The 144179-nt window shown below is 42.3% G+C and overlaps 2 protein-coding genes across 2 annotated transcripts; both read left to right on the forward strand.

Moving 5' to 3' along the window:
* Positions 1-7495: 7495 nt before the first annotated feature.
* On the forward strand, positions 7496-16012 carry LOC116974160 (collagenase 3-like). Its single transcript, XM_033022344.1, has 10 exons — positions 7496-7631; positions 7744-8000; positions 8882-9030; positions 11251-11376; positions 11836-11997; positions 12692-12806; positions 13869-14002; positions 14259-14418; positions 14630-14733; positions 15708-16012. Exons 1-10 carry the CDS (start codon positions 7518-7520, stop codon positions 15806-15808), a joined length of 1422 nt encoding a protein of 473 aa, XP_032878235.1. The 5' UTR covers positions 7496-7517; the 3' UTR covers positions 15809-16012.
* A 26259-nt stretch (positions 16013-42271) lies between these two features.
* Positions 42272-114480, forward strand: LOC116974702 (collagenase 3-like). The gene is made up of 19 exons (XM_033023423.1): positions 42272-42386; positions 42504-42760; positions 43871-44019; positions 46242-46367; positions 47875-48036; positions 48827-48941; positions 49999-50132; positions 50389-50548; positions 50760-50863; positions 51745-51842; positions 89234-89472; positions 89560-89708; positions 92862-92987; positions 94994-95155; positions 100243-100363; positions 100468-100601; positions 101301-101460; positions 114019-114122; positions 114249-114480. Exons 1-19 carry the CDS (start codon positions 42273-42275, stop codon positions 114359-114361), a joined length of 2727 nt encoding a protein of 908 aa, XP_032879314.1. The 5' UTR covers position 42272; the 3' UTR covers positions 114362-114480.
* The last annotated feature ends 29699 nt before the right edge of the window (positions 114481-144179 follow it).

A 144179-nucleotide genomic window follows, 5' to 3' on the forward strand; every position in this document is an offset into this window, starting at 1 on the left:
CTGCAGACAGAATTTTCAAAGGCTTTTGATTAGGTGCCACATTTGAGGCTGTTAAACAAGATGAGAGCCCATGGTATTCGAGAGGAGATACTAGCATATATAGAAGATTGGCTGGATGGCAGAAGGCAAAGAATGTTTTCCAAATGGGGAGAGGATTCAGAAATCGGAGCTGCAAGATGATGAGTGTTAGATGGCGCTGGGACAGTACTTGCTGGAGTTTAGAAGGATGAAAGGGGGATCTCATTGTAATTTACAGAATAATGAAAGACCTAGATCCAGTGTATGTGAAGATAATGTTTCCACTCGTGGGAGATTGATAGGTTCTTGATTAGTATGGATGTCAGATGTACGGGGAGAATGCAGGAGAATGGGATTAAGAGGGAAAAATTGATCAGCCATGATTGTATGGTGTCTGTGTGGAGGTTGCATGTCCTCCCTGTGACTGTGATGTGTGAGTATGAAGATTTATTGGCCCCTGTAAAATTGTTCTTTGTGTGTTGGGAGTGGATACAAATCTGGAATAACATGGGATTTGCATGAGCAGGTAATCGATGGTTGGCATGGATTTCGTGGCTGAAGGGTTTGTTTCCAGGCTCTATCTCTAAACTAAACTAAATTAAAAGTCAGAGGTTTAGCGAGGGAATTCTGAAGTTCAGAGTCTTGGCTGCCAGAGGTAGACTTTTATATTCTATATAATTGATTTGTTACAGTAGGGAGAAGTTTAAATAAAATGTTGTGTAACCAGGGATCAACTTAAGAGCAAAAGAGGGGAATCCAGTCATTAGGAAATAAAGTCAATAGTTTTAGACTTAATTTGGTTGGAAGTAATTTTGGCCGATTCGATGCCTGATACCTGATACACAATTTAGGAACAGATGGACACATTTTTGGGAAGGGATAATCAATTCAGAGAAGATAGACATAAAATGCTGGAGTAACAGTGGGACAGGCAGCATCTCTGGACAGAAGAAATGGGTGATGTTTCGGGTCGAGGCCTTCTTCAGACTGAGAGTCAGGGGGAGGGAGTCTAGAGATATGGAAGGGTTGGTTGTGAAAATGACAGATCAAAGCAGATGATGATAAGGAAATGTAGAATGGTTCTTGATAGCTGAGGGGAAGGAGACAACGAAGCATACAATCAATTCAGAGAAAACAGTATGTTGAAAATGAGGCCATAACTAGCCAAGCCTAAGGGATCATGGGTTTCAGAAGAGTGTTGATGATGACGGTTTGAAGGAGGGGATGGGGAGGATAAATGTTAGTGATTAGCTTACACAGGAATACAGAAAGAAAGTTTTATTCTTATCAGTTTTATTGGGAATGAGTTTGTGTGACTAGAAGGTGGAATCTTTGAATAAGATTAGCTCAGAGGGATCATGGATCTACCAAAAACTTAGCTTAAAAATGCCTAATATTGATTCATACTGAGATAAAATAATGCTAAAAGTTTCTACCAAGGGCAGCACGTTAGCGCAGCGATAGAGTTGCTGTCTTACAACGCCAGAGTCCCCGATTCAATCCTGACCACGGGTGCTGTCTGTACGGAGTTTGTACGTTCTCCCCGTGACCTGCGTGGGTTTACTCTGGGTGCTCCAGTTTCCTCCCACATTCCAAAAACATACAGGTTTGTAGGTTAATTGGCGATATAATTGCAAATTGACCCTAGTGTGTGTAGGGACGTGTTAATGTGTGTGGATCGCTTGTTGGCGCCGACTCGGTGGGCCGAAGGGCCTGTTTCCGTACGGTATCTCTAAACTAAACTAAATAAACTTAAGTTCTTTCCTATTTTTAGATTGTTCAGAATGCAGGTTATGGCTAAAAAGTGTACGTCTCTGTTATATTGGCTTCAAATGGGAGCAAATTCCATAAAACTTGACAAAAGTCCAATTGCCCAGAGAATGTTATATTTATATATAACCATATAACCATATAACAATTACAGCACGGAAACAGGCCATCTCGGCCCTACAAGTCCGTGCCGAACCATTATTTTCCCTTAGTCCCACCTGCCTGCACTCATACCATAACCCTCCATTCCCTTCTCATCCATATGCCTATCCAAATAAATGATACCAACGAACCTGCCTCCACCACTTCCACTGGAAGCTCATTCCACACCGCTACCACTCTCTGAGTAAAGAAGTTCCCCCTCATGTTACCCCTAAACTTCTGTCCCTTAATTCTGAAGTCATGTCCTCTTGTTTGAATCTTCCCTATTCTCAAAGGGAAAAGCTTGTCTCTGTCTATCCCTCTCATCCTTTTAAAGACCTCTATCATGTCCCCCCTTAACCTTCTGCGCTCCAGAGAATAAAGACCTAACTTATTCAACCTTTCTCTGTAACTTAGTTGTTGAAACCCAGGCAACATTCTAGTAAATCTCCTCTGTACTCTCTCTATTTTGTTGACATCCTTCCTATAATTGGGCGACCAAAATTGTACACCATACTCCAGATTTGGTCTCACCAATGCCTTGTACAATTTTAACATTACATCCCAGCTTCTATACACAATGCTCTGATTTATAAAGGCTAGCATACCAAAAGCTTTCTTTACCACCCTGTCTATATGAGATTCCACCTTCAAGGAACTATGCACGGTTATTCCCAGATCCCTCTGTTCAACTGCATTCTTCAATTCCCTACCATTTACCATGTACGTCCTATTTTGATTTGTCCTGCCAAGGTGTAGCACCTCACATTTATCAGCATTAAACTCCATCTGCCATCTTTCAGCCCATTCTTCCCAATGACCTAAATCACTCTGTAGAATTTGGAAATCCTCTTCATTATCCACAACACCCCCTATCTTGGTATCATCTGCATACTTACTAATCCAATTTACCACACCTTCATCCAGATCATTGATGTACATGACAAACAACAAAGGACCCAACACAGATCCCTGAGGCACCCCACTGGTCACCTGCCTCCAACCCGACAAACAGCCATCCACCATTACCCTCTGGCGTCTCCCATTCAGCCACTGTTGAATCCATCTTGCTACTCCTGCATTTATACCCAACAGTTGAACCTTCTTAACCAACCTTCCATGAGGAACCTTGTCAAAGGCCTTACTAAAGTCCATATAGACAACATCCACTGCTTTACCTTCGTCAATTTCCCTAGTAACCTCTTCAAAAAATTCAAGAAGATTAGTCAAACATGACCTTCCAGGCACAAATCCATGTTGACTGTTCCTAATCAGACCCTGTTTATCCAGATGCTTATATATATTATCTCTAAGTATCTTTTCCATTAATTTGCCCACCACTGAAGTCAAACAAACAGGTCTATAATTGCTAGGTTTACTCTTAGAACCCTTTTTAAACAATGGAACAACATGCGCAGTACGCCAATCCTCGGGGACTATTCCCGTTTCTAATGACATTTGAAATATTTCTGTCATAGCCCCGGCTATTTCTACACTAACTTCCCTCAATGTCCTAGGGAATATCCTGTCAGGACCTGGAGACTTATCCACTTTTATATTTTTCAAAAGTGTCAGTACTTCTTTTACTTTGAAACTCATAGTATCCATAGCTACTCTACTAGTTTCCCTTACCTCACATAATTCAATATCCTTCTCCTTGGTGAATATCGAAGAAAAGAAATTGTTCAATATCTCCCCCATCTCTTTTGGCTCTGCAGATAGCTGTCCACTCTGTCTCTCCAATGGACCAATTTTATCCCTCGTTATCCTTTTGCTATTAATATAGCTGTAGAAACCCTTTGGATTTACTTTCACCTTGCTTGCCAAAGCAACCTCATATCTTCTTTTAGCTTTTCTAATTTCTTTCTTAAGATTCTTTTTACATTCCTTATACTCCTCAAGCACCTCATTTACTTCATGCTGCCTATAATTATTGTAGATCTCCCTCTTTTTCCGAACAAGATGTCCAATTTCCCTTGAAAACCAGGGCGCTTTCCAATTTTTACTGTTTCCTTTCAACCGAACAGGAACATAAAGATTCTGTACTCTTAAAATTTCCCCTTTAAATGTCCTCCATTTCTCTTCTACATCCTTCCCATAAAACAAAATGTCCCAGTTCACTCCTTTTAAATCATTTCGCATCTCATCAAAGTTAGCCTTTCTCCAATCAAAAATCTCAACCCTAGGTCCAGTTCTGACCCTCTCCATAATTATATTGAAACTAATTGTATTGTGATCACTGGACCCGAAGTGCTCCCCAACGCATACCTCCGTCACCTGTCCCATCTCATTTCCTAACAGGAGGTCCAGCACTGCCCCTCCTCTAGTAGGTACCTCTATGTATTGCTGCAAAAAACTATCCTGCACACATTTTACAAACTCCAAACCATCCGGCCCATTTACAGAATGTGTTTCCCAGTCTATATGTGGAAAGTTGAAATCTCCCACAATCACTACCTTGTGCTTACTACTAATATCTGCTATCTCCTTACATATTTGCTCTTCCAATTCTCGATCCCCATTTGGCGGTCTATAATACACCCCTATAAGTGTTGCTACATCTTTCCCACTTCTCAGTTCCACCCAAATAGCCTCCCTAGATGAGCCCTCCAATCTATCCTGCCAAAGCACTGCTGTAATATCTTCCCTGACTAGCAATGCAACACCTCCACCTCTTGCCCCTCCAATTCTATCACACCAGAAGCAACGAAATCCTGGAATATTTAGTTTCCAATCACAGCCCTCCTGCAACCATGTTTCACTGATCGCCACAACATCATACTTCCAGGTGTCTATCCAGACTCTAAGCTCATCCACCTTTCTTACAATGCTCCTAGCATTAAAATATGCACATTTAAGAAACCCCCCGCCTCTTATTCTCTGTTTATTTCCTTTTTCTTCTTTCTCCTCTTGTGTCCGAGTGCTTCCCTTTTCTGCTTCCTGCCTCCCATTCTGTCTACTAGCTTTCTCTATTTGAGTCCCTCGCCCCAATCATTCTAGTTTAAAGTCTCCCCAGTAGCCTTTGCAAATTTCCCTGCAAGGATATTGGTCCCCCTCGGGTTCAAATGCAACCCATCCTTTCTGTACAGGTCCCACCTTCCCCAAAAGAAGTCCCAATGATCCAGAAACTTGAATCCCTGCCCTCTGCACCAGTCTTTCAGCCACGCATTTATCCTCCACCTCGCTCCATTCCTACTCTCACTGTCGCGTGGCACAGGCAGTAATCCTGAGATTGTTACCTTTTTGGTCCTTTTCCTTAACTCTCCTCCCAACTCCCTAAATCCTCCCTTCAGGACCTCTTCCCTTTTTTTACCTATGTCATTGGTACCTATATGTACCACGACCTCAGGCTCCTATCCCTCTGATTTCAGGATATCTTGGACGCGTTGAGACACGTCCGAGACCTTGACACCAGAGAGGCAGACCACCATCCTGGTCTCCCGACTGCGTCCACAGAATCGCCTATCCGACCCCCTAACAATAGAGTCCCCAATTACTATTGCCCTCTTCTTTTTGTCCCTACCTTTCGGAGCAACAGGGCCGGCCTCTGTGCTGGAGGCCCGTCCGCTGTCGCTACCCCCGGGCAGGCTGTCACCCCCATCCGTACTCAAAGAGGAATACTTATTTGCAAGGTGTACTGACATTGGAGTACTCACTCGTCCCTGCCTCTGCCCCTTGCCCTTCCTTAGCGTGACCCACATGTCTCTCTCCCGTGGTTTTGGAGTGACCACCTCCCTATAACTCCTCTCTATGACCTCCTCACTCTCCCTGACCAGACAGAGGTCATCGAGCTGCTGCTCCAGGATCCTAATACGGTCCCATAGGAGTCCCATCTCGATGCACCTGGTGCAGATGTGGACGTCTGGAGGGCCATCCGACACCATGACCTCCCACATCTGACATACAGAACAGTACACTGCTCTGGCTGTCATTCTCCCGCCTTACCCTGGATCCGATACAAGTATAATACAATAGAAACTGCTGGGAGAAATCAGCAGGTATCTGACTCACAACAGCTGCTCCCTCTTGACCTTTAAACTGTACCTTTATTATATAAACAAAAAGCACTGTACCTTTACTAAAGCACTGTACCCTTAGCTCACTGTACCCTTAGCTCACTGTACCCTTAGCTCACTGTACCCTTAGCTCACTGTACCCTTAGCTCACTGTACCCTTAGCCCACTGTACCCTTAGCTCACTGTACCTTTACTAAAGCATTGTACCTTTAACCAGAAAGCAGAAATGCTAACCTGAGGTTGCACCCAATCAGCTGCTTCCTCTAGTCTGCTTCCACCAATCAGCGGCTTCCACCAGAACCCTCCCTATGGAGTGTGGAACATTATATATTTCGGTAAAAGCCCTGACCCTCCTCCACTCGCTCCAACGGTTCCCGGGCCTCTGTGAAAGAAAGCCCCGCGCTCGATTTAAATACTCACAGCCCTGACCCTCCAACACTCGCTCCAACGGTTCCCGGGCCTCTGTGAAAGAAAGCCCCGCGCTCGATTTAAATACTCACAGCCCTGACCCTCCTCCACTCGCTCCAACGGTTCCCGGGCCTCTCATATCTTGTACCTTGTAATTTGCTTGTCCACATCTTCTACTATATTCTCAAAATACCACCTGGGTTAGATAAAGCTGAAGCATGGCCAGTCTTGAGCTTCAGGAATAAATGAAATAAATCTAATCTCAAGATTAGAAACTGATAAATGTGCAGTAACTGTCCAATACAATTTGGAGAGAGTCAAGGATAAGGGACAAGAAACACTATGCCCTTGGGCCAACTCGGCCAAGCTCTCCTACCACATGGGGATCCAGGTATCCAGCTGGGCTGAGGCCACTGAAAGGGAAAGTTTTCAAGAGAGAGTTAGACTGGATGTTTTCAAGAGAGAGTTAGATTTAGCTCTTAGGACTAAAGGAATAAAGGGATATGGGGAAACAGCAGGAACGGGGTAGTGATTTTAGATGATCAGCCATGATCATATTGAATGGTGGTGCTGGCTCGAAGGGCCGAATGGCCTACTCCTGCACCTATTTTTCTATGCTTCTATGTTTCTATGAAAGGGGAAGTTGCCGACTTTCATGTGATTACGCTCCCTATGGCATGCAAGGGAAGTAATTGACCAGTGTTGAGGTAAATTCTGAATGCTCATATACCTGAAACATTAAAGCAATTTCTCTCTCCACTGAGTAATTCCTGCACTTTCTATTTTATTTCAGAATTTCAGTGCCTGATGTGTTTTGATTATCAATTAATTACATTGTGTTGGTGCTGTGATGAAAGTTCATTTTGACAACAAAATTTTACAAATGTTTGATTGACTCAAATGTAACATTCAATGGCCACTGGGCTGATTTATTCTCAAAAATACATGGAAGATTTACAAATATTGGATGAGGAAATGGAAGCACGTCCTTAAATGGACATCCTGGCAGACCTTAACCAGCCGTCATACAGCTGTGGTTAGTTCTTAATCACATCTGAATCATCCTGTAATTAGCAGAGCACTATACAAACCATAGTATAAAGGCCACAAGGAAAAGCCAGGAAACAGAAGTGTCCTGAATATCCTTCAGTTGAGAAGAGAAAGATGAAGTATTTTTGGTCTCCAGTTTTATTTGTTTTAGTTCATGTAACATGTACTTCTGCTATTCCGCGACTTTTCGAAGCTGAGAAATATGAGAAGGATCGGCAGTTGGCTGAGGTATGTACAGAATGCAAGTAACAATATGCTGTGAAATCCATTTTCTAGTATAATTTTATTTTTCCTAATAGGTAAAGGCAACATTAACAATGCCAAAACTTTTGTTTTGAAGACTTACCTGAACCAATTCTACAATCTTGAAGATCACTCAACACAAATCATGGAAAAGTCCAAAATCTACAAAGCATCAGGTTCATTATCGGAGAAGATGAGGAAAATGCAAGAATATTTTGGCCTCAGGGTAACTGGCTCTCTAGATGCTGAAACTCTGGGAGTCATGGAAAAGCCTCGATGTGGAGTTCCTGACGTTGCTGAATATAATCACTTCCCAGGAAAACTGAAATGGAAACAGAATAAGTTAACATACAGGTAATCTTCTGCACAGTACATCTCAACAACAATTCAGTGTTTGGTTGGGCTAAACACTGTTAGTAGGATAACAGTATACAATTGTATTGGTACTCCATTCATCTTAGAAATTTAGGTGATTAACTGAGAAGTCTTAAACTGAAAATTTACAGAATGTTTTGATTGATTCAAATTGATTTACAGTTTTCATTGTGCAAACAGCATCACACCCTTAGTCTGCTTGTAATTTTAAAGAACTTGTGAATTAATGTACCAGTTGAATATTGACCTTATTATAGATAATTGGGCTTGTAATTATGTTTAGATAATCTACAAATGGCAAAATAGTTAATAATGCAATGCCATTCAATATGTTAGGAAAGGGATTATTTTAAACTGTGTAGAAAGGGATTGCAGATGTTGGCATAAACCGAAGATAGACACAAAGTGCTGGAGTAACTCAAAGGATCATGCGGCATTCTGGAAGTTTTATTCATGACAATTTATGTTATATCCAGAGATTTAAAAAAAATTCAGGTCCTTTTTCAATCTCCGTAATTCAATCATTTAAAAAATAAAATTCTACATCTTTCCCCTGTTTGAGCTTGTTTAATTATTCAATTTAATGCTGCTTCTCTTTTATTTCTGTTTGTTTTTCAATCTTTCAATCATGTTGTTGAAGAATATAGATGTTATATCCTTATATTCCCTATGGTTTAAGATACTCTATTTGTCAAACCCAGCTTAAGGTTCCAACAATTTGTGGCACAAGAAATCTTTGTTGAAGAGAACAGGATGAGTTTAACTGGTGGCATACTATACGCTGAGAAAAGTCCTACTCCAGTAAGGTTTGATCAATTGTATTCAGTACAAATTCTTACTTTGTGCTTTCTTTATTAAAGAATTATAAACTATACGCCGGATCTTTCACATGATGAGGTGCACCTGGCAATAGAGAAAGCTTTGAAGGTTTGGAGTGACGTCACGCCTTTGGAATTCATCAGAATTAATGAGGGACAAGCTGATATCATGATCAAATTTGGGGCTAGAGGTATGAACAGATTTATTTTAAGTTGTTGCTTTTTTAGTATAAATGTTGATGTCCAAAGTCCTTTAGACTTTACTTTTAATACCTTGGTCTTTAGAGATACAGCAAGGAAACAGGGCCTTCAGCCCTTGCTGACCAACGATCACCGTATACTAATACTATCCTACACACTAGGGACAATTTACAATTTGACCAATTTACAAATTAACCCAAACACCTGTACATTTTTGGAGTGTGGGAGGAAACAGAAGCACCTGGAGAAAACCCACGTGGTCAAGGGGAGAAAGTACAAACTTTGTACGGACAGCATCCGTAGGCAGGATCGATCCCGGGTCTAAAGCGCTGTAAGGCAGCAACTCTGCCGCTATGCCATTGTGCCGCCCAAACTAATAGAACTTTTTTGAGGAAATACAATATGCACAAGCAACGCAAATAATTAAAATGCTTCTAAAAGGTATCATGATCCAATGAATATTTCAAGTCGTAGACTGTTCATAATCATGATAGTGGAAGGAAACACAGACATTATTATTATTTATAATATGTGGTAAATAGTGGTTGATTCATAAACTAATAGATTTAAACTTATGTCGCTCAGTCGATGACCCCATTCTGGGCCATTGGTCTCGAGATGTAACTTTAAATCTCATCATGTCAGTTCGAGAAATTGAATCACGACAATGCAATTAATGTGAAACTTTTAAAAAGCTTGTCTTAGAAATAGTATGCACGAAACTACTTCTTGTTAGAAAAATACAATGTTCATGAATGCTCTTTAGGGAATGAATGTTGGTGTCCTTACCTAGTCTGATTTGTATGTGACTCCAGACCCACTAATGCAGTTGGCTCTTAATTATCTCCTCAGTTCAGGTGGTGTCCAAATTCTATACATCAATCAATTAAAATATATATCTGATTATTTATTTGGTGGTACAAATTTCCCATTTACTCTGTATTGTTAAAGATGAGATGGGTTCCGCACTCCAGAAATGCTGCCCTGTAGGATCCTGTATTCAATTACAGACTGGGGCTAAGGACGCAAATGTCTCTTGCATTGTAACAGTTTGTCCATTAGCTTAAAATAAGAGTAAAATGGAACCAGTGCTTCTCATTTCTCCTCAAACCAACTGTGCTAAATAGTCTGAAGAAGGGTTTCGGCCCGAAACGTCGCCTATTTCCTTCGCTCCATAGATGCTGCTGCACCCGCTGAGTTTCCCCAGCAATTTTGTGTACCTTTGTGCTAAATAGTCAATGGTCTGTTGGTACCTCTCATGATTATGTATGAAGTTCAGCTGTGGTGCACCAGAGAGCAGCTGGTGACAGTGCAACAAGACAGGAGACAGAGAAGCAGAACTTAATTCTGCAACCTGAGCACCAGGTAGCGGAAGACAATGACTGACCATTTCACACCAGTACTCCTGCCATCGACTTCTTAATGTGGCATTGGTCATAATATGTATATTATGTTCATATACAATCTGTTGCATATGTACAACATACAACATATACAACATAGTTTTTAGGGAGAAATAAGGAGAGCCATCCAAATATGCCCCATCCAGTTTTTTCTAGGGACACAAAAGGCTTTAAAATTGATTTCCATAGGGTCAAGAATAGCTGAAATTTCCCCTCTGACTCCATAAAGGGCCTGTCCCACTTAGGCGACTCTTTAGGCGACTGCCAGGGACTAGTTTTAATGGAAATCAGCTACAACACCCGGCGACAACCGACGACAGCACCTACGACAGCAAAAATTATCGCCACTCTCGCTGAAAAATTTTAACATGTTGAAAATTTTGCTGAAGTCGCCTGTAGTCGCCCAAAAAATCGCCTAAGTGGGACAGGCCCTTTAGTATAGGACTTTCTGGATTAATGGACTCCTATTCATATTCATGTTCACAACCCTCCACACACACAAAAATAGTTTGATGTTACTGAATATTGCAGTGACCTTAAGATTGAGATCTCCAGTGAGATGCCCTGATGGTTCCGGTAGGTCATGCGCAGCATGGCCAAGAGGTCTCACTTCCTATGGAACAGGAAGCTGGCTGTGAGGATTTTCATGTGTTTAAAACATATCCTTATGTGATTGGTGGGGAGATAATGGGAAAAGTTATTTTAAAAAAAAATTTGTTTAACTTATCATTTCTAACACTTTGCATACAGTAAGCCATTCACAGCTTCCAAAATTGTTTTTTCATGCATTTTTTGCATTATTTCCAGAACATGGAGACAATTATCCATTTGATGGACCAAATAGCATACTGGCCCATGCTTTTCCTCCAGGTGAAGGTATTGGAGGGGACGCTCACTTTGATGAAGATGAAGAATGGACAATGGGATCAAATGGTAAAACAATTGACTAATATTATTAACATAATAATCATTGGTAAAAATGAGCTTTGACCAATAAGGTTTTTTTCCGTAAAAGTGCAGCTAAGTTGTTAGCTAGCAAAATTAATCTTTAAAAAAATATTTTCCTTGGAATTCTTGATGTAAACTATTTTTTTTTCTGGTGGAGATTTAATTACAAAGAATCATTTTATTCATCGTCGCTCTGAAATATAATTAGATTGTAAGTTGTTAAAGCTCCTCACCATGAACATACTAATTCAACCCATTAACAGATAAAATGTACTAATACACATTTTCAGCATGTCTGAGGAAAAAAATAAAGATTCTATGAAACTTATTACTGCTAAATTCCATGCTGTTAATACTTCATTGTTTGGACATTGGTTGATAATCATTTTAAATATCCATCAGAGAAGGTTTTAAATTTGCCATCTTGTAATCCTTTTACCTTAGGGTACAATCTTTTTATTGTGGCTGCCCATGAATTTGGCCATGCATTGGGACTGGCTCACTCTCAAGATCCCGGTGCATTGATGTACCCAATGTACGTATACACATCGATGAAAGAGTTCCGTCTCGCACGTGATGACGTTAATGGAATCCAAGCTCTATATGGTAAGTTTAAGTATCAAATAAATGCTGAACTATTCCTGCCTTAGTAATCAGTGATGATGTAGATAGTTTACGCACTGTTTAGTTTTGTTTATTGTCACGTGTATGAGGTACAGTGAAAAGCTTCTGGTACACTGCCAGTGTAATGAATATACTTTGATAGTTGTTTGTCCAGAATACAAAAAATTGCCATAAATTAACATTTTAAAGTTTGAATGTGTTGTGTCTCACCTTTATCTATTGGGCCTTTGAATTAAATGCAAATTAGAACATTCGGAAGTTTCAGTGTTTGTACCTTTATCAGCTACGTAGATTGCGTAACGGAGATCAGGAAGAAATATCTACAGTTTATTGAACTGACCTGGTGATGAGTGGTCTTTGTAATTGTGGACATCAAAGTTAATTGTGCTATTAAGTAGAAGGACACAATCATGCACACTCTTGTAATAAAGGAGGATTATCTCAAATGGCCAAGAGATGATGGCATGGGTGCTTGTATAAGCCCAAATGTCCATTAATCCAGTTAATCAAGATTGGAAGCAATAAACCAGTGTGTTTTACAATTATACTTCCCTGATTTAATGATGTTATCCAGTACTACATAAGCTGTTGACTATTGTTTCCCATGCTTTCTTCACTGCCTGCTGTACCTGCATATTCCACATTATTTACAATATGTTTATTTACTTTTCACAAGGTTCATCAAATGAGGTGCATCCACCACCAGCAGAAACGCCTGATGTCTGTGATCCTTACTTGTATTTTGATGCTGTTGCTAGTCTTCGTGGAGAAACATTATATTTTAAGGACCGGTATGAAATTTGCAAAATATCTGAGAACAGTGCTTTTAATAACATTAATATAGGACTGCACCCTGCCTTATACAAGATCTGTTCAGTAGTCTGATGAAAATGAGGAAGAAGCTGTTCCTGAATCTGGTGGTGTATGCTTTCAGACTTATGTATCTTCTGCCTGATGGGAGAGGGGAATAGAGGGAATGATGGGGTGAAAAGGAAATTTTCTCAAGGCAGTGTGAAATGTAGGTGAAGTCGAAGTGGGGAGACTGATCTATGCGATGGACTGGGCTACATCCACGACTGTCTTTAATTTCTTGCCGCTTTGGGCAGAGCAGTTGCCAAACCTAGCTGTGATGCATCTAAACAGGATGCTTTCTAAGGTGCAACTGTAGAATCCGGGAAGTGTCCATGACCTTTCTTTGTCATCTGGAGAATAAAAGCATTGGTGTGCTTTCTTGACCGTAGCTTCAATGTGGGTGGTTGATCCAGGACAAATTGTCAGTGACATTTATGCATAGGAACTTGAAGCTGTTGCCCATTTCCATTTTGGTACCATTGATGCTGATTAGGGTGTCTACTCCACCTCATATCTTGAGTCAGTAACTAGTTAGACTAGTCAATAACTATTTTGTGGAAGTAGGTGCTGATTCAAATCAGGGTAAAGTAGGTCGATGGACAGTACGGGCCGCTTCTGTTCCAGTTCTTCTTATGCTCAACAGAAGAAGCAATGGAAACCGGTCCAGCCTTATTATCCTGGGGCTGTGAATGGGGACAGGGGGAAATGACAAGCTGACTACTATAACCTGACTACTTCTCAGAGACCTCTGCACCCAGGGAAATGTTTTTTTAACTGCATTTGATTTTGTAATGTAGAAATGATATTCATTTATGGAATGCATCATTTACCAGTTTTAATATCAGTATGTCAAGTAGTTAAAATAATATATTATTTGAAATTATTTGTCGATGTTGTGTTAAATAGACAGTCAAATATAACATATATGGAGGAACATGCCAATGTTGTATTTCTCATTTGGGCTACTTACACATTCTGATCATTTTTTGTTATTTTACTAGGTTTTTCTGGAGGAAATATTCACATCAATCTACTAGTGAGCTTGTTTTAATTAAATCATTTTGGCCAAAGCTTCCTGCCAGGATTCATGCTGCGTACGAAAATCAAAAAAATGGTTTACTCATTGTTATTAAAGGTGAGCCCTGTTTCTTTTCCTTACTGAGGACAGTGTTAAGGACAGTGAGCTATCAATAGACAGAGGCATCATAAGTACTTTTGCAGAATTGCCTGATTTTCAAAAAGCCATCAGTGAGAGAGCACACAGTCAGGGGAGGCTTGAGAACTGGTGACTGTCTTCCATCCTGTTGAGAAGCTGCCCTCTGGAGGAGTTATTTAAAAGGGAAAACTTTTGCTGATATGCAGATACCAACATGTGTCCTGTAATCCAATAGGAATGAAATACTGGGCCATCGACGGCTACAACATCATGCCGGAATATCCAAAGTCCATCTACAAATTTGGTATTCCAAAATACATCAGGAAAATAGATGCCACTGTTCATATTGAGAAGACTTCAAAGACATTATTCTTTGCAAGAGGCCAGTACTGGAGGTAATGGTTTGTTGTATAAAAAAACATTTATGCAAATACTTTAGCCTGAATGTAGCATTACCTGGCACCTGTTTTTGGCTATTGTTACTATTGTTACACACCTGTTATGTAGGTCAATTCTGTGATTTTTGTTTTTCAAGATTATGTAGAGTCCAGTGTCTAGATGTTTTGTTTGATAGTGCATCCCTTCACTTATCTTTTTGTCTTTTAGCTATGATGAAGTGAAACAGAGGATGGATGAAGGTTACCCACGACGGATGGTGGATGACTGGCCAGGAGTCCCTTCCAAGCTGGATGCAGCAGTTGAACGTAATGGTAAATTTAGACACAAATATTATTTTCATACATTGAGATTTTGAAGTGTTGGTGTTTTTTTAATTTCAGTTACAAAAGCTGCATTTGACCACCTCTGCAATGAAAATCTACACCTGTCAAAGTGGTGAAATGATGAACCAGGCACCTACATCTACATTTAATTCAAATGTTCACAGATCAATATTTTTAGTTAAAGAAACATTGCACTCAGCTTCTTCAACATCACTTAATTAATCTGATGATCTTTAAACTTCCAGATTAACCCCTGGTCTATACAGTGATGTGACTTAAGCAGAGCAGTATTGGGGTCAGTGCAATTCAATTGGATTCTGATTTATGGGCAAACATGTCATATATTCATATAGGTAGATACAAGGAACTGCAGTTGCTGGTTTACAAAAAAAGGCACAAAGTACTGGAGTAACTCCGCGGGTCAGGCAGCATCTTGGGACAATATGGATAGGTGACAGTTTCCGAGAAAAATGATGCAATTAGCACCCGCTGAGTTTCTCCAGCATTATTGTCTACCTTCGATTTTTCCAGCATCTTAAACAAATAGCCATTCATGTCACTTCTTTAGTGTTTCTTAACATCATGGCTCAGGTGAAACCCTCCACATTTACTTGCCATTTCTGATTAATCTCTGCTGATTTTATTGCCCCTCCTACTTTGATGTCATCTTCAAATTCAAGCATTGCACTGTTTCTAAAACAAAGTTATAATGCAAATTTGAAACCATATTTCTTTCAACACCAAAGATCCAAGCACATCACACAGAGACACCCCATACTACTCTTTTCAGTTAGTATCATTCATAACTTATACAGATTTTCTATGATGCATCAGGACCAAAATATATTTTGCTAAAAACTGTTAAAAATGTGAATGCAGAAATACAAATGCATATCTGGAGAACATTGTTTGAAACTGATTGTGTGACCTCACGTGAATGTTATCTTTTATATGTTTTGCAGGATATATTTACTTCTTCTCTAAATCATCTCAGTTCATCTTCAACCCAAGTGAGCAACGTGTCTTTGCAATACAAAGAATCAATTCACTGTTGGGATGTTAAATTCCTCGACGTATCAAGCTGTGTCAAATAATCTAATTCGAGCATCTTTGCAAGAGGCGATTTATTGGGTCTGCACTAGTATAAAATCGAACAACAAACCAGAATATAATTTAAAATGCCTCGCCGTGTAGCCTACTTGTACGACATAAATTAAAAACTGATAATCTGGCATCCTTGGAATATTGGTGGGGTGGACCCGCAGATTTTCTGAATGATTACAATGTTACCCCTACTAATAACCCAACACAATTTAATTTCACATTTTCTTTTGAACCCAACACATTTTTCCAGTGAATATAATAAGTTTAATGTGAGAAAAAGAGTTCTGGTGAGTTCAGCTCATCTGTTTCAAATGGATAACCAGGTTTAGTGTAACGATGAGTGATCCTGAAGTTGAATCATCAGGAGATCTGAAAACTTGGATACCAAATTATCAGTGTTTTACTTTGGTGTTGTGTTGAAAAAAGAATACAATCTTGTTTACATCATAACTGTTTGAATAGAAACATAGAAACAAAGAAAATAAGTGCAGGAGTAGGCCATTCATCCCTTCGAGCCATTCAATATGATCATGGCTTTTCATCCAAAATCAGTACCCCATTCCAGCTTTTACCCTATATCACTTGATTCCCTTAGCCCTAAGAGCTAAATCTAACTCTCTCTTGAAAACATCCAGTGAATTGGCCTCCATTGCCTTCTGTGGCAGAGAATTCCACAGATTCACAGATTATATGTACGTAGTCAGATGATCCATGTTCTAATATATTTGAATGTATTAAAAATGCAATAAATTTGTATATACCTTTATAATATGGTAAAAACCTTTTTCCTCATCTCAGTCCTAAATGGCCTACCCCTTATTCTTAAACTGTGAATAATCCTGTATTATTCCTTTACCTATTTATCATTTTTTATTGTACTTTTATTTTCTCATTGTGACTCGAAAAGATCATCCACACATTTTTCTCCTCCCGCCTCGATTACTGCAACTCCCATTACACTGGAATCAGCCAATCTTCCCTGTCCCGCCTGCAACTGGTCCAAAACGCCGCAGCGAGACTCCTGACGGGCACCCGAAAAAGGGACCACATCACCCCGATTCTGGCCTCTCTCCACTGGCTCCCTGTGCGGTTCCAAATAAATTTCAAGATCCTTCTTTATGTTTACAAAGCCCTTAACGGTCTTGCCCCCACCTACATCAAAACTCTGCTTACCCACCACACCACCTCCAGGTCCCTCAGATCGGCCGACTTCGGGTTACTGAACATCCCGCGGTCTCGGCATAATGTCAGGGGCGACCGCGCCTATGCGGTTGCAGCTCCTAGACTGTGGAACAGCATCCCCCTTCCCATCAGAACTGCCCTCTCCATCGACTCTTTTAATTCAAGACTCATCTTTACTCTCAAGCCTTTCCTGACGTCCTCTGAGAGAGGGCTGTATGTATGTATTTATGTATGTACTTAATCTATGAACCACTGTTGTATAACGTTAGTACCTCCACCAATGTAAAGCACTTTGGTCAACGAGCATTGTTTTATAAATGTGCTATAGAAATAAAAGTGACTTGACAGTCATGTTAAATATTTATTTAGAACTTTAATATTTATATTCTGATACTTGAAAGGATTGTGTTGCTTATAATTTGTGAGTTATTTTATTCAGTAATAATAAGTATTATGGAGGCAAACAAGGCTAAATTCATTTTGTCAGCCTAGCATTGAAAACTGAAATTTAATATCACAAAAAAGTGGAACAAAGAAAACTGAGCCCCATATTTTTTCATCTATTGTATTGTAAGCAACCGAAAATGGTATGTAATTTTATTTCTTTACAGATATTATATGTACTTAGTCACAGATGATCCATGTTCTAATATATTTGAATGTATTACAAAATGCAATAAATTTGAATATACCTTTATAATATGAACAATCTTTGGTTTGTCATTGGTTTTCACATTGCTTTTTACCAGTCTCTTGATTCCACAGGGACCTAGAAACCACCTATTTCTATTCTTTTTTCTATGTTCTATTTTCTACGTACACTAATGATGTCATCACAAGATAGTGTGATTGCAGAAAATGCAGGAGGAGGGTACCAAAGAAGAGTTCCTGAGGAGCCTTAGGTCCCACCCTTGTCTTGTTAAGGTTCATTTTCTTAAAACAGACAACTTACAATAAGTTGGGTAAAACCAATACAGGCTTTAATGATCATTTAGCTAGAGAGTGCTAGGAGATACAAGGTCAAGCATATAGCAGATGCTTAACTCCTCCCAGCCCATCACTCTCAAGAATGAAGACATGCAGCATTGTTTTATACTGTTTTGGAACCATAGTCACATGTTCATACAGAATGGCAGCAATGACGTCTAACATATCAATCACAGCTCTACCCATTCAAAGCATGCTTGTCACTAATACAATATAATCATACTATGGTTATATCGATCTTAGTTTAGTTACGAAACCCCAAATAACAGGAAGTTAGTCAAAGGTCTATCATCTGCAGTACCTTCTTAAACAATGTAAGGATCCTTATCAGTAGCCCACAGAAGTTTCTGCTAGTCGAGGATACAGAATTCTCAGGAAGTTCCCAAGCTCCCAAGACTTGTGTTTAAAACCAGCTAGGTGAATAACAAATAATGTGACAGATTTGTGGACTAATTTGGAGTAATCCATCATGACCAATAAAGTAGGAAAGCATGTATTAGGTGAAAATGCTTGGTGTCTTTCTATATAATGTTTTGAATGTTAGCATGCCAAAACAGCAAGCAATTAGGAAGCCAAATATAGTGTTGCCCTTCTTGCAAGAGGATTTCATTACAAGAGCAAAAGGATCTTTCGGTAATTAGTGGAGCACCACCAAGGGTCACCAGATTCATTCCAGAGGTAGGTGAGTTGTCCTCTGAAGAGGGTTGAAATGAAGTGGGCCATATATTCTTGAGTGCTTAGAAGAATGAGATGTGATCTCTTTGAGAGATACAAATGTTTTCCAGAACTTGGAAGGGTAGATGCAGGGAATATGTTTTCCCTGAATGGTTTTCCAGAAAGAAAAAATGGAAGAGGCAGAGACAGTAGGCTTGTGGGAGAGCTGGGAAGGGGAGGGGAAGGAGGGAGAAAACAAGACTTCTCTACATTGGTGGGACCAAGCGCAGGCTTGGTGATCGCTTCACCCAACACCTCCGCTCAGTTCGCAATAACCAACCTGATCTCCCGGTGGCTCAGCACTTCAACTCCTCCTCCCATTCCGAATCCGACCTTTCTCTCCTGGGCCTCCACCATTGTCAGAGTGAGTCCCACCGCACATTGGAGGAGCAGCACCTCATATTTTGCTTGGGTACTTTACACCCCAGCAGTATGAACATTGACTTCTCCAATTTCAGGTAATCCTTCCTTTCTCCCTCTTCCGCTCCCTTTCCCAGCTCTCCCACAAGCCTACTGCCTCCGGCTCTACCTTTCCTTTTCCCGCACCCCCCCCCCACCCCCCCAACATCAGTCTGAAGAAGGGTCTCAAACCGAAATGTTGCCTATTCCTTCTCTCCATGGATGCTGCCTCACCCGCTGAGTTTCTCCAGCATTTTGTCCACCTTCGGCCTATTTCAGTTTCTCGTTCTTACATTCACCATCATGATGGAAGTCCATGTTTGGGGCAGATCAGTTACTTCCTGATCTCTGTTTAGAGCCAAGCTGCTGGGTGAGATGTTTGCCTCCCTGAAGCTACTCTGTCCATCTCAGCCCAGAGGGTAGACTTTTCATCATATTGCTCACATCATTTCCAGGAATGACTGACTATGTGTCCTGCAGTCAGTTACTGGCAGTTGCCATTTAAATGGAAACACGATGATTGAAGTCGCTTATGCAAAGAAATCAAGGTTTTGCTGCCTTTTAAAAATAATATCCTGAATTCTGTTCAATATCTTATGGAAGAAAGTTTCCAAATAAACATGTAAAATTATTGCCTGGGACTTCTTTCAAGTAATGAAGTTAATGGCACATGTGCTTAACACATATTTGAGTGACTTTGTCATAAGAAAAAAGAATGGCTTTGAGGTAAAGAGATATTAATTATGTAGAAATTAATACATTGCAGCGAGATTGGAAATCGGACTTTACCAGGAATAGCCAGCCTATTCTAGGGTCAAATATGGGCCACTTTGAGGCCCAGGCATCTTGTTGTTTGGTGGATTCAGCCATGTCAAATTATTGTGTGGTCTGGACAGTGCCAACATCTCACTGATTCATGGGCATTCCTTCCCCAGAAATTTGGAATGCAGGTTAAAGACATTAAGCCATTGTATGTTTGGTTAGACTGTGTGAGTAGGCACAGAACTCAACAGTGGTAATATGAATTACTGGGCTTAGAATATCAGAGATGGTTTGATCAGATGCCAGGAATGGAATGGTAGAGTTACCAAAGCCACATTCCCTGGATGTGACCCGAATGGAAAGAAGAGTGTCGGTGGAAAAGGTTACAGTACATGTGATGGTTATTGGGTCGGTACCATGAATGAGAATCTAGCGAAAGATAAAAGAAAAATGCAAAATAAAATGGCAAAGAGGGAGCGTGAAAATAGGCTGGCAGCTGCCATAAACGGCATAAAAATGTCAGCTGCTGACATGTTTATAAAGAGAGGCGTTAGGCTCCCTCTCAAGTGTGGAGAGACAAGGGAAAGGAATCTGGATGCACCAACGCCAAGGCAACTGCGGCTTAAAAAAGGAGCAAAAACAGATGGGGCTCCCTGCAAATATTTGGGTGAGGCAAAGATGTGAAGTTTTTGGAAGGAGTGCAGTCAGTCCTTAAATGTTGGATGGATAATTTGCAGATATAATCGTTAGCATATGTGCATATACAGAGCATCTTGCCAAGTAGCTCAAGCTGTGCACAAACCACATGGAATTATAATGCATTTATGGTATTCAGCAACATCATCAGTAATATTGGTGATCAGTCATAACTTCCTTCCTCTCTAGTTCTGATCAGACTGTTGATGACAATGTGGAAACCACAGACTTAGAGGAATAAGCAATTAATGGAGGCGTGGAATTAATATTGATTGTTGCCGTGGTCGGCAAAGGCACAGTGAGTCAAAGGGCCAGATTTTTATGCTGTACCTGGCACTGGGGGCCTAGATTAGAAGGAGGTGCATTCATTCAGTTGCGGAAGCTGGGCTTCTGTTTGTTCCAGGCACGTGGACTCACGTACTCCTTATCCTTACGCTTACCACAGTGGGCGGCACGGTGGCGCAGCGGTAGAGATGCTACCTTACACCTGGGTTCGATCCTGACCATGGGTGCTGTTTGTATGGAGTTTGTATGTTCTCCCGGTGATCTGCATGTGTTTCAGTTTCCTCCCACACTCCAAAGACGTACAGGTTTGTAGGTTAATTGGCTTCGGTAAAATGGTAAATTGTCCCCAGTATGTGTCGGACAGTGTTAATTTGCGGGGATCAATGGTCAGCGTGGACCTTGTGGGGGGTGAAGGGCCTGCTTCCACGCTGTATCTCCAATTTGGCCAAAAGGACCATACATGCCCTCAGAGAAATAATCTCTTTAGTTTCATTCCCACTCTCATTTGTCTGTACCCTTGAAACCTATTGTTTCTCACATTTGCCCATCAATTCCCCGTTACTATTTTAGCCATTAATGTACATCAAGGGTTAATTCACAATGGACATTTTGCCTACCAGAATATCTTTGGGATGTGGGAGGATATCAAAGAAAACCCATACACTCATAGAGATATCATGCAAACTCCACACAGACAGCATCTGGAGACAGGTTTCAGTCCATGTGCCTGGAGCTGTGTGGCAGCAGCATGAACTGCGTTCATGTGTTCATGTGACATCACTGTGTTACCCTAACTCAAGATACAAGACAATAGATGCAGGAATCTAATCTGCCATTCAATCTGATCATGGCTGATCTGCTCTCCTGCTGAGACCGTTTCCTATAGTCCTCTGTTCCCTGGTAGACACAAAATACTGGAGTAACTCAGCAGGACAGGCAGCATCTCTGGAGAGAAGCAATGGGTGATGTTTCGGGTCGAGACCCTTCTTCAGACTGATGTCAGAGGAGTGGGCGGGACAGAGATAGAATGTAGTCGGAGACAGTGCGACTGGTGAGGGAACTGGGAAGGGCGAGGGGATGGAGAGAGAGGGAAAGCAAGGGCTATTTGAAGGTCAATGTTCATACCGCTGGAGTGTAAGCTTCCCAAGTGAAATATGAGGTGCTGTTCCTCCAATTTGCACTGGGCCTCACTCTGACAATGGAGGAGGCCCAGGACAGAAAGGTCAGATTGGGATTGGGAAGGGGAGTTAAAGTGCTGAACAGCCGGGAGATCAGGTAGGTTAAGGCAGACTGAGCTGAGGTGGTCAGCGAAACGATCACCGAGCCTGCGCTTGGACTCGCCGATGTACAGGAGTTGGCACCAGGAACAGGGGATACAGTAGATGAGGTTGGAGGAGATGCAAGTGAAGTCCTCGGTTCCCTGATCTTTCAAAGGTTTGTCTACCTTCTCCCTAAATACTGCGGTGATCTAGCCTTCACAATCCTTGTACATCCTCCAATAAATTGCACAGTGCTCAGTGTTTACAATGTGGTCTCCTCCCCACTCATGCGCTAGTACAACAGGTAGGGCAAAAAGAGAGGAAACAGAGTGTAAAATATGTAGTTACAGCTACAGTGAAAGGGCAGATTTAAAAAATTGCAAAAGCCCCAATGGGGTAGATTGGGAGATTAGGACTATATCCCTTACTTTATGAGAGGGTTGTTCAAGAGTTTGACAGCAGCGGGAAAGAAGCAGTTCTTCAATTAGGTGGCAAGTTCTTTCAAGCTTTAGATCTTCTGCCCGATGGGAGAAGGTAGAAAAGAGAATGACCAGTTCTGGGCACCATGTTATAGGATCAAGTTGGAAATGTTACAGAGAAGATTTACGAGGATGCTGCCAGGTTTCAAGGGTGTGAGCTATAGGGAGGGGTTGAGCAACTTGGATTCTATTACTTGGTGCGTAGGAGGATGAGGGGTGATCTTATAAACCCATGAGAGGGGTAGATCGGGTAGATACTCAGTCTCTTGCCCAGAGTAGGGGAGTCGAGGACATAGGTTAAAGGTGAAGGGGGAAAGATTTAATAGGAATCAGAGAGGTAGCTTTTTCCACACAAAGGGTGGTGGGTGTATGGAACGAGCTGCCAGAATAAGTAATTGTGGCAGGGACTATTGCAATGTTTAATAAACAATTAGACAGGTGCATGAGTAGGACAGGTTTGGAGGGATAGAGGACAAATGCAGGCAATTTAGGCCGAAGGGCCTGTTTCCACACAGTATCACTCTATGACTCTATGGCTGAGGTGTGAGTCATCCTTGATATTGCTGGGGGTTTTTTAGACAGCATGAAGTGTAGATAGGGTTGATGGATGAGAGGCTAGTTGCTCTTTATTTTGCAATTCTATCCGTACATAACATTTCATGCAGAAAAAAAGGGGATTTCCATGCCTACTCCTGCTGACTCATTGAAATTTCTTGCATCCACTTGCAATTCGGGAAGTAAGCGAGCTGACACACTGTGCTGCTGTCTCCTCCCTTCCTAGAGACATTTCTAGTGTTTAGAGATATAGCATGGAAACAAGACCATCGATCACCCGTTCACACTAGTTCTATGTTATCCCACTTTTACATCCACTCCCTACACACTAGGAGCAATTTACAAGTTACAATTTACAATTTACTCAAAAAACGATGAACCTGCAAATCCGCATTTGTATGTGGGAGGCAAACTGGAGCGCCCAGAGGAAACCCATACTAACATAAAACTTATGTCCAAACATGGTTTTTCACTCTTTTACTTTGTCACCCAGGATGTTTTGTAGATCAGCATCACTGTTAATTATCTTTATTGCCTTTCCTGCTAGATGCAGGAAAAATGTTCCCAATGTTGGGCGAGTCCAGAACCAGGGGTCACAGTCTTAGAATAAAGGGGAGGACATTTAAGACTGAGGTGAGAAAAAACTTTTTCACCCAGAGAGTTGTGAATTTATGGAATTCACTGCCACAGAGGGCAGTGGAGGCCAAGTCACTGGATGGATTTAAGAGAGAGTTAGATAGAGCTCTAGGGGCTAGTGGAGTCAAGGGATATGGGGAGAAGGCAGGCATGGGTTATTGATAGGGGACGATCAGCCATGATCACAATGAATGGCGGTGCTGGCTCAAAGGGCCGAATGGCCTCCTCCTGCATCTATTTTCTATGTTTCTATGTTTCTATATGCCTTCTAATAATCTTTTTTGATGTCTTTACATGTAAGACACTTCCTAAAGTTGCCACATGTGAGCTCATCTGAAATCGAATGTAAAATAATTAAACTTAGAAACGCTATCAGTTACTTGGAGCAGCCAGCTTGGCGGGCAATATGTCATGGATGCAACATGCTGGACTGTGTTAAACAATGTCCATACTTGCACCAAGTATGGGTGCTCGAGGAATTTGGCTTAGGGATGATGAGCTGAAGTTCGAACTCCAAACTGTGATACATCTGGGATGAGGATAGTTACCTGGTCATTATATTTCATGGACCATCTGAGAGGCATTTGGAAAGTACAAGGAAGGTACAGGGAATAGAGGGATATGGATGATGTACAGGCAGATGAGACCAGTTTAATTTGGCATCATGTTTGACGCAGGTATTGTGGGCCAAAGGGCACATTCATGTGCTGTACTGTTCCATTTTCTACGTATCTCTAATGATGTTATCACAAGATGGTGTGATTGCAGAAAATGCAGGAGGAGGTTACCAAAGGAGAGTTCCTGAGGAGCCTTAGGTCCTACCCTTGTCTATCAGGCACAGGGTATTGGCTCACTGTCTGGGCGAAAGTGAGCATGGCAGAGATGATCTACAAACACTCTATAGCTCCATAGAACAGGGAGTATTTTACTGTGTGGGGAAGAAAAGATAAATATTATAGTCATCAAGCATACCAGTGTTAGGGGAAGAGGGACTGCTGTCAGGCAAAATTAGAGTCCTGCAGCAATGTTGCCTGCCACCATCAAGAACACCCTCTGGGCTGGAGAAGTATGGGAATGGGAATGGAGGGGGGAAGGGTGGGATTGAGTGGTCATACTTCATGTAGGCACCAAAGACATGGGCAGGATGAGGAAGGAAGTTCTGTTGAAGGCTTATGTGGGGCTTGGGGCAAAATTAAAAAGCAGAACCACAGGGGCGATAAGTTCTAGTTTATGACTTGAGTCATGTGCAAATTGGCAAAAGATAGGTAGGATCAGAGAGGTAAATGTGTTGCTCAAGGGCTGGTTTGGGAGTAATGGATTTAATTCATGGGTCTCTGGCCCCAGTGTTGGGGAAGGAAAGAGATCTTCCATTAAGATTGGCTCCACCTGAAACATACAGGGACTGGTGTCCTGGTGAATTGCATAAATAGACTGTAGACGGGGCTGTAAACTAAATAGAAAGGGTGAGGCACCAAGAATATAACCTTTTATAAATCAAGAGAAAATTATAGAGTGGTGACGCAAGATAGCGAGGGGGAAATTGATAGGCAAAGTGCTGGGCAGAAAATACAAATAAAAATATAAGTACTGAGCCAATCCAGAGTTGGTAAAAACGATAAAAAATGAAACAATTTTTTGCGATAAAATAGATGAGTTGTCAGCACAGATAGCAACATGAGTATGAGCTATTATGGGACATGATTGTAGGTTAAATGTCAAAGAGAAAATGCAGGGTTGCATTATTAATCTGGGTAAGTATGAGAGCAGTGTTCATTCAAGATATAGATACAGGATGGTTACATAGAATCAATAAACAATAGACAATAGGTCCAGGAGTACGCCATTTCGCCCTTCGAGCCAGCACCGCCATTCACTGTGATCATCCCCAATCAGTACCCCATTCCTGCCTTCTTCCCATATTCCTTGACTCTGCTATCTTTAAGAGCTCTATCTAACTCTCTCTTGAAAGCATTCTGAGAATTGGCCTCCACTGCCTTCTGAGGAAGAGAATTCCACAGATTCACAACTCTCTGGGTGAAAAGGTTTTTCCTCATCTCTGTTCAACGGCCTACCCCTTATTCTTAACCTGTGGCCCCTGGTTCTGGACTCCCCCAACATCGGGAAAATGTTTCCTGCCTCTAGCGTGTCCAATCCCTTAATAATCTTATATGTTTGAATAAGATCTCCACTCATCCTTGTATACACTCATTCCAGTGTATACAAGCCGAGTTGCTCCATTCTTTCAACATATGACAGTTCGGGGTGAAATCAGGAACAGCAGGGGTAAGAAGATATGAGTGGGAGTGGTCCATAGACCACCAGAATGTGACCTCACAATAGGGTAAAGCATGTATGAAGGAAATTGTAATTGTCTCGTGGAATTATAATCCACACATTTGAATGGCACAGTGGAGCAGCTGGTAGAGCTGCTGCCTCACAGCGCCAAAGCACGGGCTCGATGCTGACCTCAGGTGCTGTGTGTGTGGACTTTGCAAATTCTCCCTGAGACTGCGTGGGTTTTCTCCCGGTGCTCAGGTTTCCTTTTAAGTCCCGAAGATAAGCGGGTTTGTGGCCACTAACTTGGCACTAGTGTGTAGGGGGTGGATGTGAAAGCTGGATAACATCGAACTAGTTAAATGCTTGACCAATGGTTGGCATGGAATCGGTGAGCCGAAGGGCCTGTTTCCATGTTGTATCGCTAAACTAAACTAAGCAAAACAAAACTTTGATTTGACTAGCAAGAGTATTGTGGAAGAATTAATTGTGGATTGATTCAAAGATTGCTTCTTGGAATAGGATGTTAGAATGTCTTGAATCTACCGGGAACAGGCTATTTCGATTTTGTCATGAGTAATGAGGAAGGATTAATAAGACATCTTTCGGTTAAAGATTCCCTAGGGGAGTGACCACAATATATTAGAATTTTAGACGCAGTCTGAGGGTGAACATCACAGGACCAAAACCACTGTCTTCAACTTAAATAAGGGCAATGGTAATGGTATGAAGGAGGAGTTGTACAAAATGAATTGGAAAATACACTAAGGGACAGATGAGTGGATGAGCGGTGGCATATAGTCATATAAATGGTCCATAACACTCCACATTAATTTATTATTTGCTGCAAGAGAGATTCTACAAGAAAGAGACACAATATGGGGTTAACAAACGAGGTCAAGGATAATGTTAAATTGCAAAGTAGGGCACATAAAGAGGCAAGGACTGGTGGTAGACCAGACAACTGGGAAATTTTAAGAATTCAGCAGCGAACACTAAGAAGATCATAAGAGAAATTACTGTAGAGAAAATATGTTTAATATCAAAATAACTGTTAAGAATTTCTATGTATATGTAAATAGGGAAAATAATGTCTGTTTGGTGTGGGACCTCCAGAGAATGAGGCTGGTGAATGAACAAAGGGAAACTAATTTCAAATAACGGGGGAATTTTTAAGGACCCCAATCGAAGGGAAAATGTATTAGAGGGACCAAAAGTGGGACCAAAAGTGGCTAAATTCCAAAGAACTGAGGGGTACACTCAAGGATTTTAAAGGAAGTGTGAGATATATTGTTTGTGCTCACAATCACTACTCAGAGACTAAATCGTGGAAACAAGAAATGCTTTATTTGCGAGTCTGCAGAATCGGGTGCCTCTCCAAGTTGAGACACCCCGAGCAAAGGAAAAACGTCTTGTTTTGTACAATTCAGTATACAGTCTTTATTGATTGGACGCCTCCCCTTCTGACCCCTTCCAATCAGGGTACCGAGGTTCACAATCTTCCAACCCACCCCTCCGTGCGTCATCCATCATTCCCTCTCCTCCCACATCATACATCGCATGTACATTTAAATTAGGTTCTTTGTCATGAGGGGCGTACAGTTAATATTCATTTAACTCATTAAGCATGCGAAGTATCTGTGCCCTAACCTACTTAATTGCCTTTGACCGAAAGAATAGCTTCTGTGTTGTCAGCTACATTCCTTACCTCATCTTGTTATTCTACAATGTTATCAACAGCTCTGAAGGTCTGACTGTTTGTTCGAATCACAAGGTCGGTGACTCCAATCACTCGGCCCCTCACAATGATGGTGGTTTAATCATCTTATCCCTCACAGAAGTGACCACAACAATAATGGGAGGAATGTAACTGGTGGAGTATTCCAGGGGTTGGTTGTTGGACCTCAACGAGTCACAGCAGGGGGAACGACGTTTCCTTAGTGGCAAAATTTGAAAACCGGGAACAGCAGGTAAGGAGAATCTGCGTTCCAGAATTGAAAGTCGGGAACAGCAGGTAAGAAGAATCTGCGTTCCTTCCACTTACCTTTTAGGTGGAGACATGGACCGGATCCACGAAGGCTGCGGGAAAGCTGGCGGGGGAGAACCGCGGAGTTGCGGGCAGCCGGCAGCAGCAGCCAAAGGCACGCTAATCTCCCGTAATGGGAACAGCTGTGCCCGACTTTGCTCCCGACTTCGCTCCCGCACCGGCCAAGCCGGGCGGGAGAGGTAAGCAAAAACTAACAGGGTCGTTGACTCCGAGGAGTCCGACTCTGAATAGCTGCGAGCGGCCAGTGCCCGTGCGCATTGGGGCCGGTTGGAGCGGCTTTAGGAGCAGCCGCGAGCGGCCAGTGCCCATGCGCACTGGAGCCGGTTGGAGCGGCTGGGAGCGGGGAACAAAGCAGTCGCGACGGCTAGTGCCCGTGAGCATTGGAGCCGGTTGGAGCGGCTGCAGGAGGAACAGCTTCAAGCAGCCACGACGGCCAGTGCCCGTGAGCATTGGAGCCGGTTGGAGCGGCTGCAGGAGGAACAGCTTCAAGCAGCCGCGACGGCCAGTGCCCGAGAGCATTAGAGCCGGTTGGAGCGGCTGCAGGAGGGACCATCTACAAGCAGCCGCGACGGCCAGTGCCCGAGAGCATTAGAGCCGGTTGGAGCGGCTGCAGGATCAACAGCAGCCGGGAGTGGCCTATGCCCGAGAGCATAAGAGCCAGTTGGAACGGCAGCTGGAGGAAATACTCCAAAGTGGCAGGTGATGGAGGCTAGCCACAGTGGGCAGGTAGAAAGCCCCACAGCAGTACCTCGTGTAGGGCTGCACAGTGTTTCTCCCTCATCAGAGGGGAACACCGAGGGTCAATCCTGGGCTGGCTGCAGGAGCTGGAGCAGGAGCGGCTTCAGGAGCAGCCGCGACGGCCAGTGCCCGTGAGCATTGGAGCCGGGTGGAGTGGCTGCAGGAACTGGAGCAGGAGCGGCCTCAGGAGTAGCGGCTTCAGGAGCAGCCGCGATGGCCAGTGACCATGTGCATTGGAGCCGGTTGGTTGCCCGAGAGCATCGGAGCCAGCTGGAGCGGCTGTTGGAGCAGGTAAGTGGCAGGCTCCGGGAGATGGCGACTAGTCACAGGGGGGCAGCTAGTAAGTCCTACAGCAGTACCTCTTGTAGGGCTGCACAGTGTTTCTCCCTCATCAGAGGGGAGTATAAGGGGTCAATTCTGGGCTGCACCTGAACAGGGGTGCAGAACATACCCCTAGTGCACATAGGTTGCAGAAAACCTATTGGAAGACACTTACCATCAGGGAACTGCAAAACACTGAATGTTCCCAGTATCAACCAGTGTATTTGAAAACATGGCAGGGCAGGGAATTGAAACGAAAGAAAGTTCTAAAAGTCCTAACAGCGGGACGGGTTCGCCCGCACAATAAACAAAAAGACATGACACTAGATCACCAGGATGCACTGGCCTTATATGCAAACCTGGAACCTCCTAACCTCCAATATAAAAATTTGGAGGCATCTTATCTTAACAGGTAAAGAACTTGACATAGAGGGAAACTCTGGGGCACATTAAGCAACGTCTAAAAACTACTTCCTGGGGAATGCGCAAACCCTCATCACAGACACTGGCACCTCAACGACCACGGAGGATGCCAAAATAGTAACAAACCTACTAATAGTAACCATGGAGGAAGGTGGGTTTGGCTCCTTACGAGGTTGGTGGGAGATTACAGTTCTATCTGGATGCATAGAATATATTACTACCGACACTTATATTTCAGAAGTATAGGGGTATACCATAGAATTATCAAAACATAATCCTCCAGTTCAGCATGTACCGAACTGAATGTTCATGCTTACAGGGAAAGAAACAATCAAAAGCGCATACTGAACTACAGTGCCCAAATAAAATAGGAGTGATGGAGGACATCCAACACGAATCACAGGAATTCGTGTCCAAAAAATCTTTATCATAATATAGATGGTGGTTGCCACATCATCATAGATTTGACTAATTTGAATACTTTCGTACTTTATATTCATTACTAGATGGGAACCTTTGTTACTGCAAAGGTATTCAACCTAGGGTACTACATGGCAAGTGTCGTATTAAAATATGCTTGCTATACAGTACTCATTGGAGGTGCCCACAGATGTATTTAACACAATAGATCATCTGCGGTTCACCCTTAACACAGTTCACATGTCAGTGACTTTGCCGTAAGAAAGGGTACAGCCTTAATGGAGGCTTGCAGGAAACTAAACCATCCATCAGACTGGTAGTAGAATAATTGGCATTAGTGGCTGTGTTCCAGCCACATAAATCGGACCTTTACATTATCAAATTACTGAGCGCAATCATGCGTCACTCAAAAATTTATGGGGGGTCATTCTGACAGACCAATGAAGTTACCAACAGAGGCCACTATGGTACTAAAATGGTGGAAACATAACATTAGGCATTGTTCCAAACCAAACATTAACAGCTACCTGTCTATGGAACCACATACTGATGGTCACTTGGATTGGGATGCTACTAATTCCATCTCCAGCTGTGGGGGAGATGGAATGCACAGGAGGCATCATTACAAACGCTGGCCATAAATACCTGGGGAAGTGAGTGCATGCCATGGCTTTAAGTCATATTGTTCTGGGTTATATCACCAGTATGTTAGACTACAAATTGACTACACCACCGTGGTAGCATATGTCAACCAAATGGGTGGAAACATATCGACATCATGTGACTATCAGGCCAACACTATTTGGCAATAGTGTATCCAGATAGATATTTGGATATCAGCTAACAACTTACCAGGTAAACTGAATTTAGTGGCAGACAACAGGTCATGCTAAGTCTAGAAACACAGTATGGATGCTGGATAAAAAATGTATTGCTGGAACAGCACGGTATGGAACACCAGATAATGACCTATTCACATCCATGCTCTTACCAGTAATCGAATTATGTTCTTGGGAACCAGAACCTGGGGCAATGGTTCAGATGCATCTTCGCTGCTTTGGGGGATCATTTATGCATTCCCTCCTTCTGCCTCATCAGTCGGGTATTTAGGAAGAAACAATAGACTCCGCGTCTCGTATTTTGATAGTACCTGATTGGCCTACTCAACCATGGGTCCTGGTGATATCGACATGGTTTTAGAACCATGCATCACTATCCATCATAGACCTAACTTACTGGTTCTTCCCGCTACAAGGGGAGTTACCCATGTCACAATTATATATAAACCTATTAATTTATAGAGTTGAAAGCACCTCTTCTACACCTGGGACTGCCGGACCGAATGTGGAATTATGTCAGCGGGCCACAGACAGTCCACCAAAACATCAGTACTTGGTGTCATCAAGAAATGGGAAGTACTGTCACAACAATAAACATCACCCACAGATCTATGAACATGCCGTCTGTTCTGGAATTCCTGGCAAGCCTCCATTATGATGAGAGGCTCAGTCATAGTGCGCCAGAAGTGCTCTTGTCAACATACCTGTCGCAAGGAACAAAGCGGCATTCTGTTGGGACACACCCTGGAAACCAAACTCATGAGGGGCATTTTAATATGAATCCCCCAAGAACCAGGTACTCCCAAATATGGGATGTGTGCATTGTACTGATCATGTTAAGAAACTGGTCTCCAGCTACAGCTCTGTCCCTACAGAAACTGACTATGAAAACAGTAATGCTGATGGCCTTGGTCACGGCACAAAGGGTCCAGTCACTACAGAAACAAAGGTTGGACAACATGATTATTTCATCTGGAAATTTAACTTTTCACATCAATGTAATAGTCAAACAGAACAGACAGGGGTCAGCAGGCCTAAACATAGAATTCAGGGCCTACCCTACAGATGGTCGTCTCTGGATTGTAACACACTTACTATTATATATGGAGTATACTAAGATCATCAGAAGGAAAGAAATGTCACTTTAATCAGCTACAAACAGCCACTCAAAACAGAGACAGTCCATCTCTAGATGGCTAAAACAGGTCCTAACAAAGGCTGGAGTAGACACTAGCATTTTAAATCTCACTCCACCAGGGCTGCAGCTACATCGGCAGCTATGAAGTTGGACGTTCCTATGGACCAAATCCTCAAGACAGCAGGATGGTCATAGGAGGAAACTTTCCAACGACTTTATAACAAACCAGTCATTGAATCTGGAACATTTGCAGAAACTTTAAGTTCTGTATATAATTCACCCCATAAATAGGGGCAATAATTGGTGTTAATATTTTTATCGTTGGGTTTCAATATCGTATTGATGTCTAATGATGTTAACTCTATTCTCCCCATAATCAAGGCAGATGTGATGCATGGACTCGTTTCCACGGCATGAAATCACAGAGCTTTAAAACCTTCACGTAGTCACTCACGTGACTCCGAAGTGAAATAGTAAGATTAAACGAGAACTTACCAGTTTGAAGTTTGATCTTTATTTTATGAGGAGTAACGTTGAGGGAATACGTGCCCTCGGCTCCCACCCTTGATCATACCCTGAACTGGTATCTCTTCTCTAATCTTACTATGTTTAGTCATTACAGTTATCTGTGATTTCACACCGCTGCTTTGAAGAATGACACGCATGCGTCCTGGCGGGGTTCTTCACGTATTTCCTCAACATTACTCCTCATAAAATAAAGATCAAACTTCAAACTGGTAAGTTCTCGTTTAATCTTACTATTCTTTACTATTTATGTGCTGGACCACTTTCTGTTTACAGGTATTAATGCCACCTGCTGGATGTTCAGGTTCCTACAGCTTTGAGTTACCTTTCCTGTTAGGCAGGAAGTTGTCATAAACCAGGAAACCCAGCCCAGGGAGAGCACCGCATGGTGTAGACTGTAATTCCTGTGCGTAATTTACTGCCAGTCCACCGCACCAGTTTGTTAGACGCATTGTCTGTGAATAATTATGTTTGTGTAACAGCATCTTTATACGTTATTGTGCAGGATTGCTATTATTAACACAGTTAAGAATGTTTCATGTGCCCTGGCTGTTTTCTTACATAACAGCACTGTATTTAGTGGTGGCATCATAGTTTATGTTTGTATACCAAGTGTATAACGTTATTAAATATGCAGTTTCCCTTTCTGCTTGTATGTTACAGTTTCACAGTTGAATACAGTAAAGAATCAACGACATCTCGTGTCTACGGGTCTTTATTGGATTAATTGTTTAACTTGCTAGATAGCTGGATAGGGACATTCAGCGAGTCCAGTATAGTGAAAAGACAGCACCACAACAAGCTGTACTACAGGGTGGCTCACATCATCACATTGTCCGTCCACACCTCAACGTCATGGCGACAAGCAACCAAGACAACGCTTCACAGAATGAAGCCAAGTCTCTCAGCGTTCGTTCTTACTGCTCTGCAGCCAGTTCCAGTGCCAGCATGGCCGCCATTAAAGCGCGGGCTAAAGAAAAAGCAGCCAAAGCCAGAGCAGCATTCGCTCAGAGAGAGATAGATATGAAGGTCGAGGCTGCGCGGATGCAGGTGACCTTAGAGGCCTTGCAGCAAGAAAAAGAGATGGAAGCAGCCATTGCAGAAGCCGACACCATAGAAGCAGGTTTATTAGCAGAACAAGGGTCACGTAATAGATCACCGAGCCCTGTTCACCCTCAACACCAGCACGAGCGTACTCTGGACTACTTCATAGAACAAGCCAGCATAAAGTCAAGCCAACATGTCACTGATTATGATATCGAGAGCGGTAGCATAGTATTTTGTCCATTGCCGCTCGTTCACCAGACCAAATCTAATCTGGCCAGTTCATTTCATAGGCATCACAATCCCAGTAATGTGCAAGGAAACGTGGAGCCTAAATTGGAGGATAGAAAGCCAATGGCAACCTTTCTGCACAGCGGCTTTATCAACTCTCCTCAAGCCACCAACGATATCAATCCCACCACCATGGACCTCGCCAGATACCTTGCCCGCAGCCAGCTCGTTACAACAGGATTGACGGCCTTTAACGACAAGCCTGAGAATTACTGGGCTTGGAGATCCTCCTTCCAAAACGCCATAGCAGGCCTGGGCCTTTCACCCGGAGAGGAGCTCGATCTTTTGGTAAAATGGCTTGGGAAAGAATCCTCGGAGCATGCAACAAGAATTAAGGCTGTCAACATGAGGAATCCAAAAGCAGGTTTGAAGATGGCTTGGCAGAGACTCGAAGAAACTTACGGTTCACCCGAGTCTATTGAGCATGCCCTCTTTACCAAGCTTGAGAACTTTCCCAGGATCACCATCAAAGAGCCATACAAGCTACGTGAGCTCGGGGACCTTCTGTCAGAAATCGAAGCGGCAAAGGTCGATGGGTATCTGCCTGGGTTGTCTTACCTTGATACCTCCAGGGGAGTTGCACCGATTGTTGAGAAGCTTCCTTATAACATCCAGGAAAAGTGGACTGATTTTGGATCCAATTATAAACGCCGCCACCGCATCTCTTTCCCCCCATTTAAAGTGTTTGCCGACTTTATCCGTGCGTAGGCAAAAACCAGAACGGATCCCAGCTTCAATCTTTGCCTCTCTCGTCCAGCAATCATCCAGAGAGAAAACATAGAGAGACATGGTAAAACTCTCGTCTCTGTCCACAGGACACAAGCATCTCCAACAACTCCTGAGACACAGAAATCCAGTGACCCATCGAAGCTGTGTCCCATTCATGCCAAGATTCATCCATTAAAGAAGTGCAGAGCCTTCAGAGAAAAGAGCCTGGAAGACCGCAAAAACTTCCTTAAGGAACATTCCATTTGTTACCGCTGCTGCTCCTCCACAAGTCATTTCGCCAAGAACTGTACATCAGAAGTGAAATGTAGCGAGTGCGACAGCGACAGACACCTCTCTGCTCTACATCCAGGCCCAGCCCCTTGGAAGTCCGAGCCATCTCCCCCCGCATCTGAGCATGGCGGGAAGGAAGAGGTAGCAGTAAACCAGGAGATCACCTCCACGTGCACAGAGGTGTGCGGTGATGGGGTCAGCGCGAGAGCATCCGCTAAGATATGTCTCATCTCAGTCTTTCCAGAAGGACGTCGTCAAGAGGCACGCAGGATGTACGCCATCTTAGATGAACAGAGCAACCGCTCTCTTGCAACATCTGAGTTTTTCAATACCTTTGGGATCAAAGGCAATCTTAAGCCATATTCACTGCGGACATGTGCCGGACTCAAGCAGACTGCAGGTAGAACAGCCTGCGGCTACGTGGTGGAGTCTGTGGACGAGAAGACATTGCTCCCTCTTCCTCCACTCCTAGAATGCAATCAAGTGCCTAACATCCGTGCCGAGATCCCCACTCCCAATGCTGCGCGTTACCACAGCCATCTCAGATGCATTGCCAACGTGATTCCTCCACTGGACCCAAACGCCAAAATACTACTCCTATTGGGAAGAGATGTTCTGCAGGTGCATAAAGTGAGGAAACTAATTAACGGTCCCAACAATGCCCCGTTCGCCCAGAAGATGGATCTGGGATGGGTAGTTGTCGGTGATGTAGGTCTTGGTGGAGCACATAGACCTACCCAAGTGGAGGGACGCGCTCCAGGATCTACAGATGCTACAGATTCCACGGCCCTACACCACATTCTCAAAGTTGAGCATGCTACAACAGGAGCTTTATCTGTTCTCAGACGCATCAGGCAAGGCATCAGGCAAGCCAAGATACGCAGTGGCCTATCTGAGGGTCATCACCGAAGACGGAATAACGGAGGTGGGTTTCATCTTTGGCAAAGCAAAGCTGGCAACCCAGCCAGAGTTCACTATTCCAAGACTAGAATCGTGCGCAGCGGTCTTGTCTGTCAAAATCGCAGAGACGATTGCGAAGGAGATGGACGACATCATCTACAACACGGACAGCAAAGTAGTACTGGGGTACATCTGTAACCGGTCAAGGCGATTTACACATACGTCCACAGCCGTATCCAACGCAGCCATCAGTTTTCGTCATCTCATCAGTGGAGGTTCGTTCCCACGGATGACATCCCAGCTGATCCCGGATCACGGTCCGTCCCAGAAGCTCTACGTCCGCCCAATCAACGAAGTGGTTCTCCTCCTGTCTCCCGAGGACTCTGGGGGTTAAATGGGAGATTTGCATGGGGTCTGGGAGACCCCAGGCGGGGAGTGTGCTGGACCACTTTCTGTTTACAGGTATTAATGCCACCTGCTGGATGTTCAGGTTCCTACAGCTTTGAGTTACCTTTCCTGTTAGGCAGGAAGTTGTCATAAACCAGGAAGCCCAGCCCAGGGAGAGCACCGCATGGTGTAGACTGTAATTCCTGTGCGTAATTTACTGCCAGTCCACCGCACCAGTTTGTTAGATGCATTGTCTGTGAATAATTATGTTTGTGTAACAGCATCTTTATACGTTATTGTGCAAGATTGCTATTATTAACACAGTTAAGAATGTTTCATGTGCCCTGGCTGTTTTCTTACATAACAGCACTGTATTTAGTGGTGGCATCATAGTTTATGTTTGTATACCAAGTGTATAATGTTACTAAATATGCAGTTTCCCTTTCTGCTTGTATGTTACAGTTTCACAGTTGAATACAGTAAAGAATCAACGACATCTCGTGTCTACGGGTCTTTATTGGATTAATTGTTTAACTTGCTAGATAGCTGGATAGGGACATTCAGCGAGTCCAGTATAATTTATATTAATGACCTGGAGGAGGGAGAAAAATGTAAGCTTTAAAAGTTTGCCTACGATTCAAAGAAAAGTGGGAAAGCATGTTGTGATGAAAACATTGTGATTGTGCAGTTGTAGGTACATTGAGTGATTTGGTGAATACCTGGCAAATGGAGTTTAATATGGAGAAATGTGAGGTCATGTGGCAAGAGGAATCAAAAGGCAGGATATTAGGTGAATGGGTAAACACTGCAAATTAATGAATTTCAGTGGGATCCTGGTTCATGAATCTATAATTCCATGAATTGCACAACATTAATGGGCAAGTCTAACAAGTAGTTAACAAGGCAAACAGTATGTAGAAAGAAGGAACTGCAAATGCTGGTTTACAAAGAAAGACCAAAAGTGCTGGAGTTTCTCAGTCTGAAGAAGGGTCCCAACCTCTCCTTGTTCGCCAGAGATGCTGCCTGACTTGCTGAGTTACTCCAGCACTTTGTGTCTTTTTAAGGCAAACACCATTTTTTTGGCAAAGGTGTTGATGTTTAAGAGTGGGAATGTTTTGCTACAGTTATATAGGGTGTTGGTGAGGCCATGCCCGGAATACTGCACTCAGTATCGGTCCCCTTTAGCTAAAAAAAAAGCAATACAGTGGCATTGGAGGTTGTTCAAAGGAAATTGACCATGCATATTCCTGAGTTGAGAGGATTGTCGTATCAAGAAAGGCTAGACAATTTGGCATTAATATCCTTGGTGTTTAGAAAAATGAGACGCGACCTTAATCAAACAGATAAAATCCTAAAGGGACTTCAGGACAGGGTAGATGTTGAGATATTTTCAGTGCAGGAGAGCCATGAATGAGGGAACATCAGAAAGTCAGCAATTCAAAACCAAGGTGTGCAGAAACCTCTCTCAGAAGGTAGTGAAACTGCTGAATTCTCTGCCCCTGAGGGTGATGGAGACCAGGTTGTTTTTTGTTATATTTAAGATGAAGATAGATACATATTTGAATTGAGGAATTATGGGGAACTGGCAAACAAGAGAAAATGAGGCCAGCGTAGATCAGCCATGATCATATTGAGTGATAGGACAGGCTTGTACGCCTGAGAACCAATCTTGCATTGAGCTTCTTGTCTTCTTGTGCTCTTCTCCCAGTCTGCAATTCATATTTCCTCAATTCAATGCAGTCAGGTAAGCAAATGAACTGATCTGTAATGTACAGGAAGGAACTGTGGTGCTGGTTTACACTGAAGATAGACACAAAATGCTGGAGTAACTCAGCAGACCAGGCAACATCTCTGGGGAGAAGGTATGGGTGGCCCGAAACGTCATCATGCTGCCTGTCCCGTTGAGTTACTCCAGCATTTTGTGACGATCTGTAATGTATGTCAGGATCAAAAATTGAGAAGGCAATTTTGGTTTTATCACAGTAAGTAGCGACAGAATGATTCACACTAATAAGAAAATGTCATACAATATGCCTACGTGTCATGTTCCAGGAAGAATTGATTGAAACCACATACTATCCAATTTCCTGGCTTCACTGCGTCTAATTCTTCCAAACTCCCATTAAGTTAAAACCATGTTCAGCATATTTTCCCACTTTAGAAAACCTCACATTTACAATGAAGCGATGAAACAACTACGTCAACCTTTGAAGGACACTTGGGCTGTGTACCAGGCAGCTGCTGGTGTGTGGGGGAAATCACTGGGTGGTGAGCATTGAAACTCCCAGCCAATGAGTTTAGTATGTTGCAAGCAAAACAAGAAAACTTTTCAGTAGGGCAAAATGTTTTCTTTCAATTGTTATCACTGCTTACATCAACAGATTGAGTTTACGATGTGCCCTAAAGTAGCGTGACAATGTTAATGAAATGAAGAGACTGCAGATGCTGAAACCTGGAGCAAATAAAGGAGAGCTGCTGGAGGAACTCAGCGGGTCAGGCAGCATCCGTGGAGGGAAATGGACAGCTGGTGTTTTGAGTTGAAACCGTTCATCTGTATCAGAATAGGAGTCTCGACCCAGAATGTCATCTGTCCATTTTGTTCCTCCGGCAACTTTCCTTTTTTTACCGAATTAAATCCTTATACTGAATCAATCCATAGGTTCCCAATTAGACACCGATTGAAGCACATTGTGAAGATGTAGACTATTGTAAAGATGTAGACTATTCTCCAAATGGGGAGAGGATTCAGAAATCGGAGGTACAAGATGATGAGCGTTAAATGGCGCTGGGACAGTACTTGCTGGAGTTTAGAAAGATGAAGGGGAATCTCATTGTAATTTACAGAATAATGTAAGACCTAGATCCAGTGTATGTGAAAATGTTTCCACTCGTCTGAGATTGATAGGTTCTTGATTAGTATGGATGTCAGATGTATGGGGAGAATGCAGGAGACTGGGATTAAGAGGGAAAAATTGATCAGCCATGCTTGTATGGTGGAGTTGACTCAATGTGCCCAAAGGCCTAATTCTGCTCCTATGACATAAACATGAACCAGCGGACATAAGGGCAACACAAAACCCAGCAGTTCAACAGAACCAGAACAGCTCATGTCTTGTAAATTGGTAAGACATTCATTAATATTTCACAGCAGTTGACCCTTTTTTAACCAATCCACACAGAGAGATGCTTGGGTGCTGGGATTAATTTTACAAAATGAATGAGATGTTGGGTTGCACAGCGGTGCAGCTGGTAGAACTACTACCGCATAGCACAGGAAACCAGGGTTCAACCATGACCTTGGGTGCTGTCTGTGAGGAGGTTGCACGTCCTCCCTGTGACTGCGATGTTTGAATATGAAGATTTCTTGACCCCTGTAAAATTGTTCTTTGTGTGTTGGGAGTGGATACAAATCTGGAATAACATGGAATGTGCATGAGCAGGTGATCGATGGTTGGCATGGATTTGGTGGGCTGAAGGGCTTGTTTCCAGGCTGTATCTCTAAACTAAACTAAAGTAAACTAAATTAAAAGTCAGAGGTTTAGCGAGGGAATTCTGAAGTTCAGAGTCTTGGCTGCCAGAGGTAGACTATTATATTCTATATAATTGATTTGTTACAGTAGGGAGAAGTTTAAATAAAATGTTGTGTAACCAGGAATCAAGGTGAGCAGCCATCTCAGGGGGAATAGGTGATCTCTTATGGCTATTGCATGTTGGATGTTGGAACCTGTAGAACAATGGATAATAGATGTCTCCAAGCAATCTGTTGGAATATCCAACTCAGTTATCAAAGGCACAGATAAAGATCTTATCACCAAATGAGCTGAACAGTTAAACATGTTGTATGAGTGGAAAGAGGCAGTCCCAAGGAAAGCATGGATATATATTCTGAAGCTCATCTCAAGGTCAAATATGGCAGGTACTTTTGTTCAATTTAAGAGCAAAAGAGGGGAATCCAGTCATTAGGAAATAAAGTCAATAGTTTTAGACTTAATTTGGTTGGAAGTAATTTTGGCCGATTCAATGCCTGATACACAATTTAGGAACAGATGGGCACATTATTGGGAAGGGATAATCAATTCAGAGAATATAGACATAAAATGCTGGAGTAACAGTGGGACAGGCAGCACCTCTGGACAGAAGAAATGGGTGACGTTTCGGGTCGAGCCCCTTCTTCAGACTGAGAGTCAGGGGCAGGGAGTCTAGAGATATAGAAGGGTAGGTTGTGAAAATGACAGATCAAAGCAGATGATGATAAGCAAATGTAGAATGGTTCTTGATAGCTGAGGGGAAGGTGACAACGAAGCACACAATCAATTCAGAGAAAACAGTATGTTGAAAATGAAGCCAAGCCTAAGGGATCATGGGTTTCGGAAGAGCGTTGATGATAACGGTTTGAAGGAGGGGATGGGGAGGATAAATGTTAGTGATTAGCTTACACAGGAATACAGAAATAAAGTTTTATTCTTATCAGTTTTATTGGGAATGAGTTTGTGTGACTTGGAGGTGGAATCTTTGAATAAGATTAGCTCAGAGGGATCATGGATCTACCAAAAACTTAGCTTAACAATGCCTAATATTTATTCATACTGAGATAAAATAATGCTAAAAGTTTCTACCAAGGGCGGCACGTTAGCGCAGCGATAGAGTTGCTGTCTTACAACGCCAGAGTCCCCGATTCAATCCTGACCACGGGTGCTGTCTGTACGGAGTTTGTACGTTCTCCCCGTGACCTGCGTGGGTTTACTCTGGGTGCTCCAGTTTCCTCCCACATTCCAAAAACATACAGGTTTGTAGGTTAATTGGCGATATAATTGTAAATTGTCTCGAGTGTGTGTAGGGACGTGTTAATGTGTGTGGATCGCTTGTTGGCGCTGACTCGGTGGGCCGAAGGGCCTGTTTCCGTACGGTATCTCTAAACTAAACTAAATAAACTTAAGTTCTTTCCTATTTTTAGATTGTTCAGAATGCAGGTTATGGCTAAAAAGTGTATGTCTCTGTTATATTGGCTTCAAATGGGAGCAAATTCCATAAAACTTGACAAAAGTCCAATTGCCCAATTGTTATATTTATATCTCGTACCTTCCAATTTGCTTGTCCACATCTTCTACTATATTTTTAAAATACCAGCTGGGTTAGATAAAGCTGAAGCATGGCCAGTCTAGAGCTTCAGGAATAAATGAAATAAATCTAATCTCAAGATTAGAAACTGATAAATGTGCAGTAACTGTCCAATACAATTTGGAGAGAGTCAAGGATCAGGGACAAGAAACACTATGCCCTTGGGCCAACTCCATGAGTCAACTCGGCCAAGCCCTCCTACCACATGGGGATCCAGGTATCCAGCTGCACCCAACAAACCTGGGCTGAGGCCACTGAAAGGGAAAGTTTTCAAGAGAGAGTTAGACTGGATGTTTTCAAGAGAGAGTTAGATTTAGCTCTTAGGACTAAAGGGATAAAGGGATATGGGGAAACAGCAGGAACAGGGTAGTGATTTTAGATGATCAGCCATGATCATATTGAATGGTGGTGCTGGCTCGAAGGGCCTAATGGCCTACTCCTGCTCCTATTTTTCTATGCTTTTATGTTTCTATGAAAGGGGAAGTTGCCGACTTTCATGTGATTACGCTCCCTGTGGCATGCAAGGGAAGTAATTGACCAGTGTTGAGGTAAAGTCTGAATGCTCATATACCTGAAACATTAAAGCAATTTCTCTCTCCACTGAGTAATTCCTGCACTTTCTATTTTATTTCAGAATTTCAGTGCCTGATGTGTTTTGATTATCAATTAATTACATTGTGTTGGTGCTGTGATGAAAGTTCATTTTGACAACAAAATTTTACAAATGTTTGATTGACTCAAATGTAACATTCAATGGCCACTGGGCTTATTTATTCTCAAAAATACATGGAAGATTTACAAATATTGAATGAGGAAATGGAAGCACGTCCTTAAATAGACATCCTGGCAGACCTTAACCAGCCGTTATACAGCTGTGGTTAGCTCTTAATCACATCTGAATCATCCTGTAATTAGCAGAGCACTATACAAACCATAGTATAAAAGCTAGAAGGAAAATCCAGGAAACATAAGTGTCCTGAATATCCTTCAGTTGAGAAGAGAAAGATGAAGTATTTTTGGTCTCCAGTTTTATTTGCTTTAGTTCATGTAACATGTACTTCTGCTATTCCGCGACTTTTCGAAGCTGAGAAATATGAGAAGGATCGGCAGTTGGCTGAGGTACTGTACAGAATGCAAGTAACAATATGCTGTGAAATACATTTTCTAGTATAATACATTTTATTTTTCCTAAGAGGTAAAGGCAACATTAACAATGCTAAAACTTTTGTTTTGAAGACTTACCTGAACCAATTCTACAAGCTTGAAGATCACTCAACACAAATCATGGGAAAGTCCAAAACCTACAGAGCATCAGGTTTATTATCAGAGAAGATTAGGAAAATGCAAGAATATTTTGGCCTCAGAGTAACTGGCTCTCTAGATGCTGAAACTCTGGGAGTCATGGAAAAGCCTCGATGTGGAGTTCCTGACGTTGCTGAATATAATCACTTCCCAAGAAAACTGAAATGGAAACAGAATAAGTTAACATACAGGTAAACTTCTGCACAGTACATCTCACCAACAATTCAGTGTTTGGTTGGGCTAAACACTGTTAGTAGGATAACAGTATACAATTGTATTGGTACTCCATTCATCTTATAAATTTAGGTGATTAACTGAGAAGTCTTAAACTGAAAATTTACAGAATGTTTTGATTGATTCAAATTGATTTACAGTTTTCATTGTGCAAACAGCATCACACCCTTATGCCCCTGTCCCACTTAGGAAACCTGAACGGAAACCTCTGGAGACTTTGCGCCCCACCCAAGGTTTCCATGTGGTTCCTGGAGGTTCCCGGAGTATTTTGTCAGTCCCCCTACCTGCTTCCACTACCTGCAACCTCCGGCAACCACCTGCAACCTCCGGGAATCGCACGGCGGGGCGCAAAGTCTCCAGAGGTTTCCGTTCAGGTTTCTTAAGTGGGACAGGGGCATTTGTCTGCTTGTAATTGTAAAGAACTTGTGAATTAATGTACCAGTTGAATATTGATCTTATTATAGATAATTGGACTTGTAATTATGTTTAGATAATCTACAAATGGCAAAATAGTTAATAATGCAATGCCATTCAATATGTTTAGAAAGGGATTATTTTAAACTGTGTAGATAGGGATTGCAGATGTTGGCATATACCGAAGATAGACACAAAGTGCTGGAGTAACTCAAAGGATCATGCGGCATTCCGGAAGTTTTATTCATGACAATTTATGTTATATCCAGAGATTTAAAAAAAATTCAGGTCCTTTTTCAATCTCTGTAATTCAATCATTTAAAAAATAAAATTCTACATCTTTCCCCTGTTTGAGCTTGTTTAATTATTCAATTTAATGCTCCTTCTCTTTTATTTCTGTTTGTTTTTCAATCTTTCAATCATGTTGTTGAAGAATATAGATGTTATATCCTTATATTCCCTATGGCTTAAGATACTCTATTTGTCAAACCCAGCTTAAGGTTCCAACAATTTGTGGCACAAGAAATCTTTGTTGAAGAGAACAGGATGAGTTTAACTGGTGGCATACTATACGCTGAGAAAAGTCCTACTCCAGTAAGGTTTGATCAATTGTATTCAGTACAAATTCTTACTTTGTGCTTTCTTTATTAAAGAATTCTAAACTATACGCCGGATCTTTCACATGATGAGGTGCACCTGGCAATAGAGAAAGCTTTGAAGGTTTGGAGTGACGTCACGCCTTTGGAATTCAGCAGAATTAATGAGGGACAAGCTGATATCATGATCACATTTGGGGCTAGAGGTATGAACAGATTTATTTTAAGTTGTTGCTTTTTTAGTATAAATGTTGATGTCCAAAGTCCTTTAGGCTTTACTTTTAATACCTTGGTCTTTAGAGATACAGCAAGGAAACAGGGCCTTCAGCCCTTGCTGACCAACGATCACCGTATACTAATACTATCCTACACACTAGGGACAATTTACAATTTGACCAATTTACAAATTAACCCAAACACCTGTACATTTTTGGAGTGTGGGAGGAAACAGAAGCACCTGGAGAAAACCCACGTGGTCAAGGGGAGAAAGTACAAACTTTGTACGGACAGCATCCGTAGGCAGGATCGATCCCGGGTCTAAAGCGCTGTAAGGCAGCAACTCTGCCGCTATGCCATTGTGCCGCCCAAACTAATAAAACTTTTTTGAGGAAATATAATATGCACAAGCAACGCAAATAATTAAAATGCTTCAAAAGGTATCATGATCCAATGAATATTTCAAGTCGTAGACTGTTCATAATCATGATAGTGGAAGGAAACACAGACATTATTATTATTTATAATATGTGGTAAATAGTGGTTGATTCATAAACTAATAGATTTAAACTTATGTCTCTCAGTCGATGACCCCATTCTGGGCCATTGGTCTCGAGATGTAACTTTAAATCTCATCATGTCAGTTCGAGAAATTGAATCACGACAATGCAATTAATGTGAAACTTTTAAAAAGCTTGTCTTAGAAATAGTATGCATGAAACTACTGCTTGTTAGAAAAATACAATGTTCATGAATGCTCTTTAGGGAATGAATATTGGTGTCCTTACCTAGTTTGATTTGTATGTGACTCCAGACCCACTAATGCAGTTGGCTCTTAATTATCTCCTCAGTTCAGGTGGTGTCCAAATTCTATACATCAATCAATTAAAATGTATATCTGATTATTTATTTGGTGGTACAAATTTCCCATTTACTCTGTATTGTTAAAGATGAGATGGGTTCCGCACTCCAGAAATACTGCCCTGTAGGATCCTATATTCAATTACAGACTGGGGCTAAGGACGCAAATGTCTCTTGCATTGTAACAGTTTGTCCATTAGCTTAAAATAAGAGTAAAATGGAACCAGTGCTTCTCATTTCTCCTCAAACCAACTGTGCTAAATAGTCTGAAGAAGGGTTTCGGCCCGAAACGTCGCCTATTTCCTTCGCCCCATAGATGCTGCTGCACCCGCTGAGTTTCCCCAGCAATTTTGTGTACCTTTGTGCTAAATAGTCAATGGTCTGTTGGTACCTCTCATGATTATGTATGAAGTTCAGCTGTGGTGCACCAGAGAGCAGCTGGTGACAGTGCAACAAGACAGGAGACAGAGAAGCAGAACTTAATTCTGCAACCTGAGCACCAGGTAGCGGAAGACAATGACTGACCATTTCACACCAGTACTCCTGCCATCGACTTCTTAATGTGGCATTGGTCATAATATGTATATTATGTTCATATACAATCTGTTGCATATGTACAACATACAACATATACAACATAGTTTTTAGGGAGAAATAAGGAGAGCCATCCAAATATGCCCCATCCAGTTTTTTCTAGGGACACAAAAGGCTTTAAAATTGATTTCCATAGGGTCAAGAATAGCAGGAATTTCCCCTCTGACTCCATAAAGGGCCTGTCCCACTTAGGCGACTCTTTAGGCGACTGCCAGGGACTAGTTTTAATGGAAATCAGCTACGACACCCGGCGACAACCGACGACAGCACCTACGACAGCAAAAATTATCGCCACTCTCGCTGAAAAATTTTCAACATGTTGAAAATTTTGCTGAAGTCGCCTGTAGTCGCCCAAAAAATCGCCTAAGTGGGACAGGCTCTTTAGTATAGGGCTTTCTGGATTAATGGACTCCTATTGATATTCATGTTCACAACCCTCCACACACACAAAAATAGTTTTATGTTACTGAATATTGCAGTGACCTTAAGATTGAGATCTCCAGTGAGATGCCCTGATGGTTCCGGTAGGTCATGCGCAGCATGGTCAAGAGGTCTCACTTCCTATGGAACAGGAAGCTTGCTGCGAGGATTTTCATGTGTTTAAAACATATCCTTATGTGATTGGTGGGGAGATAATGGGAGAAGTTGTTATTTTTTTTTAATTTGTTTAACCCATCATTTCTAACACTTTGCATACAGTAAGCCATTCACAGCTTCCAAAATTGTTTTTTCATGCATTTTTTTGCATTATTTCCAGAACATGGAGACAATTATCCATTTGATGGACCAAATAGCATACTGGCCCATGCTTTTCCTCCAGGTGAAGGTATTGGAGGGGACGCTCACTTTGATGAAGATGAAGAATGGACAATGGGATCAAATGGTAAAACAATTGACTAATATTATTAACATAATAATCATTGGTAAAAATGAGCTTTGACCAATAAGGTTTTTTTCTGTAAAAGTGCAGCTAAGTTGTTAGCTAGCAAAATTAATCTTTAAAAAAATATTTTCCTTGGAATTCTTGATGTAAATTATTTTTTTTTCTGGTGGAGATTTAATTACAAAGAATCATTTTATTCATCGTCGCTCTGAAATATAATTAGATTGTAAGTTGTTAAAGCTCCTCACCATGAACATACTAATTCAACCCATTAACAGTAGCAATGTTACAACATTTTGAGATTTTAAAAATCAAGTCTGCAATTTATCCCATCAGATAAAGCATAAAAATAAGTTTAATTTGACACCTAATTCACTTTCATATCTCAAGTATTTAAAAGGTTATGGCCATTTTCATACTCGGAAATTAGCATCTTGTTCCCTATTGATTTTCTATGGACATAACAAAAAAGCTGTGATCGTGGACAGTCAAAAGCCCATAACTTTCTTAAAAATTAAGAGAACTGAATGAAATTTTCAGTTATCATAGATTGAAGCATTCTGAAACAAATATAAAATAATCTTACTTGGATGACCTGAAATTAAAGCATATAATTAGGTAGTTACCTAATTGGAGCTAATTTCAAACTTCAATTACTAGATCTAAACATCTATCCATTTCTTAATAAATGATTAACGTTTTTAAATAGCTTAAGTGTCTAAATAATATTCACAAATAATTCACAATAAAACATGATTTTTAAATCTCATTTACATTAATTTATAGGCCAAATGGAAGGAATTTAGTGTTTAATAGCTGTAAATTAAAGTCCATTTAAATCAGCTTTCTAGTGGGATCCTGTGAACGTGCTGGTTTAGAACGTTCACATTGCGCTAGATTTGTGCCCTCAAATGCCCAGAAAAATACTGCGGGATATAATGGGCCCAAAATTAGCTGCTCGCAATATTAAACTTTGTATAAAGGGATCTTAAGAAGCCCTTTTTAACATAAAAATAAACAGCCTACCTTCCGTTTTCCCCTGTATGAGATCCGGCCGTTTGCCGGCGGTCGGGGGTTTAGAGGTTAATTTTTAACCTACTATAACAATTTAATAAAGCCCTTAAAACTAATAATAGCTCAAGCGAGGGAATCTTCCAGCGATTTTTCACTAATATTTAACTAGGCTGAAAAACCTCGATTTGAACATCCTAGGGAAAATCGCGTTTTAAACCCGCCCCCCTCTAAACGGCGCCAAAATCGCGCACACGGGCTGGGACAGATTTTCAGCGACGCTTCAGGTACGTTTTGGAACATACCTATTAACAGATAAAATGTATTAATACACATTTTCAGCATGTCTGAGGAAAAAAATAAAGATTCTATGAAACTTATTACTGCTAAATTCCATGCTGTTAATACTTCATTGTTGGGACATTGGTTGATAATCATTTAAAATATCCATCAGAGAGGGTTTTAAATTTGCCATCTTGTAATCCTTTTACCTTAGGGTACAATCTTTTTATTGTGGCTGCCCATGAATTTGGCCATGCATTGGGACTGGCTCACTCTCAAGATCCCGGTGCATTGATGTACCCAATGTACGTATACACATCGATGAAACGGTTCCGTCTCGCACGTGATGACGTTAATGGAATCCAAGCTCTATATGGTAAGTTTAAGTATCAAATAAATGCTGAACTATTCCTGCCTTAGTAATCAATGATGATGCAGATAGTTTAAGCACTGTTTAGTTTTGTTTATTGTCACGTGTACGAGGTACAGTGAAAAGCTTCTGGTACACTGCCAGTGTAATGAATATGCTTTGATAGTTGTTTGTCCAGAATACAAAAAATTGCCATAAAATAACATTTTAAAGTTTGAATGTGTTGTGTCTCACCTTTATCTATTGGGCCTTTGAATTAAATGTAAATTAGAACATTCGGAAGTTTCAGTGTTTGTACCTTTATCAGCTACGTAGATTGCGTAACGGAGCTCAGGAAGAAATATCTACAGGTACACAAAATTGCTGGGGAAACTCAGCGGGTGCAGCAGCATCTATGGAGCGAAGGAAATAGGCGACGTTTCGGACCGAAACCCTTATATCTACAGTTTATTGAACTGACCTGGTGATGAGTGGTCTTTGTAATTGTGGACATCAAAGTTAATTGTGCTATTAAGTAGAAGGACACAATCATGCACACTCTTGTAATAAAGGAGGAGTATCTCAAATGGCCAAGAGATGATAGCATGGGTACTTGTATAAACCCAAATGTCCATTAATCCAGTTAATCAAGATTGGAAGCAATAAACCAGTGTGTTTTACAATTATACTTCCCTGATTTAATGATGTTATTCAGTACTACATAAGCTGTTGACTATTGTTTCCCATGCTTTCTTCACTGCCTGCTGTACCTGCATATTCCACATTATTTACAATATGTTTATTTACTTTTCACAAGGTTCATCAAATGAGGTGCATCCACCACCAGCAGAAACGCCTGATGTCTGTGATCCTTACTTGTATTTTGATGCTGTTGCTGGTCTTCGTGGAGAAACATTATATTTTAAGGACCGGTATGAAATTTGCAAAATATCTGAGAACAGTGCTTTTAATAACATTAATATAGGACTGCACCCTGCCTTATACAAGATCTGTTCAGTAGTCTGATGAAAATGAGGAAGAAGCTGTTCCTAAATCTGGTGGTGTATGCTTTCAGACTTATGTATCTTCTGCCTGATGGGAGAGGGGAATAGAGGGAATGATGGGGTGAAAAGGAAATTTTCTCAAGGCAGTGTGAAATGTAGGTGAAGTCGAAGTGGGGAGACTGATCTGTGCGATGGACTGGGCTACATCCACGACTGTCTTTAATTTCTTGCCGTTTTGGGCAGAGCAGTTGCCAAACCTAGCTGTGATGCATCCTAACAGGATGCTTTCTAAGGTGCAACTGTAGAATCCGGGAAGTGTCCATGACCTTTCTTTGTCATTTGGAGAATAAAAGCATTGGTGTGCTTTCTTGACCGTAGCTTCAATGTGGGTGGTTGATCCAGGACAAATTGTCAGTGACATTTATGCATAGGAACTTGAAGCTGTTGCCCATTTCCATTTTGGTACCATTGATGCTGATTGGGGTGTCTACTCCACCTCATATCTTGAGTCAGTAACTAGTTAGACTAGTCAATAACTATTTTGTGGAAGTAGGTGCTGATTCAAATCAGGGTAAAGTAGGTTGATGGACAGTACGGGCCGCTTCTGTTCCAGTTCTTCTTATGCTCAACAGAAGAAGCAATGAAAACCGGTCCAGCCTTATTATCCTGGGGCAGTGAATGGGGACAGGGGGAAATGACAGGCTTCTATAACCTGACTACTTCTCAGAGACCTCTGCACCCAGGGAAATGTTTTTTAACTGTATTTGATTTTGTAATGTAGAAATGATATTCATTCATGGAATGCATCACTTACCAGTTTTAATATCAGTATGTCAAGTAGTTAAAATAATATATTATTTGAAATTATTTGTCGATGTTGTGTTAAATAGACAGTCAAATATAACATATATGGAGGAACATGCCAATGTTGTATTTCTCATTTGGGCTACTTACACATTCTTATCATTTTTTGTTATTTTACTAGGTTTTTCTGGAGGAGATATCCACATCAATCTACTAGTGAGCTTGTTTTAATTAAATCATTTTGGCCAAAGCTTCCTGCCAGGATTCATGCTGCGTACGAAAATCAGAAAAATGGTTTACTCATTGTTATTAAAGGTGAGCCCTGTTTCTTTTCCTTACTGAGGACAGTGTTAAGGACAGTGAACTATCAATAGACAGAGGCATCATAAGTACTTTTGCAGAATTGCCTGATTTGCAAAAAGCCATCAGCGAGAGAGCACACAGTCAGGGGAGGCTTGGGAACTGGTGACTGTCTTCCATCCTAATGAGAAGCTGCCCTCTGGAGGAGTTATTTAAAAGGAAAAACGTTTGCTGATATGCAGATACCAACATGTGTCCTGTAATCCAATAGGAATGAAATACTGGGCCATCGACGGCTACAACATCATGCCGGGATATCCAAAGTCCATCTACAAATTTGGTATTCCAAAATACATCAGGAAAATAGATGCCACTGTTCATATTGAGAAGACTTCAAAGACATTATTCTTTGCAAGAGGCCAGTACTGGAGGTAATGGTTTGTTGTATAAAAAAACATTTATGCAAATACTTTAGCCTGAATGTAGCATTACCTGGCACCTGTTTTTGGCTATTGTTACTATTGTTACACACCTGTTATGTAGGTCAATTCTGTGATTTTTGTTTTTCAAGATTATGTAGAGTCCAGTGTCTAGATGTTTTGTTTGATAGTCCATCCCTTCACTTATCTTTTTGTCTTTTAGCTATGATGAAGTGAAACAGAGGATGGATGAAGGTTACCCACGACGGATGGTGGATGACTGGCCAGGAGTCCCTTCCAAGCTGGATGCAGCAGTTGAACATAATGGTAAATTTAGACACAAATATTATTTTCATACATTGAGATTTTGAAGTGTTGGTGTTTTTTTAAATTTCAGTTACAAAAGCTGCATTTGACCACCTCTGCAATGAAAATCTACACCTGTCAAAGTGGTGAAATGATGAACCAGGCACCTACATCTACATTTAATTCAAATGTTCACAGATCAATATTTTTAGTTAAAGAAACATTGCACTCAGCTTCTTCAACATCACTTAATTAATCTGATGATCTTTAAACTTCCAGATTAACCCCTGGTCTATACAGTGATGTGACTTAAGCAGAGCAGTATTGGGGTCAGTGCAATTCAATTGGATTCTGATTTATGGGCAAACATGTCATATATTCATATAGGTAGATACAAGGAACTGCAGTTGCTGGTTTACAAAAAAAGGCACAAAGTACTGGAGTAACTTCGCGGGTCAGGCAGCATCTTGGGACAATATGGATAGGTGACAGTTTCCGAGAAAAATGATGCAAATAGCACCCGCTGAGTTTCTCCAGCATTATTGTCTACCTTCGATTTTTCCAGCATCTTAAACAAATAGCCATTCATGTCACTTCTTTGGTGTTTCTTAACATCATGGCTCAGGTGAAACCCTCCACATTTACTTGCCATTTCTGATTAATCTCTGCTGATTTAATTGCCCCTCCTACTTTGATGTCACCTTCAAATTCAAGCATTGCACTGTTTCAGTTAGTAACTTTCATAACTTATACAGATTTTCTAAGATGCATCAGGACCAAAATATATTTTGCTAAAAACTGTTAAAAATGTGAATGCAGAAATACAAATGCATATCTGGAGAACATTGTTTGAAACTGATTGTGTGACCTCACTTGAATGTTATCTTTTATATGTTTTGCAGGATATATTTACTTCTTCTCTAAATCATCTCAGTTCATCTTCAACCCAAGTGAGCAACGTGTCTTTGCAATACAAAGAATCAATTCACTGTTGGGATGTTAAATTCCTCGACTTATCAAGCTGTGTCAAATAATCTAATTCGAGCATCTTTGCAAGAGGCGATTTATTGGGTCTGCACTAGTATAAAATCGAACAACAAACCAGAATATAATTTAAAATGCCTCGCCGTGTAGCCTACTTGTACGACATAAATTAAAAACTGATAATCTGGCATCCTTGGAATATTGGTGGGGTGGACCCGCAGATTTTCTGAATTATTACAAAGTTACCCCTACTAATAACCCAACGCAATTTCATTTCACATTTTCTTTTGAACCCAACACATTTTTCCAGTGAATATAATAAGTTTAATGTGAGAAAAAGAGTTCTGGTGAGTTCAGCTCATCTGTTTCAAATGGATAACCAGGTTTAGTGTAACGATGAGTGATCCTGAAGTTGAATCATCAGGAGATCTGAAAACATGGATACCAAATTATCAGTGTTTTACTTTAGTGTTGTGTTGAAAAAAGAATACAATCTTGTTTACATCATAACTGTTTGAATAGAAACATAGAAACAGAAAATAGTTGCAGGAGTAGGCCATTCATCCCTTCGAGCCAGCACCACCATTCAATATGATCATGGCTTTTCATCCAAAATCAGTATCCCATTCCAGCTTTTACCCTATATCACTTGATTCCCTTAGCCCTAAGAGCTAAATCTAACTCTCTCTTGAAAACATCCAGTGAATTGGCCTCCACTGCCTTCTGTGGCAGGGAATTCCACAGATTCACAGATTATATGTACGTAGTCAGATGATCCATGTTCTAATATATTTGAATGTATTATAAAATGCAATAAATTTGTATATACCTTTATAATATGGTAAAAACTTTTTTCCTCATTTCAGTCCTAAATGGCCTACCCCTTATTCTTAAAGTGAATAATCCTGTATTATTCCTTTACCTATTTATCATTTTTTATTGTACTTTTATTTTCTCATTGTGACTTGAAAAGATCATCCACACATTTTTCTCCTCCCGCCTCGATTACTGCAACTCCCTTTACACTGGAATCAGCCAATCCTCCCTGTCCCGCCTGCAACTGGTCCAAAACGCCGCAGCGAGACTCCTGACGGGCACCCGAAAAAGGGACCACATCACCCCGATTCTGGCCTCTCTCCACTGGCTCCCTGTGCGGTTCCAAATAAATGTCAAGATCCTTCTTTATGTTTACCAAGCCCTTAACGGGCTTGCCCCCACCTACATCAAAAGTCTGCTTACCCACCACACCACCTCCAGGTCCCTCAGATCGGCCGACTTCTGGTTACTGAACATCCCGTGGTCTCGGCATAAGGTCAGGGGCGACCGCGCCTATGCGGTTGCAGCTCCTAGACTGTGGAACAGCATCCCTCTTCCCATCAGAACTGCCCCCTCCATCGACTCTTTTAATTTGAGACTTAAAACTCATCTTTACTCTCAAGCCTTTCTTGACATCCTCTGAGAGAGGGCTATATGTATGTATTTATGTATGTATTTAATCTATGAACCACTGTTGTATAACCTTAGTACCTCCACCAATGTAAAGCACTTTGGTCAACGAGCATTGTTTTATAAATGTGCTATAGAAATAAAAGTGACTTGACAGTCATGTTAAATATTTATTTAGAACTTTAATATTTATATTCTGATACTTGAAAGGATTGTGCTGCTTATTTTTCGTGAGTTATTTTATTCAGTAATAATAAGTATTATGGAGGCAAACAAGGCTAAATTCATTTTGTCAGCCTAGCATTGAAAACTGAGATTTAATATCGAAACAAAGTGGTGGAACAAAGGATACTGAGCCCCATCATTTGTCATCTATTGTATTGTAAGCAAACCAAAATGTATGTAATTTTATTTCTTTACCGATATTATATGTACTTAGTCACAGATGATCCATGTACTAATATATTTGAATGTATTACAAAATGCAATAAATTTGAATATACCTTTATAATATGAACAATCTTTGGTTTGGTTTTCACATTGCTTTTTCCAGTCCCTTGATTCCACAGGGACCTAGAAACCACCAAATCTCCTTTATCTGCCTGCCTACCTTCTTTCTGTTGCAGTGAGGGTACCTATAAAGAATGCTGTTTGGATTAACATATGGAAGTGATGTTGGTCACATTCCTAGGCAGGTTCCCTTGTGGGCTGGGGTGTGGAACTAGTACCTGGTAGAGAGCTACTGTTATACAATGGGATGAATAGTCTAGCAATCAGGTAATGGACCAGACATTACAAAGTGAACTGTGGCTTGCACTTCAGTCAACAAGCATGGGTTGGTTACCTATTGCAATCTCCGTTCCCAATTGTCAGGTACTATCCATTTATGGTCCTTTGTAGTCAAGAACATAAAAACAAATCAGAGTTCTATAGCTCCATGCCAGTCTTTATGTTCCACAATACCTTCCTCCCACTTCTTAATATTTCTGTTGCCTCGTATAATTTTTAACTTTTTGCCATTTACCTCAGTCATTCCATGTGTTAACAATTTCCACATTCCAGCACCTTTCTGAGTAAAGACATTATATACAAACCCTTTGCCCAGTAAGTAATTTCCTGTGATATTAAGTAGTATATTCATTTGTTTCACCTTCATTGTTTTCTGTTTCCCATTAAAAAGATTGAGGGAGCAAGTGTGACGGATGTTGATTCTGTTCAAACCACAAGGGGGAACTATTGGTACATTCTTGGGTTTGTGGTTATTTACTACTACTTTAGCAAATGACAGGCAAAGGGAATTTAGAAGCTCCTCAAAATATATAGGGTCCTCAAGTCAGGTCAAGTTTTATTGGGATAAATACAAGTACAGTGAGGTACAGATACAATGAAAAATCTTCATTACAATATTTAGAGACATTACATCCAAACAGCAAAAGACAGAGATGTCCCATTCCCCTTTCTGTTCAGACTTACAATCATGCATTTCCCATTTATACAAGTCATTGAATCTGCATCCACAGTGTACTTGATTAGAACAACTTATTGCAGAATAATTTGGAACAGGGAAGATCCTTTTGAACCAATTGAAAAAAGGCATTCCATAGAATGACCAGAAATGTTGCCCATTCTTATTTCACTGCTTTCTTTTGAGTAGAAACATATCATTATGTATTTCCTTTGACTCATCCCATTTGCTCCAAAATCCAAAGGGGGCTATGGGCCCAAGCTATGCATGCCTCTTTGTAGGGTACGTCGAACAATCCTTGTTCGAGGAGTACCGTGGCCCTATCCCCGAACTCTACCTCTGCTACATTGATGACTGCAATGGTGCCACCTCCTGCACCCATGCAGAACTCACTGACTTCATCCATTTCAACACTAACTTCTATCCGGCACTCTAATTCACCTAGATCATTTCCGACATCTCCCTACTGTTTCTAGACCTCACTATCTCCATTGCAGGTAACAGAATACTGACTGACATCTACAACAAACCCACTGACTCCCATGGCTATCTAGACTACACTTCTTCCCACCCTGCTTCCTGTAAGGATTCCATCCCCTACTCCCAATTCCTCCGTCTATGCCACATCTGCACCCAAGATGAGGTGTCCCAAACCAGGGCATCGGAGATGTTCTCATTTTTTAGGAAACGGGGGTTTCCCTCTTCGACTATAGATGAGGCTCTCACCAGGGTCTCCTCTATATCCCGCAGCCCCGCTCTAATCCCTATCTCCCCCCCCCCCCCCCCCACTCATAAAAAGGACAGAGTCCCACTTGTCCTCACCTTTAACCCTACCAGCCATCACACACAACAGATAATCCTCCGACATTTTCGCCACCTCCAATGGGATACCACCACTGGCCACATCTTCCCATCTCCTCCCCTTTCGGCTTCCCGCAGAGAGCGCTCCCTCCATAACTCCCTGGTCAATTCGTCCCTTCCCACCCAAACCACCACCTCCTCTGGTACTTTCCCTTGCAACCGCAGGAAATGCTACGCTTGTCGCTTTACCTCCCCCCTCGACACCATCCAAGGACCCAAGCAGTCTTTCCAGGTGAGGCAGAGGTTCACCTGCACCTCCTCCAACATCATCTATTGCATCCGCTGCTCCAGGTGTCAGCTGCTCTACATCGGTGAGACCAAGCGTAGGCTTGGTGATCGCTTCACTCAACACCTCCGCTCGGTTTGCACTAACCAACCTGGTCTCCCGGTGGCCCAACATTTCAACTCACCCTCCCATTCTGAATTTGACCTTTCTGTCCTGGGCCTCCTCCATGGCTAGAGTGAGTCCCACCGCAAATTGGAGGAGCAGCACCTTATATTTTGCTTGGGCAGTTTACACCCCAGCGGTATGAACATTGACTTCTCCAATTTCAGGTAGTCCTTGCTTTCTCCCTCCTTCCCCTCCCCTTCCCAGCTCTGATGAAGGGTCTCGACCCGAAACATCACCTATTCCTTCACTCCATAGATGCTGCCTCACCCGCTGAGTTTCTCCAGCATTTTTGTCTACCTTTGATTTTTCCAGCATCTGCAGTGATTTCTTAAACATATCATTATGTCTGATCATTTTTGGCCCATTGCACCAGGATAATGTGACAATATTCAACCTCTGGCAAAAGAAATGGTTTGACTTTTCAAGCTGTCATGAAAGGATCTAACTCGATCAATTTTGCCCTGTCAGTAATATCCCACCTCTGGCTTTATATTTCACTCCTCTTCTCTCCTTATCTGATATCATTTGTCTCTTTTTCACCTCTAGCCTTCGTCACTTACTCCAGTCATCTTCCCAATAAAACCTCTCTTGTGGTTGGCACAGTGGTGCAGCGTTGGAGTTGCTGCCTTACAGCACCAGAAAGCCTCTGTCTGTTCGGAGTTTGTACGTTTTTCCTGTGATCGTGTGGGATTTCTCTGGGTGCACCTGTCTGCTCCCTCATTTCAAAGATGTGCCAGTTTGTAGGTTAATTGGTTTCTGTAAATTGTCCCCAGCGTGTAGGATAGAACTGGTGTGATCATTGGTCTTTGCAGATTCGGTGGGCTGAGGGGCCTGTTTCCATGCTAACATCTTCAAGTTTGTGGATGACACAAAGCTGAGTGGAAGGGTGAGCTGCGAGGAGGATGCTATGAGGCTGCAGGGTGACTTGGATAGATTGGGTGAGTGGGCAGATGCATGGCAGATGCAGTGTAATTGATGCAGTGTAATGTAATGCAGATTTCTCCTTAGACCCCCTTCGGTCACGGCTGACCATGGGTGTCTCCAGGGTGCTATTCCCTATATGGAGGACGCCTATGCGTGACTTTGTTTAACGCGGGGAGACTGGTGCACAGACAGCCACCCAATGGTCCTTAACAGATCAGGATCCAGTGGCATGGAATCCAAGACAACCGGACACCCTTTTCTGCTGCAGCCTTCATCCGCCTTCCCAGCCGCTGTGACGCTGCACAAAGGCCAGCCATCGTCCTCTGCCTGTTCCACCTTTGAGGTCTTGGTTGGATTGCTCTTTGTCAGAGACCTCCCCCTCGACCTTACTGCCGTGGGTTGACCTACCAGGAGCATAGCTCCAGATGGCATCGGTCTCAGGATCTCAGGTCCACACAAGCTTCTCCACCACGACAAGGTGACAATCCACGAAGAAGTGAAATGTAGATAAATGTGAGGTTATCCACTTTGGGGGCAAGAACAAGAAGACAGATTATTATCTGAATTGTGTCAGTTTAGGAAAAGGGGAGGTGCAACAAGACTTGGGTGTCCACTGAAAGTAAGCATGCAGGTAGAGCAGGCAGTGAAGAAAGCAAATGGCATGTTGGCCTTCATAATGAGAGGATTTGAGTATAGGAGCAAGGAGGTCCTACTGCAGATGTACAGGGCCCTGGTGAGACCACACTCGGGGTATTGTGTGCAGTTTTGGTCTCCTAATTTGAGGAAGGAAATTTCTTGCTTTTGAGGGAGTGCAGCGTAGGTTCACCAGGTTAATTTCTGGGATGGCGGAACTGACATACGATGAAAGAATGGATCAACTGGGCTCATGTTCACTGGAATTTAGAAGGATGAGAGGATATCTTATAGAAACGTATAAAATTCTTAAAGGATTGGACAGTCTAGATGCAGGAAAAATGTTCCCGATGTTTGGGGCATCCAGAACCAGGGGTCACAGTGTAAGATTAAGGGATGAGGAAAACATTTTCACCTAGACAGTTGTGAATCTGTGGAATTCTCCGTCAAAGAAGGCAGTGGAGGCCAATTCACTGGATGTTTTCTAGAGAGATAGATATAGCTCTTAGAGCTAAGGGAATCAAGGGATATGGGGAGCAAGCTGGAACGGGTACTGATTTTGGATTGTCAGCCATGTTCATATTTAATGGCAGTGCTGGCTCGAAGTGCCGAATGGCCTACTCCTGCATCTATTTTCTATGCCTCTATCTCTAAACTAAACTATCTCTAAACTAAACTAAACTAAACTAAACTAAACCTAAAACCCGTATCCACCTACACTTGCCAGGCTTTGTCTTCTCCCCAAGATAGGCACAAGGTACTGCAGTAACTCTGGAGAAAAGGTAGAGGTGACGTTTGAAGTCAAGATCCATTTCCAGACAACTCTCTTCCAGCAATTTGTGTCTTTTTTCGTAAACTAGTATCTGCAGTTCCTCGTGTCTCCCTTACTCTGTTGCTTACTATCATGACACGGGATCCATTTGATCCAGCCATTGAGAGCCAGCATCACCTCAACGAGCGCAGACAATGATGCCACATCCTGGCTAGAGTATGGCTGCACCAGAAGAAACTTTCCAGTCACATCCTGCTGTCCATTGTCTCGCTTCCTTCTCCTAGTCATACACAATTTCCAGAGGAAAACCTACTAGGCCACTCTACTGCAGGAGAAATTAGTTCAGCATCAGCTTTTAAATCAACTAAGTAACACTGTCGCACTAGCCAAAGAACAGACAGACATAAGAAAGCTCCTAAACAAACAGTTTGAAGAAATAATCATGCTACTAAATCAACCTGCATGTTGTTAATGCCACAACCTTGCAAACATATTTAATAAATGGACAACTCATCTGGTGTACTCACATATCACAGCAGATTTTTGTATATGAGGACTACAGTGATTAAAAACAGACACTAAAGTGTCCAATATCTCTTACTTGCAGCGAATTGTGGACGCAGCCCAGACCATCACACAAACCAACCTTCCTTCCATTGACTCCATTTATACCTCATGCTGCCTCAGCAAGGCCAGCAGTATAATCAAGGATGAGTCGCACCCTCCCCTCTCCTATCAGGCAAAAGGTATAGAAGTGTGAAAACGCATATCACCAGATTCAGGGTCAGTTTTTTCCCAGCTGTTTTCGGGCAACTGAAACATCCTACCACAACAAGAGAGCAGTGCTGAACTACTATCTACCTCTCTGGTGACCCTCGGACTATCCTTGATCGGACTTTGCTGGCTTTACCTTGCACTAAACATTATTCTCTTATCATGTATCAAAACACTGTAAATGGATCGATTGTAATCATGCATTGTCTTTTGGCTAACTGGTTAACACGCAGCAAAAGCTTTCACTGTACCTCGTTACAAGTGGCAATAAATTAAATGGAACTAAAACTCATCCTTCAAAATATGATGTCTGAACTTCTTATTTGGAATTCCGCCTCTTATTCACTACGTTTTTCTCTCAATAGCACCCCTGAATAATAGGAATGGGTGAACATTAGTGAAGTGATAAGCATGTCAACACACAATAGTTAGACCAACTCGAGACATATTGATGGAAAATATTGTCAACCATCATTCATTCATCAGTAGAGTCTTGTCGTGTATCTTAAAATAGCCAATTAAAGCATTGCTCGAAAAGGAACCTTAGTTTGAGCCTCATGAATGATTGCAAGTTCTCACAATGCCACCATTTAATCATGCAAATGCAATGTCACACTGGGTTTCAAAATGGCATTGGTAGTGTAAATAGCACTCTCCCAGCTACTGAAGAGTGTTGCTACTCAGTGAATAGATACGGCAAAGTGGTAGGAGAATGTTTCTTGGATTCAGAGGAATCTGAACATGCTGGTAAAGGACAATGGGCATGTAGGCTGTGTGACTCAAGGAAGAAAGTTTGGTTAATGTAGGAATACAGACTGCTTGGTGATGAAAAATGTTCATAATGAGAAAGTGGGAAAACAAAGAGAAGTGGTGGAAGGGAAAAGAGGTGAGCAAGTGGAGAAGGCAAAATAAAGGTGAGAGACTAAGGGAATCAGGAACTGTATCTGTGTCATCAGATTTAGCTCTTTTATAGCAGGGAAAGGAAAAGTCAAAGGGAGCCCTAGTGACAGGATATTTGTTTGTTAGCAGGGCAGATAGGACATTCTGTCTGTCATTTGATTTAATCCCATTTGTAAGAGAATGGGTTAATTAGGAACAGTCAGCACGGATTTGTACATGACAGGTCGTATTTTATTAACTTGTGTGAGTTTTTTGAGGAGGTGACAAAGGTGATCAATGAAGTGAATCTTGCTCCAGTGCTTTCAACGGTGTGTTGCTTCACATCACGAGTGTTAGGAATGTAATAAATGGGTTGACAACATTCAATTACGGTTGCCCAACAATGGGCATCAGCCCGTTGTAATCTGTCATTACTCAAGGCCAAGCACCCATTTAAATATACAACAGACATTTTAAATACTTGTGGGTTACGGAGATTTAACTGAAGTTGATGGGAGTCTGAAATTTGAATGGTCTCAAACACGCCCAAAGATCCAAGAAAAACAAAATAGGGCCTTGGTCTTCTTTTGTATTGAAATCTTGCTTTTTGTTAAATGACATTTTTATGGTTGGGTTTCACCAGTTTCAACGAGTTCTAGTCAAGAGTCAAGAGTGTTTTATTGTCATATGTCCCAGATAGAACAATGAAATTCTTACTTGCTGCAGCACAGCAGAATATGTAAACATAATAAATAATATAACAAAACTCGAAAAAATAAATAATAACAGTGCAATAGTAATAATAATAGTCTATTGTAGTTCATAGTTTATGAGGTTTTAGTGCTTAATAGCCTGATGGTTGTCGGCAAGAAACTGTTCCTGAACCTGGACATTACAGTTCTCAGGCTCCTGTACCTTCTTCCCGATGGGAGTGGTGAGATGAGTGTGAGGTCAGGATGGTGTGGGTCTCTGATGATGTTAGCTGCCTTTTTGAGGCAGCGATTCTGATAAATCCCTTCGATGGTGGGGAGGTCAGAGCCGGTGATGGACTGGACAGTGTTCACAACTTTTTGCTGTATTTTTCGCTCCTGGACGTTCAAGTTGTCGAACCAGGCCACGATGCAACCAGTCAATATGTTCTCTACTGTACACCTGTAGAAGTAACTGGCGGCATCTCCTCTAGAAGCTCACCTGTAAGCTTTCCAACTTCAGGAGGGTCCAACATTTGACTCCCTGGCAGGAAGTATAGAAAACGCTGCTTAACGTGAATGAGGGAACTCTGAGCTTTGTAAATCAGAGCAAAGTGCACAAAGGAAAGGAATTTTGTTCCATGTGTTCCAGTCAGGTTAGATATTCAACCCTTGGTGAGGATGCAGTGGAGAATTACTGGATTGGAATGAGAGATGGTGAAAAATAAACTGCTACTGTTCTCCCTAAGGCAGAGTTTGATGGAAGGTTATTGATAGGGTGACTGGGGAAGGAGGGAGAAAAGAAGAGCAGGGAAATTAAAGTAATATATATTTTTTTTTAATGGGGTGTTTTATGCAGTGTTATTATTCTCTTGACCAAAAGGGTATGAGAAATAGATTCATTGTTAGCTTTCAAAATGGAATTCAAAATGAAATACTAGTGGGCCTGTCACACTGAGGCGACTATTTAGGCGAGTGCAGGAGACTCTGCGCTCACCACATGTTCGCTGGTGGTCTCTGGTGAGTCTCCGTCATGGTCGCGAGGAGTTCCCACATTCTGGGAACTAGTCACAGCCTCAGTATGGTCACCGCAAATTTTTCAACATGTTGAAAATTTTTCTGCATTCAAAAATGGGCCATGGAGAAAATGGATAATCCTGTAGTCGTAGGTGCAGTTGTAGTGGGGTCGCCATGTGGTTGTAGGTAGTCGAGGTAGTCGTAGGTAGTTTTAGTTAATCGCCTTTACTGACCGGTCATTTTCATTGGCTCATTGGGGAAAATAAACGCAAGCAAGAGTTTTCAGAACCAAAGATAACCGACCGGTAATGTTAAATGTCCGCCAAACTTCACAGCTGTGTATCTCTGGCTTATTGAAAGTTGAATGGCTTTTTAAAAGTTGTCTCCACTCCTTCTCCCCCCTTCCCCCCCCCTTCCCCCACTCTCCTAAAGGACTTACTGAACACTGTGCTAGCCATCTTAATTAGAGCACCAACCTTCCCGTTCATCGCGGTGTGTGTCTGTATCACCTTGGCTTTGCACCGTGTGAATTTCAGACAGCGCTCCCCCCACTTGCTCGGCTTTGTGATGTGTTTGTGTGTGTGTGTGTGTGTGTGTGTGTGTGTGTGTGTGTTCCACTCTCACAGTCGCAGTTAGAGTTCCTGGTTTTTCAGGCGACTGCCGGCAACTTGACAGTCGCCGGAAGTCCGCTGAAAAATCACCTAAGTGGGACAGGCCCAATACAGAGAAAAAAAGTGCAGACAATCAAGGGGGTGGAAGTGACTGGATTGCACTTTCAATAAGTGAGCATGTACATGCTTGGCTGAATGGCCCTCTTCATAAATTCGTTGTAGGAGCAGAATCAGGACATTCGGCCCATCAATCATGGCAGATCTATCTTTCCCTCTAGACCCCATTCATCTGCCTTCTCCCCATAACTCGTGACTAATTAAGAATCTAGCTCTCTCTGCCTTAAAAATGTCCATTGGCTTGGCCTCCACAGCCTTCGGTGGCAATGAATTCCACAGATGCACCGCCCTCTGACTAAAGAAATTCCTCCTCGTCTCCCTTTTGTTCTGAGGTTTTGTTTCAGCTTGTTTCAAGAAGATGTTCCACGCAACCAACTTGGCACAAAGTGGCGCGGGATCTCGCAACATGAAATGACCTCTTGACTTTCATTTTAAGGTCAAATTATCAGCAAAATATCATTGCTTCTGTGTTTTTGAAGGTTCTCATATAAACACTGATGCACATGAATGAACGAAAATCAAATGGCCTAATGTTGTTTGCAATTAATGCACAGTCCTATTGCAACACTTCACTCACTATTTATTGCTGCCTTGATTACTATTGCTGCAATTACTGTCATTTAAACTAGACAGGGCAAACAATAAACATTCTTTATTGAAGACAGTCATTCTTCTTAAACTAAGAAATGGTATCTGGTCCAACAATATGTCAAATTCATTTCAAGTAATGCATTCAATCCTTCAGGGTACACACACATTGTTATACACAGTGATAAATCACACACGGGTACACTGCCCGCATCAATAAAAGGTAGTGTGATATTACAAAATGGAATTTATGGTTAGGAGTCTTGCCCACAACATATTGGGAAGGTCTGATGCATGCGCTGTGGTTTCCACCGCTGATGGGAAGTATCGGAGATGGTTATGACTCGATGGAAAATTGCGAGGTGCTCCCAGTTTTGCGGCTCATTCTCACAGCAGTTAGGTTTCTCTGTGGGACACAAGCATTCATATCGTTGAGTCTACATTAGTTGGTCTAAGAGGTTTCATGTGAAGTGAAAAGCTACTGCCATTTAATGATGATTCTGTTTCTCTTTCTAGATGTGGTAGGTTGATCAAGGAATATTAAGATGCACGGGATTATCAATTACCTTGTCATATGGATTTAGAACTGATGTGCTGATAGAAGCCAATGGATTGTTTGTGGAAGAACAATGAAGGTCTGTGACAACTGGAGTTCCGCAAGGATCTGTGCTGGGACTTCTGCTGTTTGTGATATATATAAATATCTTGGACATAAACATATATGGGTCAGTTAGTAAGTGTGCAGATGACACTAAGATTGTTGGAGTCCCGTACTGTGAGGAAGACTGTCAAAGTGTGTAGCGAACTATAGATCAGCTGCAGAAATGGGCAGGAAAATAACAGATGAAGTTTGCTCAGTGTGAGGTGTTGCACTTTGGGAGGTCAAATGTAATGGTAGAATATACAATGATTAATAAGACAATTAACAGCTGTGATGCACAGATGGATCTTAGGGAACAAATCCATAGCTCCCGGAAAGTGGCAACACAAGCAGATACGATGGAAAAGAAAGCCTATGGTATGCTTGCCTTCATTGGTCTGGGCATTAAGAGTAAAGGGCCTGTCCCACGAGCATGCGACTGCATGCGGCAAGCGCGACCAAACCGGAAACGGGGGCCGCGCGGAGGTCGAGTGATCCCCGTACAGGGCCTGTCCCACCAGCATGCGACTGCATGTGGCGAGCACGACCAAACCGGAAGTGGGGGCCGCGCAGAAGTCGAGTGATCCCGTACGAGTTGACGTGAAGTTCGAGCGAAGTCCGCGGGAAGTTCGCACTAGGCGTACGCCGTCAAGACGCTGCGTATGGCGTCAAGACGCTGCTTACGGCGTTGAGACGCTGCGCACGCCCGTCGAGGCGCTGCATACGGCTTCATGGCAGCTGCGGGCCGGCAGGCCATTGCCGCGCAGAATTTTTGGACAGTGTCAGTTTTTCGGAGCCCCGCACGATGTCGGGACCAGCTCCGCACAACTCCATACGGCTCCGGCGATCGAAGTTGGACCGGCCCCACGAGGCCATACGGCTCAAGCGACCACGTTAGGTCACGCTTGCTGCATGTAGTCGCATGCTCGTGGGACAGGCCCTTTAGAGTCAGGAAGTCATGATGCGGTTGTATAGGACTTTGTTTATGCCACAGTTGGAGCATTGCATGTAGTTTAGGTTGCTTCATTACAGGAAGGATGTGAGGGCTTTGGAAAGGATGCAGAGGAGGTTTACCAGAAAGATACCTGGGTTAGGGGGTATTAGCTACAGGGAAAGGTTGGACAGACTTGGATTGTTTTCTTTGGATCACCAGAGGTTGTGGGGTGACCTGATGTAAAATTATGAGAAGCATAGTTGGGAACGACAGTCAGAACCTTTCTCCCAGGAAGGAAAAATCAAATACTAGAGAGCATAGCTTTAATGAGAGAAGGGTAAAGTTTAAATGTTGCAGTTTTCTTGCACAAGGGGTAATGAGTGCTTGGAATGTGCTGCTGGGGGTGGTGGTTGAGGCAAATATGACATTGGAACAGAGGGATATGGATTATGTGCAGGGAGTTAAGAGTTGGTCTTGGCATCATGTTCGGTACAGACATGGGGGCTGAAGGGCCTGACCCTGTGCTGTACTGATCAATGTTCTATGTTCTATGATTCCAACCTCCTAGGAATGCAGATAAATGGGGCCACTTCAGATCACCTCGGTTTATATGAATCAGGTATTTTGTTAACATGCAAGGCATGTCATGTAATAAACAAAATACCTGATAAAGGTGGATCCAGGATATTCACAGATGTTGCTGATGACAGACAGACTGGCTGACTGTCAAAAATGAACAAATTGTAATTATCGAGCTCCTTGTAGCTATCTGCTCCTTGTAGCTATCTGCTCCAGCTAATGCCATAGGCTGTGTGAATGAGCAACATGATCACATAAGGTGCTGTGTGCTGGTGAACTTTAAATTCCAATAAAAACACATAGTGCTCGAGTAACTAAACGGTCAGGTGGCATCTCTGGGTGAGGTTTAGGATCGGGACCCTTTTTCAGAGAGAACTTTAAACTCCAGTGGTTTTTTAGGGCATATTTGAAAGCACGTAACATTGCCAACCTGCAGATATCCCTTGAGAATTTATATGAAACTAGAATAAGTGCAGACCTGTTGGGTCTGTTCCCCCAACGTGTGGTTGCGTGGGGGGGGGGGGGGCATGTGGCGTCACATACACTAACTACCCCCCACCCCCACACACATGCCACCTACCCCCTTGATATATTAATATTATTAATTTGCTCCTTTTACCCCATAACGTCCCTATCCACTGACGCATAGCCCCCAAATCGCAGGCAATTCTAGAGAGGGAGGGGGGGGGGGTTAGAGAGCGAGGGCAGAGAGAGAATGGGGAGAGACAGAGAGAAAGGGGCAGAGACAGAAGGGCAAGAGACAGAGGGAGGGGGGGTTGGAGGGGTGAAGGAGAGGGGGGTGGGTGAGGTGAGGAGAGTGGGGGAAGAGGGGTGAGAGAGATGGGAGGAGAGAGAGAGGGAGGAGAGAGAGGGGAGAGAGAGGGGGGGAAGGGAAGGGGGAGAGGGGGGGAGGAAAGGGGGACAGGTGGGGGGGGGGGAAGGGAGGGGGAGGGGGAGGGTGGGGAGGGGATCGGGTGGAGGGAAGGGGGTAGTGGATGGGTGGAGTGGATTTAGGGGAGGGAGGGTGTGGAAGAGAGAGAGGGAGGGGGAGAGAGAGGGGGGAGAGGGAGAGAGGGGGGGAAGAGAGAGATTGGGGAGAGCGATGGGGAGAGAGAGAGATGGGGAGAGAGAGAGAGAGAGAGAGAGAGAGAGAGAGAGAGAGAGAGAGAGAGAGAGAGAGAGAGAGAGAGAGAGAGAGGGGGAGAAACAGAGAGAGCGAAATGCCATCGTGCGTCACGTGTTCAGAATGTTCTGGAAATGAAGCGTCCGCGTCTCATGCACAAATGCTATCGGCAGCTCTATGGAATTCAGGGGAGGAGGTGAAAATAAATTTGCTGTCTTCTTTGACAGCTTAGATCGGACACACACACAGTGGGTCTGATCTAAGCTGTCAATGAAGACAGCAAATTTTTTTTTTTTAAACTGTCTTTGAAATTAAAAGTTAATGTTAAGAATTAGTGATGATAAGTGAGAAATAATTCAATTCAATTCAATGAAAAACAATGGAATCAACAACCTGGCAGGCTGGGGGGTGGGAGCAGGGCCGGGCGGGGCCAGGAAGCAGTTGGGCCAGGTACAATGGCTGTGCGAGGTCAGCGGGCGGGGCCGGACGGGGCCTGCAGGCAGGCTGTGGGGGCAGGGCTGGGCGGGGCCAGGAAACAGTTGGGCCAGGTGCAAAGGCAATGTGAGGTCAGCAGCTGGGCAACCTTAATATTTTTTTTAAATGTCAGTTTGGTTATAAATTTTAGTAAATATCTCTGGAAATAATCGACCAAATTTATAGAGGATTGAATTTTTGAAACCATAAAGAAATTTTCTACCAGAAGATGTAAAAATGTATCTGTTATTGTAATGTCGGCAGCTGGGCAGCGGTGGCGTGAGATGACACTGTGATTCATGCAGCAGTTTGATTTAAGTGGGTCCATGTGGAGGTTCCAATCTCCCACCCCTGACCCATTGTGATGTCATATATGTAAATGAGATCCATTGTGATTAGACATGTGAGGTGGTACTGTGACTCATGCAGCAGTTTGATTTTAAATGTTTTTGATATTTTGTGAACAATTTTATTCAAAATCTGGCGAAATAATCAACTGAATTTAGAGGATCTATGAAATCATGTTAAATCCCTACCGAAATTGCAAAAATCTCCATGTTTTTGCATCTGGGTTTCGAGGAGATACGTTTCAAAGGCAAAATGACACACCCACACACACACACACACAGAGTTTTAAAAGTATACTAGACCAAGTGCAGACCCGTTGGGTCTGTTTCCCCAACGTGCAGTTGCGGGGGGGGGGGGGGGGGCTGCGGCATCACACTCACATTAACCACCCCCCAAACACACAGGTGGGGGGAGGGGGGGTGAGAAGAGGGGAGGGAGGGGAGAGGAGGAGGAGGAAATGGGACAGATTTGGGAGGGAAAGGAGAGCGGGGTAGGGGGTGAGATAGGGGGATGGGGAGAGAGATGTGGGGGAGTGGGGGATGGGGAGGGAGGGGAGGAAGGAGGGAGGGAGAGAGGGGTGGGGGGAGAGAGGGGAAAGAGTTGGGAGGGAAGGGGGGAGAGAAATGGAAGAGTGGGGAGGGAGGGGTAGGGGGAGTGGTGGAAGAGGGACAGAGGGGTAGGGGAAGGGGGCGGGGGGGGGAGGGAAGGTGGTGGGCTAGAGAGTGAAGGGGGGTGGGGGAGAGAGGGATGGGTGGGAGAGGGAGAGGGGTGAGGAGAGGGAAACATAGAAACATAAGATTCTATAAGATCCCCCCTCAATCTTGTAAATTCTAGCGAGTACAAACCGAGTCTATCCAGTCTTTCTTCATATGAAAGTCATGACATCCCAGGAATCAGTCTGGTTAACCTTCTCTGTACTCCCTCTATGGCAAGAATGTATTTGGGCATTGGGCATTGTGACATCACACGATGGAACGTTCACCAGGGGCTGGGGCTGGGGCTGGGGCTGGTGCAAAGGCATATGTAAATGGTTCCATTCCGATTGGACATCTGCGAGCATTGGGCATTGTGACATCACACGATGGAACGAATCAAAAGGCAGAAAGGCAGCTGGACGGACGCCGGATGGCAGGCGGCAGGCACACAGTTTTAAAGATAGACTAGACCAAGGGTCTGCTCCCCCAACGCAGCCGTTCCCTACCCGTAGCCCCCACGGGAGACGTGGTCCTCCAACTCAAGCGGCTCAGGATTGAGCAGTGCGGCTGGTTTTAAATGGCGTCTTTGAGGTGAGATGCGGGCTCCAGCAGCCGTTATGGTCGCTGGCCAGCAGGAGGCGACAAAATGAGTGAGTGGGGGGGGAAGAAGGATTTAATGAAAAATGTGGACATAAACATAACGAAATCTAATGAGGAGTGGATAGTTGGAATGAAAAGTGAAATGTCTACCGAAATGGCTGCTTCTATGGGTGAGAAGCCAGTTTATTTTTGAAATATTGGGGGGTGGGGAGAAGGATTTGATTAAAAACGTGTACTTAAACACGACGAAATGTAATGAGGAGCGGATACTTAGAAAGAAAAGTGAAATCTCTACCGAAATGGAAAAGATCTCGGCGATTGTCCGTCTGGATTCGGCGTGGCAAGGAATCAAAGGAAGAAATGCAGCCGGCAGCCGTACATGTAAATGGATCCATTCCGATTGGACATCTGCGAGCATCGGCCATTCCGATTGGACATCTGCGAGTATTGGGCATTGTGACATCACACGATGGAACAAATCAAATGGCAGAAAGGCAGCCGGACGGCAGGCGGCAGCCACAGAGTTTTATTTAATAATAGATAGATAGATAGAAGAATAGATATATCCCTCAGTGGACCTATTAAAATTTAAACCAAAGGAAATGCTCACTGTCTACTAATTGCTAGAGTTCTCATTCCTGGCTAGTGTAAAAGTGCTTTCAAAGGATGAAAGTTAAGTCATTATAAAATAAAATTAAAACAAAGAATTAAATATAAATTTTAATAATTAAATAAATTTTAATTAATTAACGGTTGCACCAAGCTAAACAAACGAAGCTCTCAAAAACAACTTTCTTTGGGATTATGGAAGTCTAAAGTTGTGATTTTCATTATGATTGCAAGAAAGTGCTGGAATAACTTTCAGCTATTTAATCATTTTTGGTAAACAAGACATCTTAGTTAACAAAATTATTACAATGCTCATAATAGTTCCCCCTTAAGAGCAGTAAATGGTTTTTAATTATTTCATTGAAAAAAAATAAAAATTCAGCTATCCAAAGATATTTGAGTTTTAATGACAGTGAAACTTCAGTGGCACAGTAATTAATGTAGCTATAACCATATAACCATATAACAATTACAGCACGGAAACAGGCCATCTCGGCCCTACAAGTCCGTGCCGAACAATTTTTTCCCTTAGTCCCACCTGCCTGCACTCATACCATAACCCTCCATTCCCTTCTCATCCATATGCCTATCCAATTTATTTTAAAATGATACCAACGAACCTGCCTCCACCACTTCCACTGGAAGCTCATTCCACACCGCTACCACTCTCTGAGTAAAGAAGTTCCCCCTCATGTTACCCCTAAACTTCTGTCCCTTAATTCTGAAGTCATGTCCTCTTGTTTGAATCTTCCCTATTCTCAAAGGGAAAAGCTTGTCCACATCAACTCTGTCTATCCCTCTCATCATTTTAAAGACCTCTATCAAGTCCCCCCTTAACCTTCTGCGCTCCAGAGAATAAAGACCTAACTTATTCAACCTTTCTCTGTAACTTAGTTGTTGAAACCCAGGCAACATTCTAGTAAATCTCCTCTGTACTCTCTCTATTTTGTTGACATCCTTCCTATAATTGGGCAACCAAAATTGTACACCATACTCCAGATTTGGTCTCACCAATGCCTTGTACAATTTTAACATTACATCCCAGCTTCTATACTCAATGCTCTGATTTATAAAGGCTAGCATACCAAAAGCTTTCTTTACCACCCTATCTATATGAGATTCCACCTTCAAGGAACTATGCACGGTTATCTTACAGGTCAACGACGCAGGTTCACACCTGACCTCTGGTGCTATTTGTATGGAGATTGTATGTTTTCCATGTGACTGCATGGATTTCTGACATGTGCTCTAGTCCCTAACTGCATCTCCAAGATGTGCTGGTAGTGAGGATAATCAATAATTAGCCTTTGATACTTTGAGAGAATTTAGGATTGTTAAAAGAACTAATTGAGACCTGTCATAGGTTTAATGAGCCAACTGGTCTATTCCCATGAAAATAAGAAAATATATATAGTTAAGAATAAAGACACAAAATCTATTCACCACTGGCCTAGGATCTGTTTATTTTGCGGCGGTACAGTGGGGCAACAGTGGAGTTGGTCCCTGACAGCACCTGAGTCCTGGGTTCGATCCTGACCTCCCGGGCTTTCCCCCACATTCCAAAGACGTGCAGGTTTGTAGGTTAATTGGCCTCTGTAAATTGTCTCTAATGTGTAGGGTGGAGCTAGTGTACAGGTGATCATTGGTCAGTGCGGACATGGTGGGCCGAAGGGTCTGTTTCCATACTGTATCTCTAGACTAAACTATACTAAACTCACTGAACTGTACTGAACGGAACTGAACTGAACTGAACTGAACGGAACTGAACTGAACTGAACTGAAATGAATTAAACTGAACTAAACTAAACCAAACTAAACCAAACTAAACCAAACTAAACTAAATTAAACTAAACCAAACTAAACCAAACTAAACCAAACTAAACCAAACTAAACTGAACTGAACTGAACAAAATGAAAATTATGGGATGATTCAAAAAAGGAGTTCACCATCCCCTCTCAAGTAGGTATGTTACAAAACTTACCTTCAGCGGCGCTGCAGTTCTGTCACTGCCCGTGTGCGCGACTTTGGCGCCTTTGAGAGGGGGGCAGGTTTAAAATGCCGTTTTACTCCAGCCTGTTCAAATCGATCTTTGTCAGGCTGTTTAGTTGCTGAAGAAAAATCGCTCCGACTGCCATTTTATTATGTTTATTAAAATTAGCGCTGGATAATTTAATAGCAGGAGTAAAATTAAAATCGTCTTCTAAAGCCGTCAACGCCAACAGCGGGACGGATCTCACGTAGGAGACAAAGCAAGGTACACTGTTTATTTTTACATATAAACGTGCTTCTTAGGATGCCTTTAATCAAAATTTCACGTTGCAAAAATGTGATTATGTAAATATACGAACTGGCAGTATTTTTCCTGCCGATATGGGGTTTAAATTCACTGCAAACGCAACGTTCCAATCGATCGCATTCCACAAAATCTCACTCGCAAGATGATTTAAATGGCCATTCATTTACGGGAATTAAACACTAAATTCCTTCCATTTGGCCTATAAATTCATGACAATGAGATTTAAAAATCATGTTATATTGTGAATTCTTGTGTGAATGTTATTTGGACACTTAGGCTATATAAAAATGTTAACCATTTCTTAAGAAATGGATAGATGTTTAGATCTAGTAATTGAATTTTGTAATTAGTTACAATTAGGTAACTAACTAATTATATGCTTTAATTTCATGTCATCCAAATAAGATTGTTTCATATTTGTTTCAGAATGCTTCAATCTATAATAACTGAACATTTATTTCAGTTCTCTTAATTTTTAAGAAAGTTATGGGCTTTTGACTGTCCTTGATCACAGCTTTTGAGTTAAGTCAATGGAAAAGCAATAGGGATGCTAATTTCCGAGTATGAAAATGGCCATAACTGTTTTAATACTTAAGATATGAAAGTGAATTAGGTGTCAAATTAAACTTCGTTTTATGCTTTATCTGATGGGATAAATTGCAGACTTGATTTTTAAAATCTCAAAATTTTGTAACATTGCTATCTTAAGGGCAAGTGAGGGTGGAAATAAATGTAGGCATTACCAGAGATGCCTCAATCCTGAAAAAGGAATGAGTTAAAAAATGTGCATTTCCAATCTATTTTTTAGATTACAAATATTAATTGTAACCATAACCTGCCGTACAACAAGTAAAATATAATTCCTATTGAGAGGGAGAGATAGCAGGAGGGAAAAATCAAACCTGCAGAAATGCTGTAGATTGGGTGAGTGGATAAGGGAGACATAAAAGACAAGAAAGAAATAAAGAACCTGTGTTTATATTATGCCTTATGACATAGTATAAGGCTACATGGTCTGTTGTGTTCATGTCAGCTCTCAGACCAATTCCATCAATCTGATTCTCTACTTGTTTCCACTTTAACACAGGCCTATTAACAACCCTCCATATCTCACACCAGCCATTTACACTAAGGGTAATAACAGTAGCCAATTAATCCCTCAGCCTTCTCTCCTTTGGGATGACGGTTACATCTGTGTAATCGCACACACTTACAGGATGAGTGTGCAAACTACACGTGGATAGCACCAAAGATCTGGATTGAACCCAGGTCATTGGAGCCACCACAGGATTTTCTCTCTTCTGACCACTGCAAAGTGCTTGGTTATCTTACACTAGCTTCCCCCAGTGTAATTTTGTATTCTGGAGTTGAGGTGATCCTATGTGGAAAAACCCTGTGCAGGAACAGGGGGTTCTGTTTACTTAAGGTAGGGATGAGTGGAGGTGGGTTCAGATTAAGGCTCGCCCAAAATATAACCTGTAAACTTTTATTCCACGCCCACACGAGCCATTATTTTGACACAAGCCAAGAAAGTATGCAGGCCCGTACGAAGCTTTTCAAAAAGGGGGGTGGCATGACAGGATTACAAAAAACTTAATGTGAAATAATGTGCGCGCTGCGCACATTACGAGCGCGAAGCGTGAAGTCCCTCGATGCCGGGGTCCAGGGCCCGCTTAAGGGCCCTGGAAGCTCAGGGGTTTTAGATGCTCTCTGATGCATTCTGAGCCTTGTTTTGGAGCATTTTTGCACCAAATGTATGACCAATATTTCAGAAATTAACAGGAATCTGAGGTAGCTTTTTCACACAAAGGGTGCTGGGTGTATGTAACGAGCTGCCAGAGGAGGTAGTTAAGGCTGGGACTATCCTAATGTTTAAGAGACATTTGGACACATACATGGATAGGACAGATTTAGGTGGATATGGGCCAAAACGCATGTGAGTGGGACTAGTTTAGATGGGACATGTTGGTCGGTGTGGGCAAGTTGGACTGAAGGGCCTGTTTCCACACTGCATCATTCTATGACTAAAAAGTTAAGAAGAAAAATGCATGTGGATAAGTAGAGCAGATTTGAAAGAGGAGTGAAATGTAAAGGCAGAGAGAGGTTTATAGGTGGAAAGGTACATAGGAAAGGAGGGGGGAGGGTGGGCTTGGGCAGATGGGTGAAGGGAAAATAGTCATAAATTGCTGGAGTAACTCAGTGGGTAAGGCAGCATCTGCGGAGAATATTAATAGGTGATGTTTCACAGAGTGCTGGAGTATCTCAGCGAGTCAGGCAGCATCTGTGGATAACATGGATAAGTGATATGTCACAGAGTGCTGGAGTAACCCAGTGAGTCAGGCAGCATCTCTGGAGAAAAGGTATAGATTATAGTTCGGGTCAAGACCGTTCTTCAATAATATTCATGATGTGACATGCATAGACATTCCTGAATGGTACCCAAACCATCTTGAGCTACTTTGTTACGGTGCTTTCCCTCTCCTATAACATCTCTGCTGCCTTCGGTGATGCAGGACAGGACACAAGCTTTGGGACATGGTGTGAAGCTGTTGCCGTCTGTCCCAGCCTGGTAAAAACTTGCATGGAGTGGATTTGGAGAGGATGTTTCCACTAGTGGGAGAGTCTAGGACCAGAGGACACAGCCTCAGAATTAAAAGACATTCCTTTAGGAAGGAGATGAGCAGGAATTTCTTAAGTCAGAGTGTGGTGAACTGTGGAAATCATTACCACAGACAACTGTGGAGGTCAAGTCAATGGACATTTTTCAGGAGGAGATTGATAGATTCTTGATTGATACGCGTATCAGAGGTAATGGGGAGAAGGCAGGAGAATGGGTTTGAGAGGGAAAGATAGTCATAGAGTGACACAGGGTGGAAACAGGCCCTTCGGCCCAGCATGTCCCATCTGCACTAGTCCCATCTGCCCACGTTTGATCCATATCCCTCCGAACCTGTCCTATCCATGTATCCGTCTAACTGTTTCTTAAATGTTGCGATAGTCCCTGCCTCAACTACCTCCTCTGGCAGCTTGTTCCATACACCTGCCACCCATTGTGTGAAAAACATACACCACAGATTCCTATTAAATCTTTTGCCCTTCACCTTAAACTTATGTCCTCTGCTCCTCGATTCACTTATTCTGGGCAAAAGACTCAACCATATCTATTCAAATCATGATTTTACACACCTCTATTAGATCATCCTCATCCTCCTGTGCTCCATGAAATAGAGTCCTAGCCTACTCAACCTCTCCCTATAGCTCTGGCCCTCTGGTTCTGGCAACATCCTCATAAATCTTCACTGTACCATTTCCAGTTTGATGACATCTTTCCTATAACATGGTGCACAGAACTGAACACAATACTCTGAATGCGGCCTCACTTCTATACTCAGCCTGACCCGCTGAGTTACTCCAGCACTCTGTGAAACGGCACAGAACAGGACAAGATTAGCAAGTTTGCTGATGATACAGAAGTGAGTGGTTTTGCAGATATTGAAGATGGTTGTGAAAGATTGCAGCAGGATCTGGATCAATTAGCCAGGTGGGCAGAAGAATGGTTGATGGTTGCATGGTTCCTTGAAGGTCGTGTCACAGGTATATCAGGTGGTCAAAAAGTATTTTGGCACTTTGGCCCTCATCAGTCAGAGTATTGAGTATAGAAGTAGGGAGGTCATGTTGCAGTTGTATAAGACGTTGGTGAGACTGAATTTAGAATATTGTGTTCGGTTCTGGGCACCATGTTATAAGAAAGATGTCAAACTGAAAAGAGTACAGAGATCCCCATCCTGGATCAGTCCAATCAGGGTTGTGTCATCCGCAAACTTGAGAAGCTTGACAGAGGTGTCTGTGGAGGTGCAATCATTGGGTGTGAAGTGGTATTGGAGTGGGGTGGGTGTAGAAGGGCCCAGTCTTTGCAGATTGAGGTCAGGCTGTGAGTTGGTGTGAAGTGTTTAAGAAGGAACTGCAGATGCTAGAAAATCGAAGGTACACAAAAATGCTGGAGAAACTCAGCGGGTGCAGCAGCATCTATGGAGCGAAGGAAATTTCCTTTGCTCCATAGATGCTGCTGCACCCGCTGAGTTTCTCCAGCATTTTTGTGTACCAGTGGGTGTGAAGTGTTGGTTGGGGTGGGAAAGGGGCCCACTCTTTTCATACTGGAGTCTCGCCTTAAGTAGGTGTGAAGTGGTGAATGGGAAGGAGAATGTGCAGGGTCCATTCTTTGCAGACTGGGGTCTGGCTGTGTTTGTTGGGGAAGGGGTACCAGGGTTACGTTTCTGATTTTCAAGCCTGCAGTAAAACTCATTCAGGTCGTTCTTCAGCTGACAATTGCCCAAAGAGCGGGGGGCTTTCCTCTTATAGCTGGTGATTTCTTGCATGCCCTTCCAAACTGAAGAAGAGTCATTAGCTGAGAACTTGCTCCTCAACTTCTCAGAGTACCTTTCCTTGGCAGCTCTGATTCCTCTTCTCAGCTCTTTATCTTTTAACTCTTTAACGATTAGGCTATCGGCTTGACGCATATTTGCCCCCCGCCCCCCCCCCCCCCCCCGATCTCAAAATGGAAATGTTACATCTGTATATAATGATCCCATTAAAATGTGTATTTATCACAAACTATGGAAATCATATTTTTCAGTATTGTTATAAAGGAAAAGAAGCAGTTCCAATTGTTTGATATTATTTGATATTGTTTAATATTATTCATATGGAGGAGAAAATATAATAGCTCTAAAACCTACCTTAATTTTGCAATCTCACTCAAGATAATCCCCCTTTCCCTCTCCCCTCCCCCATCTCTCTCTCCTCTCCCCTCCCCTCTCTCTCTCCCCCTCCCCCCTCTCACATCCCCCCTCTTTCTTGCGGGGGGGGGCGAAGGTGAAGGTGGCACGGGCCCAGCGGGGGCCCAGCGGGCGGGGGGGATGGAGGTGGCGTGGGCCCAGCGGGGTTGGCGGGGGACCAGTGGGTGTCAGTGGGGGTGGCGTGTGCCCAGCGGGGGTCAGCGGGGGTGGCGTGGACCCAACGAAGGTCAGTGGGGGTGGCGTGGGCCCAGCGGGGGTAGCGGGGGTGGCAGGGGTGGCGGGGGTGGCGTGGGCCCAGCGGGGGTGGCAGGGGTGGCGGGGGTGGCGTGGGCGGCGGGGGTGGCGTGGGCCCAGCGGGGGTGGCGGGGGTGGCGTGTGCCCAGCGGGGGTGGCGTGGGCCCAGCAGGGGTGGCGTGGGCCCAGCGGGGGTGGCGTGGGCCCAGCGGGGGTGGCGTGGGCCGAAGTGGGGGTCAGCGGGGGTGGCGTGGGCCCAGCGGGGGTCAGCGGGGGTGGTGTGGGGAGAAGATGGCTTGGGCCCCGGCAGTGGGGGGAGGCGAGGGGAGCGGGCTCTGCCGCAGCGGCGTCTGGTGTTGGGGTTACAGCCATTGGGTTCAGATTCAGCTACTCCCACCTGGCGACGGGAGAACAGAGAACTGGCCGTTTCCATAGTGGAAAAGTTGATTTTTTTTCCTTTTTTTTTTTTTTTTTCCCCATATATTTAAAAAAAAATTTTTTGGTGTCTTTTTTCTTTGGGGGGAAAAAAGGGGGGTGCGGTCGCGCCCAACGCACCCCCCCCCCTTCGGACGGCCATGGTATGCCACTTAAAAATGTAAGCAGGCAATAAGTATTTCTGTTGATTTGACTACGTATTAGGTCCACACTAGAATATATTCAATATATCTAACCTCCCATGTTAACTGCAGGTTGGCAGTTATATGTGTCCTCAAATATGCACTGGGGTTTCAGCATAGAGCATGTTTATTGTCCATGCTGCATGTTCAAACAGGCTGCATAATAGTTGGAGTAAATTTCCCTAGCTTCCAATGTTTCATCTTCATAAGTATTCAAAAACATCAATGAGACCAAGCATAGATTCGGCAACCATTTCGCCTAACACCTGAGTTCCGTCCTCCAAGGCCTATTTGAGCTTCCGGTTGCTAACCATTTTAATTCCCCTTCCCTTTCCCATACCATCCTTTCTGTCCTTAGCCTTCACCATTACCAGAATAAGGCTACATGTAACTGGAAGAACAGCCTCTTATATTCCACTTGGGTATCTTATATTCTTACAGTATGAACATTGAATTTTCCATTTTCAAGCAACACATCATCCCCCCAACCTAATCATCCTGTTCCCATCCCCTCCTCCAGAAGCTCATCTCCCACCTCCAAGTCCCATATTTGTCTTTGTTCCTTCCTCCTTCTCCTCCTGTTGCCTTCCACCCATATCCCTCCCTCTGACTTTTCATTTCACTCTTCTCCTTATTCTTTCCTTTTGCTCCTTTTCATCACATGCATTTGTTACTTACTCCACCCATCTGCCAATCACCCCCTTACCCCACCTGCATCAACCATTCACTTGCCAGGCTTTGTCCACCCCCACCTCCTTTTTCCAGCTTTCTTCCCTGTACTCCATTAGTCTGAAAGAGGATCCTGGCATGAAATGCTGTCTGCCTATTCCCTCCACAGATGCTGCCTGTCCATGCTGAGTTCCTCCTTCCCTTTGTGTTTTGCTCAACATCTGTTTTATACTATGAAAAATATCATAGATTTAAAACATATTTTCATTCTTTCAGACAGAACTACATGAATAAATTCTGAACCACTCAATCCCATTACGAATGTTCGAGTACACTCTTACAACTAAAATTATTATGTTAACTACTAATGATTATAAGTCAACTAAAAGTGTCTTACAACTAAACCAATCAATTGAAAGAACCAATGGAGTCCCTGCACACAGTTTAACCTGGGGTGAGACATACGTGAACAATTTCTTTTCTAAGAAGTGAGGAAATGGCTCAAACATTGCTGGACAATGAGAGAGAGAGTATTGGGAAGAATAGCAGCAAAATGCCAATGGTATTTCTGCATTCACATGGAAATTCACTGCTGTTATAGTAATTGCAGTATTTGAGTGTAGAACCTGCACATTCAAGGCAATTGGAGATTTTCAGAGCACAGGGCATATAATCATAATAACAATGAAGCAGATTTGAAATGTAATTGTCTTTTCCCAGGGTTACTGTTGCAGAAGTTGCAGAAGTTGCAGATCGGCCTTCCTGAGAGTGAACCCACGGAAAACAACTGGCCAAGAATGAACCTCTGTTGAATGTCTCATCTGAAAGATGCAGGGCGACCCAAGTACTGTTCCAGTCTCAGGAGTGGGATTAAAGACCACACCCTTCATGAATCAAACTGCTTTCATATGAAATGAAAGGAACAAAGAGAAATAGGGTTTAAGAAGGAACTGCAGATGCTGGAAAATCGAAGGTACACAAAAATGCTGGAGAAACTCAGCGGGTGCAGCAGCATCTATGGAGCGAAGGAAATAGGCAACGTATCGGGCCAAAACCCTTCTTCAGACAATAGCTCTGTTAGCAGTGTTATTGGAACTAAATAATGTAGGTAAAGTCAACAGGAAATAGAGAGGGTTTGCAGGGTTAATAAAATCATGAATGAATGAGGATGGAAAGAGAAGGAAGCTGCTGAAATCAACATGTTCTCAGGGCCTGGAGCAGAGCCCGGAACTCAGTTTCCCACTCCCTTGACTCTAAGTCTGAAGAAGGGTCTTGACCCGAAACATCACCTATTCCTTTTCTATAGCGATGCTGCCTGACCCGCTAAGTTACTCCAGGATTTTGTGTCTATTTTCTGTGTAAACCAGCATCTGCAGTTCCTTCCTAAACATTTTCTCAGTGTCCGTCCAGCATGAGTGTTGTCAACAAGTGTTGTCTTCTCCATCACACCATGCCAAACCTTAGCATTATGTCTTACACCATTCGTCAGTAGTGGAAAGGAATGAGTCTCTGAGAAACTAAAGGGCCTGTCCCACGAGCATGCGACTGCATGTGGCAAGCGCGACCAAACCGGAAGCGGGGGCCGCGTGGGGGTCGTGCGGAAGCCGAGTGATCCCCGTACAGGGCCGGTCCCATCAGCATGCGACTGCATGCAGCGAGCGCGACCAAACCTGAAGCGCGGAGGTCGTGTGAGTGACGTGAAGTTCGAGCAAAGTCCACGGGAAGTTCGCTCGTGACGTACGGTGTCAAGACGCTGCGTATGGCATGAAGACGCTGCGTATGCCGCGCGGATATTTTGAACATTGTCAGTTTTCCGGAGCCCCGCGCGATGTCGGGACCAGCTCCGCACAACTCCATACAGCTCCGGCGATCGAAGTGGGACCGGCCCCACGTTTGGTCGCGCTTGCCACATGCAGTCGCATGCTCGTGGGACAGGCCCTATTGGCTCCCCGGTTCCCATTTTGATGAAGTGAAATATTAATCTCCTATTTCACAGACTGCTGTCCCGCTGAGTGTTTCCAGCATTTTATTTTCTAATTTCAGATTTCCAGTATGTACATTGCTTTGATTTTCAGTTCTGTTCCTTCCCTGAATAGACTTGGTGTCACCTGTACAACTGAGTGCCTTGTCCAGACACTGCAGAGAATATTTGTTTGTCAACCACGCAGGGCAGGTCTGGTGTCACATAAAGACCAGAACAAGCGAGGATGGCAGATTTCTTCCCCTGAGGGATGTTTCTGAATTTGATGGGCTTTTACACAAATCTAGTAGCTTTTTCTGGGATATGGTTACCGAGATTAATACATTTTCCCAAATTTCATTTTATTAACTGAATTTAAATTCACAACTGCAATAGTGGGATTTGAACCTGCTGCTTCTGCCTTCTCTCCATAACCCCTGACACTCGTACTAATTAAGAAACTATCTATATCTGCTATAAAAATGTCCATTAGCTTGGCCTCCACAGCCTTCGGTGGCAATGAATTCCACAGATGCACCGCCCTATGACTAAAGAAATTCCTCCTCGTCTCCCTTCTAAAGGTACATACTTTTGTTCTGAGGTTTTGTTTCGGCTTGTTTCAAGAAGATGTTCTACACAACCAACTTGGCACAAAGTGGCGCGGGATCTCACAACCTGAAATTATCTCTTGACTTTCATTTTAAGTTCAAATTATCAGCAAAATAACATTGTTTCTGTGTTTTTTAATGTTCTCATATAAACACCGATGCACATGAATGAAGGAAAATCAAATGGCCTAATGTTGTTTGCAATTAATGCACAGTCCTATTGCAACACTTCACTCACTATTTATTGCTGCCTTGAAGGGACTTGACCCGAAACGTCGCCTATTCCTTCTCTCCATAGATGCTGCCTCACCCGCTGAGTTTCTCCAGCACTCTTTGTCTACCTGTGAAATCTGTGGAAATCATTCTAGAATATATGACATTTTGGAAGGTGACTCTAGAGCATTCGCCATCCTTTAAAATCATTCGCTATTAATGAAGATGGACACAATAAATTTTTTGCCACTTTATTCCCCAACATAATTTATCGTCTCTCAGTATGTAAAAGATACTCATTAATATAATATAATCTTTTCTTTTTACTTTTCAATAGAAGCACTTTGTCTTTTCTGTGGTACTCAGTAGCCACTACCTAAATACAGCTTTGTTTTCAGTGCTATCCAAGAAGATCATATCATACAGAAGTACAACAAGTAGTGCCCAAGAAAATGAACAGTGTAAAATATAATGTTACTGTTACAGAGAAAATACAAACAAAAGAAAAGTGCAAGAACCACAACACGGTAGCTTGGAGGATCAGCAATACATCTTGAGCATATGAGAGGTTCCTTCAAGAGTCAGATTTAAGAACTAAATTACCTTTAATCTTTTTATAAAAATCTATATATGTTTATGTGTGTATATATTTATATTGTGGTATATGGACACACTGATCTGTTTTGTAGTAAATGCCTACTATATTCTGTGTGCTAAGCAAAGCAATAATTTTATTGCCACATGACTATAAACTCACAAACTTTAATTTGATATATGAAGCTTTATATTACTAGAAGTTAACCACTAATCCTTTCTCTCTCTCCCGACAAATATTTAATTTACGGTTCTGTCTCCAATCTTCTTTGTTCTATTCACTAGGACCGGCCCCATTCCAACTGAAGTAAAACAACAACTCCCTCTGTCACCAATTTAGATGCCAGTGCCCCATGAATCAAAGTCCATTTCCCGCATGGTAATCTTTGAGCCAGGCATTCGATTTTTCCGATATTATTCAACCTGTGCTAATATGCACTATAAACCCAACTATGATTTTATTGGCTCATGGGGCTTGTGAAAAGAGCTGAATAGCCGACCCCTGAGTTAGTTTCTTGTGGTTTATATAACTGAGATTTTGGAATAAAAATTCTAAAATCCTATAGGTAGATACTGCCGGAAGCAATTTAAGTGATTTGCTTTGGAAACTAACAAGCAATCTCTCCTATTGAAACTCTTTCAAGCATAGTAACATGCACTGATACTTTCAGGACATTGAAAGTATGCATTGAACGAAGGACATTCTGATTCTGTACTATTGTATCTAGCTAGGGGAAGACTGTAAATACATGTTTAAGTTAATTGGCCCTCATTGAAGGATTTAAATGGCCATTTCCTGTGCCAACATATTGCTGAAGATATATATACCTCCCTCTTAATACTGGTTTCAGGACTCCTGTTTTGTCAATTAATATTCTGACTGTTTGGATATCCATATCTCAACTACTATAACCAAGGAGGTATATCATGGCTGTTTGGTGTTAGTGCTCAAACCCCTCGGACCAACCACTTTATGTGAAAATTCCAAAGGATTCTATCAATTGAGATGTGCTCCTAATGTAAATATGTAATCACCCAAAATGCTGAAGTAATTTTTGAATAGGAGTGACTATTGAACCTTTTGCTTTATGTAACTGAGATTTCAGAATTAAAATTTCAAATAAATGTGTTTCAACTTCGTTGTATTGTATTGTATTGTATTAAGGGCCTGTTGCGGGGTGACGCCTGTATGGTCATGAGTAGTCGCCCAGATAGTCGTTCCTTTTTCTGGATTTTCAATATTTTGAAAATTTTTGGTGACCTGCTGCGACTATGATGGGTACCGGCAAGTCGCCAAAAAAATCGCGTAAGTTGGACAGGCCCTTAAAACCTCTCAGTGTACTTCTGAGTTTAGGCAATTTCTCTGGGACTTAGTGTCTCCAAAAAGACCTATTTGTTGTGCTGAATAAAGATATTTTACATCGATAACTCCATTCTCCTTGTAGCTCATTCAGAGTCACAATCACCGCATTGAAAAAAGCGAGGAATGTATTTTTTAAGAATGTGGGATTTGGGCTAAAAAGAGCAACACATTACAATTAAAGAAAGCAAACAACAAAAGTGGTGTAGAAAAAATCTAAACACATAATTTTAGGCCAGCATATGACCCATTCATTCACCCTAAACCAGCTGTGTCATATCCAGTAGCAGTTTGGTTATTGCTTGGAAGAGTGGTTGCATTGTAGCATAGTCACACAAAGATCCAGTATAAATGTGGATAGGCATTTTACAATGGGAAGATCTAGAACAAAATACAGCAAATAGAAGTTAAGAGACAGTTTGCAATTCTTATGCCTATACTCTGTCGAGATTCTCTTATTTTTTGTTCTACTGATGTAAAAATAACTATGGGTGCATTCAGAGACTGCAGATACTGGAATCTGAAGCAAAAAGCAAACAGTTTGATGAACTCAGTGGACCAGGCAGCATCTGTGGAGGCAATGGGATGGTCAACATTTTGGATTGATTGGGTCTTGAACCGAAACATCGACTATCCTTTTTATCTACACTGATGCTGCCTGACTCGCTGAGCTCCTCTCACAGTTTTCTTTTTACTAAAAATACCAAATTCATTCCATATAGACACAAAAAGAATGGAGTAACTCAGCGGGTCAGGCAGCATCTTTGGAGAAAAGGGATAGGTGATATTTCACATTGAGACCATTCTTCTGAATTACTCCAGCTTTTTGTGTCTACCTTCGGTGTAAACCAGCATCTGCATGAAATATTTGTTACACAACTGACCACTGCCCAATGTGAGATATTGATGTTGCTGCTGGACAGAGAAGAGATAACATAACTGATCTCTTATCTGTAATGTCAACTCTATTTCACTCTCCACAGATGCTATCTGACCTGCTGAGTATTTTTTACCAATTTCTGTTTTTATATCTGATGCCACTGAATGGCAGCAAAATGTAGTTTAAATGAATATAATTTGCTTTTAAAATACCATGTGAAAGAATGACTAAAAAGATTGATGGACCAACAGGTTTCCCAACTTCAGTAAGAAAAACATTTCAGTCCATCTCAATTGTAAAACTACCCTTTATATCATACTAGACTAAGTGGGACCCGTTGGGTCCCATGTTCACACGGGAGGGCTGGTCCCCCGACGCAATATTCCACCTCTCCACCAATTCCAATATTGGTGGCCAGTGGGGGGGGGGGGGGGCTTTCTGGAGCGCTAGTATGGGTATTGTTGGCTGCAGGGACTACTGGTCTCCAGAGGGCTAGTATGGACATTGTGGGCCAAATGGATTCTTGGGGTGGCAGCTCAGTACCTCAAGCCTGATGTGCTGGCAGCGCACTCACAGCTGGTGGGCTGGTAGTTGACTCACGGCTATTCTTTGAAATTACATTTCAAGCAGAGTGCAAGGCCACCAAATTCAAATCCATTTTCCTAACATTTCAAGCAGGGTGCAAGGCCACCAAATTCAAGTGCAGTTTATACCTCTTCGAGCAGGGTGCAAGTCCACAAAATTCAAGTGCAGTTTCATACCACTTCAAGCAGGGTGCAAGGCCACCGAATTCAAGTGCAGTTTCCAACCACTTCAAGCAGGGTGCAAGGCCACCAAATTCAAGTGCAGTTTCATACCATTTCAAGGAGAGTGCAAGGCCACCAAATTCAAATGCAGTTTCATACCATTTCAAGCAGGGTACAAGGCCACCACATTCAAATGCAGTTTCATACCATTTCAAGCAGGGTGAAACCACCATAAAACCACACAAAACACCACACTCACAGTTCAGTAGACATTCAGTGTGTTCAGTTGATTCACAGCTCAGACAATGTGACCCACCCATACTTCCGGGTTTTATAATCCCTCCCCCTCCCACCGGAAAAGGTGTGGTCTTCATGGCGTGACTGACAGGAGAGAGATTCTCAACATTTTTTAAACACTAATAACACTTTTATTTTTCATTGATGGGAAGAATCCTCTGCACCTGATGAGCGGAGCGGAGTAAGATGGCCAAAAATCACAGCCGTAAGTGATAGCGTTTTATCTAAAATCAATATACTGCAACCAGGAAGTTGTCAAGTTTAGACAAACAATCATTTGCAGTGCCTTTTACTTCAACCCAAAACCCCCAAGCAACCCTTTGCGGTGCCTTTTTACTTCAACCCAAACCCCACAAACAGCCATTTGCAGTGCCTTTTTACTTCAACCCAAAACCCCCAAACAGCCATTTGCAGTGCCTTTTTACTTCAACCCAAACTCCCAAACAACCATTTGCAGTGTCTTGTTACTTCCACCCAAAAACCCCAAACAACAATTTGCAGTGCCTTTTTACTTGAACCCAATACCCCCAAACAACCATTTGCCGTGCCTTTTTACTTCAAACCAACCATATTTTCATGTTCAGACCACATTAAGGGCACTCACAGTTGAGTAGACATGTGTTCAGTGTAATTCAGAGCTCAGAGAGACGTGACCCTCTCGCTTCCTCCATCTTGCAGAGACTGAGTGAGGCACACCACTTCCGGGTTTTATAGTCCCTCCCCCCTCCCACCAGCAGGGGCAGCAGAGAGTTCAGCAATTTTTTAAAAAACATTAATATTTCTCTGATTTTTCATCGATGGGAAAAATCCTCCGGTCCAGTCTGGAGCGAGGTGGCAAAAAATGGCGGCCGTAAGTGACGATGTTCTCTCGGAAATCACATCGCAGTGAGTCAAAAGCGGTCAAGATCTTACTTTTAGTAATATAGATAGATAGGGAATCAAAACATGTGCACTTTAGGTGGCACAGCAGCACAGTGGTACAGTCACTGCCTTACAGTGCCAGACACACAGGCTTGATCTTGACTATGGGTGCTGTCTGTATGGAGTTTGTACGTTCTCTCTGTGATCGCTTGGGTTTTCTCCCACATTCTAATTAGTTGCTTTACCCTAGCTGTTTTACGAGTTACACAATTCTTCACATTGTGTTCCTCTTGAGATTACATCTTCCCTAGCTACCAATTGGTTTACCAGGCACTGCCCTGCCTGAGGTCATAGAGTGATACAGTGTGGAAACAGCCCCTTCGGCCTAACTTGCCCCACACCGGACAACATGTCCCAGCTACACTAGTCCAACCTGCCTGCGCTTGGTCCATATCCCTCCAAACTTATCCTCTCTATGTCATTTGAGACTGGCCCTGATTGTTCCTGGTCTTTATTTGCCTCCAGCTCTTCACCCGCCCCCCCCCCCCCCACAGCCCCCTCCTCCCTCCCCACAGCCCCCCCCCCCCATTTTCAGTCTGAAGACAGGTCCCGACCTGAAACGTCACCGATCCTATTTCTCCAGAGGTGCTGCCTGACCCGCTGAGTTACTTACTACTTACTCCCGTACTTTGTGTCTACTTCTCTAAGGTTGTATCTTGGGACAGTTCTTGAACTAATTGTAGAATATTTTACTTTAGTTTGACTCAATACACCCATAAGTATGAAGAGAGGAGGCATAGGCAAAGCTGCAAGTGTAATTCAATTTGCAGCAAAATGGTGGGTGTGCTCCTATCAGTTTTAGTGATTCTGTTGCTGTCTCTTTGACATTCATGGTTATTGCCTTGACCAATGTCATGGTACTGCACTGAAAGTTATGTTATGGGGTGTCTCTAATGCACGACTATATGCATGCGTTCCTACAACAAGACCATCACTGGGAGTTGGAGTAGTGTCTGGATATGAGAAATACTTTGATATTTTGCCTTATCAAGATTCTACTAGTATTTCTGGGATTTTCAATAAGATATTCATGTTTTGGATGGGTTTCAGCTGAGAATATTTCTTGAAACTAAACAATTCATGACCCTTGACTTAGAGTTAGTCTTGCATTTGCTTCGGATAAAGTTGACAATTATGATTCATACCAGTAAAATGCTGAAAAATAAAAATAATTCAGAAGTCATTGGGTTGCATAACCTTGATACACATACAAATTAGAACATTTCAAACCTCAAAAGAGACTTGAAGGTAATTTTTGATTTCGTAGTCTGGGTGGTAACCTGGTGGGCAGATTGTCTGCCTTTTACAGGATCTGCTCAATTTTCATTCCATCTGTTACCACACAGGCAGAGACATTGGGAATTATGTCCCAGATATACCACATAATGTTTAAGTTGAGGAATACACTCCCATCAAAAAACAGTGCATGCTTTACCAATCAGCTCTTTTAAACTGAAACTGAATATCCTCCAGTTGTTCCTTAAGTTAAAAGTTGTCAGATTACTCCTGTGCAGAACACAACAATCCAGTGCAACTAAATCTGTGGAAACATTAGTGGTGAATTTCCTTACTTTTCCTAGTTCCTATCTGTACCATAATTTATTTATATTTATTTAAAATGGAGAAGTTTGGGCATATTATCATCCAATTATTCATCTCTATCTCTCATTCCCCAAGATTTTCTTGATCTTTATAGCCTTGGTTGGGTCATGTTTGACATACAAGGATATTTGAACGTATGTGAATTGCAAGTATAATTATGACTGGTTGCTTATTGATTAGGAGGTAATAGTCAAAAATCAGGGTGAAAGGTATGATTGGAGTTCTCCAGTCATCTCCAATGCAGCCTTAGCTTGTCATCATCTATGTGCAAGTTTGAAGGAAAAGTCAAGTTAATAGCCAGAGGGAGTTGGGTCCAAGCAACTGGATAAGGATGCAGACAGACTAACTGAAACTGTATTTACAAAGTTTCATTCGGCGTAGTGTAATGTCACCCACATATGCAGCGAGAAACTAAAAAGAAAGGGACTTTGCACTTATGTGGTGCATTTCACAAACTCAGGACGACTCATGATTTTGCAACAAATAAAGGCCTTTCAGGTTTAGTCACTGTTGTAAAATGATGGGCTGGATCACAATGGACCCGCCAAATGCAACATGGTCACCCTTGAATTAGCTCTTCCCACATTCACATTTTTCAGCCGCATGTCTCCCGATGACCTTGACACCTAGATGACTGCGCTACCACAGGGCTACCAATTATTTTGGAGTAATGGAAAAATGAGAAGATTCTGTTTCTTTGTCAACCATACCCAAGAGCATTGTGTTTAGTTCAGGCACAGCAAATCAAGAATAGATTGGCCTAGGAAATACTACAGTATAGATTCATTAAAATTATACCAAGTCATAACAGATACAATTATGAGAACCTTGTTGTGTATTCATTGATTTTCTTTCAGGTTAAAAGATGATCAAATTAAAGTTTTTTAATTATTGAATGGAATTGATACGATGGTTGTAGGAACATGATGTCCTTCATCACCATTGGAGTTGCATGGCATTGAGAAGAATCACTCATTCATCACAGAATGCACAATTGTATTCCACATATATGTAAATTGGAGTACATGGACTGAATTATCCTTTCAACCGTAATGTTAATTTGAGTGGAAGTTTGGCAGTCACATTGCTGAGCACCTTGCTGAGGCATTACCGTATATATATCCAATTAGATAAATTGGGACCCGTTGGGTCCCAGCATCACACGGGGGGGCTGGTCACCAACGCAATATTCCACCGCTCCACCAATTCCAATATTGCTCGCCAGTGGGGGGGGGGGGGCTTTCTGTTACACTAGTATGGGTGTTGTGGGACGAAGGTACTGGTTTCCAGAGGGCTAGTATAGACATTGTGGGCCAAATGGATTTTTGGGCTGGCAGCCAACTGTTGCAACGATTTTAAAAGCCAAGCCAAGGCAAACAATTGGGCAGCAGCCACCTGACAGCCAAAATTCATTTTGTGAACACAAACTTTTTACAAAGGTGAGGCAAACAATTGGGCAGCAGCCACCTGACAACCACAATTCATTTTGTGAACACAAACTTTTTAAAAAGGCGAGGCAAACAATTGGGCAGCAGCCACCTTACAGCCACATAGAGGGGACTTCCGTGGCGTAGACGTGCGTTCAGTGTTATTAGCAGCTCAGAGAGCCATGACCATCTCGCTCCCTGGGTCTGGCAGAGACTGAGTGAGGGACTACACTTCCGGGTTTTATAGTCCCTTCCCCCCTGCTGCCAGTGGGGGCAGCAGACAGAATGGCAAATATTTTAAAAACATTAATATCTCTCTGATTTTTAATCGATAGGAAAAATCCTCCAGTCCCGGAAGGCGGAGGGGGGCTCTGAGCGAGGTGGCCAAAAATAACAGCCGTACGTGGCGGCGTTCTCTCGGAAATCGCAGCACAATGGGCCAAAAGCGGTCAAGATCAGACTTTTAGTAATATAGATATTAGTAAACTTGGGTCTAAAAACATGCGAATAATGCAAGCTATCTCCAATTGCCATTTGTATCAGTTATCTACCAGATACTGCAATCAGGAGTGAATGTGCTTCAGCTTGGTTCAGTACATTTTAAACGGTTATGCAGCCAATTATTCTTACATAATTTTCCTCCCAATAAAAATGTAATCCATTGCCATAGACCGTCATAGGTAAGAAATAAATCATAATGATGGTAATTAAACAATTAAATACAGGAAAGATATTCAGTAGCAGCAAGAGGTTACTCACTTAACAAGGAGCAGCTGTGAAGATGAAACACCTTTCTATACCACTTAATTTTCTTTTTGTGAATACACTTTTATCTTTACCTGTTTATCCTCATGATGAAGAGAATGAAATCACCCCAGGTGACTTGTACTATGCACAGGTTTGAGATGTGTATCAATTATTTTCAAGTATATTGAAGTTACTAAGAATCCTTTTAATTGCAATAGCAGAATAATTTCATAAAATGGATTTGATTTTAGCTTTTGTTCTTTCTAACAGAAACATATCAAGCAGTTCTTCACGTTAGGAGATGGTTCTGAAGGTCTCATTCAAAATGAGGACTCCCTTTCAAACAAGATTAAAGAGGATCAGGAATTCTATGGACGGCAGGTAACAGGAAACCTGGATCCCGGAACTATGGAAGTAATGACAGGTCCTCCATGTGGATTTCTTGATCCTGCTCCATATAGACTCTATCCCGGAAAACCTCGATGGACTAAATCATTTGTAACATACAGGTGAAGAATTCTTGATTTGTTTTGATTGCTGTTTTAATTCAAACATCTGACTACAATGACATAACTATATATATTTTCTTCCCAAAGTGTGGCGAACTACGCACCTCAACTAAGCTACTTTGAAACAGAACTTGCCATATGGAAGGCTGTGAATCTTTGGCAAAAAGTAATCCCACTGACTCTTGTCAGAGTCTATAATATTGAAGCTGATATCATGATTTCATTTGAACCACGTGGTATGTTACTGCTTTTATATTTGCATAATGTTTAAAAGAGAATATCTTATCAAATGTTTTATATCTCATTTAATTAATTTATTTAAGTTAACACAATTGTTCTGTGGATTAAAAACAGAAAATTCTGCAAGTACTCAGCAGGTTAGGCCAAACTGTGGAGATCGAAACAGTGTTAAGATTTCGGATCCATGATCTCTCTTTAATATTGATTTCTGAATCATAAATGGGTAGCTCAGTGGCACAGCTGATACAGCCGCTGCCTCCTAGTGCCAAAAACCCAGGTTCAATCTTGCTGTCTGTGTTGTGTTTGTGCATTCTCTCTGTGACTGCATGGGTTTCTTCTGGGTGCTACGATTTCTTCCCACATCCTAAAAACGTTGGGTTAGTAATCTGAAAATTGCCCTGAGTGTGTAGGGAGTAGATGCAAAAGTCGGATCTTAGAACTAGTGTGAATGTGTGATTGATAGTCGGCCAGAATTCACTGTTTCCATGTTGTTCCTTTCAATTAACTAAACGTTAGATTCTGATAATCTAACCATCTATAATATTACAATTGAAATTGTATATTCTCATTCAGTGCTTGTTGCATTCTTGGAAGTTATTTGAATATAGAATGTAGAACAGTGAAGCACAGGAACAGGCCCTTCAGCCCACTATGTTTGTGTCGAACATGATGCCAAGTTAAACTGATCTCATCTGCCTGCACGTGATTCCTATCCTTCTATTACCTGCACTTGAATGAGCATTTCTAAGGCCTCTTAAATATCACGATCATATTTGCCTCTAACACCACTCTCCCACCCATCTCTTCCTCTTCCCCCCCCCCCCCCCCCCCCCCCCAACCCCCCCCATCGTAATGTGTTCCAGGTCTCCACCACTCTCTGTATAATAAAAAATCATACCCCACATATCTCTATTATATTTACCATACTTCAAACCTCATAGTTATGCTCTAGAGTGTTGGATATTTCCACCCGGGAAAAATGGTTCTGACTATCCACCCCATCTAAGCCTCTCTTAATTTTATATAATTCTATCAAACCTCCGACATTCCAGCGAAAACAATCTAAGTCTATCCAACCGTTCCCTAATAATAATAAGAGTCAATTGAAAGTAGCGATTGGTGCGTCCTATTATAATTGTGTTCTGGTAGCATTTGCAGGAAGCTCAGTCAAATAAATATACTGAACTGAGTCAATGCAACTTAAAAATACTCTAAGCCATTGCAATAGGTAACATGTGGTCTCAGCTGAGTCCAGAGCTCTGTCCAGGTTGGCAGGGTTTTTCAGCGCTGTTTGTGGTGCTGGTCATTGGCTTGTCCTGGTCTGGCTGCTGATGACGGGGATTGGAGCTGTCCTTGGGGGCCGCGTTGATACGCCATTAAAAAAAACAGAAACTGGGCTTATCTGAATTAAATATCTAATTTGACATAGTATGGTTTACATTAGATATGAACTAGACCTTTGTTCCAGGAATTCAGAACCTTTATTTATATTTCTGTACAAGTAAAGTAATGGTGATCCAAAATATGTAGATGCCCTCAGATTTGAGAATGCAGTTTCAGAATGTCAGTATGATTAATGAAATATAAAATGTTGTTTGTGATTACTGAAACATTTAAATTTCACTGCAAGCAGATCCATTTTCCTGCAAATTATTTACTGACCCAAGCTTGAATGATTCATGTTTGGATGCAGTGCACATATTGGCGCATCGAAAAGATCAAGGAGACACGAGGTAAACAGATAATAAAAAATTATTGAAAGGAAAACATGGATACAGGAGGGAATTGAAGAGAAGGGAGGCACGGTGGCTCAGCGGTAGAGTTGCTGCCTTAAGAGCCTGTCCCACTTACGCAATTTTTTCGGCGACTTGCCGGCACCCGTCATAGTCGCAGCAGGTCACCGAAAATTTTCAACATGTTGAAAATCTAGCGGCGACCAGAAAAATGTACGACTCTTTGGGCAACTACTCACATACTAGGGAGAATTTGCACAACATGTCTCAAGGTGACGAATGTTTGGTCGTGAGTAGTCGCCCAATGAGTTTACCTTTTTCTGGTCACCGCTGGATTTTCAACGTGTTGACATTTTTCGGTGACCTGCAGCGACTATGATGGGTGCCGGCAAGTCGCCAAAATAATTGCGTAAGTGGGACAGGCCCTTTACAGCACTTGCAGCGCCAGAGACGCTGGTTCGATCCTGACTATGGGTGATGTCTGTATGGAGTTTGTACGTTCTCCCCGTGACCATGTGGGTTTTGTGCGAGATCTTTCGTTTTCTTCCACATTCCAAAGACGTACAGGTTTGTAGGTTAATTGGCTTGAGTTTGTATATTTGGTATAAGTGTAAATTGTCCCTAGTATGTTATAGTGTTAATGTGCAGCGATCACTGGTCGGCGTAGACGCTTTAGTTTAATTTAACTCTCAGTTTAGTTTAACTCTCAGCTAAACTAAACTAAAGGAACAGCAGAAAAAACAATGATTCTCAATTTTACTGACTACAATGGCTGAGAGTATTTTTAAATTGTATTGGCGCAGTTCAGTTGACTGAGCTTCCTGCAAATACTACCAGGATCCAAAAATACACTTTTTGTAGTGCTTAGGGATTCTACGTACCTTGATGACCATTGTGATAATGTCTGAGAACTTTTTCTGAATCATTGATCTAATTCTATTGCTTTCCCACTGTGTTTACATTTCTGAATACAGATTTTTTTAGCCCGCTGAATTCTGGAAAAGAAAGTCACAAAATAGAGAATAAAATTGACACTGCTGCACCTTTGGGATGTATCGTTAATCAGACATTTGCATCACATTCTCATTTGCATCACATTCTCATTCTCACATGAGCTATCTGATTACCAAATGATGGTTATTCTACATTGTCAATCCCATGAGAAAGGGATATTACCCAGGGCCTGTTTCTACAAACAATATATATGCAATATATAGAATTGGGATTGCAATTTCAAATGTCGAACTCTATCAATGCTCTCTCAGAGTTCATCACTGGCATCTCAAAGGAAACTGAAAATTATTTCATTACGATTATTGGCAAATTTCTGAAGGAATGCAACGTTTGGGTCCAGTATCTTTTTAGCAGTCAGCTAAAAAATATTGCTCTTTTTTCATTTTATGTGTTTTTTCTTAGTTCACGGTGATAATTTTCCATTTGATGGGCGTGGAGGTACTTTGGCTCATGCATTTTCACCTGGACAAGGAATTGGCGGGAATATACATTTTGATCAGGAGGAACATTGGACACTGAGGCGTAATGGTAAAGAACACTGAAAGTATATGAAGTAGCCACTTATGGTGAGGGCTAAATACGAGGGAGACTGAACACTAGTGCGGGTACCAATCGGCCCAGGGATTGATTAGAGATAATCAGCATGGTATTGTGCATGGATGATCGTATCTCAATTTTATTGAGTTTTTTTGAAGAAGTTACCAAGAAGATTGATGATGCTGGACCATAGATGTAATCAATATGAGCTTTGGTCATTGATAAGGTCTTTGATAAGGGTCTGCTAAGATGCTCTTCAAGGTTATATCACACAGGAAAGCTGGATGCTAAATTAGCTTCACGGTTGAAAGAAGAGGGTGGCAGTGATTGTTTTTGGACTGGAGGCCTGTGACTAGTGATGTGTCTCAGGATCGGTGCGAGGCCCATTACTGTATGTGATTGGTATCAACAAATTTGAAGAAATTACAAGACATATGGTCATAGAATCATAGAGTCAAAGTGTCTTAAAGTGAGGATACAGGCCCTTCAGGCCAACTTGCCCACACTGGCCAACATATCCCATCTACACTATTCTCGCCTGCCTGCATTTGGCCCATATCCCTTTAAAGCTGTCCTGTCGATGTACATGTCTAAATGTTTCTTAAACATTGTGATAGTACTTGCAATTATTAGTAAATTTGCAGATTACACTAATATAGGTGGTATTATAGATTGTGAAGATGCTTATCAAGAATTACAGCAAGACCTTGATCAGCTGGGAAAGTGGGCTGAGGAATGGCTAATAGAGTTTAATTCAGATAAGTGTGAGATGTTGAATTTGAGGAAGTCAGACCAGAGCTAGACCTTCACGATTAATATTAAGGGCTTGTGGAGTGTCGCAGAACTATTAAGAAATTTGTTTGTATAAGTTTCCTGAAAGTCATGTCACAGGTAAATAGGAGAGTGAAGAAAAGTACATTGGCCTTCATCAGTCAAGGAATTGAGTGGAGAAGTTGATATATTATGTTACAGTTGAACAAGACGTTGGTGAGTGAGTTTGGAATATTGTTCAGTTTTTGGACACCCTGCTATAGTAAAGATACTATTAAACTGAAAAGAATGTAGAGATGATTTTCGAGGATGTTGCCAGGACTTAAGGGCCTGAGCTATAGAGGGGCGTTGGGCAGGCTGGGACTTTATTCTTTTTAGTGCTGCATACTGTGGAATGATTTTATAGATGTGTATAAAATCATGAGGAGAATAGAAAGTGTGAATGCAGAGAGTCTTTTTCCCAGGTTAAGGGAGTCTAGAATTATAAGGCATAGGTTTAAGGTAGAGGGGAATGATTAATAGGGAACCTGAAGGCTACCTTTTCATGCATAAGGTGGTTGGTATATGGAATGAATTGACAGAAGAAGCAGTTGAAGAAAATACAATAACATAATTTAATAGACGTATGGACAGGTACAAGGATAGGAAAGGTTTAGAGAGGTATGGACAAAACAAGGACAAATGGGACTAGTGTTGCTGGGCGTCTTGGTCAGCAGGAATACGTTGGGCTAAAGGACTTCTTCCTGTGCTGTATAACTCCACAAACCTCTATAACTCTCAGCTTGCAAGGGGAGTAAACACCAGTGTGAATCCATCGGGCTAAATATCATGTTTCTATGCCATGGAGGCTGTGCAAGGAAATATCACATAAATATATCAAACAAACAGAGGTTTGGATTAGTATTTAGTTCCCACAATGTAGAGTTGATTGGATTTATTTTAGATAACATAAATGGCAGTATCATAGTTAAATCACAGATATTCTTCTTCAGTAATAAGAATAACAATCTTTTCTAAGTAATGAAATTATTTAGAAAATGTAATGTTAAAAGCTAATCTTATTCTAATTTAAATATGTGGCCATGAAGTAGATTGTCTCAAGAATTATTTTTCATCTTGATAAGTTCATCATTAAAATATGCAATCTAATTATTTCTACAATAGATCGAAATTGCTGCTACCATATTTAAATTTCGTAGTAACATAATTAACTATTTTCTTTCCAGGAGTCAACTTTTTTCATGTGGCAACCCATGAATTTGGTCATGCTTTGGGTCTTGCTCATTCCAATTATCGATCGTCTGTGATGTATCCGACATATTCTAAAAGACATTCAAACTTATTCTCTCTTTCAATTGATGATGTTAGAGGAATACAACATCTGTATGGTATGGTTTCATATTTTTTCAACATTACAGAACAAAAGCTGTTATTTACTGAATGAACATTTTTCTTTTGAATGCTATAAAATAGATTTTCCATTTGTTAAAGTCTGAGGTCCTGCAGTTAATAGAATAGTTTGGGTGGTAGCTGCAATTTTTAAAGCATGTCATGATGAAATCATATCATATACTTCAACCAGATTGACAACTGAATTCTGCGGGAGGTATTCCACTTGCCAGAAATGTCTTTACCTGCAAACAGCCTTTTCAAATAACCTTTGCATGTTCCTGTCTAATGCCTTCAAAATTTGCATTGCACCAATTTGGGATTTTATTTTGTGAACCAGTCCTATATCATGTTATAGCTATTCTCTTAAGCAAGACATTAATCAAGAATTAAGAGAACCTATTTGCACAATGGAATAATTGTGGAGCACTTTCATATTCAATTAATAGTTTGGCACATGAGTTCACAGAGGGCACTAGAGGAGATTTCCTTAGCAACTTGGAGATAAACAGACAAGTAATTTGAGATCTTCATTTACAGAATTAAAAAAAGGGATGATTAAAGTTCTTATAGTAATCCCATTGGGAAGAGTGCTGACAATATGCATGGGTTTAACATTGAACTCAAGTGGAATAGCCTTATGTATAAAAATAGTGTATGTAGAGTACATAGATTCAATCATGTAGTAATGAAGATGATGGCAAAGGTGGATAGGAAAATTCCATAATTTAAAAAATGATACCTAGGAAAAAGTGACCTATCCAGTGCTAACTAATGGAATATTATTGACTTAAAAATAGGATTGGAAAAAAGGCAACAAAATAGCATAAAAGTAAACTAGCAGGAAATGCAAAAACAGTTTGAGCGATTCTGAAAGAATATAAAGTGACAACAGAGCAGCCAAAGCAAAGGTGAATTATTTCAAGGATAAGAACAATAAAATTACTCGAGATTATGTAAATAGATGAGATATTAAACAAATACATGCAGTGGATGAAAAAATAGCACAACGGAAACAAGGTGCAAACCTGTCTTCCTAAAGAAGGTGGCTGCGGAGATAATAGATGCATTGCTTGTAATCCTTCTCAATTGCCTATTTCTGGAATTATACCAATGCACTGAAAGAAAGAAAAATGTAATATTGCTCCTTGGAAAGAAAATAGGAAACTGCTGGGCTGTTAACCTAACACCAGCAAGAGTCAATTATTAAGGATATGGTAACAAGACACAAAACTTGGTAATCAACTTTCAGTTTGGTTTCTGTCCACACCTCTTGTCTCCTCACCTCAACTAAATAATGGCATATCTAATTTAATAGTTGATCACAAAGGTTTTCAAGAAACTTGACCTTGTCCAGGCCAAAGGTCAAATTCCCCGCACCAACACTACTACTAGCGGGCTCAATATCCGTCGCTAAAAAACAATGGACTGGACCTTGTAATGTTTACTATTGGAGAATATCAGGTGTCTATGCCAACCTCACAACTTCAACAAGAAATAAATATATAATTGTAAACTGCAAGTGCATGTACAGATGAAATATACAGGCCATATATTTCTGGTTGGTATTTATTGCAGACAATCTTAATAATTAGCTTTTTAATTTTTAATGAGCAATGCAGAGCCTAGAAGCATGATGTGGCACTGTCTCAAAATATGTTTAAATATTCAGACCTCCTGATGCCTATACAGCTCCCAGGAACCACATAGGATCAAGCATTTCAGGCACCCGCAGACAAGGAGAGCTTGCAGCACTTCAGGATTTATCTATTCATTGCAGTAGACACCCCTGCATGATAGAGTGGTCAACCAGTTTAGGAGTTTCTTTTGCAACAAGAGTGGAAAGATTAGGAATATTCATACCACATTAGCACAGCAGCAAATACAAAAGAGCTCAGAGCACAAGTTCATGAAGAAATTGCCCATTCAAGTAATGTTTCATCATGTAGTCAAAATCTGTGAGTGTGTTGTCTGGGTGAACTTAGGCAATGCATGTCCTTCTTCCTCTAAAATAGAGGCCAAAATGCATATGGTCAGCTAAGTATGGTCCTGTCACAACTTAGTATGATTGTAACAAGGCACCCTTACTCTTGCACTCCACCCCTCTTACAATAAAGGCCAATATACTGCGCCGCAATCTTGGATCCTTCTCCCCATAACCTAGACCACAATCTAATTTTTAATCATCTCCAAAACTTACACCAGTTCCCTTTGTCTAAATAATTGATATAAATATAAATAACTAAGACCCTACCGTTGATCTTTTATCTCTGCCCACTTGAGAACCTTTGTGATCAACTGTTAAACTGGATATGCCATTATATAGTTGAGGTGAGGAGACAAGAGGTGTGGGCAGAAACCAAACTGCCAGTTGATTACCAAGTTTTTGTGGAGCAGGAGTAATTTTATAACAATATTAATGGTTAGAATTATTCTGGATGTGGTAACATATTCTCTGGTTGATACTCATGTTAAAGATGAATTGCAGCCTGAAGAAGGGCCTTGATCCGAAACGTCACCTAGAGTTATAGTCATATATAACGTGGAACTAGGCCCTTCAGCGCAACTAGCCCACACCAACCTACATGTCCCATCTACACTAGTCCCACTTGCCTATGTAACATAGAAACATAGAAACATAGAAAGTAGGTGCGAGAGTAGACCACCAGGTCCGTCGAGCCCGCACCGCCATTCGCTCATGGCTGAACACTAAACAGACACACTTACCCACAAACAGTAGACACAAGACACAGAACACAAGACACTACCCTCCCCTTCATACCGCTATCACCCCCTCTCCACCCCAAGAACCGCGTGATCTCCTGGGGGAGGCAAAAAAACGGATAAAAACCCAGGTCCAATTCGGGAAAAAAAATCCGGGAAATTCCTCTCCGACCCCAATCCAGGCGATCGACACTTGTCCAGGAGATCACTCAGGTCTTACTATACTAACCATACCTAGGTCCATATCCCTGCCCTCTCCCCGTAGCCCCTTATCCCCTCGGCAGCTAAAAAACCATCTATTCTAGACTTAAATATATTTAACGTTTCTGCTTCCACTGCTCCCTGGGGCAGTGAATTCCATAAATTAACCACCCTCTTGGTGAAGAAGTTCTTCCTCATCTCAGTTTTAAAAGAGCCCCCCCTTATTCTGCAACTATGTCCCCTAGTTCTAGTTTCCCCGATCATTGGGAACATCCTCGGTGCATCCACCCGATCAAGGCCCCTCACGATCTTATATGTTTCAATGAGATCGCCTCTCATTCTCCTAAACTCCAAAGAGTAGAGCTCCAGCTTACTTAACCTTTCCTCATATGTCAATCCCCTCATTGCAGGAATTAATCTTGTAAACCTTCGCTGCACTGCCTCCAGGGCTAGTACATCCTTCCTTAAGTATGGACCCCAGAACTGTACACAGTATTCCAAATGTGGTCTCACTAATACTGTGTACAGCTGCAGCAAGACCTCCGTGTTTTTATACTCAATCCCCCTAGCAATAAAGGCCAAAACTCCATTGGCCTTCCTGATTGCTTGCTGCACCTGCATACTGACCTTTAGTGATTCATGTACTAATACCCCTAGATCCCTTTGCGTTGCATTACAACGCAGCTCCTCCTCATTTAGAAAATAACTTGCCCTATCATTTTTTTTCCCAAAGTGAATGACTTCACATTTATTAGTATTAAATTTCATCTGCCAAGTTGTTGCCCACTCACCTAGCTTATCTATATCCATTTGCAGACTCTTCCTATCCTCCTCATCCCCAACTTTTCCTCCCATTTTTGTATCGTCCGCAAATTTTGATATATTACACTTGGTTCCCTCCTCCAAATCATTTATATAAATTGTGAACAACTGGGGTCCCAGCACCGACCCTTGCGGAACCCCGCTAGTTACCGGTTGCCATCCCGAGTATGAACCATTTATCCCCACTCTCTGCTTCCTATTTGTCAGCCAATCCTCTACCCATGCTAATATATTACCCCCAATCCCATAATTTTTTATTTTTAGCAATAGTCTCTTATGTGGCACCTTGTCAAAAGCCTTTTGGAAGTCCAAGTATACCACATCCACCGGTTCCCCTTTATCCACCCGGGTTGTTACTTCCTCAAAGAATTCGAGCAGATTCGTTAAACAGGATTTCCCCTTCACAAAACCATGCTGGTTCTGTCCGATGAAGTCATGTTTATCCAAGTGCCCCGTTAGTGTTTCTTTAATAATTGTCTCTAACATTTTACCCACCACCGATGTTAGGCCCATATCCCTCTTAACCTGACCTATCCATGAACCTGTCTGAATGTATCTTAAACGTTGTGATAGTACCTGCTTAATCATTGTGATAGTACTTATCCATGTTCTCTGGAGATGCAGCCTGATCTACTGAGTTACTCCTTCACTTTGTGTCCTTTTATGTATTAACCAGTATCTGCAGTTCTTTGTTTCTACATTTTGAATGCTCCACTTTAAAATCTCCTCAAGGTTGTATACTGAAGAAGAAGGGTCTCAATCCAAACGTCACCTACCCATGTTCTCCAGTGATGCTGCCTGACCTGGTGAATTACTCCAGTACTTTATGTCCTTTTATGAATTGGAGAAGCTAGCCTTTGTGGGAAATAAGCTTTTCTGAACACGTCACTTAACCATATGCTAATTCTAAACATTTAGTTTGTTAGTTTTGAGATACAGCGCAGAACCAAACCCTCCGGCCAACCGGGTCCACACCAACCAGCCATCCCTACACATTAGCACCATCCTACACACATTAGGGACAACGTTACACTTATACCAAGCCAATGAACCTACAAACCTGTACCTGTACGGGAGGAAAACAGAGCACCTGTAGAAATCACACACGGTCACGGGGAGAACGTACATACTTCGTTGCACATTCGTCCAAACTACATTCTGAATGTTAAAGTTCTAAACATTAATATTCAAAGCACAATATAAAAGTGTTTTAAAGATTAGTAGCCAAAGCACACTATAAATGCACATGCTCCTTTATTTAATCATTTCACTGCTCCCTTGTAATTTTATTATAATATTACTATTGTTCTCTGTTCAAACACCACCTTCTCGCTTATAGGAACCATACAAATGTTGAAGCAAGAATCTGCACTGCAACTAATGCCAGATAAATGTGATCCCTCGATGTCATTTGATGCTGTTACCAAGGCCAATGGAGACATCTTTCTCTTCAAAAATGAGTACAGTTATTCCAGCTTATGTATTTATTGCGCTTTAATATTTATACTCTCCCAGCATTTTAACCTAAGTCATTTAAAGACATTCTTTTATGATTGATGCTCAGATACCTTTGGCGAAAAGCTCAAAACGCAGCAGATGCCAAGATTAGCTCCATTCAAGATGTCTGGTCAGACCTCCCATCAAATATTAATGCAGCTTGTGAAATTCCTGGAGAAGACATTATTTATTTTTTCAAAGGTGGGAGTTTCATATCAGGGAATAATTGACATTGTAATGAGTTGACATTATGAGTGATTGAGAGAATAACTAAGGCATATTACACAAGAATAACTAAGGCATATTATGCAAGCTAGATGCAAGAAAAATGTTCCCAATGTTGGGCGAGTCCAGAACCAGGGGCCACAGTCTTAGAATAAAGGGGAGGTCATTTAAGACTGAGGTGAGAAAAAACTTTTTCACCCAGAGAGTTGTGAATTTATTGAATTCCCTGCCACAGAGGGCAGTGGAGGCCAAATCACTGGATGGATTTAAGAGGGAGTTAGATAGAGCTCTAGGGGCTAGTGGAGTCAAGGGATATGGGGAGAAGACAGGCACGGGTTATTGATAGGGGACGATCAGCCATGTTCACAATGAATGGCGGTGCTGGCTCGAAGGGCCGAATGGCCTCCTCCTGCACCTATTTTCTATGTTTCTATGTTTCTAAGAATCCCTATGAACTAATGATTTTGGGCGTTTCTTTTGATTGGAAGGGATGTCAAACATTGGGATCTTATCAATTGCCAAGATCAGAAAATACCGCACATTATATTCACGGTAAAATACAACTTTGATGGGGATGTAACATGATTAATTATCAATCAGATGTCTGTTTAACACCCATCATTTTTTTTCCTAATGGGAATCCTTTGTGTAATTTATATTTTTTCTCATTTGCAGGATCAAAATTGTGGACCTACACAAATAACAAACTCAATCGCAGATCATCACAGTCTATTTACTTGTTTGGATTTCCAACGTATGTGAAAAAAATTGATGCAGCAGTATTTATACCTCAAACAAGGAAAATCATCTTCTTTGTAGGGAAAATGTTTTGGAGGCATGTATTTTCACTTTTGTTACATTTATCCATCTAACCTCTTCTTTTGTTTGCCAATAGTATCACAACCTTTAATGTCTTCAATGTCATGCGTCTCTGATCTATTGGATAGTTAAGGGCCTGTTCCACTTACCCGACTTTTTCGGCGACTGCTGGCACCCGTCATAGTCACAGCAGGTCACTGAAAATTTTCAACAGGATGAAAATCCAGCGGCGTCCAGAACAAGGTATGACTCTTTGGGCGACAACACACGACGATACAGGCTTCACCCCGCGACATGGTCGCCAGGGTGTCGCCTGTATGGCCGCGAGTAGTCTCCTCAGTTGCCCAAAGAGTGGTAGCATCTTTCTGGTCGCCGCTGAATTTTCACCATGTTGAAAAATTTCAGCCACCTGCAACGATCTATGACGGGTGCCAGCAGTCGCTGAAAAAGTCGCGTAAGTGGGACAGGCCCATAAGACTGCAATTTCTTTAATGCCATTGTCAATAGGCATTGCCACAAAGTATTTAAAAGGACTGGAGTAACTCAACAGTCAGACAGCATCTCTGGAGTACATGGATCAGTGATATTTTGGGCTGATTAAATACCTTTCTTTAGACCGATTAAAGGGGGGAAGAAGAAGTTAGTTAGAGGTTACCTAAAACGGGAGAAGTCAATGTTCATACTGAAGTTAGACACAAAATGTGGGAGTAATTCAGCAGGACAGGCAGCATCTCTGGAGAAAAAGAATGGGTGACATTTTGGGTTGAGACCCTTCATCAGACTGAGAGTCAGGGGAGAGTAAACTAGAGATATGGAAGAGTACAAAGAGCATGTAAGGTATGAAAAGCACAGATCAAAAGAGATGATGATCAAGGAAATGTACAATGGTTCATTGTTAGCAGAGGGGAAGGTGACAATCGCCGAGTCTGAGCTTGGACTCGCCGATGTATAAGGAGTCCACACCTAGAACAGCGGATACAGTAGTTGAGGTTGGAGGAGGTGGACCTCTGTCTCACCTGAAAGGACTGTCAGACTCCCTGGATCAAGGCGAGGGAGGAGGTTTTGGGACTGGAGTTACATCTCCTGTGGTTGCAATAAAAAGTACCTGGGGAGGGGGCGGTATGGGTGGGAAGGGATGAGTGGACCAAGGAGTTGCAAACAGAGCAGTGTCTGCAGATGGCAGAAAGGGGTGGAAATGGGAAGATGTGACTACAGGTGGGATCACATTGGAGTTGATAGAAATGTCAGACTATGATGTGTTGGATGTAGAGGCTGGTGGGGTGAAAGATGAGGACCAGGGAACCTCTATTCTTCTTCCATCTGGGGGGGATGTGGAGCAAGAGGAGAACTATGAGACAGAGGAGATGTGGGTGAGGGACCCATCTATGACAGAAGGGGGACATCACTTTTATTAATGGAAGAGGTCATTTCAGATGTCCTAGAATGGAAAGTCTCAACTTGGGAGCAGATGTGGTAGAGATGGAGGAATTGAGAGTAGCGTTTTTGCAAGAGGCTGGGTGGGAGGTAATGCAGCCCTGATAACTGTGGGAGGAGGTCGATAGTTTGTCCCCTGTGATGGAGCCAATCAACATGTTCTGCATGGGTACAGGAGGCAGCCATGATGCAGTCATCGTTTTACTGCCTCCATCCCCTTCCAGTTTGTGTGTCACATTCAACTATCTACTACATGTTTGATCTGACCTGTGGTTTTTGACCATGCCCTTTTTAACATAAAGGCCTCTGATTTCCACTTCTATTGTATCAGGACCTCAGTTTATCTGTGCTGAAATCTTCATTACAGCGTTTGTCAATATCTAATTGAACTATTGGGTTCCTTCAGCAATTAGTTTTTTGCTCCATTCACAGCATTTGGAGTTTGTTGTGTCTCAATTAAAACAATGATCCACTGAGCAGCCTTTTATTCTCAACCTCTGTGAGCTTCAGCTTTTTCCCAAATACTTTTGCCATGTTCCATTCCACACTATCTTACACTCTCCCCTCATTCCTGCTTTGCTAATGTACACAGGCTCTTTGGCTAACATCTCAAACTTAAAATGACAGCACTTCTGTTTAAAGCCACCCACGGTCTTGTCCTCCCATGGTCTTGCCCTTTCTTACTTTCAGTACCATCTTTCCTGATGCACAAAACATTGTCCTATTACTTGGCTCTTTCTGGATTCTCTTTTCCTGACGTGGCCAATTTAGCACCTTTATAAATCAGTTTTCTATTGCACCTTTGTAATGTAATATTGCTATGTGTGTTCAATCAGTAGGGTCAGGCATTCACTCGATCTGCACATGCCAATAGATTTCTAATTGCCCTTAGCACGAGAAATTGTTGGCAAAAATGACTGTTCCGCTCCACAGATCTTTTTCCCCATTACCTACAATGTAAATACTGGAAGATTTCTGCATTCAGTGGAGGGCTGAGTATCAAGGTACCTGAGGAGGACCATTGTGTCTTGTACACCAACAGGCAGATTTTAATCTTTAGCATGAACGCTCCCAGAGGCTGCAGTCCAGTTTTCATGCTATCCAGACCATTGCTCAGAAATAATGAATTATAAAACAACTTGAAATCTGGGACCAGAGCAATTTTATGTGGGCAGGGGGATGTTGACCTGATTATAGAGTCATAGTCATACAGTGTCGAAACAGACCGTTTGGCCCAATTTGTCCACACTGGCCAGCATGTTCCATCTACACTACTCCCAGCTTCCTGTATTTGGCCCATTTCCCTCTACACCTATCCTATCCATGTACTTGTCTAAATGTTTGCGATAGTAAACATTGCGCTAGTACCTGCCTGAACTACCTCCTTGGCAGCTCGTTCCATACACCCACCCCCCTCTGAGTGGAAAAAGTACCCCTCTGACTCTTACTAATTTTTTCCCCCTCACCTTAAACCTATGTCCTTGAAATCTATATTACTAAATGTAAGATCTTGACCGCTTTTGACTCACTGCGATGTGATTTCCGAGAGAACGCCGCCACTTATTGCTGTCAGTTTTGGCCACCTCGCTCAGAGCCCCCCTCCGTAGGACTGGACTGGAGGATTTTTCCCATCGATGAAAAATCAGAGAGATATTAATGTTTTAAAATATTTTGCCATTCTCTCTGCTGCCCCTGCTGGTGGGAGGGGGAGGGACTATAAAACCCGGAAGTGGTGTGCCTCACTCAGTCTCTGCAAGATGAAGGAAGCAAGAGGGCCACGTCTCTCTGAGCTCTGAATCACACTGAACACACGTCTACTCAACTGTGAGTGCCCTTAATGTGGTTTGAAAATGAAAATGTGGTTGGTTTGAAGTAAAAAGGCACTACAAATGGTTGTTTGGGGGGGTTTGGGTTGAAGTAAAAAGGCACTGCAAATGGTTGTTTGGGGGGTTTGGGTTGAAGTAAAAAGGCACTGCAAATGGTTGTTTGGGGGTTTTGAGTGGAAGTAAAAAGGCACTGCAAATGTTTTTTTTTAAATTTGTTTTAATTTTTATTTTTATTAGAAGCACAATAATATGGCACCATAGGTACCTAGTATATATTGGCATGTTATAATTCATGTACAGCTTCTTATTATTTTTATTTTAACAATAAAAAGGAGACAGAAAAATAATAGAAAAGAAATAGAGAAGTGTGTGATATCAGAAAGTGAGAAAAGGGAAAATGAGAAAAGAAAGAAAATGAAGAGAAAAGAAGCAGAGGTAGTAAGCAGAAGAATAAAGGAGAGATAGCTATTTGTTATTCTTGACCACCATTCACCCAGTCCTGAAACGGGTCGTTTCTACGTTTGTGTTGCACCATATGCTTCTGAGAAGTCGACAAATGGAGACCAAATCCTTTGGAATTGGTCTACTTTGTCTGTTAGGAGGAATCACATTTCTTCAAGATGTAGGGTTTCCAACATGTTTGAAATCCACATTTTAAGCGTTGGTATCAATATATTTTTCCAAAATGTCAGTGTAAGTTTTTTTGCCGTTATTAAACCATAATTAAGGAATGATTTTTGAAACATATTCGATTTATTCTCGTCTTCCAGTAATCCAAATATAATCAATTCAGTGTTAGGATCAAGTTTTATCTTAAGTACTTTTGTGAAAATTTCAAAGATTTCGCTCCAGAATTTGTGTAATTTTATACAAGAAACAAAAGAGTGTGTTATAGTGGCATTCTGAGATAAACATTTATCACAAATGGGGGAAGTATTTCGGTAGAATTTGTGCAATCTAGTTTTCGAATAATATAATCTGTGTAGAATTTTAAATTGAATTAAATTATGTCTTGCAGTAATCGAACATTTATGTATATACAGTATATCAAGTGTTTTTCCCAAGTTTCTTTCGGGATTTTTATCAGTAGTTCTCGTTCCCATTCTTTAAGTGCCTCTGTCTGTGGTCATTCTATATTTAAGATACTATTGTATAAATATGATATTAATTTCCTTGATTCAGCCTTACTGTTCATTGCTTCTTCCAATGAGTCTAGAGTTAAAGTTTGGTATCCTTGTATATATTTTTTCAGGAAGTCACGGATCTGAAGATATTTAAAGTATTGGTTATTTTTCAGCTTGTAATTTGATTGTAATTGTTGAAATGACAGCAAGTTGCCCATTTCGGACATATCACCGATCTGTTTAATTCCCAGTTTTTCCCATTGGTTATATGTTTTATCAGTGTAAGATGGTTTAAATGCTGGATTATTAACTAATGGGGTTAAAAGTGATAGATTTCTTAATTTTAAAGTTAATTTTATTTGTTTCCAAATTCGTATTGTATTATGATTGGGTTCTTCTTGTATATTGTGTTGTTCATTTTTATTGGGGGGAGAAGAGGTCAGTCCTCTTTCTCCATTTTTATCCATTCTGACTGTTGGGCAGAACTGTCCAACCAATAGATTATATTTATCATATGCACTGCCCAGTAGTACAGGTAGTACAAAAAGTTCAGGAGTGAAAGTCCCCCAGCATCTTTGGGTTTACACAAATGTTTTCTTTGGATTCTATGTGATTAATAGTCCCAAATGAAATTTGTAATATTAGAGTCTAGCTTTTTAAAGAAGTTTTTTGGTATGTATAATGGTATTGATTGGAATAGGTATAATATTTGTGGTAAAAAAAAATCATTTTTATAGCGTTTATTCTGCCTATTAAGGACAACGTCAATGTTTTCCAGAATTTAATCTGCGCATTCAATTTAGTTAATAGCGGCATGAAATTAGCATTAAATAATGATTTATATTTTCTAGTAATTTGGAAACCCAAGTATTTAAATTTTTCTGTTGCGATTTTAAAGGGAAATTTTAATAAATGTGTTGATTCTTGAGGTTTTAACATCATAATTTCACTTTTATTCCAGTTTATTCTATAACCTGAAAAAGATCCGAATTCCTCTATTAAGTATAATAAATTTGATAAACTAGTTTGCGATTTTGTGATGTATAAAAGTATATCGTCTGCGTAAAGTGAGATTTTATTATTTGAATCTTTGGTTTTATATCCCCCAATATTCGGATCAGTTCTTATACTCTCTGCTAAGGGCTCTATCACAAGGGCAAATAGCAGGAGTGATAGTGCACATCCCTGTCTATTGCCCCTTGATAGTTGAAATTTTGAAGATAACATATTATTGGTTAGTATTCTTCCCATCGGTTTGTCATATAATAATTTTACCCATAGAATGAATTTCTCTCCCATGTTAAATTTTTGCAGTACTTTATACAAATAGTACCATTCTACTTGATCAAATGCTTTCTCTGCGTCCAGAGAAACAATTGATACATCTTCTTCTTCTATTTTGTGTGAATACATTATATTAAACGTCTCAGATTATTAAATGAGTATCTTTTAGATATGAACCCCGTTTGATCTGGGTTTATTAATTTACTAATATATTTACTCAATCTTCTCGCCAGGGTCTTTGCTAGAATTTTCTGATCTGTTTTTAAAAGTGCTATAGCTCTATATGAACCTGGTTCTTCTAGGTCTTTATTTTTTTTAGGTATAAGCGTAATAGTTGATTCGGCTAGTGTTTCTGGTAGTATTTTTTCTTTAAAGGCATGGGTATATAGTTTTTGTAAACGTGGGGTGATTATAGAAACATAGAAACATAGAAAATAGGTGCAGGAGTAGGCTATTCGGCCCTTCGAGCCTGCACCGCCATTCAATATGATCATGGCTGATCATCCGACTCAGTATCCTGTACCCGCCTTCTCTCCATACCCCCTGATCCCTTTAGCCACAAGGGCCACATCTAACTCCCTCTTAAATATAGCCAATGAACTAGCCTCAACTACCTTCTGTTGCAGAGAATTCCAGAGATTCACCACTCTCTGTGTGAAAAATGTTTTTCTCATCTCGGTCCTAAAAGATTTCCCCCTTATCCTTATACTGTGACCCCTTGTTCTGGACTTCCCCAACATCGGGAACAATCTTCCAGCATCTAGCCTGTCCAACCCCTTAAGAATTTTGTAAGTTTCTATAAGATCCCCCTTCAATCTTCTAAATTCTAGCGAGTACAAGCCGAGTCTATCCAGTCTTTCTTCATATGAAAGTCCTGCCATCCCAGCGATCAGTCTGGTGAACCTTCTCTGTACTCCCTCTATGGCAAGAAGTCTTTCCTCAGATTAGGAGACCAAAACTGTATGCAATACTCCAGGTGTGGTCTCACCAAGACCCTGTACAACTGCAGTAGAACCTCCCTGCTCCTATACTCAAATCCTTTTGCTATGAATGCTAACATACCATTCGCTTTCTTCACTGCCTGCTGCACCTGCATGCCTACTTTTAATGACTGGTGTACCATGACACCCAGGTCTCGTTGCATCTCCCCTTTTCCTAATCGGCCACCATTGAGATAATAGTCTACTTTCCTGTTTTTGCCACCAAAATGGATAACCTCACATTTATCCACATTATACTGCATCTGCCATGCATTTGCCCACTTACCTAGCCTATCCAAATCACCCTGCAGCCTCCTAGTATCCTCCTCACAGCTAACACTGCCTCCCAGCTTCGTGTCATCCGCAGACTTGGAGATGTTGCATTCAATCCCCTCGTCCAAATCATTAATCTATATTGATAATAGCTGGAGTCCCAGCACTGAGCCTTGCGGTACCCCACTAGTCACTGCCTGCCATTGTGAAAAGGACCCGTTTACTCCTAATCTTTGCTTCCTGTCTGCCACCAGTTCTCTATCCACATCAATACTGAACCCCCAATACCGTGTGCTTTACGTTTGCATACTAATCTCTTATGTGGGACCTTGTTGAAAGCCTTCTGAAAGTCCAGATATAACACATCCACTGGTTCTCCCTTATCCACTCTACTAGTTACATCCTTGAAAAATTCTATAAGATTCGTCAGACATGATTTACCTTTCATAAATCCATGCTGACTTTGTCCAATGATTTCACCACTTTCCAAATGTGCTGCTAATCCCATCTTTAATAACTGATTCTAGCAGTTTCCCCACTACCGACGTTAGACTAACTGGTCTGTAATTCCCCGTTTTCTCTCTCCCTCCCTTTTTAAAAAGTGGTGTTACATTAGCTACCCTCCAATCCTCAGGAACTACTCCAGAATCTAAAGAGTTTTGAAAAATTATCACTAATGCATCCACATTTTCTGGGGCTACCTCCTTAAATACTCTGGGATGCAGTCTATCTGGCCCTGGGGATTTATCGGCCTTTAATCCATTCAATTTACCTATCACCACTTCCCGGCTAACCTGGATTTCACTCAGTTCCTCCATCTCATTTGACCCCCGGTCCCCTGATATATAAGGGAGATTATTTATGACTTCCTTAGTGAAGACAGAACCAAAGTAGTTATTCAATTGGTCTGCCATGTCCTTGTTCCCCATGATCAATTCACCTGTTTCTGACTGCAAGGGACCTACATTTGTTTTAACTAATCTTTTTCTCTTCACATATCTATAAAAACTTTTGCAGTCAGTTTTTATGTTCCCTGCCAGTTTTCTTTCATAATCTATTTTCCCTTTCCTAATTAAGCCCTTTGTCCTCCTCTGCTGGACTCTGAATTTCTCCCAGTCCTCTGGTTGGCTGCTTTTTCTGGCTAATTTGTATGCTTCATCTTTTGTTTTGATACTATCCCTGATTTCCCTTGTTATCCACGGATGCACTACCTTCCCTGATTTATTATTTTGCCAAACTGGGATGAACAATTGTTGTAGTTCATCCATGCAGTCTTTAAATGCCTTCCATTGCATATCCACCGTCAACCCTTTAAGAATCAATTGCCAGTCTATCTTGGCCAATTCACGTCTCATACCCTCAAAGTTACCTTTCTTTAAGTTCAGGACCCTTGTTTCTGAATTAATAATGTCACTCTCCATCCTAATGAAGAACTCAGCCATATTATGGACACTCTTGCGCAAGGGGCCACGAACAACAAGACTGCTAACTAACCCTTCCTCATTACTCAATACCCAGTCTAGAATAGCCTGCTCTCTCGTTGGTTCCTCTACATGTTGGTTTAGAAAACTATCCCGCATACATTCCAAGAAATCCTCTTCCTCAGCACCCCTGCCAATTTGATTCACCCAATCTATATGTAGATTGAAGTCACCCATTATAACTGTTTTACCTTTGTTGCACGCATTTCTAATTTCCTGTTTGATGCCATTCCCAACTCCACTACTGCTGTTAGGTGGCCTGTACACAACTCCCACTAGCGTTTTCTGCCCCTTAGTGTTTCGCAGCTCTACCCATATCGATTCCACATCCTCCAAGCTAATGTCCTTCCTTTCTATTGTGTTAATCTCCTCTCTAACCAGCAACGATACCCCACCTCCTTTTCCTTTCTGTCTATCCCTCCTGAATATTGAATATCCCTGGATGTTCAGCTCCCAGCCTTGGTCACCCTGGAGCCATGTCTCTGTGATCCCAACTATATTATAGTCATGACTATATTATAGTCATCTGCACATTCAACTCATCCACCTTATTACAAATGCTCCTTGCATTGAGACACAAAGCCTTCAGGCTTGTTTTTACAACACTCTTACCCCTTATACAATTATGTTGAAAAGTGGCCCTTTTGATTTTTGCCCTGGATTTGTCTGCCTGCCACTTTTACTTTTCACCTTGCTACCTATTGCTTCTACCCTCATTTTACACCCCCCTGTCTCTCCGCTCACACATTTAAGAAACCCTTTCCCATTAACTCCATCCTCGACTATCCCATTTGACACCCCACCCCCCTTATCCAGTTTAAAACTACCCGTGTAGCAGTGGCAAACCTGCCTGCCAGAATGCTGGTCCCCCACCTGTTAAGATGCAATCCGTCCCTTTTGTACAGTTCCCCCTTATCTCATGAATCTCTTATAAAATTCATTATTAAAGCCATCTGGTCCAGGCGTCTTGCTATTTTTCAGCGAGTTTATTGTTTCCTCTATTTAATCTGAGCTCCTAGTTCCTCCTGTTCCGAGGGGTCAAGTTTTGGAAGGTTACATTTATCTAAGAAGTTTGTAATTTTATTGTCATCTGCTGTGGTTTTAGATATGTACAAATTTTGATAAAATTGGGCAAATTTTTTGCTAATATCTTTGGGTAGTGTTAATAATTCACTGTTCTCTGATTTAATTTTAATAATTGTGTTTTCCTTTTCTCGTGGTTTCAGTTGACGAGCTAAAAGTTTATGTGGTTTATCACTGAATTCAAAGTTTTCCTGTTTTGTAATTTGGAATAGTCTTACCACTCTTGCCGATAAAATTCTGTTTAATTTAAATTTCAATAATGTTATCTTATTATGTTGATCTGTATTTGGGTCTTTGGCATTGTCTAACTCTAATTGTCTGATTTCTTGTTCTAACTTCAATTGTTCTATATTATTTTTTTTATTTAGGAATGTTTGATATGAAATTATAACGCCTCTAATAAATGCTTTAAAAGTTCCCATAATAAAGAGGGTGAAATACCTGGCATATCGTTAATCTCAAAACATTATCTCATTTGTTGTTTTAAGTATGTGTAACCTTGTGGGTTATTTAGAATTTGGGGGTTAAACCTCCAGAAGGATTTTTTACTCGGCATGCCTTCAACTTTTAATGTAAAAATTAGCGGGGAATGGTCGGAAATAATGCTGTTATGGTATTTTGGATTAATTGTATATGGAATTAATTTTGTGTCTACTAAGAAATAGTCAATTCGTGAGTATGTTTTATGTACCGCCGAATAAAATGAGTATTCCCTTCCAGTTGGGTTAGCAATTCTCCATACATCTGTTATATTATTTTTTTTTATATATGTGTTTAAAAGTTCACTAGTCTTGGATCTTATGTTATATCTCCTTTGTTTTATAGATTTATCTAAATAAGGATCTAAAACGCAATTAAAATCTCCCCCTATTATTACATTTTGATAGTTAAACTGATATTATATCCAAAATTTTATTAAAGAATTGAGGGTTATCAAAATTAGGAGCATAAATATTTATCATAGTAAGTTAGGTGGAATAAATTTCTCCCGAAACTATAACATACCTTCCCTCTTTATCTGATATAGTATTCTTTAATTTGAATGGTATGCCTTTTCAGATGATAATAGCTGTACCTCTAGATTTAAAAGTAAATGAAGAGTAGAATGCTTGACCTATCAAATTTGCCTTAAATCTTATCTGTGTTTGTTGTTTCATATGTGTTTCCTGCAGAATAATTATGTCAGCGTTGAGTGATTTTAATTGGACAAGGATTTTGCCCCTTTTAATTGGTTCATTAGCACCCCTTATGTTCCAACTACAGAACGTAATTCCTCCATTCTTTTTATGTCTGTCGTCTTGCATTTTGAAACAATTTGATATCTTTAAGTCATATGGTGCAAACAAATACCTCAGAACTTTGGGCATTAGGTGGTCATCCCGAACTTTTGCGTTTATTTGCACTGCAAATGGTTGTTTGGGGGTTTTGGGTTGAAGTAAAAAGGCACCGCAAAGGGTTGCTTGGGGGTTTTGGGTTGAAGTAAAAGGCACTGCAAATGGTTGTTTGTCTAAACTTGACAACTTCCTGTTTGCACTATATTGATTTTAGATAAAACGCTACCACTTACGGCTGTGATTTTTCGCCATCTCACTCAGTCCCCCTCACCATCAGGTACAGAGGATTCTTCCCATCAATGAAAAATAAAAGTATTATTAGTGTTTAAAAAATGTTGAGAATCTCTCTCTTGTCAGTCATGCCATGAAGGCACCTTTTCCGATGGGAGGGGGAGGGATTATAAAACCCGGAAGTGTGGGTGTGGCTCAGTCTCTGCATGATGGGGGAGGGAGAGGTCACAACTCTGTCTGAGCCGTGAATCAACTGAACACACTGAATGTCTACTGAACTGTGAGTGTGGTGTTTTGTGTGGTTTTATGGTGGTTTTATGATGGTTTCACCCTGCTTGAAATTGTATGAAACTGCATTTGAATGTGGTGGCCTTGCACCCTGCATGAAATGGTATGAAACTGCATTTGAATGTGGTGTCGTTGCACCCTGCATGATATGGTATGAACATTCATTTGAATTTGGTGGCCTAGTCTAGTATCCTCTATATCCCTACAACTGTCAATGTAATATACTGTTTTGCACATCACAGCAAAAATGCACACAAGCACTGATTACATGATGCCATATGCCAGTGTTACACTGACATTGATGAATTCATGTTTCTGCCAGAAACCGGGAAGTATTTTTTGCATGGGTTTGAATTGTACATTTTTGAAGATGCAATGTACTTCCTAAACAGGAGAAAACTCCCAGTTACTTAATGTACAGTTTTGGACTAATACATTTAAAATAAATAAAAGCCACATATTCCAGTTTCCAAACTTCCAGATGATCCACAATAATGCTAGATCGATTCTCTAACATGGGATTGCTAAATTTGGGCAATTGGTGTGAGAACGATGATGTAAATGAAATCAAAATTAAACAAATTCAGCATTGTTCACGTGTTAAAGCAGGCCGAAATTCTGCATTGTTAAGCCCCTGTCCCACAGGAGACCTAAACAGCAACCTCTGGTGACCTTGCCCATCATCCAAGGTTTCCATGAGGTCACCGGAGGTTTTGGCCACTCTCCCTAATGGTCGAAAATGGTTTCCGCGTGGTCGAAGCTTCATCTAGATTGCTGCTATTTTATCATCATGATTGAAACCGGCCTCGACTAAAAATAGGTTGCCGGTTGAAACATCGATAATTTTTTTGTCGCAGGTTTAGTTGAAGCCGGTTTTCTTCATAGTCGAAGATTTTCAACATATGCGTGGGAGGTGGCAGGAGGTTGCAGGTCACCCCGACCTTGTTTTTTTTTTTGGGTGGCGGGCAAGGTCACCAGTGGTTCCTGTTTAGGTCTCCTAAGTGGGACAGGGGCTTTAAAAAGCATAATAATGCAGAAAATAACACATGGATGGCATTAATTGTAAAATGAATAATTAATGAACTTTCTATGCCTTGCTACAATACTATTTTAATATAAGAGCTTTCCCCCAGTACAGATCTTTGAACAATAAGAAAAGTGTAGCTACTTAAGATAATGTTCGGCAATGTGTCATCTGCCATATTCAGTGAATGTGTTGTATTCTCTCCTCCTTAGTTATAATGCAAAAATAAAGTCTATGGATTATGGTTATCCAAAATGGACAAGTAGTAGGTGGTCTGGAATCAATGACAAGATTGATGCAGCCTATCAAAATAACGGTAAGTGCACACATGGTAACAAAAGTCTTTTGATGTTTATTCTAATATGGAAAATATTGCTGATAGAATGATGGGGAAAATTTGGTTCTTATCTCAAATGTTTTAATATGACCTGTCTCATCCTAGGATTGGTGTACTTCTTCAGTGGGACACGGCTGCATGAGTATAATTACTGGAGGAAAGAAATTGTGCGCACTCTAAGTTCCAGTCAATGGCTGGGATGCCAAGTGTCTGAATAAAACCCCACAATGTAATGCTGATTTCCATCTATCTTTAAAATTTCTGTGATAACAATGTTCTTAAAAAAAAGAAAGACTACATGGTGTATTAAATGTTATTTGAATGACATGCGTTTCTTTTGATGGTTTCCAGTATTTAAACATTTGAAATAAAATTATTAAATAATGATAAAGAGATTAGAAAACAGGATAAAGAAATAATCTTTAATCACAGTGTGCCTGTTGTTTTCATAAATCATCTGTAAGGTCAATGAACAAATAGATGAACCCAAACTGCAGGAGTAATTCAGTGGGACAGGCAGACTCTCTTGAGCAAGATGAAATTTGGGTAACTTTTAAAGAGCAACATAAGATAACAAAAAAAGGCAATACGGGAAGAAAAGATGAGGTTTGAAGGATAAGCTAGCCAAGAATATAAAAGGATAGTAAAAGCTTCTTTAGGTATGTGACGAGGGAAAAAATGGTTAAGACCAAACTTGGGCTCTTCAAGACAGAAACATGTGAATTTATTATGGGGAACAAGGAAATGGCAGATGAGTTGAACAGGTACTTTGGATCCGTCTTCACTAAGGAAAACACAAACAATCTCCCAGATGAACCAGTGGTCAGAGGACCCAGGGTGACGGAAGAACTGAAGGAAATTCACATTAGGCAGGAAATGGTGTTGGATAGACTGATGGGACCGAAGGCTGATAATTCCCCAGGGCCTGATGGTCTGCATCCCAGGGTACTTAAGGAAATGGCTCTAGAAATCGTGGATGCATTGGTGATAATTTTCCAGTTCTATAGACTCAGGATCAGTTCCTGTGGATTGGAGGGTAGCTAATGTTATCCCACTTTTTAAGAAAGGAGGGAGAGAGAAAACAGGGAATTATAGACCAGTTAGCCATCGGTGGTGAGGAAGATGCTGGAGTCAATTATAAAAGATGAAATAGCCAAACATTTGGATAGCAGTAACAGGATCGGTCTGAGTCAGCATGGATTTAGAAAGGGGAAATCATGCTTGACTAATCTTCTGGAATTTTTGAAGGTGTAATTAGGAAAATGGACAAGGGAGAGCCAGTGGATATAGTGTACCTGGACTTTGAGAAAGCATTTAATAAGGTCCCACATAGGAGATTAATGGGCAAAATTAGGGCACATGGTATTGGGGGTAGAGTGCTGACATTGATAGAGAAGTGGTTGGCAGTCAGGAAACAAAGAGTAGGGATTAACGGGTCCCATTCAGAATGGCAGGCAGTGACTAGTGTGGTACCGCAAGGCTCAGTGCTGGGACTGCAGCTATTTACAATATACATCAATGATTTGGATGAAGGGATTCAAAGTAACATTAGCAAATTTGCAGATGACACAAAGCTGGATGCAGTGTGAACTGTGAGGAGGATGCTATGAGAATGCAGGGTGACTTAGACAGGTTGGGGGAGTGGGCAGATGAAGTTTAATGTGGATAAATGTGAGGTTATCCACTTTGGTAGCAAAAACAGGAAGGCAGATTACTATCTAAATGGCGTCAAGTTGGGAAAAGGGGATGAAAGCATCAGTCTATGAAAGTAAGCATGCAGGTACAGCAGGCAGTGAAGAAAGCGAATGGCATGTTGGCCTTTATAACAAGAGGATTTGAATATAGGAGCAAAGAGGTCCTTCTGCAGTTGTACAGGGCCCTAGTGAGACCACACCTGGAATATTGTGTGCAGTTTTAATCTCCAAATTTGGGGGAGGTCATTCTTGCTATTGAGGGAGTGCAGCGTAGGTTCACAAGGTTAATTCCCGGGAGTGCGGGACTGTCATATGTTGATAGAATTGAGCAGCTGGGCTTGTATACTCTGGAATTCAGAAGGATGAGAGGGCATCCTATTGAAACATATAAGATTATTAAGGGCTAGAGGCAGGAAACATGTTCCCAATGTTGGGGGAGTCCAGAACCATGGGCCACAGTTTAAGAATGAGGGGTAAGCCATTCAGAACGGAGATGCGGAAAACTTTTTCACACAGAGGGTTGTGAATCTGTGGAATGTTTTGCTTCAGAAGGCAGTGGAGGCCAATTTACTGGATGCTTTCAAGAGAGAGGTAGATAGAACTCTTAAAGACAGTGGAGTTAGGGGATATGGGAAGAAGGCAGGAACGGGGTACTGATTATGGATGATCAGCCAAGATCACAGTGAATCGCAGTGCTGGCTCGAAGGGCCAAATGGCCTACTCCTGCACCTATTGTTCATGGTCTATTGTCTATTGTCTAATATCACAAGCAACTGTCAGCTGGCAGCTTCCATGTTTGTAACTGTGCAAATGCTTGTTTCTCCCAAGCAAACAAGCCTAGAAGTAGAAGGCCCCTTCTTCAGGGCAGGTAATTGCATCTTTCAATTACTGCACCCTAAAACAGTACGCTTCACGAATGATAGAACAACATCTTTCATTGATAATTATACCAGTGTTGAAATGTCAGCCTTGGAATGTGACTTAACCAGATGTCAAGGCATGTCAGTGCAACTGTTAGTCTGTGAATAGCTCCACTGCTCATTGAGCTGAAGCCAGCAATCTTGCAGACATTTTATCTCAGGTAATTCACCCCAGGTAGACTAAAGGTTATTCACTCGCTCAGGAATCTCTGTATTTTGAGGTCTGAGATATCAGATGAAGTCAATGTCGGAACCACAGACCCTTGCACAAATAGTGCAAGGGGTGCCTGTTGGATGTTGTGTGGTTGTGCGCTCCTTCTGCCCTCTACACGAGGCCTCTCCGCAATTCCTCAAGGTTCTTAATACCATCTCCGATGCGCCTTCTCTGCTTTGACCTGACCCCAACCAGGGATTCTCAAGAATTGGTGTGATCTTGCACACTTTTCTTCCCACGGTTGAGCTCAGAATAGAGCATCTATTTCAGGAGCTTGCTGTCAGATTTAGTTGGTGGGCAAATATAAAGTACACACTGTGAGAATCTAGGCAAAACTCCATGCCATGAATTTATGGAGGCTGCACACTATGGCCGATCTGTGAGTGGTTGAGATGGGCACTATAACTGTCCAGAGCTGCCGTGACATACGCACGTACCTCACCAAACAAACAATTTGATCAAGAAATATACATCCATAATTTTAATTTGCACCATGGGTGGTCGAGACGTAGACTCTATTTTACTCACACTGCTGCATCAATGCACTGGACAATAATTACATACACAAGGAGATCTGTTTGGGAAGACAATAATCTGATTGAGGCAGAATCTTGAATACACAACTGAAAGCCGGTTTGTTGATAAAGAACAATTCCTCCAACTTGGCCCATATCCCTCCAAACATGTCCTATCCATGCACCTGTCCAACTAGTTCTTAAATGTTGGGATAGTCCCTGCCTCAACTACCTCCTCTGGCAGCTTGTTCCATTCACCCACCACCCTTTGTGTGAAAAAGTTACCCCTCCGATTCTTATTAAATCCTTTCCTCTTCACCTTAAACCTATCTCTTCAGCCTCGACTCACCTACTCTGGATAAATGACTGTGCATCTACCCAATCTATTCCTCTCGTGATTTTATACACCTCTATAGGATCATCCCTCATCCTCCTGCTCTCCCTATATCCCAGACCCTCTAGAGCAGGGGTCTCCAAACTATGAGACTTTATCCGGCTCGCAGCAAGCTCTGAACATGCTCCGTGCGGTGGGCTATTTAGCGGGTTCTGTGGTAGCGCAGCTTTAGAGATACAGTGTGCAAACAGGCTCTTCGGCCCATCAAAGCGATGCCTGTGCTTACTAAAGGGGTTGTTCCACTGCGGCGACCTAATTGGCGAGTTTAGAAGAGTTTAGGAGAGTTTGAAAAAATGTCATGTTGAAGACTTCCATTGATTATGTAGAAGACCTCGTTCGACCTTCTTCGACTATGTTGAAGACTAGCTTCGACTAGCTTCGGGAAAATTGAACACCGAATAGTGGAGAGTGAAGACGCCCTCCTTCGACCTCCCTTCGACTATGTTGAAGACTATCTCGAACTACCTTCGACTACCTTCGATTACCTTTGATTACCGACATGCCGACCTACTACGACCTCGACTAAACCTACGAGTAAAAAAATATCGTTTTTTTCCATGCCGACCAAGCTGAGGCCTCCAGTACGCGGGGACTACTCTGAGCATGAAGGAGCGTTACAAAGACATCCTAGGACCCCGTGTCGACCATTCTGCGAGTATCAGTCGAGCGCAAACTCTTCAGAACTCGAGGATTAGGTCACTACAGCGGGACAGCCCCTTCACACTATCCTACACACACTCGGGACAAATTCAATTAACCTTCAAACGTGGAGTGTGGGAGGAAACCAGAGCACCCGGAGAAAACCCACGCAGGTTCAAACTGCGTACAGACAGCACCCGTAGTCAGTATGGAGCCCCGGTCTCTGATGCTGTAGGCAGCGAATCTACCGCTGCGCCATCGTGCCACTGCTCCTGTGTTGCAAAGGCAAGTTGTGTGGGGTGGTAGCGTGGGGTGGGGAGTGGAGCGAGATGGAGGAGGTGAGCTAGTTGGTGGCAGGTTCGGTGTGTAGCGGTCTCCCCCGCGATGGTGACCCGTGAACAGCTCCCGCTCCGGAGCACCACACTGACCTGGACCTTTGACCAGGTCTCCGCCAGGGGAATCCTTCCCTGCCCTCCTCTTCTCTCTCCATCTCTCTCCCCCTCCCTCCTCCCTCTCTCCCCCCCCTCCCTCCTCCCCCTCTCCCCCCCTCGCTCCTTCTCTCCCCCTCTCCCCTCCCTCCTCCCCTCTCCCCACTCGCTCCTTCTCTCCCCCCTCTCTCCCTCCATCCCTCTCTATTTCTCTCTCCCTCTCTACCTCTCTCTACCTCTCTCTCTCCCCCCCCTCACTCCTTCTCTCCCCCCGCTCTCTCTCGCCAGCCCTGCGGAGATCGGCAGATCGGTAGCCAGCTCAGTGTGTGTGTGTGCCCGATGGGTGAGCATTATGCGTGCGTGGGTCTTTGTTACTGGCAGGTTGGCAGGCCATCACAGTGCCTGTGTGAGAGGGAGAGAGGGAGAGAGAGATAGAGATAGAGAGTGTGAGAGAGCCTTATGTGTAGGTGTGTCTGTGTCTGTCTGTCTGCGTGTGTCTGTCTGTGTGTGTGAGGGAGTCTGTGTTTGTATGTGTGTTGGTGTGCGGGTCTATGCTTCTGTGTGTGTTTTGGTATGTGTGAGTCCACGTGTGCCAATGCGTTTCTGTGTGTGTCAGTGTGTGTGTGTGTGTGTGTGTGTGTGTATGTCAGTGTGTGTGTGTCAGGGTGTGTGTGTGTCAGGGTGTGTGTGTCAGTGTGTGTGTGTGTCAGTGTGTTGTGTGTGCCAGTCTGCGTGTGTGTGTGTCTATCAGTGTGTGTGTGTCAGTGTGTGTGTGTGTCAGTGTGTTGTGTGTGCCAGTGTGCGTGTGTGTGTGTCTATCAGTGTGTGTGTCAGTGTGTGTGTGTGTGACATTTCTTTATTTTTTCCTCCGGCCCGCAAAAATATGTCAAATATATAATGTGGCCCTCATGCTGAAAAGTTTGGAAGCCCCTGCTCTAGAAACATAGAAAACAGGTGCAGGAGAAGGTGTTTTGGCTCTTCGAGCCAGCCCCACCGTTCAATATGATCATGGCTGATCATCCTAAATCAGTAATCCGTTCCTGCCTTCTCCCCATATCCCTTGATTCCATTAGCCCTAAGAGCTATATCCAATTCTCTCTTGAAAACATCCAGTGAATTGGCCTCCACTGCCTTCTGTGGCAGAGAATTCCACAGATTCACAACTCTCTGGGTGGGAAACGTTTTTCCTCATCTCAGTCTTCTTCTTCTTGCGTATGGCGTGCACAGCCTAAAGTTGTAGGATGACTTGTTCTATTTGATCTTATTTGATTGTGCACGCCGGGTTGAATGCATTCGTCGAAACAGGGCGGACCACGTGAAGGTTGCAATCTCCCACCCCCTCATCTCAGTCCTAAATGGCCTAGCCCTTATTCTTAAACAATGACCCCAGGTTCTGGAATCCCCCAACATTGGGAACATTCTTCCTGCATCTAGCCTGTCCAATCCATTAAGAATTGTATATGTGTCTATAAGAATCCCTCTCATCCTTCTAAATCCCAGTGAATATAAGCCCAGTCGACCCATTCTTTCATCATGTGTCAGTCCCGCCATACCTGACTAACCTGGTGAACCTACGCTGCACTCCCTCAATCGCAAGAAAATCCTTCCCCAAATTAGGAGACCAAAACTGCACACAATACTCCAGGTGTGGTCTCACCAAGGCCCTGTACAACTGCAGTAGGACCTCCTTGCTCCTATACTCAAATCCTCACACTATGAAGGCCAACATGCCATTTGCTTTCTGTACTGCTTGCTGTACCTGCATGCTTACTTTCAGTGATTAATGTAAAATGACACCGAGGTTTCGTTCCTCCTCCTCTTTTGCTAATCTGACACCATTCAGATAATAATCTGCCTTCTTGTTCTTGCCACCAAACTGGATAACCTCACATTATACTGCATCTGCCATGCATCTGCCCACTCACCCAACCTGTCCAAGTATCTTGCAGCCTCATAGTATCCTCCTCGCAGCTCACACTGGCACCCAGCTTTGTGTCATCCGCAAATTTAGAGATGTTACATTTAATTCCCTCGTCTAAATTGTTAATATATATTGTAAATAACTGGATTCCCAGCACTGAGCCTTGCAGCAACCAACTAGTCACTGCCTGCCATTCTGAAAAGGACCCGTTAATTCCTACTCTTTGCTTCTTGTCTGCCAACCAGTTCTTTATCCATGTCAACACCCTACCTCCAATACCATGTGCTCTAATTTTGCACACTAATCTCCTGTGTGGGACCTTGTCAAAGACTTTTTGAAAATCCAGATACACCACATCCACTGGCACTCCCTTATCCATTCTACTTGTTACATCCTCAAAAAATTCCAGAAGAATAGCCAAGCATGATTTCTCCATAAATCCATGCTGACTTTGATCGATCTTGTCACTGCTTTCCAAATGCGCTGCTATTACATCTTTTATAATCGACTCAAGCATCTTCCCCACTACTGGATGTCAGGCTAACTGGTCTATAATTCCCTGTTTTCACTCTCCCTCCTTTCTTACAAAGTGGGGTTACATTAGCTACCCTCCAGTCCACAGGAGCTGATCCAGAGTCTATAGAACATTGGAAAATGATCACCAATGCATCCACGATTTCTAGGGCCACCTTCTTGATTACTCTGGGATGCAGAGCATCAGGCCCTGAGGATTTATCTGCTTTCAGTCCCAACAATTTACCTAACATCATTTCCTGAGGAATGTAGATTTCCTTCAGTTCCTTCCTCCCACTAGATCCTTGGTACCCGAGTATTTCTGAGAGATTGTTTGTGTCTTCCTTAGTGAAGACGAACCAAAGTACTTGTTTAACTGGTCTGCCATTTCCTTGTTTCCCCATTATAAATTCACCTGATTCTGACTGTAAGGGACCTGCATTTGTCTTCACTAATCTTTACCTCTTCACATATCTATAGAAGCATTTACAGTCAGTTTTTATATTCCCCGCAAACTATTTCCCCCTCATAATTAAACCCTTTGTCCTCCTCCGTTGAATTCTAAATTTCTCCAAGTCCTCCAGTTTGCTGCGTCCTCTGGCCAATTTATAGGCCTCTTCCTTAGATTTAACACTATCCTTAGTTTCCCACGCTAGCTATGGTTGAGCCGCCTTCCCTGATTTATTTTTACGGCAGGCAGGGATGAACAATTGTTGTAATTCATCCATGCGATCTTTAAATCTTTGCCATTGTATATCCACCATCAACCCTTTAAGTATCATTTGCCAGTCTATCCTAGCCAAATCCCCTCATGCCTTCAAAGTTACATTTCTTTAAGTTCAGGACCCTTGTCTCTGAATTAACCGCGTCACCCTCCATCTTAATGCAGAATTCTACCATATTATGTTCACTGTTGACCAAGGGGCTTTGCACAACAAGATTGCTAACTAATCCTTCCTCATTACACAACACCCAGACAAGGAAAGCCTGCTCTCTAGTTGGTTCCCTTATATATTGGCTTAGAAAACCATCCCGTATACACTCCAGGAAATCCTCCTCCTCAGTGTAGTTACCAATTTGGTTGGCCCAATCTATATGTAGATTAAAGTCACCCACGATAACTGCTGTACCTTTGATGCATGCATCCCTAATTTCCTGTTTGATGTTATCTCTAACCTCGCTACTGCTGTTTGGTGGACTGTACACAACTCCAACAAGCGTTTTTTGCCCTTGGCTATTTCACAGTTCTACACATACAGATTCTACAGCATCCAAGCTAATGTCACTCCTTACCATTGCATTAATCTCCTCTTCCTTTCTGTCTATCCCTCCTGAATATTGAATAACCCCTGCATGTTGAGCTCCCAGACTTGGTCACCTTGGAGCCATGGCTCCGTAACCCCAACTATATCATATCTATTAACAACTAACTGCGCATCAATTCATCCACCTTACTACGAATGCTCCTCGCATTAAGCTTTCAGGTTTGTTTTAACATTCTTAGTCCATAGAATTATGCTGTAATGTGGGCCTTTTTGATTTTACCATTGATCTCTCTAGTCCTGGCCATATCCTCATAAATCTTCTCTGTACCTCTTCCAACCTGACAACATCTTTCCTATAACATGGTGCCCAGAACTGAACACACTACTCTAAATGCGGCCTCACCAATGTCTTTCCACTGAGAAACAGGCTTCCTTATCTATGTCCTAATTTGTTGTGCTTTATTCACCATGCTATGCATTCCCAGACAAGCGATAATGTGTTTGAAACTCATTTTGCCCAATTCCCATGATCTTCTGCACCTGGTCAAGGAGAGATGCCAATTGCCATATCCGCACACCTTTTCGTTACCTTGTTTAATTCCGATCAAAATTAAGTAAATGAAGATTTTATTTTTTTCTTCTACATCCCCTCCTTGTTGATCTTTTATGATCAACACATATTATAGTTTCATTAATTAGCCGATTATAATCTGGTCCTTTTCTTAACCTTCATCCTGTTTCTCGTAACTATTTAGATGCCTCACTTCACCCTCATGTCCTCTATGATCCCACACAATGTTAGTATTCCATAAGTATTTAATATTATAAACATAGTTAATAAGGAATATATCTTTATTTTGTCACTGTTTTTCTCCCTATCTTCTTATCTCTACAAAATTTACGGCTCTTAGAGTCATAGTGAAACAATGTGGAAACAGGCACTTCGACCCAACTTGCCCACACCGGCCAACGATGTCCCTCTATACACCTCTATAAGATTCCCCCTCATCCTCCTGCGCTCCATGGAATAGAGACCCAGCCTACTCAACCTCTCCCGATAGCTCACACCCTCTAGTCCTGGCAACATCCTCGTAAATCTTTTCTGAACCCTTTCAAGCTTGACAATATCTTTCCTAAAACATGGTGCCCGGAACTAAACACAATATTCTAAATGCAGTCTCACCAACGTCTTATACACCTGCAACATGACCTCCCAACTTTTATACTCAATACTCTGACTGATGAAGGCCAAAATGCCTAAAGCCTTTTTGACCACCTGATCTACCTGCGACTCGACCTCCAAGGAACCATGCACCTGTACTCCTAGATCCCTCTGCTCTACAACACTACCCAGAGGCCTACCATTTAATTCAAATCATAATAGTACTTTATTAGCCAAGTATGTTTTGCAACATATGAGGAATTTGTTTTTCCATACAGTCATACCAATAAAGAGCCCAAATAAATGTTTAATATGAACATCCACCACAGCAACTAATATATTCCTCACTGTGATGGAAGGCAAAAAAAAAGTTAAATCTTCTTCCCTTCTTTGTTCTCCCGCGGTCGGGGGCCTCAAACCTTCCGTCGTCGGGGCGATCTAGGCTCCCGCAGCCGGCGGTCGAGCCCTTTGCAAAGCTCCATTTATAGCAGGTGATCGCTGGTAAGTATAGTTAGGATGTGATAAAAGGATTACTTCATATCCTGTTCTTCTAGTGGCTGTGAAATGCTTTGTGGCTGCAGAGTTCAATAATAACATCACGGCATGATGAGGAACAGTCACTACACACGGATGATCAAGAACGATGGGGATTGATTTTTCTATCATCGTAGCCATTGCCGCTACAGTTCACAATGCCATTTACTACAGCTGAAAAATCCATGGAATAATAGGCTACCGGTCTTTTTCCCCCGCGCCATTCATTTCGTACATGGCAGGGCAACGCCATTTTTCTCAGGAACTGATCGCATTTACCCCACATGATTCTTATGCTTTGCCCATGTTTCAGAGGGTACTTTGACCAGAGCCATTGGTAACCTTGGCGGATCCTCAGTAGGTGGCTGGTGCTTTTCAAAAATAGCGTCCCATTCCTTTCTGACCCATGTGATCTTTCCTTCTGTATCATTAAAGAAGTAAATCTGGACCTCTCCTTTTTCCATTGGCAACATTAAAACTTGAATTGAGCGTTTGTCCTTCAGCTTCATCGTCTCTCGTATTTCCTTCTCTGCTGCTGGAGGTCTAGTAGCTATGGTCAAGTGTGACTCAGAGGTGTCTCCCATCTTAAATCGATCCCTTTGGTTTTGAGAGAGGTGGACCATTATTACTAATCCCAGGACCCCAAAGAACAAATAAGTGGTCACTTTTAATTGTTTAAGTTTATTCAACCAGGGGGAGGCTTTTTCCTGGTACTCGGGATGAGGGAGGCGCATATATAATGCCGTGCAATGCGTTCGCTTATGCTCTTGGCTGGTTTCGACAAGATACTATAAATACTGGCCTTTTGCATCCTGCACTCTTTGCAGGGCCCAATGGAGTCGGCTGACCGATTGACTGTACGGAATACTACTCAATTGCCAACAGTGTAGGATGGGTGCCTTTTGCCCTCGTTCTTCCTTATTAATTAAATTTGGCAATTGATGGGTCTGAATTTGAGGTAGTTTCTTAAACATGCCATCTGCGGTGCAGTGTAAGACCGCTCCCAGTTTGCACAGAGCCCGTCTTCCCAGTAACGGGAGTGGGGCCGTTCTAGAGATTATGAAAGTATCAGTATTGGGCTGGATACCCTCCCTGTTGGGCATTCCCTTGCTTTTGCTGCAGAGGGGCGTAAGAGTTATTTTGTCCTTTAATCTTAAAGTTATATACAGCAGTACAACTATAACTATAAACACTACCACCTGCTTTCTCCTTCCTTTCCACCTTCTTTGTGGGTTAGTGTCTTTTCGCTATCTCAGTCCATTTCTTTATCAGAGATAGCTTAAAACTTTCCCCTTACGGCCAATCTCCATTTGATCAATTGTACAGATCGCAACTAAACGTTATCATATACCGATCATCTCCGGTCTCTTTTATTACAACATCAGCTGGCGATCCCGGTGGGATATTGGGATCTCCTATTTTTTCCCGGTGTCATAATCTTTTTTATAACCTTGGCAATCTTCTTACTTATCTGCATTTTTCTGTACGCCCCTCTGGACCACCTGTTTCGTTTCTTTAGGCTTTTCCTACCAGTTGGATCAGATTTATCCGATCGACTATTGTTGTTCCACATGTTCTTTTCTCAAGTCTGTAAAACAAAATTTAGGTTTCCACGAACAAGTCCTAGGGAAAAAAATCCCTTATTTTTTACTATCTGTTTTCTTTCCTTATATTCCAAGTCTACGCTGACAATTTCTAACAGAAGGGCTCCTAAGGAAAGTGTTGGAGAAGCATTCGAATACCCTGCAGTAACACTTCATATCAGTGTTTAGCTGTGGACCACAGCCGGAAACCAACTATCTGAGTATAATTCAGTCTATCTGACAATTCAGGATTACTCTTTCTACCTTCCAACTCCTACCCAGTGCATGCTGAGTAGAACAGCTGACAAAATCTGCCCATAGATTTTGAAAAACTAAAACCTTTCCTCGAGATGTTTAGAGGGCAGCGAGTCAAATGTAGACAATTGGGACTAGTCCAATATGCCAATCGGCAATGCAGGCTGAATGGCCTGTCTCCATGCTGCACAGCTCTGACACCATGACTCTCAATCCAATGGAAAGCATAAATCCTTTTGAAGCAAATGTACTGATGCTGTGATCAATGAAAGACATTTTCCAATAGAGTAGAACTTATATGGAACCTTGAGGTATTATCCTTTCAGTACTGTTTTTGAATTATCAAAGGACTCAAAAATATTGATTAATTTGATTATACTGAATCTCGAAGGCATAGTATTTCTCCATTTGTGTGTCAAGACTGGAGGCCAATCAATTTTTGTATAAAATTAGACACATCATTATGTCTATTTTTATATCAATGTGAGTGACAGAATGGGTGTATCATTTTGAAAATACTTTTTAAATACTTTTATAATCATGTTCTCCTTGCCTACAGGATCATAATATATAGGGATAATGAAAACAAAACTGACAAAAATGATTTATTAAAAATGGCACAATTCTGGGGTGACATTTCTCAAGTGGCACAGCAGCAAGGAATCAAATGAGCTGTTCTGAAGTTTTTTGGATAAAAGAAACAGCACAAATCGGTGCACTAACTAACAACCTGATGAAATGTTTCTTTTCTACATTGTCGACCCCAGCTAAATGTAGAGCTGCAAACAAGATGCAAAATTATGCATTTATGGTGATTCTTCAGTAAGTGTCTATTTTTAACTTTCTGGAAACCCAAAAATAAAACTTTGAATGTTGTTTCACATAGATGAACATCTCTACTATGGGAAAAAATATGTTTGGCGCAATCATTTAGAGAATTTAATTTATTTTTTCCTCTTCTTTTTCCAGGTTTCCCCATTGCATTCAGTCATATCCGTCATATTTTTATGATGAACAACACTGCAAAATATAACAGATTTAAGAATATAATATCAAAATGTTGTCATTCTTTCAAATTATAGAGCATCTTCCTCAAATAAACCACCAAAAAAAATATTTTTCAGTCGAACGCATTGATTTTAAACCTTCGTAATAGTTTACTGCTGAATAAAGTGATGATTTTCAGCAAGAATGTTAACCTTCACATAACTTTTCACCGACTTCCTCTAAAATAATATTAACTTCAGATGAATAGGCAGAAGCATACTGTTCATTTATCAATTACAATTGATAATTATGGTCATTGTTGTATTATTTTACACATCATTGGCATAAAATATTCATGTGACGGATATGACTCAGCATGGTGGAGATGATCAAGTTTGGGAGTGTCACGTGATGGAGATGGGGCTAGGGTTGGGGCCTGGGGTTGGAGTTGGGGTTAGAGTTGGGGCTCGGGTTAGGGCTAGGGTTAGGGCTAGGGTTAGGGCTAGGGTTAGGGCTAGGGCTGGGGTTAGGGCAGGGTTTAGGGTTGGGGCTAGGGTTGGGGCTAGGGTTGGGGCTCGGGTTAGGGCTAGGGTTAGGGCTAGGGTTAGGGCTAGGGCTGGGGTTAGGGCAGGGGTTAGGGTTGGGGCTTGGGTTGGGGCTAGGGTTAGGGCTAGGGCTGGGGTTAGGGCAGGGTTTAGGGTTGGGGCTAGGGTTAGGGCTAGGGTTGGGGCTCGGGTTAGGGCTAGGGTTAGGGCTAGGGTTAGGGCTAGGGCTGGGGTTAGGGCAGGGGTTAGGGTTGGGGCTTGGGTTGGGGCTAGGGCTGGGGCTGGGTTACTTACTCCCGATCTCCAGCTCTAGTAGCTCCAGCAGTTCCAGCTCCATCTCCAGCACCAGCAGCTCCAGCTCCATCTCCAACCGGACACAAAGCTGTTCCAACGGGGAACAAGGGCTGAAGAGGGCCGAGCGTGGAGAGTGACATTGGGTCAAGGGAAGATGCGACGGCTGCGATGGCTTAGTGTCCGACTGGAGCTGGAGCTGGATGGAGATCGGGGGTTAAGTTGCGGATGTGGCCGTGGCGGGTATGCTGGCCCAAGCCTTTAGCCCAGGATGGCCTCGCCGGAAGGACATGCCTGGCCATATCGTTTCCATAATGGCACATGGCACGATTTGTTCTCCAGAACAAATCAAAAAAGAACTTTAAAAAAAATAAATTCTAGGAGTTCAGGGTACGTACCCGCCATGCAGCAGAAAACTGAGTTATCACACGCTTCTCGTCCCGCAAATCAGGAGAAATTCACAAGGTAGGATACGTTTGAATTCCGCGGTCTTTTGAGGTCGGATGTTTGCGGCTATTCCATTTATAGCCACGTGGGGGGACGGCTCAACAAAGCTGAGTGACGGTAATGACTCCAATCATAGGGACAAGACATTTTTGAAAAAAACTGTAAGATTTATAATTTTATCACGAAGAGAGGAATTTTTTTAAGGGTGATAAATATTTTAATTATTAATTCTGTAGGGGTTTTGGTACCCTTTACTCCACTTCGGGCCCAACTGCCCAAGTGATTCTCTCCCTTGTCGGTGGGTCAAACGTCCACCACTCCACTCGAGCGGTTCCCAAGAGAGAATACAAAAAAAGGGGTTCCCCTGGGTTCTAGACCTCGGAATTATGGTGGGAAATGATAAAAGATTGACTTGACCAGAGCGTGCTGATGAGAGAAAACAGAAACCAAGACGGACTCAAAGCAAGTCTAAAATTTACAGGCTTTGTTAAACAATGAGAAATCGAATCTCACCAACACTACATAATACATGACTAAACTTATGCTTTAAACTAAGATTATGGAAAGAAAATTATCGGGCACGTCGTAAAAACTTACTTTACACAATTTTAATGACAGATGCACCCCCTTTCCCCTTCTTCCCTCAACCTCTATCCTATTTCGGGACCTTCACCACCAAATCGTCTGGGGGTACTTACAGCTAGATCGATGCAGGGTCCAGAGCCATCCAGCAGAGCAGAAAAGAGAACGAGTTCTAGCTTGACTCCTGCTTTTTATACCCAAGTTTCTCCCTTGAAACCCCCCAGGTGGTCCTCTGGACAAAAAGGTCTTTCGGTGATTCCCAGTTTCAATCTGGCATGAACAATAGGCTTCCGATGATAATGGGCTTGCTGATGTCACGATACCTCAGCATGATCATTATCCCATCACCTGGATGGGCTCCCATTGTCCCGATGGATGAGCCATTCATGATGGTGATGGTTTTGCTGTTGGGCTATTTACCCTCGTCTGCAAGGCTCGGTTCCTTCCTTTGTCTCTCTGAGGTAATCTCGTTATCTCCGTCCCGGCCTTTCCTGTTCACACCATTCGCATAGTCATGTAATGCCCAGGCCCACAGACAGGTTTGAAACTGATTCTTCCTTTGTGGATTGGGTTTTTTTCCTTTGCAGCCAGCAAGTCTGTTTAAAAAATGTCCATGGTCATCATCCCCGAGTTCTTCCATAATTTTGGAGGATTTGCCCCTATAACTTACGATACCTACCATTTAAAAGTATTTTCATTTCAGATAGATCCCCCATTAAATAAATATCCCAACTTGAAATTTCACTAGTAACCATCGGGACATGTGCTTTTCCGGGTGGGGGGGGGGGGGCATCGAACATTGGGAAAAATTAAAAAATAACTCTTTATTCATTTAGGGTTTAATCTTTATTTATGAGGATTATGTTTATTAACAATATAGAAAAAGAAGAAATGGGATAGAATTACGGATTTTCCTTATATACAGCATCAAAGTAGCGGGACACCAAAGTAGACACTTACTGAAGAATGTGGTTTTACGTGCGCCCGGCACATTAGGAGCTAACATAATCCACTCATTTTTAGCAATCAATTATGCTACAATTATTTCTAAAGTTAAAGAGGTCAGATGACATTTCGGGTCAAGACCCTTCTTCGGACTGAGATAAAAAATAAATTAAAGATATGCAAAAAAGTAATGATGAAAAAGAAATGGGCCATTGTTCAGTCTGAAGACAAGTCTCAACCTGAAACATCGCCTATTCCTGTTAATATTGGCCAAATTAGAGGTTTTACAAAAAGGAGGATCTTCGCATTTGCAGGGCCTGCTTGGCCTCTTTCTGTGAAAAGTTGCAAGCAGTGAGCTGGCGCCAGAAAGTCTGGACCCTAGATGGGTATGCAGGATGAGGTGAGGTCCAGATGTCCTAACTTTGTTAATATATATGAAGGTTTGCAGAAAGAGAAAAGAAGGTCTGCAAATGCATAGTGGGGATTGGTTATAAAAGGAGGGTGTGAAAAGGTATTGTAAATAATGTTGCAGAGTGTTTGTGTTGCTGTTTGATGATTGGTTAAAGTGTGAAACCTTGTTTAAATTGTTTATACCACCTGGGAAAATGTTTAATTACTTTAGTTAATTGACTTCCTTCTAGAAGCTTCTGTAGAAATATTCTAATGATGTACTTTGTAATTGGGTTAGGGAACTGTCAATAACTGTATGACGTGATCGATATGTGTGATTGGTTTGTAGGGGTTGCCTCCCCAAGTAATGTCACGCCCTTAGTTTGGAAGGGTATAAGTGGGTGGGTAATTCTTTGGGGTGTGTCGGTTTATTGTGACTACTGTTCTGTTTGCACAAGATATTGTTGTCTTGCAGGAGTGGATTGGCAACCGTCCCTGCAGTTTATTCTTAATAAAGTAAGGTTTTGGAACCGAGTTTGACTTGGTGTTTGACTAAACCAGACTAAGGGGTAAGTCTAGACAGGAATTAACATTGGGGATTGTTAGGTATGTGATATGATTAACATATGTGATGTCTTGTGCAAGTACGCATGCGCAGAGGGAGACTCAAGGTGGCGTCCTACAATGTATTCCCGTGTCCGAGTCTTGTTTCAAGTCTGTTCTAAGCATCCAAATAAAAAACAATTGGTGACGAGGATAAAAGAACAAAGAAGAAAAGAACAAGGACAGCCAAGAAAAATGAAAACAAGTTAAAATAGAGGTTGTATTTGGAAACGAAGTGGAACAGCACCAAGCAAAAAGATTTGCCGCCAAATGGTTTTGAATTGGCACCAAAGAAAAAAATGGTCAGAACGGGAAGCAAGAGCGCAGGGAAGTAAGAGCGCAAGGAAGACAAGCAGGCAGTAAAGGTCACTGAGCGCAGCTGGAAGCTAGGAGCGACGGTATCAACTTACCTGGAACGTTTTCCAGGACTGTGCAGCCCACAGCCAGGCCCAAACAGCAGCCACAGACGTCGGGTGAGGGCTTAGTACTGTGTAGGCCACGGACAGGTCCGGAGAAGCCACCGACGAAAGAGGACCGAGTAGCCCACGGCCAGCCCCAGTAGCAGCCACAGATGTCGGGTGAGGGCCTAGTACCGTGTAGGCGACGGGCAGGTCTGGAGAAGACACCGACGATAGCCGAGTCTTCAGCCCGGCCGGGAGCAGTCAGTCCGGTGGTGGGAGAAATCTGAGAAAGCCCGGTCGGGAGCAGAGTCAGCCCGACCGTGAGCAGAAAAGCGGACCAGGCCCCGCGAGAGAAGCGGAGAGAAGCCAAAAGAGGAGAAAGCCCGGTCGCGGGAGAAGCTGGCTGAGAGAGAACCCGGCCTCTCGAGAGAAGCGGGACCCAGCGCTTACCCAGCCCCCGACGGCGGGGCACAGTCCCGATGCTTGGAACAGCGGGGACCTGCAGCAGAAATGAGCAGCGACTCACCTTCCGCAGGGTGTCCATAGGAGCCAGCGACGAGCCAAGCAGCGGGCCCAGTAACAGCTGGAAGGGCTGTGGAGCCAGCGGGCAGGCAAGTCCCAGCAGAAGTTGGTCCGGCCGATATACTCAGACGAGTCCGGCCAGGAGGACACGCTGCCCGAGAGCAGTGGAAGTGACCGTCTGGAGCGGTTGCTGTTGTCCAGTCACCGACATCAACTCTGCTCAGCCGAGTCCAGTGCTGCGAGCTGTGCAGCCCGAACCAGCGCAGCGGGCTGGAGGCAAAGCCCAGCAGGAGTCAGTGCGGTCGATATACTCAGATGAGTCCGGCCGGGAGGACAGGCTGCCCGAGCGCAGCAGAGGTGCCGTCTCTCCCGCATGAAGCGGTTGATGGAGTAAATGCTCGAACGTGACTTGCTCCGGGAGATGGAGCAAGCTCACTATGGGAGTGTTCGCACTCCCATAACAGCACCTTATCGAGGGCTGTCCAATGCATCTCCCTCGACAGAGGGGAGCATTGCGGGCCAGGGCTGGGCTGATCCTGAAGAAGGGGACGTGGCTGAAGAAAACGGTAGTGTGCTGGGGGTGCAGGATCCTAAGGAGCTACTGGGAGTGGTCACCAAATTTGCGGATCACCACAATCAGGAGTACCATTGCAGACCAAGCTGGCGGCCAGCATCGACTACCTGTACTTCCATCCTCTGCAGGAACAGGTAGTTAATGAAAATACGGAGATGTACATGCTTCGTTCAAGCGATGGTACTGAGATGACAGACACTCAGCAGGACACACTGGCATTGCTCCGCAATACACAGTATGAAATCAATTGCTTGCGAAAGAGCGCAATAAAACCTGCACTAAACCCCAAATTTGCAGGGTTGTGCGAAACAGCTGCAACACAACCGCAGATACTGTTGTTTGGGGGGGAAACTTGTCTAAACAAGTAAAAGAGCTCAACGAAGAGTTTAAAGCCGTCGGGCTCATGAGGGCGTCATCAGCAACGGGAAGACCACACACCTCAGACGGCAGCACCCCTATGCATCCACCAGCAGGCATCAACACCAGGACGCTGGTGAAAGCATGAGGACCGCGCAGCAACCACAAAGGTCCTTTTTAGGCCAAGGCCCAGAGCGACCCTCATGGAAAATATGCCAACCCCGCACTCCGGTGCCTCATCCGCAGAAGAGGTAGAAGCTGAAGAAGTGAACGTACCACCGGCAACCATGGAGGTAGGTGGGTCTGATTCCTTCCAGAACACAAGAGGTGTAGGACTTGTACTAACAGGGGGAACGTTACTCTTGTTTTAGGAAGCATGGAGGTTTATTACCACTGATAAAAATGTACTACAGAGTATTCAGGGATACGAAATTGAGTTCATCCAAAAGATATGCCACCAGTTCAACATGTGCCTAACCGAAAGTTGTACTCATACAACAGGAGAAATTGGAAGGACAGGCAGAACTGGAAAGGTTATATTAGCAATGTTACAAAATTTTGAGATTTTAAAAATCAAGTCTGTAATTTATCCCATCAGATAAAGCATAAAAATAAGTTTAATTTGACACCTAATTCACTTTCATATCTCAAGTATTTAAAAAGTTATGGCCATTTTCATACTCGGAAATAAGCATCTTGTTCCCTATTGATTTTCTATGGACATAACAAAAAAGCTGTGATCGTGAACAGTCAAAAGCCCATAACTTTCTTAAAAATTAAGAGAACTGAATGAAATTTTCAGTTATCATAGATTGAAGCATTCTGAAACAAATATAAAATAATCTTACTTGGATGACCTGAAATTAAAGCATATAATTAGTTAGTTACCTAATTGTAGCAAATTTCAGACTTCAATTACTAGATCTAAACATCTATCCATTTCTTAATAAATGATTAACATTTTTAAATAGCCTAAATGTCCAAATAATATTCACAAATAATTCACAATAAAACATGATTTTTAAATCTCATTTACATTAATTTATAGGCCAAATGGAAGGAATTCAGTGTTCAATTGCTGTAAATAAATGCCCATTTAAATCAGCTTTCCAGTGGGTCCCTGTGGAACGCGCTGGTTTAGAACGTTCACATTGCGGTAGATTTGTGCCCCAAATGCCCAGAAAAATACTGCGGGATATAATGGGCCCAAAATGAGCTACTCGCAATATTAAACTTTGTATAAAGGGATCTTCAGAAGCCCTTTTTAATGTAAAAATATACAGCCTACCTTCAGCTGTCTGCTTTATGAGACCCTGCGGTTGCTGGTGGTCGCGGGTTTAGAGATTGATTTTTAAACTACTATAACTATTATACGAGGCCTTTAAAACTAATAATAGCCTTTGCGACGGGGTCTTCCAGCGATTTTTCGTTAATAATTAACTAGGCTGAACATCTTCGATTTGAACAGCCTAGAGAAAATCGCGTTTTAAACCCGCCCCCTCTAAACGGCGCCAAAATTGCGCACACCCGCACCGGCAGATTTTCAACGACACTTCAGGTAGGCTTTGCAACATACCTAGTTATATACCAAAGGTATAATAGAGAGGTTGGCACATGACTCTCTATAATTTGTATCCAATATATTTACGAAAATGAAAAAAGATGGTGGATGACGCATCATCATTGACTTAACAAAACTGAATACTTATGTAAAGTACACTCATTTGGGTGCGTTTCATGGGCTAAAAGCCTACTGTTCACAATGCACCATTTGCATGTCCGCCTACAAATTGATACATATGGGTGGAATAAAATTGATATCATGTGTCAATCTGGCCAATACAATCTGGCAATGGTGTGTTAACATACATATTTGGCTATCAGCAACTTACCTACCAGGTAAGCTCAATACAGTGGCAGACACCAGGTCACGAAAACTTAATGACAGCCGAATGTTGGACCACAGAATATTTGATGATATTACTATACGATATGGTATACCAGATATCGATCTATTTGCATCTAGACTCAATCACTTAAAGTCTGTATATGTATACATTAGAAACTACCTGTTGTAAATTGTCTTTCCTTCTTTCATCCGGAATTACCTCAAATGATTTTACAACTGGCCCGAATCTAAAACCGGGCTTCAGGATAAGATTAGAGAAATGTAAGAATTCTTTGGTCTGCAAATGACTGGGAGCTTGAACCGCGACACTCTGGAAGTGATGGAGAAACCCCGTTGTGGGGTCCCAGATACGGCGCAGCCACAAAAACCATGGCCAAAAAAACGTCTCACCTACAGGTATACGCCTTCGCAAAGGCGTCACGGAGCCATCGTCGCAAAGGCGTCATGGAGCCATCGTGGAGCTGGCTGGCTTCAGAGAATGGAGTGCTGTGGTGGCGCGCGATTGTGACTGGACTTCGGAGCTTCAGAGGCTCCAGCTCCAGGTGGACGGTGACATCGGGAGCTCGTGGGTCCCTGGTGGGAGACTGCTTTTCGGAGCTCCCGCCCGAGTTGCAGGGTTGAAAACGACTCGGAGCGGGGCCTGACATCGCCCGGCGTGGCTTTAACGGCCGCAGTGCTTGCCATCGCCCGCCGGGGGCTCCAATATTAAGACCTGGAGCAGGGCCTTACATGGCCCGGTGCGGCTTTAACGGTCGCGGGGCTTGCCATCGCCCGCCGGGGGCTTTAACATCGGGAGAGGATGGAGAGCAGGGGAGAGACAAGACTTTGCCTTCCATCACAGTGAGGAGGAGATTCACTGTGATGGATGCTTGTGTGAATTGAGTTGGTTGTGTGTCTTATAAAATTGTTTCTTTTTGTTGTATGGCTGCAGAAACCAAATTTCGTTTGAACCTCATTTGAGATATTGAACCTCATTTGAGGTTCAAATGACAATAAACAATTGTATAATAATATTTTAAAAAGTGGTTAATATCTTTCCGTGAAGTTAATCTTGCATTCTGTTGTGAAATATATAAATCGTAATTTTGGATTGAATCTGCATAAAATGTATGTCACTGCAGTATTAATATGCTTGATTTCCATCGTTTAAATAAACTACTAATAATAAAGAGCTGCTTCATATATTTTGATGGTAATTCAATTGTTTGCAGAAGTGTACCTTATGCTGGGCTCCTGCCCAGGGCGAACTTTTATACTAATAACTTTTTTTCTATTAACCTCAGAAGACTTGGGTTTAAGATACGCGTCATTGGACTGCAGGTGCTCCAAATTAGCGACTTTGCATTTGCATGTTGACAGCGTTGGAGACGCCAGGGGCAAAACAAAGTCTGATAAAGACCAGGCCGCTAAAGCCTCGGGGTCCCAAGACTTGTCTGAAGTGATGGCTGCCATAATAAACAGCGAAAGCAGGATCTTGGCACGAATAGATTCAAGTACCAAAGACTTGAATGCTAAAATAGACGACATGGTGAAACAAGATACCCGTTTGATAGAGCTGGAGGGCAGTCTGAATACATACTCCGACAAGATGATGAAACTTGAGGGGGAAACGGACCAGCTAAAGTAAGAAGTTGCCATGCTACGCCTAAAGCTAGGCGACCTGGAGGGATGACAAAGCCGGTGCAATGCGCGCATCGTCGGGATGAAAGAGGGATTCCAGACCGGCGGAGACCAGCGGCCTACGCATGCTATCATTGAGAAGCTACGGGAGTTACTGAGCCTCGACTTCACCCTGACTCTAGTCTGAGCCCACCATAGCCTATGACCTCCACCCAAAACAGGAGAATCTCTGAGGGTCATCGTGGTAAAGTGCCATGACTACCAAGAGATAAGTTAAGTTTTCCGAAAGGCTGTCCGCTTGGCCCCGCTGATCCTAAATGACAAGCGAGTGAGCATTTTCCCGGATTACACCGCTGTGGTGGCTAAAAAGAGAGCGGCCTTCTCCGAAGCTAAGCAGCTACTCCGGACCTGCCAGGGCATAAAGTTTGGAATCCTGTACCCTGCGACTCCCTATATCTCGTTGTCGACCAGCCAAGTTAAGCGGTTTGGAGACCCATCAGAGGCGGTGGACTACATCAGGAAGAATCTTAAGCCCCAAGACTGAAATATCGACATACTCGTATTAGCGGCTAACTGGTGTTGACGGTTAACCGCCGTTAGCGCCTAATCGGCACTGATGGCCAAGTGCTGGCAGCTATTGCAGCGGACTGGCAAGGAGTCGAGTTTTAGGGTAGAGTTACGGTTCGAGTTTCACCTTATTTCAGCATTCAACAGTCATATTCCCAAATTCACGTGTAATGTTGCCTTTATTGTTTAATACAGATGTGTTTCAATAATGGCTAATCCATCTGAAAAATATTTATTTTCTATTCTATAAGAACATTTAGTGTTTGGAAATTATCCTGATGACCGAGTTTCACTGACCTTTAAGGGGACTGCTATGATAACTGTTGTACAGAGGTTAATGCACATATTTTTCAATCAGAAATATTGAAAGTTCATTGTAATATAATCTTTATAAGACTATGGTTCGCCCTGTTTAGGGCTCATTGTTAGAGTTTAAAAAAAAAACATGGTTATTTGCTATGTTACACTGGTAGTGGGGGATGCGATCTCTAGGGTACTGGTAGATCAGCAGGGGTTTTTAAGGTCCTGTTTTTTGCTTGTAGACAGGGACTTTATTGTTTTTTCACTTTTTTTACTACACTGTAAAACATGGATGGCAACAAAAATAAGGACTACATTCGTTTTTTGAGTTGGAATATAAAGGGAATTAATAATCCAGTAAAGCAGAGCAGGGTCTTTGCACATTAAAAATCTCTGAAATCTGATATTATTTTCCTTCACCTCTGATCAAGTGAACATGTGAAACTGGAAAAAACCCTGGATAGGTCAAATATTCTGCTCCAAAAATTAGTTTAGATCATGAGGCACAGCTATTTTAATCAGGAAGGGGATTCCATTCATCCTATCATCGACCATCACCGACCCCAGGGGAAGGTATGTAGTTGTACCAGGCAATCTATATGGCACACAGGTGGCACTAGCCAATGTATATGGACCAAATTGGGACAACACATCATTTTTCTCTAGCTTAATAACATCCCTCCAAAATCTCAATGACCACCAACTGATTTTAGGGGGGGATTTCAATTGTGTATTACATCCTTATTTGGACAGATCCAACCCAGGACCTAATAGTAAAATTTCACATTCTGGCGCTGTTATCAAATCATTTATAGAATCCTATACTCTTTTTGACCCTAGAGAAGAAATAACCCAAAAACAAAACAATACTTTTTTTCCCCAGTACACCATTCTTACTCAAGAATGTTTTTTTTTCCTGTAGATAGTAGGACCCTTTCCATGGTTAAGGGGAGTCAGTATAACAGTATTGTTATTTCTGACCACAGCCCTGTGCAACTAGATATAGGCCTCCTAGACTGCCCTAGACTTCGACGCACTTGGCGGTTTGATCCTCTATTGCTATCCAGGGAGTCCTTCAAAAGATTTATTTCTCAACAAATAGACGACACCTTTATGGAAATTAATAATACTCCGGACATGCACAGTGACTATCTGGGAGGCTCTTAAAGCCTACCTTCGAGGCCAGATAATCTCATATACAGCATATAAAAATATAATCGTCTGACAGAACTGTCCCATAGTATAGCGGAAATAGACCGTATGTATGCCAATTCAACAACACCTGAACTTTACAAGGAGAGATTATTACTTTAGATGAAATTTGACAATCTATCCACCAGACAAACAGAGCAACTAATCTTCAAATCAAATCAAAGTTAATTTTTTATGAACACGGAGAAAAGCAGGAAAACTTTTAACTCAGCAGATCAGACCGTCCACAGCCGCCAGCACTATTCCTGAAATTTTAATACTGCCGGAAGTAGTATTAAAGACTACTCTAAAGACTACTGATCCAGATGCCATCAATGACCAGTTCAAGCAGTTTTATTTTTCCCTCTATGCTTCAGAACCACCTAGTGATCTGTCATGTATTCCTGCCTTCTTAGACAGCCTGTACATCCCAGAAATTACTACAGAGGACCAAGCACAAATTGACAGGGAAATATCAACGGAAGAAATATTACAAGCAATTAAATCGATGAAGAGCAACACAGCTCCAGGACCAGACGGTTTCCCAATTGAAATATACAAAGAATTTGCAATCAAACTGGCTCCAACACTTAATTTGTTGTATCAGGAAATGTTTAGCCAACAGAAACTACCTCAAACAATGTCGCAGGCAACCATATCAGTCCTACTTAAAAAAGATAAAGACCCACTATTGTGTGGCTCATACCGTCCTGTAAGCTTGTTGAATTGTGATTATAAAATCCTCACAAGAATTTTAGCCACTCGTCTTGAAACAGTAGTCTCCAAAGTTATTAACCATGACCAAACTGGATTTATACCGGGCAGGCAGTCATTCTATAACATGCGGCGCCTACTTAATGTATTGTAAGCACCTCACACCACAGAACAATCGGAAGTAATTATTTATTTAGACACCGAGAAGGCATTCGACTGTGTCGAATGGCAATATTTGTTTGCCGTTCTCAAAAGATTTGTCTTTGGTCCACCAATGTTATCACGGATTAAAATAATATATTTTGCTCTAATGGCAGCTGTGCGGACCAACAATACAATCTCTGACTACTTCCAGCTTCATAGGGGCTGCAGACATGGCTGCAGCCTTTCTCCCTACTTATTTGACTTGTCAATAGCACCACTTGCTATAGCTCTTAAGACAGAAGATGGTAACAGACGTATCTTTCAAAGTGTTAAATCTCACAAAATATCACTTTATACTGGAAGACCTGCTGGTATATATATCCAACCCAACTTGCTCCATACCAAAGCTACTGCATATATTAGAGAATTTTGGCCGCCTGTCAGGTTATAAGATAAATTACTCAAAGAGCTTGCTTTTCCCAATCAATCACAATGACGGCGACTACTCCAGCTTCCAAACATGAGAAAAATGTATTTACTTACCTGGGAATTAAAGTCACCCATATCATGGGAGGTTTACACAGCCATAACTTTAAATCATTATTAGAACGAACAACACAGGACTTCACAAAATGGTCAACACTGCCACTCTCATAGAAGGCCGCATCAATATCGTTAAAATGACAGTTTTACCTAGATTTCTTTATCTTTTTCAAATGATCCCCATATTCATACGTAGGACAACTTTTCAGCAATTTAGATAGACTAATCTCATCATTTATTTGGAACAATTCAAATCCCAGGATGAAGAAAATATACTTGGGAGTTCCTAAGAAGGCGGGTGGTCTAGGTTTGCCTAACTTTATCTATTACTACTGGGCTGCAAATATTGTAAAACATATATTCATATGAGAGTAAATAGGGCACAGACTGGGCACAGATGGAACTCCTATCTGATCCTCTACTGATAATCACCTGCTCACCACCTTATAATCGTAACATACAAATGACAAACCCGGTGGTTAAAACCTCGCTTAAAATATGGCTACAGTTCAGGAAACATTTTGGACTAAAAAGTACCAGCAGCCTTTTCCCAGTGGCAAATAATCAATGTTTTACATCCTCCATGTTAGATACTGCGTTTTCATATTGGCATTGGAATGGACTGATATATTTTTGTGACTTGTTTGCTGATGGAACGTTCACTTCTTTTGAAATGCTTGCTGAAGACCACAATATACCCAGATCTCATTTCCTCAGGTATCTTCAAATACGTAGCTTTGCTAAAACAGTGTTTCCCTCATTTCCTCATCTGTCCACTAAGAGCCAATTAGACACTATTCTGGAATTGGACCCCTTTGACAAGAAACGTGTTTCAGCAATTTACACATTAATACAGGAATTAAAAGAGATAACCAGGGACAAAACTAAAGCGGCTTGGGAGAGGGACCTGGGTGTAAAGCTTTCAGATGAGGCGTGGCGAGAGAGCTTATATTCACACCTCTTCGCTGTGTATGTGCCATGGGTTGATCCAATTTAAATTGCTTACTCGCAGGCTTATGCTTTTCAACTGGAAGTCAAAAAAAGCTCAATCTTTTTTGCAGTGGTTAAAGGAGGTGCTCTCCTGTTTACCCTTGGAAAAGATCAGGTATAAACGGTGTAAGGCCCGCAGAAACTTCGCTCTGACCTGGAACCTTTTTATAGATTTTTTTAAAGATTTTTCCTTCAACTGAAAATATTGTCTACACAGTCATAATCATTTATTTATATTTGTATGTTGCTGTTGTTAACATGTAACATTTGGGGAGGGGGGTATATAAGCTCTGTACTGTTATGTACTGTTTGTTTGTTTAAATTTGTGTTTATAACTTGAAAACCAAAAATAATGTTATTAATAAAAGAAAATTAGATCAAAAAAGTATGCGCCATCTAGTGTCCAATGCCCATATTACACCATGGGGAGCCTATTTACGTGTTGCAGTCTCTTTAAACCATATTTCTATATATATGACATGAACATGACTGTAATCATACATAATTATGTATAGGTATAACTATATTATATAAAAATAATATAATGAATTTAATTGTGAGTTTTTTTTTTTAATGAGTGCTGTAGAGGTCCTCTTGAACCAGCCTAATTAATGGGTGAGTGCAGTTCCTGTTGGTTCCCCCGTTTACTGAACCCCACTGACTGCCAGTGTGCAAAGTGGGACTGGGGCAGTGTCAGGCTGGGGGGAAGGCTAAGGCAGGAAAACGCCTAACCCTAACCCTAACTCGCCCCCCTTCCAGAGCTGCCCACGGCTGAAGCTGGAGCCGCTTTGGGACCGGCTGCAGGCTCTGCACGTGTGGGCCGGCAACGCGTCCACTCGGCCAGCATGCCCTTCTGGAGGTGATGATGCTGGGGAGCAGCACTGCCCTGCACACCGTCCGGGTCGCCTTCAGCACCACCATAGTGCCGGCTCGGTCCGACCACCCGCTCGCTGCAACACCAGCAGCCTGACAGCCCGACTGACCCCTCGCAGCACTCCTCGGAGGTCCGGCCCAACGCTCACCACCGACGGCCCAACGCTCACCACCGGCGGCCCAACTCTCACCACCGGCGGCGGTCCAACGCTCACCACTGGCAGCCCAACGCTCACCACCGGCGGCCCAACGCTCACCACTGGCAGTCCAACGCTCACCACCGGTGGCCCAACGCTCACCACCGGCGGCCCAACGCTCACCACTGGCAGCCCAACGCTCACCACCGGCGGCCCAACGCTCACCACTGGCGGCCCAACTCTCACCACCCACCGGCGGCCCAACGCTCACCACTGGCAGCCCAACGCTCACCACTGGCAGCCCAACGCTCACCACCGGCGGCCCAACGCTCACCACCGGAGGCCCAACTCTCACCACCGGCGGCCCAACGCTCACCACCGGCGGCCCAACGCTCACCGCCGTGGCCCAACGCTCACCGCCGTGGCCCAACTCTCACCACCGGCGGCCCAACGCTCACCACTGGCAGCCCAACGCTCACCACCCACCGGCGGCCCGACAGCCTGACCGATACTCCACAACATCCATCGGCCTACAGACAAGCCCACCCGACAGACTGATCGATTGACCGACACTGACCCTAACCCAAGCTTTACATTTGTTATTTATCATTTTTATTTAACAGTTCACATTATCTATATTACTAAAAGTCTGATCTTGACCACTGCACTTGTTCTGTATATTAATTATAGAAAAAACGCTGCCACTTACGGCTGTGATTTTTGGCCATCCTACTTAGGGTCACTGAACTCATGTCTACTAAACTGTGAGCGTGGTTTTACTGACCTTGAGTGCCCTTAATGTGGTTTGAAAATGAAAATGTGGTTGGTTTGAAGTGAAGTACAGCAAATGGCTGTTGGTGTTGATTCGCTTGGAGTGAAGCACAGCAAATGGCTGTTGGTAGTGGTTAGCTTGGAGTGAAGCACCGCAAATGGCTGTTGGTGGTTGGTGGTGGGTGGCTTGAAGTGAAGCACCGCAAGTGGCTGTTGGAGGTGGTAACTTGACAACTTCCTGTTTGTACTGTATATTGATTTTAGATAAAACGCTACCACTTACGGCAATGATTTTTGCCATCTTGCTCAGTCCCCCTCCGCTCATCAGGTGCAGAGGATTCTTCCCATCAATAAAAAATAAAAGTGTTATTAGTGTTTAAAAATGTTGAGAATCTCTCTCCTGTCAATCACGCCATGAAGGCCATGCCTTTATAAAACCCGGAAGTGTGGGGGTGGCCCAGTCTCTGCATGATGGGGAGGGAGAGCTCACGACTGTCTGAGCTGCGAATCAACTGAACACACGGAATGTCTACTGAACTGTGAGTGTGGTGTTTATGTGATGTTTTGTGGTGTTTTGTGTAATTTTATGGTGGTTTCACCCTGCTGGAAATGGTATGAAACTGCATTTGAATGTGGTGGCCTTGCACCCTGCATGAAATGATATGAAACTGCATATTAATTAGGTGGCCTTGCACCTTGCATGAAATGATATGAAACGGCATTTGAATTTGGTCGTCTTGCACCCTGCTTGAAGTGGTATGAAACTGCACTTGAAATTGGTGGACTTTCACCCCGCATGAAGTGGTATGAAACTGCATTTGAATTTGGTGGCCTTGCATCCTGCTTGAAATGGCATGAAACTGCACTTGAATTTGGTGGCCTTGCACCCTGCTTGAAACTGCACTTGAATTTGGTGGCGTTGCACCCTGCTTGAAATGGCATGAAACAGCACTTGAATTTGGTGGCCTTGCACCCTGCTTGAAGTGGCATGAAACATAGAAACATAGAAATTAGGTGCAGGAGTAGGCCATTCAGCCCTTCGAGCCTGCACCGCCATTCAATATGATCATGGCTGATCCAACTCAGTATCCCGTACCTGCCTTCTCTCCATAGCCCCTAATCCCTTTAGCCACAAGGGCCACATCTAACTCCCCCTTAAATATAGCCAATGAACTGGCCTCAACTACCTTCTGTGGCAGAGAATTCCAGATATTCACCACTTTCTGTGTGAAAAATGTTTTCCTCATCTCGGTCCTAAAAGATTTCCCCCATATCCTTAAACTGTGACCCCTTGTTCTGGACTTCCCCAACATCGGGAACAATCTTCCTGCATCTAGCCTGTCCAACACCTTAAGAATTTTGTAAACTGCACTTGAATTTGGTGGACCTTGCACCCTGCTTGAAATGGTATGAAACTGCACTTGAGATTGGTGGACATGGACCCTGTTTGAAGAGGTATGAAACGGCAGTTGAGTTTGGTGGACTTGTACCCTGCTTGAAGTGGTATGAAACTGCACTTGAATTTGGTGGCCTTGCACCCTGCTTGAAATGGCATGAAACTGCACTTGAATTTGGTGGCCTTGTACCATGCTTGAA

The sequence above is a fragment of the Amblyraja radiata genome, chromosome 6 (assembly GCF_010909765.2).
Source record: "Amblyraja radiata isolate CabotCenter1 chromosome 6, sAmbRad1.1.pri, whole genome shotgun sequence".
Taxonomy (NCBI): domain Eukaryota; kingdom Metazoa; phylum Chordata; class Chondrichthyes; order Rajiformes; family Rajidae; genus Amblyraja; species Amblyraja radiata.

Excerpts from the sequence above, each read along its gene's own strand:
- LOC116974160 (XM_033022344.1), top strand. The coding sequence starts at position 7,518 with ATGAAGTATTTTTGGTCTCCAGTTTTATTTGTTTTAGTTCATGTAACA. Across the intron at positions 9,031-11,250 it reads GATCAAATTTGGGGCTAGAG|AACATGGAGACAATTATCCA; the intron begins GTATGAACAGAT and ends CATTATTTCCAG. Across the intron at positions 11,998-12,691 it reads TGGAATCCAAGCTCTATATG|GTTCATCAAATGAGGTGCAT; the intron begins GTAAGTTTAAGT and ends ACTTTTCACAAG.
- LOC116974702 (XM_033023423.1), top strand. The coding sequence starts at position 42,273 with ATGAAGTATTTTTGGTCTCCAGTTTTATTTGCTTTAGTTCATGTAACA. Across the intron at positions 44,020-46,241 it reads GATCACATTTGGGGCTAGAG|AACATGGAGACAATTATCCA; the intron begins GTATGAACAGAT and ends CATTATTTCCAG. Across the intron at positions 114,123-114,248 it reads TGCAGCCTATCAAAATAACG|GATTGGTGTACTTCTTCAGT; the intron begins GTAAGTGCACAC and ends GTCTCATCCTAG.